The sequence below is a fragment of the Adiantum capillus-veneris genome, chromosome 16 (assembly GCF_014529385.1).
Source record: "Adiantum capillus-veneris isolate H3 chromosome 16, ASM1452938v2, whole genome shotgun sequence".
Lineage (NCBI taxonomy): Eukaryota > Viridiplantae > Streptophyta > Polypodiopsida > Polypodiales > Pteridaceae > Adiantum > Adiantum capillus-veneris.
The window spans coordinates 150,546,618-150,690,796 of NC_140946.1; the positions used below are offsets into that span (position 1 = coordinate 150,546,618).

At 41.8% G+C, this 144,179-nt stretch overlaps 1 protein-coding gene and 2 pseudogenes across 2 annotated transcripts; 2 read left to right on the top strand and 1 right to left on the bottom strand.

The window, feature by feature from the left end:
* Positions 1-21,867: 21,867 nt before the first annotated feature.
* LOC147440064 (uncharacterized) lies at positions 21,868-24,252 on the bottom strand. The gene has a single exon (XM_086484466.1). The coding sequence runs from the start codon at positions 22,910-22,912 to the stop codon at positions 22,037-22,039; it is 876 nt and encodes a 291-aa protein (XP_086340592.1). The 5' UTR covers positions 22,913-24,252; the 3' UTR covers positions 21,868-22,036.
* A 4,499-nt stretch (positions 24,253-28,751) lies between these two features.
* Positions 28,752-107,026, top strand: LOC147440065 (uncharacterized; annotated as a pseudogene).
* A 5,819-nt stretch (positions 107,027-112,845) lies between these two features.
* Positions 112,846-116,530, top strand: LOC147440066 (L-type lectin-domain containing receptor kinase IX.1-like; annotated as a pseudogene). The gene is made up of 2 exons (XR_015184487.1): positions 112,846-114,554; positions 115,203-116,530. The product of XR_015184487.1 is annotated as an L-type lectin-domain containing receptor kinase IX.1-like (transcript).
* The last annotated feature ends 27,649 nt before the right edge of the window (positions 116,531-144,179 follow it).

The window sequence follows — 144,179 nt, forward strand, 5'->3', positions numbered from 1 at the left end:
TACACACACACACACACACAAGGAGGTGAAGAAGAAGAAGATGGAGATGGAGATGGAGCAAGAGCATTCTTCTATTGCACAAATGAGAGAATGAGTGAATTTTAGGTTTAGTTGGCTTTTATATGAGCTCACCCCATTCACACTTGGGTGCCCATGCTTAGCCAACTAATCCCTTGAATGTCCCAGTTAGAGTGCGTCTCTCATCGGCGATTACTGTTACCCTTTTTCTATTGGTCCGACAAGCCCGGTACCTGACTCTACCAAATACATAATACACGTTCGTCGTAGGTGATGGGGTGTCCGTGAGCCGTGAGGGTTAACATGTCCCCCTTCCTGATGTAGATTCCATCCTCGGAAGCTATTGAGTTGAAGCTCGTTCGTCGAGGTGGAAGAGCATTTGAGATGAATGTCCTTAGCCTTCTTCAGTCACTGCAAAATCAAACAACATTGGCACAGTAATTGCATTCTCATAAGTGATTAAAAAGCATATGCAGTTTTAGGTAGACACATTGATTGGTAAAAGAATTTCAAACAATTTGTCAGCAATGAACATTAAATTGCAATGTAATCAGATGCATAAACAGATGTAAAGATAAAAAATTAAACAAGTCTGGGGTCGCTAATTTGACGGTCGAAAGGCACTAGAGATCGAATATTAATACCATGGGTAAGCTTCTTAATTTTCAGTGGTCAATTAAGTTGTTTAATCGCGAGAGCCAAGTATTCATGTTCGAGGGCTGACTAGAGGCTATATCTAGAAGACCTTGTAGTTAAGCTACCATAAAAGGAATTTCTCATGAAATCATCGCCTGACTGATTACTTTTTCTTTGACCCCCCAAAGTCTTTTCACAGTGATTCAATTTGATGTGTGTGCTTATTTTGTATGCCTTGGGTTTTTTGCTTTTCAAGGAAAAGCGCCCACACTGGGAACCTCTAGGGCTCTAGTACCATAGGCAATAGTGTGAGTGAAGTACCAAATCAAGCTGAGATTTCTCTTCCAGCTTAAGATTTTACAGTGTGGCACTTTGATTTTTTGTTTGTTCATTTTCAGCATTTTAATTTTGTAACTTTGGGGGGTCATATAACACTGATACACCTCCCAGGCTCATCACACCAGTAAACTCCCTTTATAATACTTAAGCTAAAGGTCAATAGTTTCAAGCCCACTAGAAAGCCCTAGTACATTTCACACAATGCTGCCTAAATCGGATTAAGAACCTAAGTAACCATTAATTATTAGGAAGGCATTCCCCATGATATTAAGAGAAGATTTCTAACACCTAACTTGGTTAAACTAGTTTGTCGGACTGCTTGATTTTTAAACCTAGACAAGTGATTATGACAAAAAATTACATTGAATTAAATGTTTGATACTAAGCAAATGCGGTGAATATTAGGCTACCAATCACAATCAAAGCTGACAATCATAGATGCAAAAAAGATAAGGGGCAATGCTAATGGACAAGAAACACCTTTTTGTGTCGATGGTCGCGCTTGATTTGAAGAGTGAGTCGAGATAAAGATTCCATGAAGGTCCAAATCCTACCAATAGCAACACGCTCCTGTACACACTAGGAAACAAAAGGAATACCTCCAGGAGGCACATTAGTGGAAAAAGGTACCAACACTTATTGAACACAACAAAAAACATAAGGAACCCTAACCTAATTATTTGCACTCCCCCTAGAGAGTCAAGGGAATAGGATATTGTAGAGGTTGGGGGGAAACCCTAAGGCTAAACCCCTATCCTCGTCGTCGAGATAAACAAAGTCATCATCCATGAGACCATATGTGCCATCCGTGTAGTCGTGTAAATTTTCTTCTTCATCATAGGTGCCCATGTTTACTAAGAAGGTCACTAGACGCCTATAGTCATCTTGGTCAAAAGGGTAGGATTGTGCAATGGGAGAAACGCTCTCTACTAAGTATGGATCAGACGTGGTCAAGAGACGTATCAACCATTCTAACTCCTCAAAATTCCTCTCACATGCTAGCATACCTATCAAATCCCATTCACATGCAAGCACTGGAAAGACCATGTGAAATATTTGTAAAACGTAACGAGGATACCTCTCACCCAAGGCAGGAGTGGATGACTCTAGCGTACTAGCCATATCTGTACACGCAAATAGATGATGGTTAGAGTGCAAATATTACAAGGGTCGTGTTCTTGTGCATAATTTGTTTTTATGATTTGTGTTATGGCTCTTGCTCTTTTACTTTTTTATCTTGTTTTTGTGAGTATAAGGCTTTATATATACATTCCCTAAGATCGGAGATTAAGAGGTCAGGGAGAAAGGTTGAGAGGGAAGCAAGTGAATGATGGATGTCCACAAACACTCCCCCCTTCCTTGGGTAGATCATATCGTTTGAAATGAGCTTGTCACCCTTTGAAACCAATTGTTCCAGTTGGTAATAGGTGAGGATTTTTGCGAGTAGTTTTCTATTACCCTAGGTGCCTCGTCAAGTTGCAAGGGTGGTAAGGTACTCTCCCAGGATCAAACTTGAAGTGGTTCATCATGTGATTCTTGAACACTGGGAGGTGTGGACTCTTTTGTAGCTTCATGGAGGTCCATTACTATAGATGGAGGCTGTGTAGAAGATTTTACCTCTATGGATGTATTACATGAGGAGCTAGAAGCTTCATGGAATTCCCCCCTTCCTGAGCTAGGTGGAATAAATTGGTTTTGCCTTGGAGCCCAAACTAGCTCTGGACTAGGTGTGTAGCATTCTGTGATCTTTCCCTTCCCACGGTCTGCCATTGGCTTTAGCGTTACACTGTTTGACTCATATGGTTTTGTTGTCGATAGGGAAGGACACATTTTACGTTTAGGTACCCAAATTTGCTCATTTCCATCATAGTAGCCTTGGGCTTCTAATAGTTGTTTTGGAATCCATTGTGATTTGGTCTTGACTCTCTTAGGGCGCGCTCTTGGTTTTCCCAGGAAATTTTTTCTTGGAATGGATGGGAGGGTTGAGGTAGTTGGAAGTAAGGCCTTGGGGACCCATTGATATGTACTCTTAGGTCGTGCAGGTTGAGTACGTGCAATATTACTGCTTGCTGCAACTACACGTGTTGAAGTGCTAGATTCATGGGTAGCCGGCAAAGACGAGTTAACCACCTTGGCTTGTGAATGTTGGCTATCCTTCAACTTTTCTAGAGTTTGCAACGTAGGTGACTTTGCTTGAATGATAGGGGTAAGAGTCGGTGGTCGCGTCGTGACACTAACAGTATCCCAATCAATAGTGCATTTGGTTGCCAACATCCACGTGCGTCCCAAGTTTACGTGGCCTTCCATAGCTCTCGCGGGCATGACTAGAAACCTTTGCACTATGCTTCCATTGTCATAGACAACAGGGGTCTGAAGGACTCCAAGAATAGCAGTTTTCTTTTTATTAATGCCCTTGAATTGCATCGTACTCGGGGATAGGGTCGGTTTCCCTAATTGACACCAAACTCCATAGGATAACAAATTGTGTTTAGCTCCCGTATCTAATAAGGCATTGTATAGCACTTTCCCATAGGGGCTATTTAGCTCAATTGGGTATCATAGGGGTGGCTCAGATTCTAATGAGTCTTCATCTATGTCCTCGAAAAATGCTTGCGTGATTCTCAGATTAGCCTCTCGTTGGCGTCTAAGACGTTGTTGTCGTTCTTGAGCCTCAACTCTTGCTTGGATTTTTTAAGCTCTGCTTGTTCCTTGGCAGCCTTCTTTTGATGGATGGCTTGCAACTCTTCTTGGCTTAGAGGATCATAATATCTTTTGAATTTACTCCCATTAAGGAATCCAATGGTTTCAACTCCATCTAGAGTCTCTACACGAATGGTACCTTGCGGGGTAATTTCACACACTGGATATGGTCCCTTACCAGCTTATTTCAATTTCTTCTTTTCATTACGTACCCCGTACATAAGAACTTTATCACCAACCTTGATGTCTTTATCCTTTAAATGGCTATCAAACCACTTCTTTCTCCTATCCTTCTCCACTAGAGCATTTCGCACAGCTAATTGCCTCTCTTCATCTAGCCTTTCCAGGATATATAATCGCTCCACTAAGGGGTTACCATCCCAACCTTCTTGAGAAGCTACTCGAAGACTAGGAATGACAAACTCCCATGGCATAACTGCTTCTTGGCCATACACCATCTTAAACGGTGTGCAATTAATAGCAACTTTATACGCAGTACGATAAGCCCATAAAGCTGATGTAAGATTTAGGTCCCAATCAGTGCGATGAGCCTCAACTGTCTTTGTCAAAATGGAGATGAGAATTTTGTTGGTACTCTCAGCTTGGCCATTTGCTTGGGGATAATAGGGTGTAGACTTGTGGTGAGATATCATGAAGTTTGATGTGAGTTCTTTTATTACTTCATTATAAAATGAGTTCCATTGTCACTCACAAGTTCAAAGGGGCATCCAAAACGTGTGATAATGTTCTCAAAGAGGAACTTAGCTGTTGTTTTTGCATTCGCCTTTCGTGTTGCTTTTGCTTCAGCCCATTTGGTTACATAGTCGGTAGCCACAATGATATATCGTGATTGCGTGTTACGTGTTGCTGAACTAATCGGTCCTACAAAGTCTAAGCCCCACTTTTCAAATGGTTGGGTTACATTGACGGGATGTAGAGGCATCCTATCCCTTCTTTGTGGCTTGTTGAAGCGTTGGCATTCATCACATCCCTTTGCAAAAAGTGATGCATCCTTAAACAGAGTGGGCCACCAATAGCCTGACTGTAAGATCTTTCGGGCAGTCAAGTTTCCTGAAAAGTGACCACCAGCTACACCCATGTGTGCCTCTTGTAGAATATATAAATACTCATCCTCGCAGGCACAGCGTCTAAGAACATCATCTTTTCCTCTCTTATAGAGAGTTCCAGCCAGTAAGCAATAGGGTTCGCATTCCTTGATTAATTTTTGAGCTATATCTTTTCGCAGTTCCTTGGGTGGAAAACCATTAACTAAGAAGTTAACAATCTTTTCACTCCATTCAGGCATTGTCTCAACAATGAACAAAGGAGTATCAGGCAATTCATCATCAACCCCCGTAGGAGCTTCACCATTAGGGATACGAGATAAATGATCCGCCATGACATGTTTCCTCCCAGGCCTCACAACAACGGTGAAGTCAAACTCGAGAAGAATTAACAACCATCGTGTAATTCGACCTGTGGAACACAGCTTGTTTACCAAATATAGCAATGCTTGATGATCAACATAAAACACAAACTTGGTAGCAAGAAGGTAATAGCAAAATTTCTTTGCTGCGTAAATCATAGCTAGACCTTCGCGCTCTGTAGTAGTGTAGTTCATCTCGGCATCATTTAATTGGCGACTTGCAAAGCTAATAGGGTAGTCCAATTTATGTTCTCCTGGTTGAGTTAGAACACATCCAATAGCAAAATTTGATGCATCAATATGCACATGAAAAGGTACATTCCAATCGGGTGTTCGCAGGATTGGAGCACTTGTTAGGGCCTTCTTTAATAACTCATAGGATTGATGACATTCTTCCGTCTAGTGAAACTCGATAAGAAGCTTGTACAATGGACGCGCTATCTCGGCAAAGTTTAAAATAAATCTTCGATAATAACCAACATGGCCCATAAATCTTTGAACTCCTTTATAGTTCGTAGGTGGTGGCAAATCGGCAATGGCTTTAATCTTACTCTCATCTGTGGATATCCCGTTCTTGGACACTATATGCCCTAGAATGACTCCATGCTTAACCCAAAATTGGCATTTGAAAGGGTTCAATGAGATACGATAAAATTTGCACCTTTCAAATATTTTTCGTAGATATAACAAATGATTCTCCCAAGAAGAATAAACACAAAGGTCGTCTAGGAAAGCTTCACAAAACTCCCTTAGAAATTCTTTAAACGCAGTGTTTATTAATCGTTGGAATGTAGCAGGTGCATTCGTTAAGCCAAAAGCCATAACACGAAATGCAAACACTCCAAACTCTGTGATAAAAGCAGTTTTAGCTTGGTCCTCTAATGCAATTGTGATTTGATTGTAACCAGAGTACCCATCTAAAAAGCTATAAGCTTCCTTGCCCGCAACTCTTTCAAGCACGTGTTCTGAATATGGCAAGGGATAATGATCTCTCCTAGTAGCTGCATTAACTTTCTTGAGGTCCACGCACACTCTTAGTTTCCCATTCTTTTTTGGCACAATGACTATTGGAGAAACCCATTCTGAGTGCTCAATAGGGTATATGAATCCACATTGGATAAGTTTTTCAATCTCCTCTTGTACAATTTTGGCGTACTTAGGATTCATTGGATAGGGTCGTTGCTGGACGGGTTTAGCAGTGTTGACATGGGAATTGTATGTTGCACCACAGAAGGTGGAACGCCCTTCATGTCATGATATGTCCAAGCAAAGATATCCTTGTATTCCTTGAGGAGCTTCTTAAGTACAGCCTCTTCAGTTTCGGTAAGGTCTTGAGCAATAAAGACTGGTTTAGACTCCTCACCTGGTTCTGCTAATTCTATCTCTTTAACTACCGCTGGACCATCATAGACTCCACTGCTTCCATTGGTAGGTATTCGTTGGGCTTTGGCATACACAACCTTTCGCTCCCCCGTGGTATAAGATTTAAAATGTTCCGGAGCCGTATGTAAGTCAGCAGGCTCTTGTCCTGACAGAGACCTTTCTTTTAGTTATGCCTCCTTTTGTTGTTGTGCTAACTCTCGGTTTTGACGTCTTCTTATAGTTCGACTCAATTTCGGCGTAACCTCCAATTGAGCGAGGTCAATGGGTCGCGGGCTGCACCACATGACACTCTGGAGATGTTCACCCCAATTGTCTACTAGCTTTCGATGAGCATCACATGCCCCTAGATAGCTAAGCCATTCTGCAGTAGATCTTTCCTTGTTTATCCTAGCTCTCACATTCGCTCCATATCATTGTCTCTTATATGACCTTTGTTTCTTGTTAAGGTTTTGATTTTGGTAAATGTTTGAACTCGACTCGCTTGATAGGTCTTCGCTTGTATCTTCTTCACTCTCATATAAATTACCATAGATGGTCGTACTAGACCTTGAGTGTTCAGTTTCTATACTTGGCTCACTCGATGTTTCCTTAGGTTCTGAATCCATTTCTCCCTGAGATTCCGTTTATGATGTGTATTGGCCTGAAGCCTTTGAGGAATCATCGGTTTCACTCTCAGGTAGGTGTGCCTCTTTCTTATCATCGGATGTTACATGCGCTACACCTAACATGTTTACTGGTGCAATGTGTGGTATCTCTTCCCCATCTGGTGTTACCCAGGTTGTTCCTCTAGCTCCCCATGTATCTATAGTTGTCGCTAGGTGTACCCAATCGACATTGTCTGACTCAGCCATTCCGGGTAGGATATCCATATAAGGAGAGTTCTCCCCAATATCCGTGTCTTCGTTACACGTGTAACAATAATGTAATGGAGCTGAGTGAATTGTTGTGTCTGATCGATTATCAATGATGAATTTATTTCCTAGAGGATGCGTTCGACCACTTAAAAGATCAACTCGAATGACAGAGTCTTGGAACTGTAAGTAGACGTGGTTTTTGGACCAGTCATGCACCATTTTTGCTTCCCTCATGAATGGACGCCCTAAGATCATCTCAAATGACATAGGATGCTTGGAAAAATCCATAACAATGAAAGTCTGCCTTACCTTGTGTCCCAAGACCTTGATCCTGAGATCCTTAAGCATTCCAATAGGCGTAACAATAGATCCATTAGCCATTTTTACCACTACGCTTGTGGCTTCAAGGCGAGGTCGCCCCATAGACTCCCAACAACTCTTTGTCACCATGCTGACTCCCGCACCACCGTCAAGGACTCCCTTTACAGTTAATCCTTTAGTAGTGATTGGTAGAGTAGCATTAGATTCATCACCTTCAAAGTATTGCCCCAACTTGTTAACGGGTACTTCAATTACAGATTCATGTCCCGCTAGGTTAGATGGTGGTGCTAAATGTTCCTCATCATTCATTACCGAGTCAGGTTTGTTCATATGTGCAAACTGTGGTAATCCGGCCTGTAATTCTCCATTGGGTAAAGCTTGAAGAGCTGAGACTAGCTCAGGGTCTTTATATAGTTTGGACATGATAGTGGTTCTAACTTCTGAAGACATGAAATCCATCAATTTGGAAACATTTAATGGTATCTTGTGGGACGTAGGACCCTGACAAGAGAATGGTGAAGATGGAATCTCCACTTCCTCAAGGGGGTCGGGCATTCCCTCACCAAACATTCTCTCTAGTAGGAAAGGTGTGTGTCCACTTTCAGATGTCCTACCCTCACTCTCTTCCCGAATGATACTGGGTATAGCTAACGGCATGTAGTTCATGTGAGGTTGAACTTGTGTGGGAAACACTGTGTCCGACATCTGGATATGTTTGGGTTCAAGTTCTAATGTTCGTTGAGTTTCTTCCACCAAACCCCTCAGTTGTTGGACTCGTTCAATTTCCACTGTTGGGTTTGGATAGGTTCCAATCTTTCTCTTGCAATCCTCATATTTTGTCTCTCGTGGCTTATCTTGGGGGTTCGCAAGTGGGTAGTTTAACTTTGAATACTCTTTTGGTGTTCGTCGTAATTCCCTCTCGTGATCCTCCTCACTGGCTTTTTCCTTTGTAGTAACAGTTTTGGTCTCCGTGGTCTCTATCGAATCTGAGTCATCCTCAGGGTCATTCATATACACGGGATCCTCTCCTGTCCCTATGTTAGTCTTTGAACTAGGTTTTGAGCTAGAAGCATTAAGTGATTTCTTTCTTCGTGTTTTCTTCTTTCTCGCTCGGCCAATGGACGCAGCATCTCTCTCTTCGAGGATGTAATTTTGCTTTTGGAGCATCGACCGTGTGAGTGCATTCACTGGTGCTATGTTTATAGTTGGTGGTGTCCCATCAACAATCTCTATTATGTTCAATGGTGTGATTTTCAGTGCGTTTGGATTGTTAGGACACTGTGCGATCAAATGATCTATGCCACAACGATTACAAGTGAGTATTGGCATTGCCAATGCACTCCCTTGACTGGTTTGCATTAGCGCGGCATTCTTTTGTATTCTAATGGGGCACTCAGCTAATCGATGTGGTCCACCACATTCGTAGCACTGAAGAGGTGGTCTCCTGGCAAAACTATTAATGTTTTGGCCTCTTGCTCCTAGCACAGTAGCTTGATATACCGGTTTGATTTGTCCCCAATGGTCTTCCATATAGTACATGGGACACTCCTCAAGCATGTCGACTCCATAGGTGATACTAGTCTATGTCCTCTTTGCAATCTACATAAGTACTAGATGACTCGCAACCTATTTGGTTCATAGGTGTAACTCTTGGATGAGGGGGTTGCGGTCCTAGCACTGGAGGTGGCAACGGTGTGGTTTGGACCACATTTTGGGTTCTAGGGACCATGTGCTGTAATGGCAACTGTTGCTCCATGGGTGGGGTAGGCATCAATGCAAGAACTCGAGGTGAGTCTGCCCAAGCTATAGGCGGTCTATTTTCCATGATGCGTTTAAGCATTAGGCAATCCTTCGCTTGATGGCCATACCTACCACACGCGTTACAAGTCCCGTTAAACTTTAATCTGAAAGTAGGGCATTCACTCGTAGTATGTGGGCCCAAGAAAATTGAGCACCATTGTTGCTCCCTTCTTGGATACATATGAGTGTTTTGTGGAGCACGATTACCCCTAAGGCTTTCTTGGATGGCCTTTGTGAGATCTGCCAAAGTCATCTCAGATATCGTTTGCTCTTTCACGATTGGCTTTATCTTCATTGGCTCATGCCCTGATGCTTGGGAGCTACTTGACTTCGGCTCGGCAGACACTCTTTCTCCTGCAATCATTAAATTATCCTCCAATTGGATTGCATTCATGGTGACTGCTTCCCAAGTAGTGATACCTCTAATGACTAGGCCATTATAGATACTTTCTTGTCGTAGTCCCCTAATGAATCTATCGAGCAATTGGTTGTTGTTGAATCGCTCGTTTGGATTGCATCGAGAATTCAAATTCTTTAGGCGACTAATGAAGTCTCTCACGGATTCACCTTCTTCTTGCTGGGCTTTTTGTAGCTGAGAGGCTACACCCCAAAGTACTCCCTCTCGTATGTATTCTTTTAAGAACAGTCTCCTAAGAGTAGAGTAGATCCTTTTTTCTTCTACTCTTAAGGTTCTATACCAATCTCCAGCCTTTCCGCTTAGGGTCAAACTCAAAGCCTTACACTTATGTAGCTCATTGTGCTCTTCCAAGGAATCGCACACATGTTCAAAGACTTCCATATGCTTTCTAGCATCTCCGTCTCCATTGAATTTCTTTGTGAGCTTAGCTACTTGAACTGCCTTGCTCCTAGGCTCTCTATCAGGTGCACCACGCATGTTTTCCGCAATAGAGCGACCGATAGTTTGAGCAAATGCTGCCAAATCTCCTATTTGAGCAGGTATAATGGGTGTATGTGCTCCTGGAACCACATGTGAGATGGGAGTTGGCCTTGGCCTTGGCATACGCGCGGCTCTTGGGTCCCATATTTCGTATGGTGGTATACCAGATGGTGGTCCAAAGTTTACAGGCGTGGCCCTAGGCATAGGGGGTGCTTGATATGGCATGTTATTATTAAATGGCATGGCTCCACTTGTATAAGAGCTTGGATAATTCCATTGTGGATTGTAAGCTCTTGGAATAATCGGAGGTGTAGGAGCTACATGAGGCTGGGGTACGACAGGTGCACATGATTGATACATACATGGAGGTATAGTTGGGGGCACTGTGCTACTAGGCATCGGCGCAGTGTTAACAAATGAACTCCATGGTGTACTTCTTGTCATGCTCACCATTGGGATATGCATGGTAGCCGTAGTGTCATTAAGAGAAAGATGAGCTAGATCTGGGAAGGTAAAGTTGCCACTTGTGGGCTCAGATTGTACTGAGGCTCCTGGCGAAATAACATATGGAGGATCAATGGGGCTCACTGAGGGGGTCTCCATTTGTGACAGGGTTGGTTGGTTGGCCTTTCCCGTATCCAAGAATCTCATTAGGCCTATTGAAGGCATGTTGATCCCTGTGTTCTGTCTTTCTAACTCGACAATCCTATGGAGGACATCACAGACTTTCTGTTGTTGCTCATCTATTCTAGTAGCACCCGATGTGGATTGTAGAACATCTAACCAACCCACATGATAGGTGTGTCCTGTGTACCGATCAGTTAAAGCTTCTGCTTGTAGGTCATACTCCCAATTTTCGTTTAGGAATATCCCATCTAGGCCTGGCGTGCGGGAGGTTTCCCTTGAAGTGGAAACATTATTGCTCCCCATTGCTTGCCCCTCCGTGACTGCTACCTTGGGAGCACTCGGTTGCTCGGCTGGTATGATTGTTGTCATAGGAGCCTTTGCTTTCAGGGCTCGACTTTGTTCTAGCCCTGGTAGGTTCTCAATTTCCCTCTCCCTTGTTGCTTGCATATAGCGTTCGATCTCTTGTACTTCGGCAAGACTCCTACCATCGGGTAGTAAAACCTCAGAGGGAGATAGTCCTAAAGGATCAGAAGGTGCAGTGGATGGAACATTCACATGCACACTCTCAAGAAGCATAGGGTCTATTTTAGGCATGAATGATGAATTTACTTCCCCACTCCCTTCATTTATTTCATTAACCGCATGTTCGGAGCGAGTAGCTCTACTAAGGGTCTCTTTTAAGCGGCTAAACACGCTGGACCCGGGCTGTGGGCCCATGGCATGCATGTCTTGACTTGAACTATCAGGGTTTGGTGTAGGATACCCCTCCATGACTTCGTAGTCAGAGGAAGAATCACTAGACGCGATATGAGGATCTTGGGTCGCGCTACCTTGAGTCCCGGCCAAAGGTCCAGAACCTAGGGTGGAGGAATAATGGGTGCCCGCGTAAATGGAGTCACTACCAATATGCTCGTGCTCTAACACTCGTCCAGAGCGTAGGTTCATATGACTTCCACACTCTAAGCGCGTTGGTGAGTGCCCGTGAAGGCCGCTCACTTAGTTTTTTTTTTAGTTTTGTTTTTTTATAACCCAAGTTTTTCATTATTTTTGGTTATTTTTTGTAACCGAGCCACAAAATATGGCGTGTAATTGCTCAAGACGAGCGTTTTAGCTAAAGGAACGTGCCGTGCTTTACAGCTCTCTATTTGGCTACGTGAAGCCCTCGAAATCCTAAAAATAGTTTTTATAGTCCTCGAAATCCTAAAAATAGTTTTTTAATATAAAAAGGTGTATAAACTATTTTTTAAAATTGAGGACTAAGGTCTGGGTTTGGGCTTGAGCTTGGGGAATGATCCCCAGCCCGAAAATAAATTTTTGAATTTTTTTTTATTATTATTATTTTATTTTTTTTAAGTCGCCGCGCGCGCGCGCACACATACACACTTAACCTACACCTAACTTATCTACTTATAGCTAATGGAGATACTGCCACACACACTCTAACACTGTTTACACAGTACTATAGTAGCTAACAGATCTACAAAACTAACCTTACAGAACTAACATTGAACCTTACAGAACTAACATTCCATAGCTAATACCTTAATTCTAACAGTACATTGCAAAAAAAATGTAACTCCTTCTTTAACAGAAAACAAAAAAGACAGTACAGTGTAACAAAAAACCTTCTCCACACAACCACACACCTTCCTTCATCACAAATCCTTCTCCACACAACTACACACACTCATTCCCTACCTTTCCTATGATAGAAATTGCACCAGAAGAAAGCGTAAAGTGCTTAACCGAGCTTAGTGTAGGGCATTTCCCCGGCAGCGGCGCCAAAAATGTGCGCTCCTTGCCGCACTGTCAAAGCAAAGGACTTGCCGATACACCGTGTGCGAGCCACAAATGGCTCCAAGCACACAACAAGCCTAAACTAGCAAGCACAAGAGAGCAAAGGGTGTGTCACTCACCGCTCTACGCTCGCCTTCGTAGTGGATTCCTCGCCGCGATGAAGAAGATGCTGCAGTCGTGCCGCGCTCAACCGCTTCGCCGCCGTCGTACCTTCGTAATGCTCGATCGCACACACACTCTCCCTCTCTCTCTCTCTCTCACATACACACACACAAGGAGGTGAAGAAGAAGAAGATGGAGATGGAGATGGAGCAAGAGCACTCTTCTATTGCACAAATGAGAGAATGAGTGAATTTTAGGTTTAGTTGGCTTTTATATGAGCTCACCCCATTCACACTTGGGCGCCCATGCTTAGCGAACTAATCCCTTGAATGTCCCAGTTATAGTGCGCCTCTCATCGGCGATCACTCTTACCCTTTTCCTATTGGTCCGACAAGCCCGGTACCTGACTCTACCAAATACATAATACACGTCCGTCATAGGTGATGGGGTGTCCGTGAGCCGTGAGGGTTAACACACTTAACACTAGGTTGGTACTGGGACACTTTTATGTCCTGTTAAGTGACCATTTTCCTTGAATTATGTCAAGAGTTTCAAAATGGATTTTGAGGTGCTATTTGTCTAGAAAGTTGTCTCATGAGCTGAAAAAAACTCGACATTTTTTTGGAATATCAATTCCATCTTTAACCTTGTCCTTGCACAACATTTCACAACCTAAACTGTGTGAAAAACGGGTCCTTTTTTGGGCTTTTTTCAACTTTTTGCAACTATACCACTCTAGAATTCATGTTTGTGAGGTCTATAATACTAGAGAACTATCTTTAGTAGTCCTCAACATGTCCTGATGCTTCTAGGGAGAAATAAATGTTAAAGTTGTAAGTTATGACCAAATTACAAAAATTATCAAATCTTGTTTTTAAGCCAATTTTAGCTCTTCTATGATTTTTTTGGTGGCTTTCATGATATCCAAATGCAGTTTTGATTTTCTATGTCGCATATTGTAACATAAAGCTAATATTCCTTGAGTTTTGGTGCACCTAATACCCTATTTTGCATAGTAGACAACGATGGTTGATTTTTTCATTTATAAAAGAAAACGAAACATTCTAGTATATCAAGTATAGCTTTTTCAATATTGTTAGTTTCTTGTGACAACTACATGCATTTTGTAGGTAGTAACCATATCTAGTCATAAGGATCAATTTTGGCTAGATATTGAATAGTTTCTATGGGATTCTACAATTCATAATGTTGAACCCAGTTTTTTCATGTTTGTTGTATTTAGCACTTCATCTTTGTCCCCAAGATTCCCCTTGGTAAGAGATGTATTAATCTTTTGACATGCTCCATGGCTCCTTATGAACCTAAAGGACAATAGGAAACTAAGAAAACATGCATATATTATTTGTATTGATTGTGGCTATAGAAACTTTGATGATAGGTTTGCAGAATGGTAAAAATTCAACTTTTTTGTACCTATTTCTTTTGGCAAAACAAAAAATAGTGAGTGAGAAGCAATCATATGTTCTGGTCACCAACCCATTGAAGTTAACTAGGGAATTTATCTCAAGTCCTACAAAAATCCCTAATCTTATTTTTATGCAACAAAACGTAAGAAATGACTGTTTTGATGAAAATGTACTGGTCCATCAACTTTGGAGGCTTGGTGTGACCAAAAGATGAGAAATTTTACAAGTTTCTTATTTTTTCCATGTGTAGTAGGCTTTGAACTATAACCTCATGAAAGGATTTTACAAAATGAGTGGATCTACTATGGTTTTGGAGGTTTTTTCCAAAACCCTGAAAGGACACTTTTATGTCCTGTTAGGTTACCAACCTAGTGTTAAAATTGACGTCAAATTAACTTAAAACTATAATTATAAACAAAATCACCCAACAAGTCATTGAAAGACACTAATATTGAAAGTATTCACGCTCCAAATTAAAAACCTTGCACATTTCAATCAAAATCTTTGAACAAATTAAGAATAGAAAAGAGATTCAAAACACCATATGTATTAATGGGAGCAAAATCGCTTCAGTTACAAGATTTTACATTAATACATCACGGAAAACCAAGTTTTCACAGAGAAATCTCTTCTCTTTTTTGTAACAAATAACCTTTTCAATTAATTACAAAAAAATACCGATTGTGCAAGGTATATCTAAGATTAAGATACTCGCAAAGGTGATTGAGATTCCAGTTGTTATTCACCAAGATGTCATACACTACATTTTTGTGGAGGCATATTTTCATATTAATTGATTCTCTAACAACAACATCTTTTGTAGAAAAAGACCATTGACAAGCTTTGCTTTGCAATATGGTATCTGCGCACCACATTCTCAACAACTACAAAGCACTTGATTAATGTATCTCCGTGGTGGTTGACCACCTTAGTATCCCATCCAATTGCAAGGAGTCCATTGACTTCCCCCTTTGCAAGTCCATATTGCTGGTGTCTTTTGAACACTCTACAGTCAAAACATAAACACAAACACATGCAGGGACATAAACCAAGGTAGGGAAGCTTTGTGGGAACCATAGGGGCACTTCATTGTTCACTGCACATCCACCTCGATTCTCCTTTTAGTTGTTGGGATCAAGGCACTATTTGGCTTAGGCCATTCCTCCATACTTTGCAAGTTTGGTGGGCGAACCGAAGAAAGATTATCATACCCAATTTACCTAGGTGTTACATAAGTATGGTTATTATAAAAATGTACCGTGAGACAAGCTCCATGGATGGACAACCAGCATAGAGCAGCTTGCCAATGTCAACCTGGATAGCCTCAAAAGTTCTTGTGAAGGACTCTCTTGGCACCCACTCTACAAAATTGGATGGGAAAACATATGCAAACATGAACAAACAATGAGAACCTTATAGACATCAAAGCAATACATACGGTAAAAATACAAAATATACAAATCTAAAAACTTGATAGAGAACTGAAATTACAGTTTGCAGGAAACCTTGATAGAGCCACTACTGTCTCTAGCTTCAGTTGTGAAGCAACATACACATGATGCACCTTTGCAAGTCGCTTGCCACCATCATGGGTTTGCTTGAGCTCCATGATCCTTTCCTTCCAATGGTGTGCTCAAGAAGCCATGTGTCTCCTTGAGACCTTATGTGCACCTCTTGAGCTGGGTTGCATTGTCAACCACATCAATCATTTGAACTCCATTGTCACCCAACATCCACTGTCATCTTGCACATTGCTGCATGAAATGGATTCAATGACACTCCTAGGTCATCGAGCACCTGATGATGCCATGGGGAATAGCGGCACAACTTGCAGCCCAGACAAACACTTATGGTTAGACATTGCACAACCATGTTCTCACTTATGATTAACTTAGAAACTTATGAGGTAATTTTTAAAGCTATAATTCATTGACAAAAAATCATGGTAAAAATACTCTAATCAAATATTTAGTTTTCTAATTACTAAGTCTAAAATTCTTTATATTTAATAGAAAATTAAAGAGAGAGACTAGTAAATTAACTTAAGAACTTATTGGATGATTTTTTGAGTTGTTATACATTTTTAAAAAGTTGTGATAGAAATGTCTTAGCAGAATATTCACTTGAGCTAATTACTAAGCCTAGAGTTTTCTCTTTTTGATAGAAGTTAAAGAGAGAGATTAGTAATTTAACTCAAAAAGATATAATATAATGTTTAGACATAAAATATGCCTATAAGAAACCTTGAAAAAAATATCTTGACCTAATTATTTCTTTAGATAATTACTTTGTCTAAAATTATTTATTTTTATCAAAAGTTAGAGAGAAAAATTAGTAAAAATTTTGAAATTGTGGGATAATTTTTAGAGCTGCAACACTATTAGAAAGCTGTGTAAAAAATATCTCAATCAAATTTTTTATTTAGATGATTAATTTACCAAAAAGTGTTTAATTTTGGTCCTAAATTAAAAGAAAAAATAGAAATCTAGCTTAGAAAAATGAAGGTATTAGAACTCTATATGATAATTTTTAGGGCAAAATGAAGGCATTAGAAATCCATGATAAATATATTTTAATCAAAAGGATTACTTATACTACTATAACCCGTTAAAAAGACCTAAATTTTGAAAATTTGAATTAATTAAATTAGGAAAAAGGCATGTTTGTAAATCTTATGGCAAGCTTTTAAGTTTTAATATCTTTCCTAATGGTTTAGAATCTTGTAGGGCTACTCATCATGACAATGAGGCTAGTCCGTGTAGCCTACCAACAAATGAGAGTTATCACCAAATTTCATTTTTGGTCTACTTAAATGAATTTTCTCTTGCTAGAATTGGCATTCTAGTAACAGAAAATAAAAATAGTAGAAGGGCCAATAATGTACAGCGGGCAAAGGAATTTGTTTGTGAACTAGGGAGTTCCAAAATTTGAATACATTCTTCACAAGTTCCCATGGAATTCGATAGGATTCAATCGTAATCTTATGGAGTGAAGATGTGATATTAACGAGTCCAAAAGAGTCTAAAACGGATCCGAAAAGCCTCCAAAAGTGACAAGGATAACCAAAAGGTGGGAATGGGAGCCAAGGTGTTATTATCCACACTTGCCAATCTATGTGGAGATAGGGATGTGATCCACAAGCCTCCCATGCAAAAGATAAGGTGAGAGGAGTGGCTCTTGAAAATAGAAAACTGCTTTTTCACAACCTAGGGTGAGTATTTTTGGAATAACTCAAAAAATAAAGTGTTATTGTAAAATGGACCCATTATGATTATAAAAAATGGTGAGATGAACAACTTTGTAGTTCATAGTTTTTTCAAGAGGACCGCAAGAGGGAGTTTTTAGTGTTTTTTATCGGGCTACATTGAGAGAGTAGATAAATTTTTGTCTTCTTGTCTCATGGATCTCCATGCAATCCTCAACAAAAAGAAGCTCTCCATGCTCTCCTCAAGGCTCATCATCTTTTCTCTCTCTGTCTCTCTCTCTCTCTCTCTCTCTCTCTCTCTCTCTCTCCCCTCCCCCCCCCCAAGATAGTTTCTATAGTTATGGTTGCTCAAGTTTATACTATTTAACTATGTAGGTTACTACTTCTTAATGCTTATATATCTTCTTTCCAACCTGATTCTTCGTTAGTTCTCCTCGCAGATCCTATCGTCCACGACGTGTTTAGGGCCTTGGGATTGAGTTCAATGAGGTGTTTTAGGTGGAAAATTACAGACTCTACCATATTTTAGATTTTTCATCTCTTCAATTTATGCGAACAAAAGTGTGATTAGTTATTTGTATTGATTATAAGCTCTCATGAAGAAGAAAAAAATATTAATACAAAGTCCTTTCGAAGGGGGGGTCGGCTCCAAAAATTCCAGCCCTCAATTGGTATCGAATTCTTCTCTCTCTCTCTCTCTCTCTCTCTCTCTCTCTCTCTCTCTCTCTCTCTCTCTCTCTCTCTCTCTCTCTCTCTCTCTCTCTGTGTGTGTGTGTGTCTCTCTGTTTCTTAACAGTTTCAGTACACCTGTGTGATGTATGATTGAGTCTAAGTTAATGCATGTTCTAGAATTTTCATGCTAGAATATGCTCAATGTTACAAAATTGATTGATTATTAGTTTGACAGCAAGGATTGGTCTTTGCCAGCTTTTCAAACTAGTGAAAGATTTAGGAATAGGTTGTTTTAAGATAAATAAAAGTCCCTCAAGTATTCCATGCTACAAATATTGTAAGGCTCACTCTATTTATGCATGTTGAAGTGTTTGTAGATTTGTTCTTTGATGATCAAATAAGAACGACCACAAAAATGTTCATTTGCAAGCCTAAGAGCTTTTTGGACTCCTTAGATGATAATTGGGATAGGAAACAAATGGAGCGCAAAATCTGTATTATGCAAAAGAAGTCCATAATTTGTAAGTACACTATAAGCTCTCAAAATTTCATAGCATCATTTTACTATTTTTGATATCATCTTCTTAGTGGGCAGCTTATTCCACTCTACCAAGATATAGAGTCTAACTCTAAGGTCAAACTTTAGCAATGGAGATCTACTTTGGAGAGAGCCTACTTACTGTGATGGACACAATGTCAAGTACAACTCTTGCACATCTTAGGGTAGATCTTACATATGAAGGCCTTCCATGCTGCCACCCACAAGTGTATGCATTCAGTCTCAACAATAGAAAGGTACTAACTCAATGGAAAAATTTCACTTGTCTTCAATGCCTTAAATCTATAGATATTAACAATTTGTCACAAACCTTGTGCACGAAATGAGTGGACCCAAGATGTACACCCCAAAATAATTAATATATAGACAGTTTGTGACGTTCATACGTTAACTCAAAATCATAAACTTTTTGTTGTCTCAAAGATTTATACATTGTAATTTTTTAATCAAAATTTATACAAAGAGGTGATGATTACTACCCCCTGCCTTGGTTGCTACCACTGCTCGCCTGCCCCCTGCCATTGTTGCTACCACTGCTCCCCTGCCCTCTCCCTTGGTTGCTGCTCCTTCTCCCTTGGGGGACACTGGTCTTGGGTGCCCTTTTGCGTCTCTCAAATGCCTAGGCTTCGTCCATGGCATCCCATGCATCTTGAACGTGTGAAGCTTCACTCTATTCTGTCTCTTGATGTTGACATTGTAAAGCCCAATCCTCTACTTCTGTGGTGTCCGCATAATATTTATCGATTGCTTCTTCCATTTCTTAGACCTCATCTTGAGTCTATTGGTACCTCTACCTCATTTCTTGGATGCGGGCTTGTTCAAACTCAGGAGCTCTCGTGTGCTTTCCTCTCTTGACCAACTATGCACCAAAATTATAATATGCTAAATGGCCATTACAAAAAATTTGCACACATCATAGGGGTTGTATTTATGTAACTAAAGGTCCTGTAGATGGCATCACAAATGACATTTCATTGTTTTGAAGTATAGGTGATATAAGAAAATCTATTACATAGATTTTGTCTTGCACATTTGCACGCAGAAGTGAGATAGCATTTTTGACATGAAAAAGAAACATCCTTTAAAATGGTTATTGGATATAGAGAGATAGGTCAAAATGAAGCAAATTTGGATCTTGAAATGGTCATCTAAGTCCCTAATCGCTTGGGTTTGACTCGGATCAATACCAAGCGATTAGTTACCTTAAAGATTTCCAAGTGTCTCTATTCACTTGGTACTGACCTCAAACTAAGGTCAATACCAAGCAAATAGCAACCTTTTAAATTTTATGGGGCCCTATTTACTTGGTACTGACCCCAATAGCATCACATAGTGAACCTTATCCTTACCACATAGTAGCGTGGACGACTACATCCGTTGTATTGGCGTTGGAGAAATCACATATGTAGAGAAAATCTTGTCGCGATCAAGGTTGACAATGGAGGCCACCTCTGATCGTCCAGGAAGAGGAATATGTGCTTGAAGTGGTGCTGAATTGACAAGCATTTGTAGTTCCTCTTTCTTTTCTTCATTGATCTGCTCTACAATATGCCAGTCTTCTTGGACACATTCTTGCTCTTTGCTAACTTATTGTTGCTCTATGGTGGATGGCCCTTGCAAAGAGGTAGTTGCTTGTTGCTTCTCTTGAGCATACTCTAGACCTACCTCACTGGTCTCTGACCGGCTCAGGGTCTGAACTGGTGAGCTTCTCCCTAGTGGACTCTGGCTAATGTGTTGTGGTATCCTCTCTTTCCTCCCTGCTGGACTCTGTTTCTATTGGCTCAGGCTCTAAACTAGGTTGCTCTTTCCTTGTGGTCACTGTCTCTACATGTGCAGGCTTGGGCTCTATCTCTACCTATGCAAGCTCCTCCGTAACGTGCTTAGGCTTCTCCCTCTGGACACGTGATCTTGTGTGTATGTTGCTCTCAATCCTTGAAGGCTCTGCCTGTCATGCACAAGGATGGATGGAGGGGATGTTAAGAATATCCATTAATCTTTGTCCCAGATTGGCACTGGATGAAGCAGCCCATCATAGCAGAAATGCAGCATGCGGAGGGTGTCAAAATCCGTGGGCATAATTGTGACATAATACGCATGTGCCTCTACGATGTAGCCATCACTAAAAAGTTCAACGAGGTAATCCTTTGCAATCTCCTGCAGGAAATGAAGTGCATTGCTGCCCATCGCATACCCACTCTCAAATTCTTGCATATCTCTTTGCATCACTCGTTGAAAGGGAATTCTTGGATTGGCCGGTTGCATGTGCATTTTGATCCTATGCAGCTCTTGTAGGATGCATCTGTGTGCCTCGTATCGGTATCTTCTTTCTTGAGCATGCAAGGACTCTCATGTCACCCTTCTAGGTGTGTCCTTTCCACGAGCCATTTCTACAAACAACATAACAAAACAATAACCACATATGTTAGAAAATGTTACTTTCACATCAAGGGATCCACGCATCAAACACAAGTACAAATATTATGGGCATAAAACCAGAGCATCAAATATAGTAATGACGGCCCTATTCGCTTGGCACTGACCTTGTAAATTTGAACTACAAAATAGAATAAAAGATCAACAAACAGCACAACAAAAACGCAACTGCAAGGAAGATGGTTAGTACCAAGCGAATCAGAGCCCAAAACACAGTTCTACCACCCCTATTTGCTTGGTACTGACCTTTGATATTTGAACTACAGCAAAGAATGATAAGATTTCTAAGCACTGTGTAGAGATAGATTTGCATCAACAAATCAAGGCAGAAGAGGACGTGGCAAGTGGGCTAGAGTACTTGTTCTTTTTCTTTTTACACTGGATAAGAATGTACTGTATCAATGTCTGTAGCAGCGGCATCATATGAAACCAACTCGCCATCGGCTAGAGAGCTCGTCATAGCATGATTGTCTTCAAACAAGATAACCAGTAGCAATCGACATAAAGGTGCTTGCATAGCAACCTTCAACAACATATCCGTCAACAGCATGGCATCCATCTGCAGTAACTGATCCTCCAAAGCAAACACCGGCATACCTTCACATGTAGTCCCTTCAAAGAGCATTGGAAAAGGAAAAAAGCCTTGCATACCTTGTATTCTCACCATAGCTTTAGCAACCAAAACCCGTGACTCATCATCTACATCGATCACTGGATCATTGAACCCCAGTCTGCTTCATCAAAGCACTCTTCTTCACTAACATGTCCTTACCATCACAAGGCAAGAGAGAGGGTTGCCCAACCCCCTAGTCCGCACAAAATATCTCGTCACGTGCAATCTATTGCTCTTTGACCACCTTATCGACATGCATAACATCATATGTCTCATACCTTGAGAAAGCAGACTCCATTTCCCATGTGTTGTCTGTATCCAAGGCACTGCTATAGCTCGAATACACCTCGGCTTTCTCCGGAAAACTCATCGGCTTTGGCACTTCAGCTATCTTCTCCACTGCTTTCTTTTCGGAAGTCACTTGGTCAAGCACATCAGGCGGTACTCGGTAGACTCCTCTTTGCAGCTGCTGAGGCCTCATAGGCCCACACGATATCATCTCTACTCTGTCATCACGCCTATCCACTGCTACCACATGTGCATCAACAAAGGGTAGGATTACCTGAAGCTCTTTCCTAGCAATTGGCCTTGGCACCAATGGACTCGCCAGAACCTGCTTTGCCTGTTGCTTCTTTAAAACCTTCTTCGTCATGCTCTGCACATAGGCTACTGCATCCTCATACGTGCATGGTCCATCTATCGCGACTTTATCCCGCACTTTTACATGCAAGCAGTCCACAAACTTGGTCATCTTCAAAAAATCTCCATTCTCTACAAGAGTTACCTTAACCAACTTGCTCCATATGGCCTCCAACTCCCACACGAATGCTCGAAAATCACCGTCAAGTCTTTGCTTTAGGTTGTCCATCATCTGCTTCACTTCACTCCACTGCGTGTTGGCCATATATCGGCTCCAATCCTGTTTTTCTTCAGACTGCAAGCCCTCGTACCATACCTTTTCTTTTCCACGAACCAGGAGCGGGAAATCTTGGGCCACTCCCTCTTCTCTTGACAAGCCACTATCCAGCAAAAATAGACCATAGTCCTGTAGCCACACTTCTGCATCTTCAACACCTGTAAAAGTCGGAAAACCCGACCACATCTTGCTTAGCAGCACTTGCTCTTTGAAACAGGTATCACCGCAACACCGTCTTTGACTTCACCGAGAAGCAATCAGTAGCTCCTCCGTGGGGCACTACCGATGGAAAGGGGGAAATGGGAACAACACCTAGCACACAATATCCCTGCCTCTCTATAGCCCACGATAACTTCCGCACCCCTACCCACACAAAATGACACACATAGACACCACATCGGCAAACGACTATTGGCCCGATTCACACTTGACCATCCCCGACTGCCCTGACCCAACCACCGAGCATGCACTCAACCACCTCGACCTTTGACCTTGCCCCACATTCAAATAGAGAGCTCCCACATACTCAACACACGCTCACATGCACATAAAAATCTCTCACGCCCAATATCCCTAAGAAGCACACACATATATCCAGCACCTTTGGAAAAGAGAGCGAGAGTGATAGGAAAAAACGGTGTATATGAGTCACTCAAACAACAAGCATATGGAGATCGATCAAACTCCATTCGTAGGTTTAAAGCAAGACATGTACAATGATGGACACCTTATTCTGCTCACAACACGCTCGCAGCCTTACACGGACACCATTCAACACAATAACTTGCTCTCGAGATCATGCTTCCGACAACTCCAATGGCAACCGGCTTGACAGCTCTCCATGCTTTGTCATATGCCGCTCCTCGCTCCTCATGTTCATGGCAAGACCCTCCTCTTATTTATATGCAGTGCTGGTTAATTGTCCCTTCCTCACCTTTCACACACTGCCCTCAATGACTCCTTGCTCACGGCTATCCTTTGTTCTTGGTGGCATCTGCAAACTTCAGCCCTTTTTGTAGAGCAGCCAATGCCCTTTCTTCACCTTGGCGGCCTTCAATTTCCCTTCTCCTGCTCATGGCCAACCTTCTGGCGACTCTGCACACCCAAGAAACCCCTCCTTCTCTGCTTTCTGGCCCCCCTCCTTATGCAGTGCTTGATCAACTGCTGCACCCGGCGCTCCTCAAACCCTCAAAGTCCCCGACTCCTAATTGTCTTTCTGTAGCGGGTCTCGCCCTCCTGCAGCCCCGTTTTTCATCTCTCCAAGCCCTTGAGGGGTCGCCCTTGCAACCCTTGGCGGCATCAGCACACCACCGACCTGCACTCCCAACCCATGCTCATGACCCGGTCCTCCTTCAAAGCCAGACCTTGGTGGCTCTCTCCTTTTGCAAGCCTCGGTCCACTTCAACTCTCCGGTGGCCCTTCTCTATGTTGCTGGTTGCCTCCTAGGTTGCTCGCCGTCCTCCTACTGATGGTGACATCTCTCTTGGTCACGGCCCCGCCTCCTTCACCTCCTGTGGCGCCTCAACTGCCCACCCCCCTTTCCCCCCCTTTGCATGCCACCTCCCTTCACTTCTGTGGAGGCTCCTGTCAACCCGTTCCTCTGGCGTTTTTTTCCTGCATGCCCACCACCTTTCAACATTTCTTTTTTTATCAAGCCTTCGACTTGGGCCGCCTTCTAATGTCTCGCCATTGGCGCCATTGCCTCCTCAGATAGCATTTCCACTGCAAAAACTTCAACGGTGCCAAGATGTCGTTATGAGAGACTTCGCTTTGACACAGGCTCACTTCCTGGAAGAATCTCTATCTCATGATCAATCTCTCAATTGGGAGCAAGAGAGGTGAGATCTTCAGGAAAGACATCCAAATATTCATGAAGCCAAGAGGGTTTTGTAACGCTTGATTTTGAATCCATCTTATTCAGCTTGACCACAAATATTTGTTGTCCGGCCCTCATACCTTTGAGTAGACGGTTGGCTTTACCTAATAATTGATTTTTGGAATCCCATTATCTCCCTGTACTTCGACTTGCTTTGATTGATTATCTTTGAAGCTCATACTGCCTAGGCCACAGTGGATGCTAGCTAGATAACCAATCCATCCCAAGAATTCCATCATACATCCCAACTGATAAGGTTCTAAAGAAGGATGAAGTAGCATGTCCTCCTAGTTCAAAGTCAAGGGTTCCCACAGAATATCGTGATACCATGGTTTTTCCATTAGCCAATTCTACTGTCATGGGTCTAGCTTGTTTTTTATTCAGATTCAACTTTTGCAAGCATTTTGGGATAGAAAAGAATGAGTACTGCCACAATCAATGAGGAGGTTAAAAGGTTTATCTTGATGGGTTGCTAGTGTTTGAATAACAGCAAGTTGTCTTTGGACTCTAGGGTTGTCAATAGCTGCATAAATTCTTGTTCTCTCTTCTTCTTCACCAAGGATAGGCTCTCCTAAGACTGCATGTACATGGGAATTTCTACCTTGACCTCTTCCAAAGGCTCTCGTTGCTCATCCTCGTCCTCTACCTTGTCTCGCACCTCGTCCGTTGTTATGTCCAAAAGGGTGGTGTCTTTGATCTACTTCAGTTGTTGTTGCTACTTTATTAGTCAGACATGGATATCTGTTTCAATAATGTCCAACTCTCCACATTCAAAGCATCAAACATCCAAACGTGAAAGATTTTGAGCATTAGCAGCATAAGCTCTTTGTGGTTGTCCATTATTATTGGGAAGCTTTATTGGTCATCTTACTCCATTAAAACTTTGATTTTGTTCAACTCTTCTTCTAACCCCTTTCTCCTTCATTAAGGGCTTAGCTCGTAGTAAAGCATCTTGCACAGTAGTAGGTTTCATGGCTTCTAATTGCAAGCTAATTGGTTCTCTTTAACCTTGACAAAAACGGGCTACCTGCTGCTCTATGGTCATTGGTATAGCATAACGCCTAAGCCTTACAAACTTTGAGTAGTACTCTTCCAAGGTTAAATTGTATTACTTCAAGTTAAAAAACTCATTCATATTCAATGCTTCATGTGTAGGAGGTAAGTATCTTTCCTTCACAGCCTGTTTAATTTTCCTCCAACTTTGGGAGTTCTCCAATACTCCCATGTCACAACACTGTTGTTTCCACCATAATTTTGCTTCACCAGAGAGGCAAAACATCCATAGCATTGCTTGATTTGTCGGTGTAGTCTTTGCATCCAAGAAGTAATCATCCATAGCTTCAATCCATACTTCTGCATCCTTCTCAATATCAACACCCTCTCCTTTAAAAGAAGGTGGTTGCATTTGTTTCAACAATAACTTCTTCTCCTGAATCTCCATATAAATAGCATCCTTCTGAGGGTTTTCCATTATAGGAGTGGTTTGAGGATTCTACTAAGTAGTGTGTTGAATGTTGCCAATGCCTTGCCGGTATGCATTAGGAGATTTCGAAGGTCTTTTGGAGGGCCTTTTGGAAGAGAGAGGAAAATAAGCTCCTCCAATGAGAGAAGAGCCTACGTTACGTAGAAAAATAAATTGATATTAACAAAAATATAAAAGGTGTCCCTCTCCTCATTTAATAATCTAGTGGTCCTTGAAGACGATCACTCTCTTTCATTTAATGCGAGCACCTTTTTCAGAAGGTAAATGCCGTGCATTTGATACGGCTTACGTCATCACTAGAAGTCAAAAAGTCACAAAACTATCAAGTGGTGGAAAATTTTGAAACTTTTGATACTGTCAATGCGTCCGGAATGCCCAAATATCATAGAAATGAATGTCCAATTGCCTCGCTCCGACATCCAAAGAGGCAAAAAATTTCAAAAACCCCTAAAAGAACATTTTACTAACGGCGCGCGAGGGGGCATTCCAAAATTTTGGAATGCCTCCTCGCGCATCGTTAGTAAAAAGCCCCCTTTTTTCCTCTTTAGGAAGCTTTTTGAGAGGAAAATGTCAAAAAACCTCTAAAAAGGGCCTTTCTTAAAAGATAAGTGTTGAAAAACCACTAAAAGGAGATTTGTACTAACGGCGCACAGGGGGGCATTCTAGAATTTTAGAATGCCTCCTCGCGCGCCTTAAGTAAAAAGCCCATTTTTTGGGGTTTTTTGACATTTTTTCCCTCTCCGGATGTCGGAATGAGACAAGTAGACATTCGTTTTTAGGGTATTTTGGTGTTCCAGACGCATTGGTGGTGTCAAAACCCTCAAAATCTATCACTATTTCACAGTTTGTGACTTTTCAAGTTCCAGTGATGACGTAAGCTGCATTGAATGTGCCGCACCTGCCTCCTGAAAAAGATTCTCGCATTAAATAAAAAAGTGACCGTTTTCAAGGACGATTGGGAATATAAATCTACTTTTTAGCGTGTCTGGTTGTCCTTTTCGACGTACTCACAAGGTGCAAATGCATTTTAAAAAACATTTCTAGAGAGAAAAATACAATTTCTTACAAGGCCCTCCAAATGACCTCCGAAATTTTCTAATGTATGCTTAACGTGGGCTAAGCCATTGCATGGCCGGTAAAGTGTGGCCGGATGCCACCATTGGGAAACTTGGCAATGCTTTGGCCGCTATGTATGTCTAATGTGGGGCCTTAATGAAGCTTAGAGGCCGACGGAAGCTTAGCAAAGCACTTCCGATACGGGTGTCCTCCCTTATGGACCTATGGCCGCCCAAGGCAAATAAAAACCTGGCCGCCCACCTTAAGCAATGCCTGCCCAATGGGGTAGAATCAAAGGGTTTTTTTTTCAGGGTATGTGTGAACAAAGGGAAGAAAAAGAAAGTGATGGCGGGCTGGGCGTCGAACAACATAGCGGCGCAGAGAGGAAGATGCGCCCAGCGCGCGCGCTACAAAGCTTGGGCGACCTCGCCGCAAAAACGAGAAATCACGAGAACAACAGCGCGATCAAATGCGGAGCCACTGCCGCCGTGAACTGAGGAAGTCACTCTTTGGGCTTTCCACGTCACAAGGGGGAGGACCCATTAGCGACACGCTAATGGATGCCCCGCTAATTTTAGAAAAGTGAGCATGCATAAGAGGGACGTGGGGTTCAAGGAATCTAGGCCTCATAATCTCATTAGACTCGGAAGCTCCATCGGGGGGAATCTCCATACCTTTAATCTTAATACGCCTTCTTAAGCTCTATCTTCTTAAGTTCCAAACCCTGAAGCCCTTCACAATCGAGCTCGACTTAAGCTCTCTTGCTCCTCAAGGGAAGAAAAATTGGGGAATACTCTTAAGCTCTTAATACATCCTCTTAATCTCCATCTCCAAACCTCCATAGCTTTAAGCTTAATAGGAGTTTTTAAGCTCTATTTTCTTAAGCTCCATCTCCGAACCTCCATAGCCGGAAATTCTTAACCTCTTCCTCCTCATAGGAAGTTAATCTCGAGAAGTTCTTAAGCTTAATCGGGATTCCTATTAATGTCTACAAGATCTTAAGCTTGCTTAATCTTCAAGCTTAAGCCCTCAATCCAAGCCGTAAGCCAAAACGAAGCCTAATCTCAAACCGTTAGCAGTGACCATTTGAATCAGGAAGCAGAAGGCAGAGTAAGCAGAATTCCATCAAATTTTCTGTTTAGCACCTGGTTTTAGCCAGGATTTCTTCTCGTAAAGAGCATTTAAGCTCCATTAGTGATCGATTAATCATGGATTTTGTCAATTAACTGGGAATTAAATGGACTGCCTGTTTTAAATACTACTGTCGGTAAATTGTATCTGCTACACCTTGTTTTCCGCACCTCTCAGAGCCAGGGGCCGATGCCTTCCCGGCTCACCTTTTGCACAATTATCCCCCGACATTCTTTGTGAACCCGACGTGAAACGAGCCGGGGTGAGCAGTGCGGTGAAGAAGGATGTCAACACCGCAAGAGGCTGCCATGCAGGAAATGATGCAGTAATTTATTGCTTATATGCAACAACAGCAGGCTGCTCAACAACAATACAATTTGCAAGAGAGGATCTGTAAAGCTCAGCACACAGTTACCGAGAAATTGCATTGATTTGAAGGCCGATATATTAGCAAATTCTGCAATATCTATGAACAGGCAATGGAAGAGAATGGAATTGATGATCAGAACGCAGTAGAAGGGTTCCACTTGATTACTGAGCCGGAACTTAGAAGTCGAATTAAAGAAATTCAGGTGCTTCAAGGCCCGAATTGGCAGGATCTCAAGAAGGCGCTTCAGGAGGAATACTTCCTGAAGGATTCTCAAAGAGTAATCAGGCAAAGTTTCATGAAGTGGGTGCAGAAGAAGAACAAAAATTTGTCTGCACGAGAGTTAATGCGGGAATTTGAGAAGAGATTTGAGCAACTGTCTTCGACAGTGCAACGTTCAATGAGGGATCAGAAGGTTGAGTTGTTCATTCAGGCTGCTAATCCTCGACTTCAAAAGAGTTTAGTGCAGTTGAGAGGATCCAAGTGGAGAATTGGTCTTAACATCCGACTAGAAGGTAGTCACCGAAGCAGTCAACATGATTGTGAAACGATAGATGAGAGTTGACAAGATGATCGTGGCTGACATCATGGATGTTGCGGAGGAGGAACCTAAAGAGAAAACAACCTCGGCAATACCCAGAGTGGAGGAGCCAGTTCTTGACGAATTGGTGAAAGGTATTCAAGAATTCAATTTGAATTTTAAAGATGTTAAATTTGATGGTCTAGCTGCAAAGGGGTCTACATCGGAGACTAGGCAGCAGCCACCACGCAAAGGCTGGGACCGATGCATGTGGTGTGAAAGTGAAGACCACAAGTATGTTAAGGAATGTGATGAATTTGACGAAGCATATAAAAAGAATGTGGTGTTCTGGAAGGACAAGAAGATACACCTTAGGGCAACAGGTGAGATGCTCCGCCTGAACTTCGGTAGGGGCGGCATGAAGAAGATAGTTGACGAGATTCAGCATAATGTTGCTCTTGTGGAGGCAGCTACTTATGGGCTGCAAATCTGCGGGAAGGGTGATGAAGATGGTGCAGGTACCAAGGCTCAATTATGACCTTATGCTTTGAAGAAAGCAGAAACTGGACAGGTAACTTATGGGAAGCTGCTGCAAGTAGGGAATTCAATTCGAGAAACCACAGGGTGGACTTATCCAGTGGATTCCCTCTTAGTGTATGCATTTATTGAGAAGTCTCAAGCTAATGAGGCTATGGTGGAGGAGAAGCGGAAAAGAGATGAAGAATCTCATTGGACATTGAAGAGGACAACGTCTAGACGACTATGAAGAGTATTTGGCGAATCTTGAAGAAGAAGAAGAGTCGAGGTCTGTGGTGGTGTCAAATTTAATCGTACCTGAGGTAAGCCTTTTATTTCAATGAAGATGAAGATAGTGAAAGCATACCAAGGAGTCACTTTTCAAGGACTCATTGGGCAAGAGCAACAACCGAAACTGTTGTAAAGCTTGGCGACATCGAAGAACCGGTCTTAGCACTCATAGATCATGGATCGGAGATCAATTTGATGGCTAAAAGTTTGCACAAAAAGGGGAAATGGCCTATTGATGTGGACCATGGTTGGCGGATTCGAGCTGCCAATATGCTTCCAGGCGACCTCTATGGTGCATCACTGCATGTGCCAATGTTAAGGTAACTGTAGGGGATGTCTGTGATGAGCAAAATTTCTTTATACAGGAGCATTCCTCTTATCCTTTAATTTTGGGGCAACCATACATTACGCTGTGCGAATGGAAACCAAAGTGCTGGATGATGGCTCGGCCTATGCCAGAGTCCGGAGCCGTGATGGTAAGAAAGCAGTGCAATTCTTGATTGTATGTGTTGACCATGCTAGGAATAAGGACAGTCTACGGGATCATCCAATGCCGAAGATACGCAAGGAGTTTAGAGAACACAGGTTTGCACAGGATTTTCTCGGAGTGCCATTATAAAGCGGGACTATGGTGGTACAAGTGAGGAGAAGTTCTCGCAAAGAGAAGCTTTCTCTTCGGGGTTTTGGGGGTTAACATCTAAAGGTTCAATCTCTTTCAGAAAATTTAATGATTTGCCGAAGTGGGAAAAACAGTATGTCTTAGGTATTCAAAGTGAATTGCAGGGTTGTGATGTGCTTGAATCTGATGACGTGATTTCAAGAGTCTTTGAAGAGGTATCTTATGAAGATACTATGTCAGTGCTTGAAGAGATCAGGCAAAACAGATTACAAAGTGTAACTGAAGTAGTCAAGGTTCATTCAATGGACATGTATGATGAGTTAAGTTCATATGAAGCACTTGTGCATATTGAAGATGATTCACGTGAAACTGTTGAAGCACAGGTAGAGACCAAATACAAAACTGTTGCAAAGAAAGTGAGGCCAGTGGCTACACCACTGCCGGAAGGAAGTGATGGGATGATCAAGGAGGCTTCTCAACAACCTATACTCAGAGATCTGAAGAACATAGGACATAAGTTTACTAAGGAGACACTACAGCAGTTGAAGGTTGGTGAAGACGGTTTCCTCAATGAAGAGGAGATCAAATGTTTTCAAGGTATGCTCAAAAAACATGGTAAAGCTTTCACTTTTGCGCCAAATGAGATAGGGTGTGTGGATTCAACTGTTGTTTCACCAATGGTTATTTTCACTGTTCCACACATGCCATGGAGCTTGCGTCCTGTTCCAGTTCCTAAAGCTCACTTGCCAAAGCTCATGAATTTGCTCAATGAAAAGATTCAAATGGGAATTTTGGAGCCGTCATGTGCTCCGTATTCTAATCGCGATGGTTTACTGTTCCGAATAAAAATGGCACATTAAGGTTCATTCAGGATATGCAACCAGTTAACAAGGTAACAATCCGCAATGTGGGTACTAGTCCAATTGTGGATGAATTTGCTGAGGCCTTTGTAGGTAAATCTATTTACTCCATGGGCGATCTTTATTCAGGATATGATCAATTCCAGTTAGCTTTGGAGAGCAGGGATCTTACTACAATGCGTACTCCTCTTGGTTTCGTAAGGATGTGCACTCTGCCACAGGGTGCTACTAATTCAGTAGCTCATATGATGAACGGCATGAATAAGGTATTAAGGGACTTTATCCCACATGTTACCATGCCTTTCATTGATGATCTACCAATTAAGGGCTATGAAGAAGGCTCAAAAGATGAAGCAAAAGACCAGAGGGGGTGCAGACAATTTATTGCTCAACATATTGCTGATTGTGATGCTATATTATCAAGGCTTGAAGAAGTTAACTTAACACTTTCAGGTCAAAAATCGACTTTTGGAGCTAAGGAGGTCTTAATTGTGGGACACATGTGCAGTTCTGAAGGAAGAAGGCCAAGTCCTGCAAAAGTTGAATCAATCCAAAAGATTAAGGACACATGTGCTTCAGTTTACTGAGGTTCGTCGATTCTTAGGCGCGTGTGTGTTCTATCGTATTTGGCTGCCACACTTTGCCCATGTTGAAGAGGTGCTGTATCAATTGCTACGAAAAGGTAAGAGGTTTGTTTGGGAAGAAGTTCACACACAATCTATTAATAAATTAAAGAAGATGCTTCTTGAGGCTCCGACCTTGAGGAAAGTTGATTATAAATGCAACAGGCCAATTATTTTAACAGTTGACACTAGCCCAACAGGTATTGGATGGGTTGTAGGTCAAGATGATGCTGAAGGACACAGGTATGCAATGAGATTTGGGGCCAAGGTGCTCAATGCTCGTCAACGAGGATATCCACAGGTTAAGAGGGAAATTTGGGGCGTTGCTACTGCTCTAAGGACCAATAAAGAGTACTTTATTGGAGCTACCGTTGTGGTAGAGACAGATTGCTTGCCATTGATAGGAATGATTGCAAATTGCTCTACTCCGGACATTGCCATACTACGATGGATAGCGTATATCAAGTCTCTTAACCCTGAATTTTGTCATATTGCAGGTAAAGATAACCCTGTTGCAGATATGTTATCAAGAGTCACATTTGAAGATGAAGAAGAGATGTTGACCACGAGTGATGATGTTGGCTTGAAGTTCTACACGTCTTCTTATCTACATGCCAACTGCGGTAGTATTGCTCATGTTTTTGAAGTCTTTCTGAAGAGTTTTATGATGGAGAGTGGCTTATGATTGGCCGCTACCTAAGTACTCTCACTAGACAAGAAGGATGGAGTGATCAAGAATTCGGGAAGAACAGAAAAAAAGGCCTATGGACATTTCCTGAAAGACGGACATTTATGGAAGCAACCGAAGCACCCAGGAGGGGTACCACAACGAGTTATTTGCGACAAAGCAACCCAACAACAGGTGATTAAAGATTTTCTTGAAAGTCTATGGGCTGGACACAGAGGAGCCTGGGCAACCTTTGTCAAAATTAAAGACCGATATTGGTGGAGAGGTATGTATAAAGATGTGGTTCAATTTGTGGAATCATGCTTAATATGTCAACAGTACTCTAATGTGCGACATAGAGATGGGTTGCATCCCACCTATCCACTGGCTATGCACTACAAGTGGGTGGTGGACCTTATTACAATGCCAGTAGGAGTGTGGCAGATGAGATATATTGTTCTTGCCAGGGAAGATCTTACTAATCAGGTGGAAGTCAGAGCTTTGCGTACCAAAGCTACCAGTTCAGTATGCAAGTTCTTGCTTGAAGATGTTATCTCTAGATATGGATGTGTTGGCAGAATTACTACAGATAGAGGAGAGCTGGATGTAGATGAAGCTCAAGAGTTTTTTGCTCGTATGGGCATTAAACTCGCCCTCACCACAGCATATAATCCAGAAGGTAATGGGAAGAGCGAAAGAGGACATCCGCCTATTGTTAAATCTTTAGCAAAGGCGCGCGAAGGACAGTTCAGTTACAGGATTTATGCCATTCGAATTGATGCATGGGCAGAAATCCATTATGCCTACGGAGGAAGCAGTTACAACTTGGACCATAATGCCATGGGAAGAAGGTATGTCTACTGAAGACTTGCTTGCTCTACGTATTCGACAGCTTGAGAGGCGTCAAGAGGATATTGAGCAGGCCAAAGAGAAGCTTAAGGAGGCAAGATTGAAGAACAAGGCAGCATTTGATGGCAAGCATAGACTACGACCACATGCTATCAAGGAAGGTGATTGGGTACTGGTCTATGACAGTAGCTTGGAGAACTAATACTCTGCTATACGGAAAATGGTGAAACGGTGGTTTGGACATATGTGGTGCAACATGTTTTTGATAATGCGACATATCAATTATGTGAACTAGATGGTACTATGCTTAAAGTGCATATTGCAGGAAAAAGTATCAAGCTATTCAAGAAGCGAGAAGTCAAGATTGTTCTTGAAGATTCTCATTCAGATCCGCCTCCAGAGGATTATGTTATGTATACATCTGATGATATGTCTGATGATGATTTTAATGAAGCTGATTAAGTGCAATTGGCACAAACCAGAGGCTGTGCAGGTTCAAAGGGGGTGAATGTCATGCAGCTCCACTCCCATGCAAAGAAAGATGCCAGTGAAATGCACATTAAGTTTGTTTGCAGCTTATATGTTTAATGAACAGTGATTCTGAGGGCTGGTTGCAGGCCGAGTTCAATGTTGAATGTATGTCAAATGCGGCTGAAAGGGCCAAAACATGCTTTAATGATGCTAAAAAGTGTTATTCTTGAAGTGAACATGAATGGGGTATTGTGTCCTAGAACTGTAGTGCTCGATGTGGTCTATCGGCCTGTCTTTACGGCTCGTGATTGGAACTACGATGCAGAAGTTATGGCAGTTTAAAGTTCAATTCTATCGCAGAACCGTGCCGGATTGGGAAATAGCAGCTGAGGGGATAAAAATGAAATGAATGCATCGGACTGAAGTGCTCACTTTGTGGAGTGTGTCGGTCTTTTCAGATCAATGATTGGAGTACCGATCGCCAAGATATTAGCCGTTAAAAATTCACCGGGGGCCGGCTCCGTACCAGTTCGGTCTGCTCGATCGGGGTGCCATCTGGGGTATTGTAGCCTCAACAGGGTTTGTATGCATTTTATGCAGCTTGAGAGGTCTACAGGGATTTACAGCTCGTCAGGCAGATTTCCGCTTGATCAGATAATAAGGCTTGAGGCTAATGAAAATTGCCGGCTGCTAGCTGGGTAATTTTGGCATTATACGAGATACTGGAATGGGCAGTAAAATTCACGATGTCATTGTCGTTATATACGAGATGTCGTGCTAGGCACAGCTTTGGCCAGAATGTATACAAAATGCTGTGCTTGACAATGCCTTAGCCGACACTGCATGGCCGGTAAGTGTGCCGAATGCTGCCAATGCCTTGCCGGTATGTATGCTTAATGTGGGCTAACCCATTTCATGGCCGGTAAAGTGTGGCCGGATGCCACCATTGGGAAACTTGGCAATGCTTTGGCTGCTATGTATGTCTACTGTGGGGCCTTAAAGAAGCTTAGAGGCCGACGGAAGCTTAGCAGAGCACTTCTGATATGGGTGTCCTCCCTTATGGAGCTATGGCCGCCCAAGGCAAATAAAAACCTGGCCGCCCACCTTAAGCAATGCCCGCCCAATGGGGTAGAATCAAAGGGTTTTTTTTTAGGGTATGTGTGAACAAAGGGAAGAAAAAGAAAGTGTTGGCGGGCTGGGCATCCAACAGCATAGCGCAGAGAGGAAGATGCGCCCAGCGCGCGCTACAGAGCTTGGGTGACCTCGGCGCAGAAATGAGAAAGCACGAGAACGCCGGCGCGATCAAATGCCAAGCCACTGCCGTCGCGAACTGAGGAAGTCACTCTTCGGGCTTGCCACGTCACAAGGGGGAGGACCCATTAGCGACATCGCTAATGGGTGCCGCGCTAATTTTAGAAAAGTGAGCATGCATAAGAGGGACGTGGGGTTCAAGGAATATAGGCCTCATAATCTCATTAGACTCGGAAGCTCCACCGGGGGGAAGGTCCATAGTGTCAATCTTAATACGCCTTCTTAAGCTCTATCTTCTTAAGTTCCAAACACTGAAGCCCTTCATAACCGAGCTCGACTTAAGCTCTCTTCCTCCTCTCGGGAAGAAAAATTGGGGAATACTCTTAAGCTCTTAATACATCCTCTTAATCTTCATCTCCAAACCTCCATAGCTTTAAGCTTAATACAAGTTATTAAGCTCCATCTCCGAACCTCCATAGCCGAAAATTCTTAACCTCTTCCTCCTCATAGGAAGTTAATCTGGAGAAGTTCTTAAGCTTAATCGGGATTCCTATTAATGTCTACAAGCTCTTAAGCTCGCTTAATCTTCAAGCTTAAGCCCTCAAGCCAAGCCGTAAGCCAAAACGAAGCCTAATCTCAAACCGTTAGCAGTGACCATTCAAATCAGGAAGCAGAAGGCAGAGTAAGCAAAATTCCATCAATTTTTTTGTTTAGCACCTGGTTTTAGTCAGGATTTCTTCTTGTAAAGAGCATTTAAGCTCCATTAGTGATCGATTATTTATGGATTTTGTCAATTAACTAGGAATTAAATGGATTGCCTGTTTTAAATACTGTTGTTGGTAAATTGTATCTGCTACACCTTGTTTTTCGCACCTCTCACAGCCAGGGGCCCCCGGCTCACCTTTCGCACAATTATCCCCCGACAACATGATATAAAAACTTTAGATATAGTGATCAATGAGAAACTTGGCACTGAGGGCCTCAACATGAACAATAGGGTTGAGAATTCCGAGGCCACCTTGCACCACCAGTGGAGCGATGACTTCCCACTTTGCTTATTGCCATGGCGTTGAGGCTTTAATGCCATTCCTCCCTAGGAAGCTTTTAACTGGCTTCAAAACTCCTTCCAGTTACATTTGACAATTTTGAGAAGCGGGGCCTAGTGAAGGCAATATAAGGCAACATAAATGCACTGATCACTGTGACCTCACTACGGAAGGGAAGTATCACATATTCCCACCTTCTCATTTTTCTTTGGATCTAGGTTTTTATGTAAACATTTGATATCTTTGTTTGTCTTGAGTTTTCAATGGTCCCTTCATTTCCCAGTTTAAGTTTTACACGACAACTTTGTTTTCATTTTATTGTTTTGAATGCCAATGTACGTTAACCTTAACCTTGCATCAATGTTCTTCTTCTTTTTTTGGGCAGTAGTCACAATTGTGAGCAAGATGCTATATTGATTCATAAAATAATATACAATCACCGCCTTGAGTTGGCATTGTTTCAAAAAGGGGGCTTGCACGCATACACAATAGCATATAGACAATAACATATATGAGCTCTTTGAACCTACAACATATATGAGCTCTTTGAACCTACAACATATATGAGCTCAACACTCTCTATAATGGAAAGGACATATGAACTTTGAGAATATGGGAATTATGACGAGAGCATTTTTGTGAGATTATTTTGAGAACATAGAGGGTGAACTTAATTGATGGTAACAACATAAACATAGTACTTAATTAACTTGGCATGAACAATACTTTTACAAAAGAGAGAGAGAGAGTTTAGAGAACTTGACAGCAGTTGAGGATCGGATTTATGTGGAGCCGGTCCCTCCCTAATAGGTGTTTGTATTATAGATTCTCCCATTAAGAGAGACTGGGTACAATACAATCTTTGTGTTCCTTGTGACTTAGGTGATGCAATGAATATGGAAATCTTCATGCATCACGAGCATAACATAAACTTTGTAAAAAACATTAATTATCCCAAGCCTCAGTCCCAGGGCTTCAAACACCTTCAAAGGTGGAGAGAGATAGCAGGGAATGAGGGTAGCAAATAGGAAGAAGAAACATTCCATAGGAGAAAGAAGTAGTTCCTCACTTATCATCACTCTTCTTGCTAGCATACATAATAGCATAGAAATGAAGATGGAGAAGATGGCAAGCTTAAGCATTGAAGCATGGCTCTTGGTTGCATTTGCATTCCATAGCCCGGAGTGTTGGTGTAGGCTCTCAACTTCTCTACTAAATTAGAGAAGGAGATAGAGCTCTTGCACTTTGCACGTCACACAATGAGAGTGTGTGTGAGTATGTGTGGGAGATTATACCCCCCAAGAAACCCCCCTTCTTGCTGTCGATCCCCCCTTGTAGCTCTTGCTTGAAAGATCATTGGACCCCTGCAAGCCAGGCCATCACATGAAGAATTCAAGCAACAAGGGTAGTCTTGGTACAAGTGGCCCCCTTCCCCCTTTGAGAGAGAGGACTTGATAAATGAAAAAACAATTAATTAAATCAACTAAATTATCATTGGGCCCCTTGAGAGGCTAACCAATAGGCTTCAGGCACCTCATCCAGGGTAACATGGGTAGGGGTTTGACATGTGTTCTTGTTGCCTCTTGGCTTGGCTTACCTTGTGTGTGTGTGTGTGTGTGTGTGTGTGTGTGTGTGTGTGTGTGTGTGTGTGTGTGTGTGTGTGTGTGTGTGTGTGTTCTCTCTCATCCCCCTAGCTTTGGGGCTCGCCCCCTCCTTTGTAGGATGCCTTTGACTTATGAGACACAAACACCTTAGTCAGCAAGCATGGCAAAGCACCTCAAGATCCCTAGTTCGACAAGCACGACAAACACCTCAAGCAAATTAGTCAGCAAGCATGACAAGCACCTCAAGCACCTTAGTCAACAAGCACGACAAGCACCTTAGTCATCAAGCACGATAAGCACCTCATGCTTGGACATGGTTCCCAGCTCACGGCTCTAGCTTACCTAAGGTCAAAGGAATTTTAACACTAACCTTTGGAGGTCTTCAATGAAGCTAACCCTAAGGTCTTATGGCTCCATTGGCTAGCCTTGCTCTTTGAAATATCATCTCTCATTTGGACCCCTTTACCATTGGCCCCGTGTTGAGATAGACCCGTAAGCACATGTCTATATTCTAATCCTTGTTCCCATTTATTCTCCCACATTAAATGATCACTTTAATATGAGAAAATCATTTGGGTTGGCTAGATATTAGATTTTATGACACTCTCACTCATAATATCATCGAATTGGGCCACAACATATTTCCCCTCAAAACACGAAGGCCCTTGTCTTTTCATACTTGTTTTGAATAGCAATATTTGGTGATTTGGGTGCAAAAAAAAATGACTTGGTTTTGCAATTTATTCTCTGCCAAGATCATGTCATTTGTGTAGAAGATAACCTTCCAAGTCTTTATACCCATTTGAAATTTTTACAACCAGACCCCACGTGTGGCATGGCAATGCTTGATATAGATGTAGGGGATCCTTGAAAGCTCTTCTACAGCTAGAGCAAGTTCCATTGCCAGTCCCTCTAGCACAAATCTTGCTTCCAATTGGGATGGCTCTCTAAAGCACCTTCCATGTTAACAAATTCACGGGGTTGGGACAATTAATATCCCAATTAACACAAACACTCTTCCAGCATTGCTCTTCAGACTAATTTTCCTTCCATATCTTGACAAGTGGATCAAACCAATCTATTTTGTATGTCCACTTGTTATAGGTACCTTGGGTCTTAGGGAGTGCACTCTATCTTTTGGCCAATGTCAGGCTTTCTAATCCAGCTCTAATTAGCACTAGTTTGGTAACCTAACATGACATAAAAGTATCATTTTAGGGTTTTGAAAAATATGTATGAGAGCTCAAAGCTAACACCACACTTTATGTGGGAAAAATAAGAAACATTCACACCTATTGATTGTATGGTCATGAGGATCTCTCAAAGCCAAAAGAGTGCTCAATTTGACAAAAAACAACATATTTACTAGGTGAACCCCATTTACAGTAGGTAAAAAAATCTCTAGATAACAAGCCTATGTTTCTCCTAAACATGAAGGAGTTCTTGACCAAATTCTACGGTTGTTGTAGGCTCAAAAAATTTCCTTACATAGAATTAAGTAGAGAAAGGTGCATTTTTGCATGTTGATGACCTATCATCAATGTCTACACACTTTGGTTATTTGCTTATATATTCAACCACAAAAAGTATCAAAACTATCCAAATTGTCTTCCTAAGTTAATTTGGAACACACATATGAAGTAAAGAAACTGCACGGATGAAGAAACTAGCTTCCACAATGTGGCCTTCTGTATAGTATATAAACCTATAACACCATATTAGTAAATTTGAGAATTTTCCAATTCATACTTTCCAAACGAGCTTAAGATTTGACCATATGGCCACATCGTAGCCAAAATTTTGAGAGCATGACTCGAAAGAGGCTAGAGATTTTCAAGCACTACCTTGTGGAAAGCTTTGGTTTTAAAAAGTAGTTTGAGATTTGTCCATATGGCCAAATCATCAAGACAGTGGTGATTCCCAAATTGACTCTAAATTCTCAAATTCTCTAGCATGGTGTTCTATGAAATTGGTGCTAAATTGAAATTATACACTTCTAATTGGACCTAAGCTTGGAATGTATCATAATTGTCAAGTGCAATCAAAACTTTGAAGAGAACATAGTATTAATTCAAAATGAGTTTGATTCTGGTAAGATGAAAAACCACTTCCGTCTTTGCGTTGTTTGCTATTTAGGGTACTAGATGCCCTGAGACTCAATGAAGAGGAGTTACATAGTGAGAACTCCAAAAACACACTTCAAAATTTCCTTTTGATTACAAAGATATATTCATGAAAATGTGATTTTTTTAGCAAACAAGCATAATTTTTTCCCCCATAAATGGACCATACCTTCCAGTACATAGGCTTTCCATTTTATAGAAGCACAAAAACACCTTTAGAGCTGACTATGCTAGCCATGTAGCACTTTAGAGGTCACTTAGTTGTTTTTTAGGGTGATGTAGCGGCCAATTTCATAAAAATTGGTTTTAAAAAAATCACATGGTTTTAAGCTCGAGTTAGGTTTAAAAATGTTGGTTAAATCAACTCTAAAGGTGGAATCAGTAGCCCTAAAAAAATTCCAAGTTTTTTTTAAAGGTCATAAGCTAGCCTTGTAGATATATAGCACTTTAGAACCTCCTTGGTATCTCAGCAATAATTTCGTGAATTTGCTAAATTTGCTAACTTAAGAGGATATAAAAGTGTTTTGTTACCAATCTAGTACAAACCCGGTGATATGCATAGGATTGTATGACATAACTTCAAAGACTTTACTGATCACAAGCCTTTTGTAGAGACTCAAATTATGAAGGATTACTAATTGCTTCACTTTCTTCCAACGAAGTTTACTCACATCCCAAAGATGAGAAAGTTTGAAGATCGCTTTCTTATTCACCTTTCGTGAAATTTTCTTTCAAAAAGGGTTCAAGGATCCCTTCTAAGTTTGGAAAGCTAGAGAGACTAGTGAAAAATGGAGCACCTAAAGTATCTTGTAGTCTTTCTTCATTCCAACACCGATGCTGCTTTATTGCCTTGGTTCTCACCTTCATATTGGGTCTACACTCATTAGTTCAAGGTGAATCTCCGTGGGATTCCTCTGCCAGCCTTCACAAGCGGAAAAGGCCCCCCGTTGGAGGCATTCCCATGCGAGTCCTCTTCCCCAACTCGCAAGCAGGTCCGTACCTCCTTTCGCCCTTCTGAAATCGACCCTCCATATCCTTTGCGGCCATCGTTGCGTTGGTGCCTCCCTCCCCTACTCATTGCGAATCCACATGTACCCCAACATCCTCCCAATCCCCCTCACGAACTACGGACCTGAGATGTCCACTTTGAAGCCTTGATCGTCTGCGCCCTTTTGCAAAATTGCTGCCGTCTGGCTTTGGTGCTGTTTAACAGCAGCACTACTAGTCCCGCCACAACCAACTCCTCTTGCTGGCAGCAGAGCAGGGCCTGGATCCGAGCTCAGCCCGTTGACAGACCAAAACAAGATGGACATTGCCAACTTTGAGCATCAGAGCAGTGCGAGAGAAAGATAGTCGACGTGATTAGAATGCGACAGAGAGAGTGAGAGAGACAAGGAGAGAGAGCTAACTCTAACCGCATGCAGGAGAAGAAGAAGAAGAAGAGGAGCAGAATTTTAACATCGTGGGAAGCTATCCCAAGAGAAAGAGTGTGACCGGTGACAAATGTCAAAAAAAACTTAAAAACAAGAAATATCTCCTTGGTCCACATCTCCAGCCTATCTTTTGCTTCCATTCTAAACTGGCATCTCCGTGAGATTCTACCTAAACAATTGGTTTCAAAATTGGGAGGACATACTTGCCTTTTTGTGCTATTTCTCCTATGCAGCCCCCAAGCATAAGGAAAGTCTAGCTAGGTGCCAAAATTTTATCATGCACTTTAGCCTCCTTCCATGTGCCTAATTGAGAGACAAAATTTTCTTTGTTGATCATGTCCCACGCCATGACCGCCTATTTTTCCTTTGATTAGTTTGGCACACATGGTTTCGGCTTATAATAGGATGTCCCTTTTTTTTTTTTTTTTGGGTGGGGGGAGAGAAGCCACTTGGAGGAGATCCATGGCATGCAATGGAGCAAGATAGAACAACTTCATGTTTTTATTATTTATGGTGTCACACAATAGACAATACTATCATAGCATATTGGGTTAGCTACAATGACTCATTTTCAGCTCAAGGTCATGACCTCGATATCAATCAATCCCTACTATACGTTAAAGATGGCTTCCACTTAATGTGGGTGGTAGAATCACATAAGAGTCCTTCTAATGGAAAAAGGTGAAGCCAAATATATTATTCGCAAACAAGTCAAAGACCTACTCGATCTATTCCACAAGAAACCCACTATTTTTCAAGATCCGATTCCTTTTGGAATCTTCAAACTTAGAGGAAAACCCTTTGCAACCGATTCTTGTGTGGGTACTCAACAACCACCCCCGCTGTGTTGAACCCCCACCCCACATGCCCATTGCCTGTACCATCTCTCCCCCACCCCGCCTACCATTCTTGCATGCGTTCAACTCATCTCTGAGAGAGAGAGAGAGAGAGAGAGAGAGACAGAGAGAGAGAGAGAGAGAGAGAGAGAAACATACACACAGAGTTCAACTAGTCAGTAGATCAATCTCCCCCCTCCGCTACAAGTGCGTGCTTTGGCTCGATTTGCCATGATGTGGATTATGGCCTTAAAAAGAATTGGTATGCAGATCAGGCGGGAGAGAGAGAGAGAGAGAGAGAGAGAGAGAGAGAGAAAGAGGCCTCCTTACGCACCCTACTTGCCAGCTCCACCATGTCCCTTGCATAGCACGTTTTTTTCTCTTTTTGTGCTCCATTTTTCCTCACCTTTTCTCTCTCAAAAACCCAAGGTATCCTTTTTTGTACTCCCTGGCACTACGTGGTGATCCCTTCCTTTCCCTCCCATTAGTCCATTGTCATGCCTTCACTCTTGACTGCACCTTTACTCCTAACTCTTGCATGGCACCACATCATAAGGTCTTCTACCTTGCTTTCCCGTCCCTCACTATGCATTCCTGTCTGCACCACAAACAAAACCTGCTTGCCCCCAGTTCTCGCACTATCATGAAATCTAATATCTAACTAACCCAAATGATTTTCTCAAATTGAAGTGATCATTTAATGTTGAAATTAATTGGGAACAAGTTAGAATATAGTGTTAACCCTCATGGCTCACGGACACCCCATCACCTACGACGGACGTGTATTATGTATTTTGGTAGAGTCAGGTACCGGGCTTGTCGGACCAATAGGAAAAGGGTAAGAGTGATCGCCGATGAGAAGCGCACTCTAATCGGGACATTCAAGGGATTAGTTGGCTAAGCATGGGCGCCCAAGTGTGAATGGGGTGAGCTCATATAAAAGCCAACTAAACCTAAAATTCACTCATTCTCTCATTTGTGCAATAGAAGAGTGCTCTTGCTCCATCTCCATCTCCATCTTCTTCTTCTTCACCTCCTTGTGTGTGTGTGTGTATGTGTGAGAGAGAGAGAGAGAGAGGGAGAGTGTGTGTGCGATCGAGCATTACGAAGGCACGACGACGACGAAGCGATTGAGCGCGGCACGACTACAGCTTCTTCTTCATCGCGGCGAGGAATCCACCACGAAGGTGAGCGTAGAGCGGTGAGTGACACACCCTTTGCTCTCTTGAGCTTGCTAGTTTAGGCTTGTTGTGTGCTTGGAGCCATTTGTGGCTCGCACACGGTGTATCGGCAAGTCCTTTGCTTCGACAGTGCGGCAAGGAGCGCACATTTTTGGCGCCGTTGCCGGGAAAATTCCCTACACTAAGCTCGGTTAAGCACTTTACGCTTTATTGTGATGCAATTTCAATTGAAGGATTTGTGAAGAAGGAAGGTGTGTGGTTGTGTGGAGAAGATTTTTGTTACACTGTACTGTTAGAATTAAGGTATTAGCTATGGAATGTTAGTTCTGTAAGGTTCAATGTTAGTTTTGTAAGGTTAGTTTTGTAGATCTGTTAGCTACTTTAGTACTGTGTAAACAGTGTTAGAGTGTGTGTGGCAGTATCTCTATTAGCTGTAGGTAGATAAGTTAGGTGTAGGTTAAGCGTGTGTATGAGCGCGCGCGCGGCGCGGCCGCGATGACTTTTTTTTTTTAATCTTTAAAAAAAATTATTTTAAAAAGAAGGATCGGGCTGGGGATCATTCCCCAAGCTCAAGCCCAAACCCAGACCTCCGTCCTCAGTTTTAAAATATAGTTTATACACCTTTTTATATTTAAAAACTATTTTTAGGATTTCGAGGACTATAAAGACTATTTTTCGGATTTCGAGGGCTTCACGTAGCCGAATAGGGAGCTGTAAAGCACGGCACGTTCTTTTAGCCAAAACGCTCATCTTCAGCTATTACACGCCATATTTTGTGGCTTGGTTACAAAAAATAACCAAGAATAACGAAAAACTTGGGTTATAAACACCTTTAAAAAAAAAAAAAACTAAGTGAGCGGCCTTCACGGGCACTCACCAACGTGCTTAGAGTGTGGAAGTCATATGAACCTACGCTCCGGACAAGTGTTAGAGCACGAGCATATTGGTAGTGCCTCCATTTACGCGGGCACCCATTATTCCTCCATCCTAGGTTCTGGACCTTCGGCCGGGACTCAAGGTAGTGCGACCCAAGATCCTCATATCGCGTCTAGTGATTCTTCCTCTGACTACGAAGTCATGGAGGGGTATCCTACACCAAACCCTGACAGTTCAATTCAAGGCATGCATGCCATGGGCCCACGGCCCGGGTCCAGCGTGTTTAGCCGCTTAAAAGAGACCCTTAGTAGAGCTACTCGCTCCGAACATGCGGTTAACGAAATAAATGAAGGGAGTGGGGAAGTAAATTCGTCATTCATGCCTAAAATAGACTCTATGCTTCTTGAGAGTGTGCATGTGAATGTTCCATCCACTGCACCTCCTGATCCTTTAGGACTATCTCCCTCTGAGGTTTTACTACCCGATGGTAGGAGTCTTGCCGAAGTGCAAGAGATCGAACGCTATATGCAAGCAACAAGGGAGAGGGAAATTGAGAACCTACAAGGGCTAGACCAAAGTCGAACCCTGAAAGCAAAGGCTCCTATGACAACAATCATGCCAGCCGAGCAACCGAGTGCTCCCAAGGTAGCAGTCACGGAGGGGCAAGCTATGGGGAGCAATAATGCCTCCACTTCAAGGGAAACCTCCAGCATGCCAGGCCTAGATGGGATATTCCTAAACCAAAATTGGGAGTATGACCTACAAGCAAAAGCTTTAACTGATCGGTACACAGGACACACCTATCATGTGGTTTGGTTAGATGTTCTACAATCCACATCGGGTGCTACTAGCATAGATGAGCAACAACAGAAAGTCTGTGATGTCCTCCATAGGATTGTCAAGTTAGAAAGACAGAACACAGGGATCAACATGCCTTCAACAGGCCTAATGAGATTCTTGGATACGGGAAAGGCCAACCAACCAACCCTGTCACAAATGGAGACTCCCTCAGTGAGCCCCATTGATCCTCCATATGTTGTTTCGCCAAGAGCCTCAGTACAATCTGAGCCCACAAGTGTCAGCTTTACCTTCCCAGATCTAGCTCATCTTTCTCTTAATGACACTACGGCTACCATGCATATCCCAGTGGTGAGCATGACAAGAAGTACACCATGGAGTTCATTTGTTAACACTGCACCGATGCCTAGTAGCACAGTGCCCCCAACTATACCTACATGTATGTATCAATCATGTGCACCTGTCATACCTCAGCCTCATGTAGCTCCTACACCTCCAATTATTCCAAGAGCTTACAATCCACAATGGAATTATCCAAGCTCTTATACAAGTGGAGCCATGCCATTTAATAATAACATGCCATATCAAGCACCCCCTATGCCTAGGGCCACGCTTGTAAACTTTGGACCACCGTCTGATACACCACCATATGAAATTTGGGACCCAAGAGCCACGCGTATGCCAAGGCCAAGGCCAAATCCCATCTCACATGTGGTTCCAAAAGCACATACACCCATTATACCTGCTCAAATAGGAGATTTGGCAGCATTTGCTCAAACTATCGGTCGCTCTATTGCGGAAAGCATGCGTAGTGCACCTGATAGAGAGCCTAGGAGCAAGGCAGTTCAAGTAGCTAAGCTCACACAGAAATTCAGTGGAGACGGAGATGCTAGAAATCATATGGAAGTCTTTGAACATGTGTGCGATTCCTTGGAAGAGCACAATGAGCTACATAAGTGTAAGGCTTTGAGTTTGACCCTAAGTGGAAAGGCTGGAGATTGGTATAGAACCTTAAGAGTAGAAGAGAAAACGATCTACTCTACTCTTAGGAGAATGTTCTTAAAAGAATACATACGAGAGGAAGTACTTTGGGGTGTAGCCTCTCAGCTCCAAAAAGCCCAACGAGAAGAAGGTGAATCCGTGAGAGACTTCATTAGTGGCCTAAAGAATTTGAATTCTCGATGCAATCCAAACGAGCGATTCAACAACAACCAATTTCTCGATAGATTCATTAGGGGACTACGACATGAAAGTATTTATAATGGCCTAGTCATTAGAGGTATCACTACTTGGGAAGCAGTCACCATGAATGCAATCCAATTGGAGGATAATTTGATGATTGCAGGAGAAAGAGTGTCTGCCGAGCCGAAGTCTAGTAGCTCGCAAGCATCAGGGCATGATCCAATGAAGATAAAGCCAATCGTGAAAGAGCAAACGATATCTGAGATGACTTTGGCAGATCTCACAAAGGCGATCCAAGAAAGCCTTAGGGGTAATCGTGCTCCACAAAACACTCATATGTATCCAAGAAGGGAGCAACAATGGTGCTCAATTTTCTTGGGCCCACATACTACGAGTGAATGCCCTAATTTCAGAGTAAAGTTTAACGGGACTTGTAACGCGTGTGGTAGGTATGGCCATCAAGCGAAGGATTGCCTAATGCTTAAACGCATCATGGAAAATAGACCGCCTATAGCTTGGGCAGACTCACCTCGAGTTCCTGCATTGATGCCTACCCCATCCATGGAGCAACAGTTGCCATTACAGCACATGGTCCCTAGAACCCAAAATGTGGTCCAAACCACACCGTTGCCACCTCCAGTGCTAGGACCGCAACCCCCTCATCCAAGAGTTACACCTATGAACCAAATAGGTTGCGAGTTATGTAGTACTTATGTAGATTGCGAAGAAGACATAGACTCTAGTATCACCTATGGAGTCGACATGCTTGAGGAGTGTCCCATGTACTATATGGAAGACCATTGGGGACAAATCAAACCGGTATATCAAGCTATTGCGCTAGCAGTAAGAGGCCAAAACATTAATAGTTTTGCCAGGAGACCACCTCTTGAGTGCTACGAATGTGGTGGACCACATCGAGTAGTTGAGTGCCCCATTAGAATGCAAAAGAATGTTGCACTAATGCAAACAAGTCAAGGGAGTGCATTGGCAATGCCAATACTCATTTGTAATCATTGTGGCATAGATCATTTGATCGCACAGTGTCCTAACAATCCAAACGTGCCGAAAATCACACCATTGAACTTAATAGAGATTGTTGATGGGACACCACCAGCTATAAACATAGCACCAGTGAATGCACTCACACAGTCGATGCTCCAAAAGCAAAATTACATCCTCGAAGAGAGAGATGTTGCATCCATTGGCCGAGCGAGAAAGAAGAAAACACGAAGAAAGAAATCCCTTAATGCTTCTAGCTCAAAACCTAGTTCAAAGACTAATATAGGGACAGGAGTTGATCCCGTGTATATGAATGACCCTGAGGATGACTCAGATTCGATAGAGACCACGGAGACCAAAACTATTACTACAAAGGAAAAAGCCAGTGAGGAGAATCACGAGAGGGAATTACGACGAACACCAAAAGAGTATTCAAAGTTAAACCACCCAGTTGCGAACCCCCAAGATAAGCCACGAGAGGCAAAAAATGAGGATTGCAAGAGAAAGATTGGAACCTATCCAAACCCAGCAGTGGAAATTGAACGAGTCCAACAACTGAGGGGTTTGGTAGAAGAAACTCAACGAACATTAGAACCTGAACCCAAACATATCCAGATGTCGGACACAGTGTTTTCCACACAAGTTCAACCTCACAAGAACTACAGGCCGTTAGCTATACCCAGTATCATTCAGGAAGAGAGTGAGGGTAGGACATCTGAAAGTGAACACATACCTTTCCTACTAGAGAGAATGTTTGGTGAGAGAATGCCCGACCCCCTTGAGGAAGTGGAGATTCCATCTTCACCATTCTCTTGTCAGGGTCCTACGTCCCACAAGATGCCATTAAATGTTACCAAATTGATGGATTTCATGTCTTCAGAATTTAGAACCACCATCATGTCCAAACTATATAAAGACCCCGAGCTAGTCTCAGCTCTTCGAGCCTTCCTCAATGGAGAATTACAGGCCGGATTACCACAGTTTGCACATATGAACAAACCTGACTCGGTAATGAATGATGAGGAACATTTAGCACCACCATCTGACCTAGCGGGACATGAATCTGTAATTGAAGTACCCGTTAACAAGTTGGGGCAATACTTTGAAGGTGATGAATCTAATGCTACTCTACCAATCACTACTAAAGGATTAACTGTAAAGGGGGTCCTTGACGGTGGTGCGGGAGTCAGCATGGTGACAAAGAGTTGTTGGGAGTCTATGGGGCAACCTCACCTTGAAGCCACAAGCGTAGTGGTAAAAATGGCTAATGGATCTATTGTTACGCCTATTGGAATGCTAAAGGATCTCAGAATCAAGGTCTTGGGACACAAGGTAAGGCAGACTTTCATTGTTATGGATTTTTCCAAGCATCCTATGTCATTTGAGATGATCTTAGGGCGTCCATTCATGAGGAAAGCAAAAATGGTGCATGACTGGTCCAAAAACCACGTCTACTTACAGTTCCAAGACTCTGTCATTAGAGTTGATCTTTTAAGTGGTCGAACGCATCCTCTAGGAAATGAATTCATCATTGATAATCGATCAGACACAACAATTCACTCAGCTCCATTATAGTATTGTTACACATGTAACGAAGACACGGATATTGGGGAGAACTCTCCTTATATGGATATCCTACCTGGGATGACTGAGTCGGACAATGTGGATTGGGTCCACCTAGGAGCAACCATAGACACTTGGGGAAATAGGGGGACGACCTGGGTAACACCTGAGGGGATGAAATTCCTGTACCCTTAAATATGCTACAAGCAATGCATATCGCTTCTGACAAGACTCATCCTAATGTAACGAAGAAAACATACAAGTGGGTCCTTAAAGCTTCTTTAGTGACCATAGCTAGTGCTAAAAAACAGAAGACTTGTAAGAAACTTACCACTCACTCCAAGAAAAGTAAGAAAATGTTGCGATGGATCCCTAAAAGACTATTGGAAGCCCAAGGCTACTATCAAGGAAATGATCAAATCTGGGTGCCAAAACGTAGATTGTGCTCTTACCTATAACCTGACCCATGTGAGCCCAATCCCGTAGCTCCAAAACAAATCAATGATCGTGGAAAGAAAAAAATCACAGAATGCTACACACCCGCTCCCGAGCTAGTTTGGGTACCAAAGAAAGAACGATTTGTTCCACCTAGCTCAGGAAGGGGGGAGTCCCATGAAGCTTCTAGCTCCTCATGTAATGCATCCATAGAGGTAAAAGCTTCTCCACAGCCTCCATCTACAATAGTGGACCTCCATGAAGCTACAAAAGAATCCACACCTCCCAGTGTTCAAGAATCACCTGATGAACTACTTCAAGTTCGATCTTGGGAGAGTACCTTACCACCCTTGCAACTCGACGAGGCGCCTACGGTAATAGAAAACTACTGGCAAAAATCCTCACCTATTACCAACTGGAACGATTGGTTTCAAAGGGTGACGAGCTCATTTCAAACGGTATGATCTACCCAAGGAAGGGGGGAGTGTTTGCTGACAGTCATCATTCATTTGTTTCCCTCTCAATCTTCCTCCCTGACCTCTATATCTCCCAATCTTAGGGAATGTACATATAAAGCTTTATACTCACAAAAAACAAAAAATAAATAAAGAGCAAGAGAAATTAGCAAACGAGTATGCACATTAAAAGTCAAAACATTGACTCAGACCTACACATGTCACATCGACACAAAAAGGTGTTTCTGTCCATTAGCATTGCCCCTTATCTTTTTTGCATCTATGATTGTCTGCTTTAATTGTGATTGGTAGCCTAATATTCACCGCATTTGCTTAGTATCAAACATTTAATTCAATGTAATTTTTTGTCATAATCACTTGTCTAGGTTTAAAAATCAAGCAGTCCAACTAAGCTAGTTTGACCAAGTTAGGTGTTAGAGATCTCCTCTTAATACCATGGGGAATGCCTTCCTAATAATCAATGGTTACTTAGGTTCTTAATCCGATTTAGGCAGCATTGTGTGAAATGTACTAGGGCTTTCTAGTGGGCTTGACCCTATTGACCTTTAGCTTAAGTATTATAAAGGGAGTTTACTAGTGTGATGAGCCTGGGGAGGTGTACCAGTGTTATATGACCCCCCAAAGTTACAAAATTAAAATGTTGAAAATGAACAAACAAAAAATCAAAGTGCCACACTGTAAAATCTTAAGCTGGAAGAGAAATCTCAGCTTGATTTGGTACTTCACTCACATGTATTGCCTATGGTACTAGAGCCCTAGAGGTTCCCAGTATGGGCGCTTTTTCTTGAAAAGCAAAAAACCCAAGGCATACAAAATAAGCACACACATCAAAATTGAATCACTGTGAAAAGAATTTGGGGGGTCAAAGAAAAAGTAATCAGTCAGGCGATGATTTCATGAGAAATTCCTTTTATGGTAGCTTAACTATAAGGTCTTCTAGATATAGCCTCTAGTCAGCCCTCGAACATGAATACTTGGCTCTCGCGATTAAACAACTTAATTGACCACAAAAAATTAAGAAGCTTACCCATGGTATTAATATTCGATCTCTACTGCCTTTCGGCCGTCAAATTAGCGACCCCAGACTTGTTTAATTTTTTACCATTACATATGTTTATGCATTTGATTACATTGCAATTTAATGTTCATTGCTGACAAATTGTTTGAAATTCTTTTACCAATCAATTTGTCTACCTAAAACTGAATATGCTTTTTACTCACTTATGAGAATGCAATTACTGTGCCAATGTTGTTTGATTTTGCAGTGACTGAAGAAGGCTAAGGACATTCATCTCAAATGCTCTTCCACCTCGACGAACCAGCTTCAACTCAATAGCTTCCGAGGACGGAATCTACATCAGGAAGGGGGGCATGTTCACCCTCACGGCTCACGGGCACCCCATCACCTACGACGGACGTGTATTATGTATTTGGTAGAGTCAGGTACCGGGCTTGTCGGACCAATAGGAAAAGGGTAAGAGTGATCGCCGATGAGAGGCGCACTCTAATCGGGACATTCAAGGGATTAGTTGGCTAAGCATGGGCGTCCAAGTGTGAATGGGGTGAGCTCATATAAAAGCAAACTAAACCTAAAATTCACTCATTCTCTCATTTCTGCAATTGAAGAGTGCTCTTGCTCCATCTCCATCTCCATCTTCTTCTTCTTCACCTCCTTGTGTGTGTGTGTGTGTGTGTGTGTGTGTGTGTGTGTGTGTGTGTGTGTGTGTGTGTGTGTGTGTGTGTGTGTGTGTGTGTGTGTGTGTGTGTATGTGAGAGAGAGAGAGAGGGAGAGTGTGTGTGCGATCGAGCATTACGAAGGCACGACTGCGGCGAAGCGGTTGAGCGCGGCATGACTGCAGCTTCTTCTTCATCGCGGCGAGGAATCCACCACGAAGGTGAGCGTAGAGCGGTGAGTGACACACCCTTTGCTCTCTTGAGCTTTCTAGTTTAGGCTTGTTGTGTGCCTGGAGCCATTTGTGGCTCGCACACAGTGTATCGGCAAGTCCTTTGCTTCGACAGTGCGGCAAGGAGCGCACATATAGACATGTGCTTTTAGATCTAGCTGAGCATGGGACCAAAGGGAGAGAAGACAACTGGTCCAAAAGGGAGATGGTGTATCAAAGAGCAATGACCAGATAATGGAGCTTAAAGGACCTTAGCCTCAACTTCATTAATGACCTCCAAAGGTTAGTGTTAAAAGTCCTTAGACCTAGGATCTTAGGCAAGCTAGGGGTGACCTTGAGTTGGGAACCCTTCCCAAGCTTGAGGTGCTTGTCGTGCGTGCTTACTAAGGTGCTTGTCATTATTGCCGACTAAGGTGCTTGAGATGCTTTTCATGCTTGATGATTAAGGTGCTTAAGGTGCTTGGGGGCCAAGGTGCTTGAGGGGCTTGAAAGTCAAACAAGGGCCTACAAAAGAGGGGGAGAGCCTAGAGAGTAGGGATGGGATTGAACAGTCTTTCCCTCACCCAAGGGACACCCCTTCCTCAAAAGGCATATGGGACACATGTCAAGATCCTAGCTAGGTTGCCCCCATAGTGTGGCCAAAGCTTATTGGATGGCCTTGAGAGAGGTTCAATGAGAATTAAGTCGAATTAATTAATTATTTAAGAATTATTCAATCCCTATCTCTCAAAGGGTAAAGGAGGACACTTGTCCAAAGGCTACTTCTATTGCTTGAAATGACCTAAGCTTGTGATTGGCTAGGCTTGACATGAGCCAAGGAGCTTGAGGGATGAGCTACAAGAAGGGATCGATCCAAGCAAGGAGGGGGTGCTTGCAAGATATACTCCCTCTCACACACTCACACACACTCTCATTCTCATTGTGTGTTAGAGTAAAAACACCATCTCCTTCTCCAATCTAGAGAAATTGAGAGCCTACACCAACAACTCTTGGCTATGGAATGCAAATCCAACCAAGATCCATGCTCCAAAGTGCAAGCTTGCCATCTTCTTCATCTCCATTACTATGCTACTATGCTATGCTAAGCTACAAGAGTAGTAACAAGTGAGGAGATTATTTCTTTCTTGTATGTAACTTCTTCTTCCTCTTCCCTTCCCTCACCCCCTACTAGCTCTCTCCACCTTTGAAAGTGTTTGTCTTGGGATTGAGGCTGGTGATATGTTGATGCTTTTGCAAGTTAATTAAGGGCATAATTTTGGTGTATGAAGTCTACCATCTTCATTGCACCAACGAGGTCTCAAGGAACACAAGCTTGTATTGTACCATCTCTCTTTATGAGGGAGTCTGTAATACAAAATCCTTTTGGAGGGAGGATCGGATCCACATAAATCCGGCTTCAACGTTTGTCAATTCCTCTAATCCTTTCTCTCTCTCTTTTACAAGTATTTTTCATGAAAATCTAGTTAGGTTTAGTGTTCATTTTGCTACCTTTGATTAATCACTCTTCTTATTCTCTTTAAAAAGTTTCTTAAAGAAAATGCTCACTATTATAATTTCCATTTCCACTAGAGTCAATGTTATAGGCATATCCCATTACATTGGTATCAGAGCTATTGGTTTCTCTTTTCTTGCTTAAGAAGAGAGGTCCTTAAGTTTTCCATAAAAGGTTGGACGTATTCATTGCAAGAGGGTAAGTGGGACAGGGATCTATTATCTTGATTGAAGAGGAATTAGTCCAAGGTACACCGTTGGGAACTAAAGACTTAATAATGGAGTCTTTCAGGGCTTGCCTTTGGCACAATATTGAGCTACTAGCAATCTCAAAAGGAACCATAATCAATTCAGCAATGTTAGACCCTCTCCACTACTCTTTGCAATCAACAGTCTCTAAATTATCAGTGTGTCTACTTGAGAGCTAATTTTCAAAGGTAAAGAAAGAGTACAAACTAAGGTTTTTGAGGATACCAAAGCACAAAATAGCATATACATAAGTTTACTTAGGATCGCTGACAATAATAAAGATTGACAACTTTGATTTTTCACATGAAGGTGCTGCTGACGATGCCCCAATTTTTGTGAACTATCTTGTTATTAGGTTGCAACAAGATATGGGCAACCCTACCTTGCCAGCCAAAGTTACTCTCAACAACTTCGTGCTTATGGGACTTCCCTACCTCTCCAAGAAGAGAGAGAGCTTAGGAAGCCTCTTGTTGAGACTTCCAAAAGAAGACTCTCTTTGATAAGAGAAGAGAAGAAATCCAATGAACAAGAAATTTGTGAATCTCCAAATTCCTTTGAAGATGTGGCTCCACAAAGACGGTAGTCTCGACGATTCCTAACTCCTGCCAAGAGGAAAAGATCATCCTATATTCCTTCTCCTCATCACTCCAAAATGAAAGAGAGGAAAAAGGAAGAAAAAGGCGAGAAAGAGGTCTCCATCTTCTCCTCTTTCATCATCTTCCTCCTCTTCCAACAAAAGCCGTGGATATTCTCCTAAAGAATACAAGAGGAGAGGACATCACAAATCCTATGCTGCTTGGAAAAGGGCCTACAAGCTTAAGAAGTTCAAAGACTGAGGAAAGAGTATCTCTTTTCTCACCTATGATGGCACCTTTAGTGCTACCGACAAAGTTTTGGCCTTCATTCAGCAATTTGATTCGGCCTTTGGAGACAAGGCGGCTTCACAGAGTCCTCCAAGCTACATCACACTTTTAAGAAGCTTCTCGACAATGGTCGGTGAGCCTTCGTGGCAATGGTGAAGCTCCAAAGACATGGAGCACTATATGAGTTTCCATGATGAACCAATTCCTTGCAAGTGACACCAAAGATAAAGTGCTCACCGGATGGCAGACTTTGGCGCTACTCTCCAACAAGTCTACCCACAAATATGTGGACATGTTTTGGAATTTACATCTCAAAGCTACACTCTTTCAAAAGATAGACTTTGCCAAGAAAAATCAACAATTTTGTGCGGGATTACCCGAAGAAACGGCCGAGTATGTCAGCTCACAATGGCCTAGTGAAGTCATCCACCAGACTGTGGTTGCTTCTTGCATTAATTTCCAACAAGGGGCTAAAAGAAATGCTAAGCCCATGGAAAACAAAGGCCACAATGATTCAAGAGGGAAGAACAATGATCAAAAATCTTCCCAAGGTAACTCCAACAACAATAACAAGACCAAGGAGAAGGGATTTTACAAAGGTAAAATAAACTATCTCCTAAAGAGCTAGAGGCTTTTCAAAAGGATCATGAATGTTTCAAGTTTGGGAGCAGGGGCAAGTCTATCGTTCTTGCCGCACGCAATGAGACTCCTAGAGCTTCCCCAATTGAAGCTCGAAAAGAGGATGCTCATTGCAAAGGATCATCCCTTTCCTATGCTTGGGAAAGGTGAGGGAGCATGATGCCTTATTCCTTTTTGACCCTAGCTCTACTCACTTCATCTCAACGGAGTTGTCCACTAAGCTGGGCATTCAAGCTTTTGAGATGGGATATATTGTAACTAGGGATGGAGCTTTCAAGGGACAACAAGCCTACATTACTCCCTTGATTGGGAAATTGAGGCTTCATGTCCAAAGCTACGTCGACAAAGAAGACTTTTTCATCTCCCCTCTCCAACATGAGGATGTTATCCTAGGGGCACCATATGGTTCAAATGCATGGCTGCCAATATGAAGTTCCTTGAATGGATAATCTATTCAACCTAAAGGGAAAAGAACATGTATATAGATGCCAATGAGTCGGGTACTACTATACCTCTTGTAAATTCAGAGTATTTAGAGGCTTGAATGATTCAAAAACTACAATCTCAACATTCAAGGGCTCACAAAGAGAAAGAAACATCTAGATTGAATGAATCCTTGATAGCTACAATTCAGATTCCGGTTGAAGAAGTAAGGCAAGTCAAGTCAAACTTGACCAAAGCTGGAGGTACTAGACTGGGGAAGGACCAGTTAGATAGTCCATAACAATGTCATCCACCAACTATTAGATAAGCGAAGTCGAGCCAGTGGAACTATGAATATAGTCAAGTACATGAGAGATCTTCTAGTTTAGATGATAGTTCTAGTAACGAGCATAAATGAAAGAATCCAAAACTTGACAATAGAGTTGGACAATATCAAATAGACATTGCAAAGTTTATTAGATAGAAGAGGAAGGCAAAAGCTGAAGCAAGAGAAGTGAACATGGCAGCCATAAGGGATGATGAGGTTCCAATCATTCAAGTTGATTACAAGCTAAGCAAGCCTTGGGAGCCATTATCTGGAGTAATATTGGATGGGGGAGCTGGAGTTAACATCCTCAAAGAGCATTTAAGGCAAAAACTAGGAAATAATAATTTAAAACCAACACCATTTAGAGTGAGAATGGCTAATCATAGGTTAGTCCAAGCTATAGGACTAATTGAGAACATGCAACTCTGAGTGAGAAAAGAAAAATTTAAAATGAATTTCTTAGTTTTGGATGTACAAGGAGTATATGGGATGCTTTTGTTTAGACCATGGCTCAAAACTACTGGTGTAGTGCATGATTATGCTAGCAAACACTGACAATTTAGGGATTCAACAAAAGAATCAAGATCAAGATAGATAATACAAGGAGTTGGAAATAGGCTTAGAGATTAGAGGATTTTTAGAAATTGAGAGTATATTAGCTTCAATGAGCATTTTTTCTTTGATAGATCTATGAGAAATTGAGAGTATATTAGCTTCAATGAGCATTTTTTCTTTGATAGAAATAGATCTAACTAATGTATTGATGGGCAAAGAGTAGGCTGAGAGGAAGAGAAAGTAGTGCCTAGATCAGTTCACGGAGTCAAAATATTGGGAAAAGGACAATACAATTGGATGGACGGACACCAAAGTAGCCAGACCAGCCATGATATGACAAGTTTGATTTTAGACTAGCATATGAAACTAGGCAGATGAATGCAAAAAGTTTCGGTCAGACTATAGAAAGAACTGAGATGGAGCTTGGACTAGCAGAGCTAGGCAACCCATTCAATGCATATGCAACAAAAACTTGTATGCAAAAGGAGGCAAAATCATGAACCAAGAGGAAGGGAGGAGGTTCAAATTAGTTACTCCCAAATAATCAAGAGGTCAAGGAATGGAATCTTGGCCCAAATGAAAACCCCAAGATAGCCAAGATCATCAATCATCTAAAGCAAAAGATTAAGGAGAAGTATAGAGCTCTATTAGAGAAGTACAAGAATGTATTCACATGGGAACACACTAACTTGAAAGATGTTGATCTTGAAGTATGTCATCAAAGGATACCACTAAAGCTTGATGCCATACCAGTGAGACTACAAAGATACAATGTACCCTAACTATGCAAAGAAGGTCCAAGAGGAGATTGAAAACCTTTTGAAGGATGGTTTAGGGTTATTTCCAATTGTAGTGGTTAGCTAAGAGAAATGGGAAGCTAAAGTTTGTGCAAATTACAGGAAGCCTCAATGTTCAAACTATCAAGGATCCCTTTCCACTCCCTTTCATAGATATGCTACTTGACAAGATTTCCAACAATGAGATGTATAACTTCACACATGGATATAGTGGCTATAATTAGTTGAGAATTGCACCTGAGGATAAATCCAAGACCAAATTTATCACTACATAGGGAGAATTCATGTACCTAGTAATGCCATTCAAACTCTATAATTGCTCCATCCATGTTTCAGAGGTGTATGATAGAAATATTTAGTGAATTTTTTCACAAATTCTTGGCAATATTTATGGATGATTTCATTATCTTTTTCATTGAGGAAATGCATTTTCTTTTCTTAAGAGATGCAAGGAGAAGAGGATTTGATCGAACCCATTCAAATCAGTGTTCATGGTATTGAAGGGCCAACTCTTAGGACATGGTGTCTCTCAGAATGGTATTGAGATGGACAATGATAAGATTAAGTGTGTTCACCAAGCTAGATCTTATGTGAAAGTATATGACTAAGTCCTTTTTGGGGACATATGAACTTCTATTGAAGGTTTATCCATATGTTTGCAACTAAAGCACTTCCCTTGTATGAGCTAACCAAGATGGGAATAAGTTTATTTGGCCCCAAGAATGTGAGTAGAGCTTCCAATGCTTAAAGGAGGAGATCATTAGAAATTCAGTCCTTTGCCAACTAGAGTGGGATATAATCTTTTATGTTTATGTGGATAAATCTCAAATAGCCTGATGGGAAGACAGACTATCCAGTCTACTTCTCTAGTCACTACTGCAATTCAGGTGAACAAGGGTATTCTACTACTGAGAGGGAATCATTGGGAATGATTTTTAGTGCCATAAAGTTCACACATTATTTGTTAGGGAAGTTGTTTTTCTTTTACATGGATCATCTTGCACTCTTGCTTCTGATCAATATAGTTATCATTCAAAGAAGTTTGATTAGATGGATGAAGTTTTTGATGGAGTTTGAGTTCAAAATCTTCCATAAGCCAGGAAAGACCCATTATGGTGTAGATTTTTTTCAAGAAGCACATAGGGTGTCTCAAAGACATCATTGAGACATGAACCAATTGATGCTGAAATTTTTCAAAATACCACTACAGAAGGACTAGCTAGAATAGCAAGATGTGTATGACTTCCTTCATCTAGAAGAATTTCTAGAGGATTGGTCCAAGGCAAAATAAAAGGCATTGATAATAAATATTTTTAAGTTTATCATTATTGAAGGAGTTCTCTATAGATTGGGTATTAATGGTGTGCTTGAGGATGTGTACCTATACAAGGGAGGATGCAAGTAATCACAGAGGCTCATAGTGAAGATGCAGGTGGATAGTTTTCTACTTGCAACACTTACAAGAAAATCCTGCAATAGACCAACAACAACTGCTATGACTCTCCACTAAGAGTATTTATGAAGTGGAGATTGGACTTAATGGGTCCATTCAAGAAGATTACTCCTAGGAAAAATAGGTACATCATAGGTTGAAAGTGCCAAGGTTTGGTGATACAAAATTGGTTGTCCTCAACAGTACCTTTGACAAATCTTTGTAACAATATCTCATAGCTTTCTAAGTTTATTTAATAATTTTTCCCTTTGATTTTTTGCTAAAAAATTATAATTTTAGATATAATAAATAGTAAAATAAAGTGTCTAATCAAGTAATTTTTATCATAGCCTTTTGACAATGTGTACTAACTCCAAAAATTATTCTATGTTTTTAAGTTAGTTTACTAATTTTTTCCTCTAATTCTCTATTAAAATAGATAATTTTGAATCTAATAATTATCAAAACAATTTTTTAAAAAATAATTACCATGGCTTCTTTGTAGTATAATCTTCTTTGATAATTACCCCATGAATTTGTAAGTTATATTTCTAACTTTCTTGTTAATTTTAAGTTGAAAAAAAGAAAATTTTTATTCTATTAATTACTTTAATTGAGAAAAATATTTTACATAATTTTTAAGCTTTTTAAGAGTGTTTGGAATCTCTAACAATCATTCCATAACTATCTAAATAAGTTTAGTATATTTTATCTTCATTAGAGCCAAAATTAAGCACTTTTAGTCCTAAAATATTCTAGAACATATGTAAATTATTATTTGTGCTCAGAGAATTTCTAATAAAAATTTTACATATATATGATGAAATTAACTATTATTAGAGAATTTTAATCTTTTCTAATTAATAACATAATTATAAAACCAAACCAAAATTAATTCACCTTTCACTAATCTATATGTATTAGGGTTAATTAACTCCATTAATCACTTTGAGTTTTTCTTTCTTTGTTATTTTGGTGAGGACTCTCTCTAAAGCTAGAGAGAAAATGTCAGGTTCTTTGAGTCTGAGGAAAACTATGAAGGCCACGGGCTTATTTGTAGTTTTCTAACAAGTAGGGGTTATGCTTAAGCACCCCTTGAGCTTTCCAATCAGTCCCCCTAGATTCCCTAGGTGACCTTTGCTACTAAAGCAATCCTTGGTATGTCCAAAATATCTTACCCTAGTACCTTCCCAGCTTGAATTTTCAATCCGCTAACTTTGGTTTCATTTTACTACTTCAACTGGAAATATCTAGTCCATGTGATAAAACATCTGCTAGGCCATGTGATTTAATATCTTTTAGCCCGTGTAAGATAATATCTACCAAGGCTTAAACTTTTTTTAATTTAATAAATTAACCTTGAAAACTTGTGGTAGAGCTTTGGATATGAGACGCTATCCAAATTTGCTTCAAAATATTTTTGGCCGAAGTAAAGATGTGCTTAAGATTCCAAAAATACCAATTGCCTCTAATTTTAGTTTAAGGATTATTTATTTGGGTATCAAGTGCTCTCTGATTTTAGTTTAAGGACTACAAGTTTGGGTATCAAGTATTCTCAAGTTTAACTTTATACACATTTTCTTTATTACTGAAAGGTGGAAAGCTTGCAATCACCCCAACATAAGAACTTGAGGTATCCTCATCTCAACCCAAGTTGGGAAAATATTTACAAAGAGAGACTTTATCCTCTCAAGTAGCATCTTCAATGGGATGATTGATCCCTGTATTTCTAAGGGTTACCTCTTTGGTTTCAAAGTTACAATCTAATTGAAGTTCAAACACTCCTTGCTTTTGTATTACAATTTTCTCTTTATCTAAAGCATGATTGGGATTTGGGATGTAAGGCTTTAGAAAACTGATATGAAACACATCATGAACCTTGAGGCGTTCAGGTAGCTTCAATTTATAAGCTTGATCACTAAGTACTTTGAGTGCTACACATAGGGACATAATATCTTAGGGCTAAGCTTTTTGAAATTTTCTAAGGATAGACTCCTTCTTTTTTGTTGGACTCAAAGAAATACTTCATCACCCTACTTATAAGTTGGGAAAATTGCTCTTCATCAACATAGTGCTTTTGAGAGTCCTTAGTATAGCCTGAATATCATGCCGTATGGACTTGGTTTGTGCTTCCATCTCTTCTAACATTTTCTTTGAATCCTCTACTCTTATAGTTGGATCGGAAAAATTCAAAGGCAATATATTTAGGCCCATAAAATGCATTGAAAGGTGGCATCCCAATGCTTCTATGGAAAGAAGAGTTTTTAAGCAAATTCTACCTAAGGATTGAAATTGTATTATTTGTGAGACTCTCTACTACAATAAGTTCAGAGAATGTCTTCAATCACCTAATCTACCCATTCAATTTGTCCACTAGTCTGAGAATGATATTTGAAGTGAAACATGATTGGGTTCCTAAAGCTTCAAATAAATTTTCCAAAAATTTGAAAGTAAATGTTCATGTGGTGAAGATGAATAGTTACCCGACCAATCGGGTCCACCGTTCATGATCGACAACCTTAGTCGATCCCCGCTTACCACCTGCACTTGCATATGGTTCTTTATTTTCTAATGACTACCACATTTGTTAACACTAAAAATAATGGTCCCTATCAATTTAAATAACACTAATTCTTTAAAACAAATCCTTGAAATCAGTATTGCAAACATTCTTTATCAAACATACAACTTTAGACTTAAAAGAAGGCAGTGTTAGCAAAACAATGATCATAACAACCATGACCAATACTCCTCTTGTCTCAAGAACACCTATACAGGGATGAAAAAATGGAACCCTTTTATTTATTGAAAATTTGGGGTGGAATAAGACACGACCCAAAGTTTGGGTGCACATATATCCCAACCAGCTGCCCATACAACCAAGCGGCTCCCCTAGAATAAGAACAGTATCCAAAGATATGTAAAGACATATACATCCATGGAGTAAAGACTTTTCATCCATAGTGGTGTCCAACTTTACATTGGTTGAAACGACATCATTGCTCATCACCTGAAGTGAAAATATATCATGGAATCAATGGTGGTTTGGTAATGTAACAGGATATAAAAGCGTCCTTTCAAGGTTTTGAAAAATGTTTCCAAAATCATAGTAGATTCAATCATTTTGGAGAATCCTTTCATGAGCTTATAGTTCAAGGACTACTACATATGGAAAAATGAGAAAATTATAATTAAAATTTGTCATCTCTTGGTCACAAAAAGTCTCCAAAGTTGATGGACTAGTCCATTTTGCCCAAAATAGCCATTTCTTATGGTTGATTGCATATAAATGAGACTGGGAATTTTTGTAAAACATGAGATAAAATTCCTTGTTAACTTCAATGGGTTGGTGATCAAAACATATGGTTGCTTTTGCCTCATTATTTTTTGCGAAAAAAAAAGAAGGTACAAAAAGGCTCAATGTTTTCCATTTTGCAGACCTATCATCAAAGTTTCTATAGTCATGCTCATTATAGATGCTATATACATGGTTTCTTAGTTCCCTTTGGGCCTTTGGATTCAAAAGGATCCATGGAGCATGTCAAAAGAATAATGGATCTCTTACCAAGTGGAACCTTGGGAACAATGATGAAGTGCTAAATACATTAAACTTGAAAAAATTGGGCTTAGTGTTATGACCTCTAGAATCCATAGAAACTACTCAATATATAGCGAAATTTGAAGTTTATGATTAGATATGGTTACTACCTACAAAACACATAGAACTGGCCTAAGAAACTAGAAATACTAAGAAAGCTATAGTTGCTATACTAGAATGTCTCGTATTCTTTTGCAATTGAAACTCAAGTATCATCATATAGTATGCTATATAGGATATTGGGTTTCCCAAAACTCAAGGAAGATTAGCTTTATGCTAAACATGCCACTTACACAATCAAATTTTTATTTGGATAACAAGAAAGACATCAAGAAAATAATAACCGTGCTAAATTTGGCCAAAAAAATAGGACTAAGCAATTCTTGTACTTTGGTCATAACTTTCAACTTTAACACTTAATCCTTTCTAGAAGCAACAAACCATGTTGAGAACTACTAAGGATGTCATCAAATATAATATCTAATACCTAACCAACCCAAATGAGTTTCTCATATTAAACTGATCACTTAATGTGGGAGAATAAATGGTAACAGGGGTTAAGATATATACATGTGCTTACAGATCTATCTCAACACAGGGCCAATGGTAAAGAGCAAGGCTAACCAATGGAGCATAAGACCTTAGGGCTAGCTTCATTAAAGACCTCCAATAATGTGTGTAAAAGTCCTTTGACCTTAGGTAACCTAGGACTGAGCTTGAGGCGCGGGAACCCGACCCAACTCAAGGTGTTTGTCCTGCTTGTCACGCTTGATGTCTAAGGTGCTTGAGGTGCTTGATGATTGAGGTGCTTGAGGTGCTTGATGATTGAGATTCTTGAGGTGCTTGACATGCTTGAAATGCTAGGGTTGCACTTGAGGTGAGAACCCAGCCCAAGCTTAAAGCGCTTAAGGGCCAAGCTTGTGGTGGGAACTGGGCCTATGCATGAGGGCCTTGAGGTGTCAAAAAGTCCAATGTTCAATCCCTACAAAGAGGGGGCAAGCCCTACATGAGGGGGGATGAGAGAGAACCCCCACACACTCACACAAGGCATGCACGGTACAAAGAAAGCAAAAGGGACACTTGTCAAGTTCCTCCTCATGTTGCCCTCATTGTGTGCCTAAAGCCTATTGGTTGGCCACCCAAGGGGTCCAATGATAATTTAGGAGATTTAATTAATTGATTCTACATTTATCAAGCCCTCTCTCTCAAAGGGGAAAGGGGGACACTTGTCCCAAGGCTACTCTTGTTGCTTGTAATGCCTCCTGCTTGTGATTGGCTAGGCCTGGAGGGGTCCAATGAGCTTCAAGCATGAGCTACAAGGGGGGGTAAACCCAAGAAAGCTAGGGGGTTTCTTAGGGGGTATATTCGCCCACACACACTCACAAACACTCTCATTGTGTGCTATGCAAAGTGCAAGAGCTCCCTCTCCTTCTCCAAGCAAGTAGAGGTTGAGAGCCTACACCAATACTCTTGGCTATGGAGTGCAAATCCAACCAAGAGCCATGCTTCAATGCTTAAGCTTCCCATCTCCTTCTTTTCATTACTATGCTATTATGTATGCTAGCAAGAAGAGTTATGATAAGCAAGGAACTAATTCTTTCTCCTATGAAATGTTTCTTCTTCCTCTTCCCTACCCTCATTCCCTGCTAGCTCTCTCAACCTTCGAAGGTTTTTGAGGTCCTGGGACTGAGGCTTGGGATAGTTAAAGCTTTCTTCAAGTTTATGTTATGCTTGTGATGCATGAAGCTTTTCATCTTCATTGCATCACCTAGGTTACAAGGAACACAAAGATTGTATTGTAACAAGTCTCTCTTAATGGGAGAAATCATAATACAAATGCCTATTGGAGGGGGGACCGGCTCCACATAAATCCAGTCCTCAACTGTTGTCATGTCCTTTCAATTCTCTCTCTTGCAAAAGTATTGTTCATGCCAAGTTAACTAATTGCTATGATTATGTTGCTATCTTCAATTATGTTCACCCGCTATGCTCACAAAGTCATTTCTCAAAAGTATTCTCATTAATTTTCGCTACTCTTAAGTTAAATAGGCCAATTCCATTACATTGGTATCAAAGAATTTGGTTTCTCTTTTCTTAGTTAAGAAGAGAGGTCCTTAAGTAGCCTATAAATGGTTGATGTTGTTAATTATATTAGGGTAAGTGGAACTGGGATCTATTATCGGTCTTGTTGAGCCCACTATGTGGGGGATGGTCCACACCTCAGGAGATTTGGACTTAATAATGGAGTCTTTTTAGACTTGCCTACGGCTTTATCATTATTGAGCCATAAGAAGTCCGAAAGGAGCTAGCCGTCGGCAACTTTGCTATGTTAGACCTACTCCTCTACTCTCTATAATTAACCACTTTGAGCCGTGGGTGTAGATACTTAAGAGTTCATAAGGAAACTTGGTGGATATGTATCACACCTAGAAACTCATTTTCAAACTCTCAGATAATTCAAGAAAAATGGTCACTTAACATGAGACAAAATTGTCTAAGGACATAAAAGTGTCATGTTACCATTCTAGTGTTAAGGGTGATTACTCAGATCTTTCTTAGTTTATCCAAACTAACCAAAACATTTCTTTCCTAGCCTAAAAACAGGTGCTCGATGTTTCTTAGAAGATGATATTTTGCTCTCAGCCAATTTTAATATTTCCTAAGCACCTATCTATTTCCTAACAGATGCAATATTATCACTTAAAGAACCTTTACTAATTCATAGAAGTTTTAATAACTAATGATTTACATGTTATTGATCTAGTGTTGGGATTTGCTCGGCTCAGGGGGCCCAAATACTCTTGTCAAAGAATTAAGACTAAGATGCGGTGGAAATTATAGATTAACTAGAGTAATCAATCAACTGCGTAACATTGAGCATATTCGCACATGATAACTTAGATTCAATCACACTTCACACACATGGACTGGAGCTGTACAAAAGAGATAAGAGAAGAATTAGACACCAATTGAGGGCCGAACTTTTTGGAGCCGACCCCCCCTCCGAAAGGACTTTGTATTAATAAATTTTTCTTGTTTAGAAGAGCTTCTAACCAATACAACTGACTGATCACTTTTGTATGCACAAATTGAAGAGATGAAAGTTCTAAAATTTGGCGAAGTCTATGATTAAAATTTTCACCTAAAATACCTCGACGTTGAACCCAATCCCAAGGCCCTAATGGGTGATAGGATTTGCAGGGATGAAGCAAGAACCAGATTCGAAAGAAGATATGTACACATTAAGAAGTAGTAACCTCTAATGAAGACAGTCCTATAATTCAACAAAAACAAATCTTAAGAGTTTTCCACTACCCGTGGACTTTCGCTATCTAACCAACAGAACCTTTGCATATGATTTACTTATTCGCTAACCGCGAAATGCGCATACTTTCCCAATCGCTAAACGCAAGGGAACATCTCGCTAACCGCAAGGCATCCTGCTAACTGCAAGGCATCTTGCTAGCCACAACAGACTAAAAGAGATCCGATAACCTCAGCTTAATCTTTGCTAACCGCGGAATCACCTCGCTAACCACGAGTTCCATCTAGAAACAAGCTATTCTTTCAGCAATTGTTTTCTTTAAAAATATTTCTAGCTGCCATGCAGTGTCGACTAAGGCATTGTCAAGCACAGCATTTCGTATACATTCCGGCCAAAGTTGTTCCTAGCATGACATCTGGTATATAATGACAATGTCATCATGAATTTTATTGCCCATTCCAGTATCTCGTATAATGCCAAAATTACCCAACTAGCTGCCGGCAATTGTCATCAGCCTCAAGCCTTATTATCTGATCAAGCGGAAATCTCCCTGACGAGCTGTATCCCTGTAGACTTCTCAAGCTGCATAAAATGCATACAAACCTTGTTGAGGCTACAATATCTCAGATGGCACTCCGATCGAGCAGACCGAACTGGTACGGAGCCGGCCCCCGATGAATTTTTAACGGCTAATATCTTGGCGACCGGGACTCCAACCACTGATCTGAAAAGACCAACACGCTCCACAAACTGAGCACTTCAGTTTGATGCATTCATTTCATTTTTATCCCCTCAGCTGCTGTTGCCCAATCCGGCACGGATCTACGATCGACTTGAACTTTAAACTGCCATAACTTCTTCATCGTAGCTCCAATCGATGAGCCGTAAACACAGGCCGATAGACCACATCAAGCACTGTAGTTCTAGGACACAATACCCCATTCATGTTCACTTCAATCATAACACTGTTTAGCATCATTAAAGCATGTTTTGGCCTATTCAGCCGCATTTGACATACATTCAGCATTGAACTCGGCTTGCAACCAGCCCTTAATCATTGTTCATTAAACATATAAGCTGCAAACAACTTAATGTGCATTTCCCTGGCATCTTTCTTTGCATGGGAGCGGAGTTGCACGAAAACGTGCGTTACAGGACTGTGAATTTTTGAAAAATAAAATACACGTGTATTTGTGAATTTGTGAAAAATAAAATACACCCTTTTTCTATTCAATGTATATTTATTTTTTCCAATTGCATTTTATCCCACCCTTTTGTACGTGAAAATGTGAACAAAAATAAAACTTAATAACCCCTTCTGTTGTACTCACGTGATAGTCACATAATTATTAAGTGATCCACCACCCCCCCCCCCCCCCCCCCCCCCCCCCCTCGCCGAGCCAAGTTTATGGTCTCAATTGAAAACCAAGACCATGCCTAGGATATCATGACCAAGGATATGATAGACAAAGTAAAATTTTGCTCTAAACAGGGTCAGTGGAAAGGGGTCGAGGTGCACAACAAACTATTAGCCTCCAGGTGGTCTAGCTTGAGACTAGGTGGCACCACAGTAGAGTTGGTGCATAAATGCAATAGATCAACATGGGTATTGGTATGGGGGGAACTAACCAGATACTTGCATAACTCCATCTCGCACTGATCCCCTTGGCTATCTAAAGCTGCTGGTGTAATTTTGAACCCTTAGTGGAGAGAGATTTCAAGAAGGATGAACAATAAAAGACTCCAATGGTTGACCCACTTTTGGGATGGTGACAACAAGTGCTAGAAATCCCCTGGCTAGTTGGTTTCCCAGTTTCAACTAAATGTCACTGAGACGATTCTCGTCAATAGAGTTGTTGAAGGCCTAGACAACATTTTGACACCGACTTGGGAGTCCACTTTTGAGTGGAAATCTTGGAAATGGCCCATCAATAGCCACATCTTGAAACCTCATACCAAGGGCATATACCAAGCATTGATGCACGAGACTGATTGGGTCACCCCTTTGAACAAACAATGGAAAAAGTAATGGTCAAAAGATCGATGGGTCAAGGTTACAAAGACAATCTGGACTTCATAGTGGCCTCATTTTATGAAGGTATTTTTGTGAAAGGTGTTGTGGGGGGCTTTGCTGACAGGCATCAAGATTGGCTACTGAAGACCTCGCCCAACAATCAGAGGCTTGGTAAGGAAGGTTTACAAATGGATACAAAGAACGTGAAAGATAGGGTTTTTCAAGAATGATTTGTGTCTTGGTGGAAAACAATTTTGAAGCCTTGCACTGCTGATATGTACTCAAATTGTTAGATTTTGTTTCTTCAGTAAGATATGGAAGGCTAGGAACTGCCGGGTCTTTGATAGAAACCTCTCTGTGGCTAGATTTTCAAAGATTATACAAGAAAGTAAGGAGTTAATTTTTGGGGTAGGTAAAATGAAAAACTCGGAGGATTGGCTTAGGGCGACTCTAGCCATCTAGTCGAACCTTGTTGTGTAAAAGACTCGCCTTTTGGTTCTAGATATGTGTAGGGTCTGATGTAACCACTGTTAGGATTTGGATCGTGCTAGCTATGGTGGATGAAAGAGAAACATGGCGCAAGTGTGTGATTGTGTGTAAGCAAGCTTATAACTCAAGTGAATTAGGTTCCAAGATAGGATTAGCTTGGACTCATAAACACAATCTTGAGTATTGACTTAGCTTAGCACAAGCTCACCATAGACAAGCATGTAGTGCAAAATGAGTTGTTGTTTATTGATTCAAGAAATGAGCTTTAAGTAGCTCTACAGCCTTGCTCCATAGTATGTGGGATAAATCCACTCTCCTCTCCTTGACTCACACCTTAGGACAAAGCTCACACTTTACAATCCTCCCCTTGAGGTTTGGACTTAGACAAGATACTAAAGATGCATGATCCACACAGGCTAATAAAATCCACATAGGATGGTGATATCCACATAGGAAAATAAAATCCACAAAGGATGGTGATATCCACACAGGATGGTAAAAATCTACACAAGAAAGATCCACAAAGGATGGTGATGTCCACACAGGATGATAAGCTGGTATCCACACAGGAAAAAGTCCTCCCTTACAAGTAGAGAGTCTGCATCTTTAAAATGGGTCTTCCCAAACGCTGCCTTCGTCTTTGTCTTCTCTGCCTTCTACGGTGTGAGCAGATCCTTTGATAGGTCTCTTCCCTTCGTGACTTCTGCTGTTGCTCTACTACTGTTGCTTTCTTCTTTTGTTGTGCAATCAAGCTTTATTGAAAAAACAAACACAATGCAAAATACTGATGTAAAAGACCTACTGATGCGTATGCTAATGCTACCAATCTTTCTCTGGTCATCCTTCTTTGGCTGATCAATGCCCACACAGTAAGGCGCCCGTGTTTTTCTTTCATCTCTAGCTACGGCTGGTCAAAATCGTGAAGCCGGTTTATAAGCATCGCAAAACCGCTCACATCTACGGTACTGATAGTTTTCAACATATAAACATCTACGGTACTGATAGTTTTCAACATATAAACATGGGCGAAGATGTGGCAAATTGCTACCGGTTGATGCTCAAATTTCTAGTCTCTGACTTGCAACATCATGTCAAAATGCATGCAAGAACAAAGGAAAACCGATTGAACCTAAAACTCACGGTTGACGAGTACATCAAAAACTCGAGGTATCATGAGAGGGTCTGTCTAGTTCGAGCTTGAGGGGGGGATTGTTGGGTTCAAGACCTATATGATCTAATCCCGTGGGAACACCACTAGTTTTAGGTAAATGTGTACTCTAGTCTTTGTGGAGTTTGCATGGCAGTTTTTGCATGATTGGCTTAAGTTCTCTATATATGTACAAGGACTATTGAAAAAAATAAGAACAAGCGTTATTTTTCTACTATGTCGAGATCTCTCTCTCTCTCTCTCTCTCTCTCTCTCTCTCTCTCTCTCTCTCTCTCTCTCTCTCTCTCTCTCTCTCTCTCTCTCTCTCTCTCTCTCTCTCTCTCTCTCTCGTTCAACTTGTTCTGCTACGCTCCCTCCAAGCCATGGATTGCCTCCGGCATCACCCGCCCTAGCTCAAGTCACAACAGATTGTAGGGTCAGGTTGTTGTAGCTATGGCAATTATTCCATCCAAATGGGATGATCAGATGAAGAAAGTTGAATTTGGTGGAGCTACACATAGAATAATATATGAGCCAACACATTTGTGGAACCTACTGATTTGGAATATTTATTCATATAAAGCTAAGACCCATTAAAGTAGGCGGCCTGCAACACGTGTGTTTTGTAGCACTGAGATGATGGGCTAATGGACTGTCTCTACAATGACTTTTGTTCCATGCAAGAAGGGGTGGAATTTAGCAAATTCCCACACCAAAATCAACAAAAGAAAAAAATTCAAGTAGCTGCACTCTACCTTGGAGAGAATTCGGCTAATGTAGGCAATTGTTTTCCATTGACCTTCATTGTCTACTTGGAGGAGTATTACTCCTAGCCCTACATTTGATGCATCCGTCCGAAGAAGAAATGGCTTTTGAAAATCAAGATGATCCAAGCAAGTAGACTGTTGAATGCGATTGTTCAACTTCATGAATCTTTGTTGACACTTTGCATCCCATTTATACGGTGTGTCCTTCTGTAAAAGTTGGCATAGGGGGTCAGTTATTGTAGTTGGCATGGTGTGTCCTTCTCCAAACGTTGACGTAGGGGGTCCTTTATCATCAGGGGGTGAGTTATTGTAGATAGCATGGTCTTCTAGCTTAAAGGTGTGAGCTACCTCAATGAAGGCTACATGGAGTGACAAAGGCTACAAGGACCCCGGAAGGGTGTGTCATGCACTTCAATAGTCTCATTATTGGAAACATCAACCATTGTGTAAGGATGTTGAAGTCTAGTACAATTGTTGTTGTACTCATACACCCACCCAAAAAATACACATACACATGATCTATGTAATTATAAAAATAGGGATAGGATATTAGATCTCTTGATTTGTGTGCCTATATGTTTTTAATGGGTTAAAATATGGGTCGATGTAGGTAGAGGGTGCTAAATTTAATGTAAGATATCTTGGCTAATGGAGTTGGTGGCTGACCTTTTGGACAAATACCATGACTTTAAAACTTCTTTTTCCTTTTACAGATAAAAGATGGAAAACACCAGATTGGTATATTGTAAATTTACTTGCACAAGTTTTAATCAATCATTTTTGTATAAATTCTATAATATGGTGCCTAAACAACAACTACCTCCGTTGGAATTAGGGTTGAAGAGAAACGCACACAGCTTGGAGAAGACAAAGGAAGCTCAAGGCACACAAGAGAGAGTGTGTTACTCAGTGTGCAATGGAAAGATAGATAGCCCTAGAGTGATGGGCGTATATACAATGCACGGGGGGGAAAACCTCCTACAGAGGGACAAAATGCCATGGCTGTCCTAGTGTGTTCACACACATCACTACCAGATATATATGGTAACAAATCCCCCCTGGAGTGATGCGGTGAACGGGAGCTGGCACGTGAGTAAAGGGAAGTGCCATGCCCTGAGGACATGATCAGTCCACAAAGGGGAGTAAGCCCAAAGCTTTGCGGAAAGCTTTGAGCTTCTCATGAGACAATGCCCTTGTGAAAAGATCTGCAAGGTTTTCCTGTGTTGGCACACAAGCCAAGCTGATCTCTCCTGCTGAGAGCCTCTCCCTGACATAGTGGTAATGCACCTCAATGTGCTTTGTGCGAGCATGAAAAGCTGGGTTCCTCGCAACTGCCAATGCGCTCTGACTGTTAATGTAGATAGTGTTGGCAGTGTCTTTTCAACACCCAAATCAGTCATAAGGCGTCTGAGCCATACACACTCAACCGTAGCTGTGAAGATTGCCCTGTACTCAGCCTCACAACTCGAAGTGGCCACAATAGGTTGCTTCTTGCTCAACCATGATATACATGAACTGCCAATCATGCAACAAAAACCACTTGTGGGCACTCATGTGTCAAAACAACCAGCCCAATCTGAGTTCGAAAAAGCATGTAAATCTGGCGGCAATGATCCCCCCTTGGGATAAAACAAGCCAAGATGTAAAGTGCCACTAAGGTAGCAAAAAATACTCTTGACAGCCTGCCAATCCTTAGAGCCTGGGCTATCCATAAATTTGATGACCTGTGAGACTGCAAATTGAATATATGGCCTCGTGTTGCATACATAAATGAGACAGCCCAACAGCAGTTTTGTAAAGAGTGACATCAGCAGGATTGCCAACATCATTTAGACTCACCTTCAAACCTATTTCCATGGGAATGGCAATAGGTTTGCAATCCTCAAGTCCAAACTTACATAGCAATGTCTCTATGTAACTTTTCTAACACAAGGCAATACCACCATCACAGTACTTAAACTGTATGCCCAAATAATGATGCAACAATCCCAAATCTTTCATCTTGAAAGTAGCATTCAAATCAGCCTTAAATTCATCAATATGTCTCTCATTTGGTACAGTGATCATCAAATCATCTACATAAAGAACCACAATGAGAAGTACATCACCCTCACGCTTTACATACAATGTGCTTTCTGTTGGACTGTTACGAAAGCCTTGTTTGACCAAATGAGTGTCAGATTTCTCATACCAAGCACGAGGAGATTGCTTCAACCCATACAAAGCCTTGTTTACATTTTCACACTTTTTCCTCTTTTCCTTTCTTGACAAAACCGCGAGGCTGCGTTACATAAACTCCCTCAACTATGTCACCATTCAAGAAAGCAGTAACAATGTCTGATTGATGTATATCCCAACCAAAATGAGTTGTCAATGCACATAGAAAATGCTCAGTAGTCATACAACAAGTGGGAGCAAAGGTCTCTTCATAATCTATGCCTTTTTGTTGTGCATAACCCTTTGCAACAAGTCGAGCCTTATGGCGATCGATCTCACCATCCGGCTTGCGTTTCAACTTGTAAACCCACTTCATACCAATGGCCTTTTTGCCAGGAGGCAAATCACATAAAGTCCATGTGTCATTTTCTATAAGTGCGTCATATTCTGATTGCATGGCATCCATCCAATTTTCTGAATTCTATGCTTCATCAAAAGACAGAGGTTCCTCAACATCATGTAAGCTAGACAGAGCCAAAGCATAACAATCTAATGCATAAGATGCATGGCGAGAGCCTGAACGAGTACGACTAGACAAAGGTGCATCCAATTTAATATCACGCAAAGTGTGCACCAGCCATTTTGGCATACCTCTAGCCTGCTCATTTTCAGCCCTTTCCTCATCAAGTACATCATGTACATCTGCATCAGTAAATAGGCTGCTCTATAACATTTTCAGAAACCCCCATAGGCTGTACATTTGCCTCATTGGAACTTACATTCGTATTTCCACCACTAAAAAGAGGCAACAAAGTGTCATAAATGTCCTGTGAGCTAACATTACTGTCTCTAGTACATGACAGCAAGGGCTGAACAGAATCTTCCACAAACACTACATCCCGTGAAACCAAAATACGATGTGGTTTTTACCCTCCCCAGGTGAATGATACAATCTGTAACCTTTGCTTTCAGCACTATAACCAACAAAAATACATTTGACAACCTTATCATCCAATTTTCTACGCTGTGTTTGTGGCACCAAAGCATATGTCAAACAGCCAAAAACACGCATGTGCTCAATACAAGGCTTTCTATCAGGCAATGCTTCATATGGAGTAATAGATTGCAAAGCTTTTGTAGGACACATGTTTAGTACATAAGTGGCACACATGATGGCCTCAATCCAAAAGAATGTGGCAAAGCTTGACTTTTGACCATACATCGTGCCATTTCTCTAAGTGACCTATTTTTCCTCTCAGCAACACCATTTTGCTGAGGTGTATAAGGCACTGTACATCTCCAGTGGTAGTAAGACATCAGCTGAAGGGTCATATTAAAATACAAACTCCAATTCATATGAGAGTAATTATATAATTTTTTTCCAAATAGATTCCAAGATATTTTTATCAAAGACATCCTATAGAGTTACCTCCAAAACAAGAGGATGATGACCATAGAATAGAGCTTCTACCTGGGATCTCACCGCCTAATAAGCCTCCTTAGAGAGTTTCTCAAGCTCAACAAGAGGAGATTATGAGGCAAGTCCATGAGTTGGTAGATAAGGGGATGGTGAGGCCTAGTTCCTCTCCCTTTTGTTCACGAGTCCTACTAGTGCAAAAGAAAGACGGCACGTATTTTATGTGTGTCGACTATAGAGCACTAAACCGAATTGCTATCAAAAGCAAATTTCCCTTACCATGGGTAGAAAATTTGTTTGATAAATGACAAGGCTCTACCTACTTTAGTAGGATTGACCTAAAAAGTGGCTATCATAAAAAATAAGGATAGTGAATGAAAAATATTGTAAACAATTCTTTTTGCACAACCTCTGGTCTTATGAATATCTTGTCATGCCTTTTGGCTTGCCAAATGCTTCGGCCACATTCAACCGCCTAATGGAGAAACTTTTTAGGCCCTACCGCAAGTTCACTAGAGTATTCTTTTATGATACCGTCATCTACTCTACTTCTCTCGATGAGCATAAGCAGTATCTCCAGGTAATCTTTCAAGCTTTGAGGGAGAATAAACTTTTCATTAACCAAAAGAAGAGTGAACTTTTCCTTCAAGAGATTTAGTACTTAGGTCACATTATCTCTCAAGATGGTATCCGTATGGATCCACCAAAGTCAGAGGTAATAAAAGGATGGCCTAATCCAAGTAATCTTCATGAGCTACAAAGCTTTATTGGTATGTGCGCATACTATAGACGCTTCATAGAAAAATTCTTTCAAGTAGTAGGACCATTACATGACTTAACAAAAAAGAACGTTAAGTATGCATGGACTACTAAAGAGAAAAACACTTTTAATAATCTTAAAGAAAATCTTACCTCCCAATTAGTGCTTATACTATTGTACCTCTCAAAGCCATTTGAGGTCCAATGTGATGCTTGTGGAGATTGCCTTGGATCAGTCTTGCTCCAAGAAGGGCATGCCATAGTATATAAAATTTCAGGACTCAATATCGATAAATGAGTGTGCATATACAAAAAAGAGCTACTAGCTTCTCTACATGCCCTAGACACATGGAAGCACTATCTATTGGGGACTTCGCTTCATCTTACAAACGGACCACCAAAGTCTCAAGTACTTCATGATGCAAACCAAGCTTTCCAAAAAACAAATGAGGTGGAAAAATTTCCTTTCATAATTCAATTTTCATATTGCGGGTAAGCAAAATCAAGTGGCGGATGCACTATCCTGACGACCAAGGGAAAATGTGGTGTCTATAGCAACTCACAATGATCGATCCTCCATGATAGATGAGTATTCTATTGATCTTGATTTTAAATACCAAATGTTATCCCTTGCCTTATGGAAGAAAGAGGAACCATTCACCTTGCAAGATGGTTACCTTCTCCATGGGAACAGACTATGGGTTGCTCACTCCCTTTGTGAGAAAGTGATGTATGAATCGCATGCTCCTCCCCATGCGGGGCATAGAGGGATTCAACCTACTCTTTGAGGAGTAGAGACGTATTTTTATTGGCCCACCATGAAAGTGGGCATACGAGAGTATGTTTCAAAATGTGTGGTATGCCAAAAGACAAAGTATGATAGAAAGAAACAATCTGGATTACTCCAGTCATTGCCAATCCCTAATTTTCCATGGGAGAGTATATCCATGAATTTTATCTTTATATTACCCAAGTCTATCCATGGAAATACCAGAATTTATGGACAATAGTCGATAGGTTTAGCAAACAAGCACACTTTATTCATGTCAGAAAGACCCTCTTCATATCCTAGATTTTCAGACACCATGGATTGCCAACATCCATCGTGTCAGATAGAGATCGTAGAATGATCAGTAATTATTGGAAAGGTCTCTTTAAAAATATAGGTACAAGGTTGAATTTATCTTCGGCCTTTCACCCACAAACAGATGGCCAAAGTGAGATAGCTAACCTTAGGATTCTTGATCTACTAAAGACTCATATTACAAAAGTAGATCAATACTCACAAGGGAGAAGTATCTACCACTTGTAGAGTATGCGTACAATAACACTATCCATACTACTACAGGAAAGTCACCTTTTGAAATCATTGACGATAATCATTGAGGGTAGACCAAAAAGTCCCTTGCTACTTAAGGTACATGGGAAGATCTTTGATGATGATGAGTATAGCTGAGACCAACAAGAATCTTCCCAAAAGATTAAGGAGGCTATATCCATCTTCGACAAAGAAAAAAAGCTACTGCTAACAAGCACAAAAGGACCTTAACATTCGAAGAAAATGATTGGGTCTTACTTAAGTTTCCTAAGGCTCGATTAAGGCAAACTACAGGCAAAAATCCTACGGGCCACCAAAAGTATTATGCTAAATTAGCAAAAAGTTAACGTGATCCTTTTCAAATCTTAAAACCAATCAACGAGATGACCTATCAACTCAAGTTGCCGAACCATTTGGTCATACACAATGCTTTTCATGTGAGCCTACTCAAGCCTTATGTCATAAATGCAATATCTAGCTTTACCCAATTGATTTTCTCATGTTAAAATTGATCATTTAATTTGGAAAGGTAAAAGGGGAACAAGATCTAGAAGATAGATATGTGTTGTTAGACATAACTCATCATGGGGCCAAAAGGAGATGGTTACATCTCGACAGGGGCTCAAAAGGGGATGGTCTAGTGAAGAACAATGTGCTAATTATGGATCTTAAAAGACCTTAGGCTTATCTTCATTAAAGACCTCCAAAGGTTAGTGATAAAAACCCTTAGACCTTAAGCAAGCTAGGCATGTGCTTGAGGTGTTCAAGTCAAAGATGAGTCCTAAAGGTAGGGGCATGAGAGAGAATACACACACACACACACACACACACACACTCAAGGCAAGCCCAAAAGGCATTAAGGCCAGTGTCAGGCCCCTAGCAATATTTTCCTCATAATATGCTTGAATCCATTGTATGCCCTATAGAAAGGTCCAATGAGAATTTAGATTCAATTAAATAACTAATATTTTTTTCTTAACAGGAAAAAAGGATGACATTTGTCCAAATGCTACAATTAATAAATTAAAGTCCTTCTCTTAAAAGGGGAAAAGGAGGATATTTATCCAAATGCTACAATTAAGAAATTAAAGTCTTTCTCTTAAAAGGGGAAAAGGAGGACATTTGTCCAGATGCCACAATTAAGAAATTAAAGTCTTTCTCTTAAAGGGGAAAGGAGTAAATTTTTCCAAATGATACAATTAAAGTAACTAAGGTCTTTCTCTTAAAGGGGAAAATGGGGGCGCTTGCCCAAAGGCTACAATTAAAAACAGATAAGAAAATCTCTAAAGGAGGACTTAGATACTCCACAAGCCCCACACGTGCACACACACACACCATTGTGTGTTGTGCACACAAGTCATCTCCTTCTCCAAGTTTGAGAAGTAGAGAGCCTACACCAACACCTCTTGGCTATGGCATGCAAATCCAACCAAGATCCATGCTTCAAAGCAATTCTTACCATGTTCTCCACTTCCATTATGATGCCATGCTATGCACTAAGAGTAATGATATGTAAGAAAACTATTCTTTATCGTAAGAATACTTCTTCTTCTTCTTTACTTCCCTCTTTCCCTGCTAGCTCTCTCCACCTTTGAAGGTGTTTAAGGTCTTGGGACTGAGGTCGGGGACAAGTTAATGTTTTTGCAAAAGTTGCGGGCATAATTTTGATGCATGAAGCTTACCATGTTCATTGCATCAATTAGGTCTCAAGGAACACAAAGCTTGTATTGTACCAAGTCTCTCTTCATGGGAGAATCTATAATACAAAAGCTTTTGGAGGGGGGACCGTCTCCAAGTAAATCTGGTTCTCAAATGCTATCAATTTCTCTAATTTTCTCTCTCTCTTACAAGTATTGTTCATGCCAAGCTAGCTAGGTATAATGGTTATGTTAACTATCTCTAATCAAGTACTCTTCTTATATTTATGATGAATTCTCTTAAAGAAATGCCCACTACAATTATCTTAATTCCTCTACTCTCAATGCCAGCCATATCCATTACACCTAACAAAGGAGAGCCACCAATAGAATCATTTATTGAAGATGTCCCAAAGATCGAAGATCAAAAAGAGGTGCTACAATCCGAAGCTATCCTTTGACATGAGGACAAGGTACTACGGCATGGTAAGATTATCCGACAATATCTTATGAAATTCAAAAAAAATCCTTTTGAAGATGCTAGATCGATGCAAGGAACAAAGTTTGAAGATAGTATGAACCTTGTCAATGCTTACAATGCTACACTAGAGTAAGAAAATCTAAATGTTTCTTTCAAATGAACAATGTTTTTTTCTTATAAGACTAGATCTCTCTTTTGATTTTGCACAAATTTGAGTAGACTTATGCATGCTTAGCATCATAATTGTGATGATGACGTTGTGAGCGGGATGAAAACACACACAGCACCTCTATAACGACCCGACACACACTCTTGGAATGATACACACACACACTATGGGGCACCACTCGACTTAGACAACACACCTGGCCGAGACAGGGAACACACCTCTGGAGTGAGAGGAGAGAGACTATCCACTTGCCCACTCCACACAAACACACACACACACACACCTAAAATTCTCAGCTCAAAAGAGGAGAATTTGTGATGTTTAGATACAATTGATCTTGGGCCAACACCAATGGCACAAATAGCTCACACAATATGGGTAAAAGATACCAGATACAATCACAAATTGGAGCAGAAGCTTCGCTCATAGGAGAAACTTACACGGCCAAAACAGCAGAAAAAGAATGAGGAATTTGGAAAAATGGACAGTGCCATCGCGTCCGGAACGGCCCAAAACCCCAGTTTACAATGTCAAAGTGCTCAAATCCGACATCGGATGAGCAGTTTACAGCCAAAACAGGCTCCAAAAACACACCTGCAGCTGTTCCTCGTCTCTTCTCCACGTTTTTTCTGGTCTTCTCTCTGTTTTTTCAGTTCCCACACTTAGCTTTATTAGTTGGGCACCCTTGGCCTTTTAGATGACCTCAAACGGACCCCGAACAGGCCAAAAACTGACCTCGCAGTGCATAGTTGTCACCTTTTTGCATCATCCGCACACCTGGCACTCATTTCTTTTCAATAATGCGTCTCGCAACCACGTGAAGTGACCCCAAAAAGTGGTCCTAATGATGACCTTTCTTCATAAATCTCACAAGAAAAAACCCACGTTGTGTCCGTACTTCTCCACGTGCAAGTATTGACCCCGTTCGACCTCCTTACGCCACTAGATGCCATCTGACGCACCTGCTTACCTCATGTCGTCGGCCCGCGGATAGCTTCCTCGAGAAGTTTTACGCACTACCAACTCCTCATTATTGTAGAAAAAACACACTGGTACTGGTAATAGTGAAAATCGATGCACTATGTACATGTTGTCCTACCTGTACACATGTGGGCCCCACGTAACCACCTGTCTCTGAAAAATGGGCAATTCTTTATGTGATGCACCATGCATGTATATGTACATATGCACAATACCTTGATCCAAAAAACTCCTGACATAATTTGCCCATCCCCTAGCCTGCTAGATCATTCATGATCAGCAGCAGCAAAGAGAGATATGGGACTCGCAGCGTCACATGTCTCCTCATCCCTCACAGACATCACTTGCTCCATAGACAACTCATCCTGCTCCACCATCATCAATCTAGCATGATACAAGTTAAGACGCAATCCATTTACCCTTGACTTATGTAGAACCCCATCCAGGTTAGCCAACTGATATGTACCATTCGAGAAACACTCCACTACCTTGAAAGGGCCTTCCCACTTAATTTGAAACTTCTTTTGGAAGGTGTTGTCCAGCTTACTGTTGTAGCGCAAAACCAAGTCATGCTTCTTGATACCCTTACTTTTGACCTTTTCATTTATCTTTGCCAAAGCCTTATCCTGCATCTGCCCATAATGCTCCAATGCGCTCATCCTATCCAACTGAACCTCTTGTAACTGCAAGAGTCTCTCTTTGAATGCATCACTAGGCGGCCCAAGCAACTTCTCTAACATCTTGACCGCAGGCAACTCTACTTCCTAAGGCAATAGTGCTTCCTTTCCATACACCAAATGAAATGGAGTAAACCCTGTACCTGTCTTCACCGAAGTACGGTAAGCCCATAATGCACTAGGCAATTCCAAATCCCAATTCTTTCCTTGGTGCTCTGTCACTTTAGAAAGAATTTGTACCAACTCACCATTGAATCTTTCATTTAAGCCATTACACTGCGGGTAATAAGGAGTGGTATGTTGATGCCTAATCTTCATCTTTGTACATAAAAAATCTAGCAGTTTAGCTCTAAATCCTGGCCCCTTATCTGAAAGTATCTCTAATGGCACCCCAAACTTGCAACATATTTCATCATACACAAATTTTGCCACATCCTTTGCAGTGATCTGTTTTACTACTATTGCCTTTGCCCATCTAGAGAGATAGTCCACCGCAGTCAAAATATAGCTTTTGCCCCTGCTTGTGATAGGTAACTGTCCTATTGCATCAATCCCCCACTTTTCAAACACATCAAACTCCATAATGGTTTTTCGTAGCTCTGGCTTCAAAACTCTCTTCCCAAATGCTTGACACCTATTGCAAGACCTACACCAATGGTGAACATCCTTATGCAAACTAGGCCATACATACCCCTCTTGCAAGATCTTATGCAAGGTGATCTTTAGAGAAAAATGTCCACCACATGCGCCTTCATGACTCTCTTCCAACACCCTGTAAAGCTCCTCCCGCCAAGGTTCACGTCTCAACACGAGATCAGCCCCTTTCATGTATAAGACATCACCAATCAATTTGTACCTGTATGCTCTACGCACAAAGCCATACTTCTTAGACTTCTGAATCTCCTTTGGAATGATTCCTGTTAGCAAAAACTCCTCTTCTTGAGCCAAACTTTCCCGGCCATGATAAAGAGGTAAAGTGGTCCTCAACACAAATAGCTCCCCAATCATGCCTTGAGCTGCTTCATGTGCCTCTCCATTTAGAGCACGTTCAATGTGTCTGATGCTCCATGCTTCGAACTTTTTTAACAGGCCTTTAATTCTGAAGCACATTTCCTTCAATGAGGTGTTCTTGCTCTTCCACACACCCAGCACTTGCTTCACCACTAACAAGGCATCACCTTTTATGCTCAACCTTCGAACCCCATGCTTCAAACAAATGTGTAATCCGGCTTCCAGAGTAGCATATTCAGCCTCATTGTTACTATGAGCATCCAATTTGAACCCTCTCTTGCATACTAGCTTCCCCTCTGGATCATAAAGTGCTATACCCCCTGAGGCTGCATCATGGCTCTTTCTGTATGAACCATCAAAGAACAACACATGTGCATTGCTGATCTGTGGCACTTCTTCAACTACCTTTCTCACCACCTCTTCCTTAACAATAAGGGGATTCTCCTTGTAGGTCAACAAATCAGCTAGGGTAGCCCTTGTACTATCTTCCACGAGAAAAGAGAACTCAAACTCTTGCAGCTCAATTACCCATTTCTTCACCACATTTGACATGTTAGTACGATTAATTAACTCTGGCAAAAAGGCATAACTCATCAAGAAAACAAAAGGTCGTGGTAGCAAGTAATGACAAAATCGTCGATAAGCAAATATTACATTAGCCATCACTAGCCTTCCGACAATTTTCTCTCTGCCACCAGCTTCACACAGCTTGCACAATACACTGGCCTCATATAATGGCTGTTCTTCCCCTTTTGCAATAGCATGGCTCCAATGGCATCATCCCCTATTGATGGATTTACATAAAACACTTGCTCCCAATCAGGAGCCTGCATGGCTGACAACCCCTCTTTCACCTCTTGAAATGCTTCTTCACACTTGTCATCCCATTGCAATGGATCATGCTTTGCCACTTGCTGTAATGGATAAAGAAGCTGCGAAGACAATGGAATAAACCGTGCCATATACTTCACTTTGTGTATAAAAGTTGCCAATTGCTTCGTACTCGTAGGTGATGGAAGAAGAATAATAGACTTAACCTTATCTGGATCAGCCTCAATGCCATTTTCTGACACCATATGGCCCAATAACTTCACCCTTGGCTGTGCTAGATGACATTTCTTTGGATTTAGTTGTCCTCCACATTCATTATATCGAGCCAATACCATCTGCAGCTTCTCATGATGTTCAACCCTACTGCTGTAGACACAGAAGTCATCCATGAAAGCTTTAACACAACTACCAATGAATGGTTCCAATACCCAATTTGCTCTCTCTTGATAGAAAGATGGTCCATTTGACAACCCAAATGGCAATACTGTGTAGCAATAGCAGCCCCATGGCGTAATAAAAGTTGTCTTTGTACGGTCTTTAAGAGCAATCTTCAATTGAAAATAGCCTGAAAAACCATCACACACACTGTACCTCGCATAATCAGCCTCTGAATCCAAGATCTAATCGATGAATGGAAGAGGATATGGGTTCTTCTTAGTGGCTGCATTTAAGGGTTTAAAATCTACACAAATTCTCCACTTTCCATCCTTCTTTGGACTGACTACAACTGGACTCACCCATTCTGTGGTCTCCACAGGGACTATGAACCCTACCTTCAATAACTTGTCCACCTCTTCTCGCAAGGCTTCCATTTGCTCTTGACCCATCCTTCTTAGCCTTTGCCGCACTAGTTTAGCACCTTCTTTCAGCTCTATATGCATCTCTTCACCCTTGAACCCTTTGATCTCTTCATATGAAGTAATGAACAAATCAGGAAAACTAGCCAGCATGTGCAAATATATCTCCTTCTCCATAGCTGAGAGGTCTCCGCTGATCATTTGTGTCATCAATTCCTGCTTCTTTGACAACTCAACTTTGGTTTGCATCAACCCTTCAATCACTTCATAAGGCCCTTCACTTTCATCCTCGACTTCATTTGCAAATGCGATTAAACCAGACTCCTAGATTTCTTTATCCATCAAAAGAAATGCAACATCAGCATCCTCATCACTGCTGGTAGTGCTATCACTGTCCTCATCTGTCACCGTGGAAGAGTCTTCATCACTAGACTCATCCTCATCTTCATAAAGCTCCTCTAATCGTTTCCTTGTGTCCATATTGTATAGCTTCTTGGTACCTGTCTTTCCATAGAGGCTAATCGTACCATGTCTCCAATCTTGAACAGCTCCCACTGCACGTAACCATGGTCTGCCCAGTATAATAGGATATGCTCCCAACCCTGCTGGCATCACATGAAAATCAACCACTTCCTTTGCATCATATGCCTCCACTTCTAAGCTCTTTACAACACCCAAGCATTTTACTTTTTGATGGTTTGCCAATCTGATCCAAAAACCTGACACCCCAGCCACTGTGAGACCCATCTTCTCAATGCATGAGTGTGTTATGACGCATATTTGGGCTCCGCCATCCACATAACCTTGTCCCAAATTTTTCCTTTTATGCCACACATCTACTATTGGACAAATGTCTGGTAGCTCATCCATTGCCAACACCTTTACTGAACCTCTCTCTGGATCTTTCTCCATCGGGTTAACCATCCTCTTCCATTGTCGCTTTAGCTTAGGCACCATCTCTATAAGCTGCCCAAAAGTAACATCTGCCTTCCTGCTCGTCAGATCCTCCTTCAAGTCATAGCTTAATTGCCCATCCCCTAGTGGAAAATCTGAAACATGAAACTTTCGACGAGCTCTCCTTTTTCTCTTGGCCTTGACATCCTCGCCTTCATGACTCTTTCCCTTCTTCTTACTAGGACCTGGGGCATTTCTTCTTTCCTTATCCTCTGTGGTCCTCTTCCCAATAGGCATCACTAATGTATCCTCTAGCTTTGATGCCTTTTCCAAGATGACTACACTTAGCACTTTTGTCTTTCCCTTTTCCTCATGGGTTAATCCATTGGTTCCTTCATCTCCCTTAATTTCGATGCCATAATCATTTGACCTAGTTAATACCTGTCTTGGCAATGGATACATGTCTCCCCCCATCCTTGGTGGCTTATCACATTGCGGGCTGATGTGACCCAACTCTCCACAATTGTAACATGTGGGTGTCTGCCTCCAAAACCTACTATTTCTTTGTCCAACACCATTCCTAGGCCTTTCTTCACCTCCTGGCTGATTTGCAAACCTCCCTCGACCTCGATTATTTCCCACTTGACCTAGCATGTTTAGGCTGAGATTCTTCATCAAATCTACCACTTGCCTCATGTCTTGCCTTAGCCCATCATCTTGCACCGATGTAGTGACCACTGCTGGAATAACCTGAGTAGTAACAGGAACCACTGGTTCATGATGAACCCCTGACATGCGACCTTGTAAAGACTCTATAGGCTGAAATTCAGACCTCATGGGCAAAGACTCCACCCCTAACTGGCTCATTTTTCTCAACTTCCACTCTTTGTTCCTTGCTACCTCCAATGCATCTTCATATGTCCTAGGCTTCTTTAGCTCCACTCTTCAACGTATATTCTCTCAAAGACCAGCCAAGAACCTGTCCTTCTTCATCATGTCAGGCGGGGGTACCTGTGGTGCTAAGGCCTTGCATATCCTCTCCCATGCCAATGAGAACTTACGTATGTACGCATCTACTGGCTCACCTTCCTTTTGCACCAAACCTTGTACTTCTTGCCACACTTTGTGAGGATCTTCTATCTTCACAAAATCCACTTCCAACCCATGCCTTAGATTGTCTCAACTCAATCTTACAGGTGGATCAGCCACACGCAACTCCTCTTCAAATGCTTTGGACCAAACTCATGCATCACCCTTCAAACAAATTTGGAGAAGACGTAACATCTGCGCAGGGTCATGAATCTAGTTGCTAATGCAGGCAACCTCCATCTTTTCCAGAAAGTCTTCCACATCTTCATCACTTCTTCCATGAAACTACGGATAAGAGAAAGCCATGGCTACCCAAGTTTCAATGCTTTGAGAACCCCTTTGAACACACGTGCAAGAACCCAAAACTTTTACTGACTCAATTCCCAGAAACTTCAATGGAGCTCAACTTTAGATAAGGACAAACACATGCACATCAAATGAGTTTTCATAGTTGATCATCGAAATTACAACAGGAAAAGGACATTCCAGGATCTCTCTTAATCTTCTTGGCCCAAACATAAAGACTATGCGCTGCTGGAAAAAAAATCTTCCTGGACACATGAACATTTATCTGGATTCTTTGAGTTAAATGAAATGGAGTGAATTGAGGGCCATTTTGATCATCCATTAAAGGCAACCATGCAGCTCCCAAGAAGGCACACCTGACTTATCCTCTGATTTTGCCAAAATTTCAGCAGCATCACAGCATAAATGGTTCAAAAGACCAAAAAACCAGCCATCATAACTCGGAAAAATTTTGGCAGAGTTTCCCCAGAAGTAGAGCAGTAGGAACCCAAAATATAGACTGTATATGTATGCATAAACTGTCAACAATAGAACCTGAGCATCAAATAGGACTCATTAGTACATAGCCTATGGCGAGGTCACGAAAAGGGTGCTCCAGCTACCTGTATCACCGAAAGGATCTCCACATTTGAGAATCCCCCAGCTCAATAAAACCTCACACTATCGACCCTCACATGAAGGCTAATGCAAATCGCGTATAGTCAAGTCTCAGAAATGACTATCTTCCAGACCAAGTCTCATAAATGGTTGGGACTGCCAAATAAAACCATATATGGCTCCACAAAGGCGTACCACGACAGTTTCCACAAGTAACGTACAATCCAACAGACAATGCGCTCAAACAGGCGCCAAGTGATGCATACCCACAACAACTGCAAGTGACACCAAAGCTAGTATATCACTGTACTCCAGCTACCTGTACCTGTGTGAATCACCTATACCTGTATCTGTCCCTGTAACATGTAACCTATACTCTGCAACATTCAACCTGTAATCCCGAATCTCGAAGCTTGAAGCTCGAAGCAGAAGGTACTCGAAGAAGATCCTCCGTGGGGGCGCCAAAAGAATGTGAGCGGGATGAAAACACACACAGCGCCTCTATAACGACCCGACACACACTCTTGGAATGATACACACACACACAGACACACACACACACACACACTATGGGGCACCACTCGGCTTACACAACACACCTGGCCGTGATAGGGAACACACCTCTGGAGTGAGAGGAGAGAGACTATCCACTTGCCCACTCCACACAAACACACACACACACACACCCAAAAAACTCAGCTCAAAAGAGGAGAATTTCTGATGTTTAGATACAATTGAGCTTGGGCCAACACCAATGGCGCAAATAGCTCACACAATATGGGTAAAAGATACCAGATACAATCACAAATTGGAGCAGAAGCTTCGCTCATAGGAGAAACTTACACGGCCAAAACAGCAGAAAAAGAATGAGGAATTTGGAAAAATGGACAGTGCCATCGCGTCCGGAACGGCCCAAAACCCCAGTTTACAATGTCAAAGTGCTCAAATCCGACATCGGATGAGCAGTTTACAGCCAAAACAGGCTCCAAAAACACACCTGCAGCTGTTCCTCCTCTCTTCTCCACGTTTTTTCTGGTCTTCTCTCTGTTTTTTCAGTTCCCACACTTAGCTTTATTAGTTGGGCACCCTTGGCCTTTTAGATGACCTCAAACGGACCCCGAACAGGCCAAAAACTGACCTCGCAGTGCATAGTTGTCACCTTTTTGCATCATCCGCACACCTGGCACTCATTTCTTTTCAATAATGCGTCTCGCAACCACGTGAAGTGGCCCCAAAAAGTGGTCCTAATGATGACCTTTCTGCATAACTCTCACAAGAAAAAACCCACGTTGTGTCCGTACTTCTCCACGTGCAAGTATTGACCCCGTTCGACCTCCTGACGCCACTAGATGCCATCTGACGCACCTGCCTACCTCATGTCGTCGGCCCGCGGATAGCTTCCTCGAGAATTTTTACGCGCTACCAACTCCTCATTATTGTAGAAAAAACACACTGGTACTGGTAATAGTGAAAATCGATGCACTATGTACATGCTGTCCTACCTGTACACATGTGGGCCCCACGTAACCACCTGGCTCTGAAAAATGGGCAATTCTTTATTTGATGCACCATGCATGTATATGTACATATGCGCAATCCCTTCCTCCAAAAAACTCCTGACAACGTCTCCCAAACACCAAGTAGGAAATTGTCACTCTATTTTGGGAAGTATGATGTGGACTAAAGAGCAAACATGCTTGCGCCAGCTAAGTCATCCATTTTGAAATGATGTCGTAGAGTAAAAATATTTCCTCTACCCGCTAGGAAACATAGACTAATGATTAAGGCTTTATCTTCTCTACCTCATAGTCGAGGATGACTATGATTTCAAGAGAGAGGTAATGTCTTAAAGTTGATATCTAACTGACCCAAATGATTTTCTCATGTTGAGCTAATCATTTTATGTGAAAAAATAATCAAGAGCAAGAGTTAGAATATACACATGTGCTTTTAGATCTATCTCAACACGAGACCAAAGGGAGAGAAGACAACGTGTCCAAAAGGGGGATAGTCTATCAAAGAGCAATGTCCAAATAATGGAGCTTAAAAGACCTTAGGGTTAACTTCATTAAAGACCTCCAAAAGTTAGTGTTAAAAGTCCTTAGACCTAGGATCTTAGCCAAGTTAGGGTTGACCTTGAGACGGGAACCCTGCCCAAGCTTGAGGTGCTTGTCGTTCTTGCTTACTAAGGTGCTTCAGATGTTTTTCATGCTTGATGATTAAGGTACTTAAGGTACTTGGGGGCCAAGGTGCTTGAGCGGCTTGAAAGTCAAACAAGGGCCTACAAAAGAGGGGGCGAGCCTAGAGAGTAGGGGATGGGATTGGATAGTATTTGCCTCACCCAAGGGACACCCCTTCCTCAAGAGGCATATGGGACACATGTTAAGCTCCTGGCTAGGTTGCCCCCATAGTGTCCCTAAAGCTTATTGGATGGCCTTGACAGAGTTCCAATGAGAATTTAGTTGAATTAATTAATAGTTTAAGAATTATTCAAGCCTCTCTCTCAAAGGAAAAAGGAGGACACTTGTCCAAAGGCTACCTCTATTGCTTGAAAATTGAAATGACCTAAGCTTGTGATTGGCTAGGCTTGACATGAGCCAATGAGCTTGAGGCATGAGCTGCAAGATATACTCCCTCTCACACACTCTCATTCTCATTGTGTGCTCAGTAAAAACACCATATCCTTCTCCAAGCTAGACAAGTCAAGAGCCTACACCAACAACTCTTGGCTATGGAATGAAAATCCAACCAAGATCCATGCTCCAAAGTGCAAGCTTGCCATCTTCTTCATCTCCATTACTATGCTACTATGCTATGCTAAGCTACAAGAGTAATAATAAGTGAGGAAATTATTTTTTTCTCATATGTTACTTCTTCTTCCTCTTCCCTTCCCTCACTCCCTACTAGCTCTCTCCACCTTTGAAGGTGTTTGAGGTCTTCGGATTGAGGCCAGGGATATGTTGATGCTTTTGCAAGTTAATTAAGGGTAGAATTTTGAGCATAATTTTGGTGTATGAAGTCTACCATCTTCATTGCACCAACGAGGTCTCAAGGAACACAAGCTTGCATTGTACCAAGTCTCTCTTTATGGGGGAATCTATAATACAAAAGCCTTTTGGAGGGGGGACCGCCGGCTCCACATAAATCCGCTCCTGAATTGTTGTCAATTTCTCTAATCTTTTCTCTCTCTCTTTTACAAGTATTGTTCATGCCAAGCTAATTAGGTGTAATGTACATTTTGCTACCTATGATCGAGTACTCGTCTTATGCTCTTTAAGATTTTTCGTAAAGAAAATGCTCACTATTATAATTTCAAATTCCACTACAATCAATGTTATAGCCATATTCCATTACACTCACAATGTAGACCGTCTTGCCTGGCTTCCCCTCCCCTCAATGTGCATTCCACTGCGCCACAGATGATAGTCGAGCAGAAGGAGCTCCCTAGCTAGGGTTATCCTCATGTCAACATGATGACGAGTTGAAAAGAGATTTGAGCTATGGAGGATTCTACTATGCAGTGCAAGGGCCACCTGGCCCCATCCTCGAGCTCATCTCAAGAGCATGTACATCACCACTTGCAAATGGCAAAAAGTCTTCGCCTGACAAATTTGCACTAAGACCTCTCCCCCTCTCTCTCTCTCTCTCTCTCCCCCCCCCCCCCCCCCCCCCCCAAACACATGTTGTCTCTTCTTTTTTCACCTCAAAACCGTGAGAGCATCTCCTAAGATACCACTTAATAAAGCACCTCAAAAAGTACACTTATTCTAAAACAATAAAATGAAAGGGAAGTCAAGTCAAGTCAAGTCATATAAGGCTATGAAACGAAGGGACTGGTTGAAAAACTAAAAACAAAAGTAGTATTCTAAAACAACAAAGTGAAAAGGAAGTGAAGTCATGTAAAGCTATCAAATGAAAGGACTCGTTGAAAACCTAAAGACAAAAGAAAGCAGACTTAGGAGTTACTGTTAGTGTGCCAATTCCAGATGGTTGGTTGAGAACTTGAGGGGTGCGTACAAGGGAGTTAGTGTGCCAATTCAAGATTTAAGAAAGAGAATCGAATGCAAAGTTCCAAGCAGTGTTCAGGAAAAATCATTTTCACAAACATACAAAAATACCTCCAAGACAAATCTGAACCGGGAATTTTACAATTCTAGCGAATATTTTTGCAAAATTACACTATTTTTCATCTATTTTAAGCAGAATTTTCTCCTTCTTGCCCTCCCCTCAACCGGCTACTTTGATTTTGCAACCGGCTCAAGGGTAAGCTGAGGCACACTTTTAATGATCAAAAGTTTCTTGCAACCAAAGAGACAACAGAGTCTCCTATCCTGAACTATAGCTTATCACTTACTCTTTTTGGCCTGCACAAGGCCATAGTGGGGTGGGTGGATTTTTGGTGCAAATTGTGGACCATGGATGCAAGTCAATCAGATGGAGGACACACGTACATTTTGCTTGTTTTTTAATATTTGTTTTAGGTTTTTGTGAAAGGTGTTGACATTTGTGTCGCTCTTTCTTTAAAGAGGACCATTGAAAATTGGGTCACACACAATCTTTATCGTCCTTTTACACCTTTTTTTTGTTATTTTAGTTTGTGAAGAAGTCCTTTCATTTAAGAGCATGGGCTCCATAAGAATTCTCAACAATGACGAGATGTGTCAAGGGAAGTGAAACTTGTCAAGGGTACTCCCTTGCACTTTAGGAGAATGGCGAAACCTGAGAAGATTATGGTAGCGTGCCGGTTACAGGGTGCCCAAACCTAAGCGATGGCGAGCAAAAGATGTTTACAGGGTCTTGTGCTTGCGTTCGAGTGAGTTGATGTACTAAGCGACTTTTTCGTCACTTGTGGGAAAGTTTCTCTACTGCTCTGCGTGCTTGCTTCTTACTGTCGTCTCTTAAGATCCCGATCATGCTTAGGTCAAGACCGTCACTCTCTCCTATGCGCTTAAGCTACATGACGAGCACCTCATTGCCTCTCACCGCCCCTGCTCCCTCTTTCTCGTTTGTTCCTACTATTAATCATTGTTTTTAACAACCATTATTATCTCCTTGTCAATAATCGCGCTCATTAGCTCTTGCCTACGTTTTTTTTCTTTTTTGGGGATCTAAATTAACAATTATCACTTTGCTTCCGAAAATCCAACCTTAAGTTTATATCAAGCAAGCGATTATTACCTCTTTGTCTCTTTGCGTATGTGCCTTTAAGGTCTTGAGCTTCATCAAGGGTTGTAAGTCTGTGACACTTGATAATGGAACTCGACGCTCTGGTTGCAAGTGAGGATATTGTCAAATTTTCACAGATGTTAGTGGCAGGGAAATATCCGAAATGGAGCTAGCCGTGCCGATGGATGTAGGCGGTGGCTCGGTCTTGAGACCAATGCATGATACAGAAATGTCAAGCCCCAACTCGCCAAAGGCCTCAACCATGAAAGAGGACAAAACTGTCCTGACTGAAAAAGTTCCCTCTGAGGAAACAAGAGAGAAAATGGGCTCAACGCAAGGGTTCAAATTCGAGGTAAAAACCCTCAAAGATGGGGTTCTTCAGGGTCCCATCTGTGCAAACATAAATAAAGCGTCAAGTGCATCTGCTAGTCGCAGGCCAGGTATTTCGTTTGCTAGCATACTCAAGGGGCCTAACTCTAAGGATTATGGAAAAGGCTCAACAGAAGGGATGTCAAGTGAAGGAGATATCAAAAAACTGCAGAATACAAAAGCTAGACTTCAACAAGAGCTCATGGAAGTCAACAAAATGATTCAGACTGGCCCTAACAACAACAAAAGAACTTGCTCCTAAACAGAATACAGTGGGCTGGTAGAAGGTGGGTTGGTAGATGGAGACTTTTCTGGTTTAAAAAAGTCTTTTCCATAGTAGGTGGAAGTTGCCGAGGGTACTACTGTAACAATTCCACCAACACTTATCAAGAAACAATTATCCAGGCAAGCTAAGCTAACGCTTGCATTTGTGTTCAGTGGAAGAATCTGGAACATGTTTGAGATTATTCAATGGCTTCAGGGCCCTCAAATTCTTGGTCATGGAGGAGCAGTTGAAAGTACTTTTTACATAGCTAAAGGTTTTTGTTCAGTGAGATTCAAAGAGGCCTCCGATGTGGAAAAGATCCTTGACAAAGGGCCCCTAGTATTTAATAGGACTACGGTTTGTGTGGTGCCTTGGGAGCCAGTGTTCGAATTAGCTGAATCTCTACAAGAGTTTCATCCGGTCTGGGTTGAGTTTGTGGGACTGCCTAGCTGGCTGTGGGAAAATCTCAGGATGCTTGCTAGCCAATTGGGCACTCCCTTATTTAAACCTAACAAGAGAGGGTTTGGCAGAACCTCAAACAGGGTTTGTATAGGATGGATGAGTCTAAAACGCCACCAGCTAAGAGCATGGTTATCAATGTCAGAGCTGGGCTTGTTACCATTCCGATAAACTTTGGAACATACTTTGGGGCATGTTTTAAATGCAACACTTTTGGGCACTTCGCCAAGGATTGCCCCTTGAAGTCTAATGATACTGCAGCTCCGGCAGCACAGACCCCCAATAAAATGGAATCCCTGATGGAAGGGCTGGAGAAGCAAGGAGGCAGTAACGAACAGACAAATGCAGGGAAGGATAAAGGAGATATGGTATGTGAGAAAATAGATATTAAGATGCAAGAAAAGATTGTGGAGGAATCGATTCCCATACAACGAACTTGCGAAGGTGCAGGCAATGATAATAGGATCAATACTCCCGCTGCTACCCCCAAATTTATGACAGTGACAACGGCGGCAATTGTCCAAGTCCCTGGTCTAAAAAGAGCCAAAAGAGTGAAGGTAGTGGCAAGAGACTCCAAAGTGCTTCAAGTCATGAGAACACTTGAGGTGAAAGGATCTAATTCATCCTCCACCCCTTCGAAAGGAGGGGGGTTCATTGTCCCACTGCACAATCCATGTGCAGCACTGCAAGAAAAGGAATCCCTTGACTTGGAACCCCCGGATTCTTCGGAGACCAAGGAGAAGGGGGGGGGGATGATTCGGCTGTTGAAGAATTTGTTCCTCTATCCTAATGAACCCTCATTAATGATGGAGTCTCTCACTATCCAATCTTGGAACGTAAAGGGGTTGAAAACCCGTAAGAAGAGTACCCTATTCTGGGAAGAAATAAAAAAGGAGAAGACAGTCAACTGCTGGGCCATCCAGGAACACCACTTAGATGCCCATAGCAAGAGAAAGCAAGTGCTAGGAAAGAAAGTGGTATTCTATGGAGAAGGAAGTAACGGTTTCACTGCTTCCTCAGCATTGCGGACAAAGAATTGGAGCCGAAGTTGGTTCTTAACCACCCATCCAGCAGAATCTTGGGGATTAGAATCAAATGGGAAGGGCATCCCTTCACCATTGTGAATGTGTACGGCCCTTGCAATGCAAAAGATAGAGCTAAACTATGGATGCATCTTAGAGATACCCCTATTGAAGGGGAGTGGCTGTTAATATGGTAGAAAAGAGCAGGGATAGAACAGGATAGAAACAGGATCCTCCAATATGTTGGTTGGCTCAAAAAGGTCTAAATGGCAAAGTTTGTGCGAAAAGTGGGCAATGATAGACTTATGGGAAGTTGGCCCATGGAATAGCACACCTGATTTCACCTACACAAGCCTCCAGTATGCCCGCACTGCTTCCAGGCTGGACAGATGCTATTACTCGCACCAAGGTGAGTGGATATCGTCGTTGATGGAGATGAAGGTAGTCCCAACAAAAAGCCTTTCAGATCACATTCCTCTGCACATACATTCAAAGAAGAATAAAGAGGAGGAGCAGGCCCCAAGAGGTGAGAAAAAAACAGTTAGTAACAGGGGCACACCTATTCAAAGACCCTCTTTTCAGGAATCTAACCAAGAAAGCATTGGGCAAGCTCAAAAAATATGTGGACCTCAACAAACACAATGCATGGGACCTCTTTGCTCGGAGCATCTAGAAAGCACTCAAAACCTCGGGCTCTCGAATCAAGAAAGCTAGGGAGGTACACCTTTTGCATCTTACAGCGGAGGTACAATTGCTTACCTCCATAAAAGCCAATGGGCATGCTACTGAGGAGGAGCACAAACAATGGCTCGAAGCCAAATCTAACCTTGCTAATGAGCAATTAGAAGATATCAGAAAGGCAAGGCTTCTCTCCAGGGAGACTTTTCTTCAACCTGAAGCCTCCAATCAAGCTCAGTTTTTTAGGGCTTTAAAAATCAAGAAGAGCCAGGGCTACATCCACTCGCTCGATGATGAGAAAGGGACAACAATTCATAACCAGGATGAAATGGATAGTCTGATGTTGAGCTATCTTAGTCAAATCATTGGATGGTCAGGGACCTAGTCCCAAGAAGTGGAAGAAGCCAGAGGGACCTTACTTCAGAGTGTAAAGAAGGAAATTTCCCACTAAGAAGCTAATTTCTTGGAACGGGAATTCTCTGAAGACGAATGTTCACTAGCATTGCAAGCCCTTGGCAAGGAAAAAAACAGATATGTTGTTCTCAACTGAAACATTGGCGCCCTATAACGATGATGTCGGTGGCCTACAAAATTATAGCTAAAGCAGTAGCCCTTAGACTAGCTCCCTTACTAACCAAGATCATCTCACCCCATCAACGTGGGTTCATGAAAGGAAGGTCCATTTATGATAACATCTTGGCAGCAATGGTGGGCATCAAATACGCAAATGTCACAAAGCAGGAGTGCATTATGCTGGCAGTTGGACCTAGACAAGGCTTATGATAGAATAACATGGACATATATAGAAGCCATCATGGAAGCTCTGGGCTTGGGCCTCGCCTATGTCAACTGGTACATGTAATGGGGGCTGGAAGCCAGTCAGAGCTCCTATTCAATGTTAGAATTGTGGGCTCTTTTGAGGTCAAAAGGTCTATTAAGCAGGGATGCCCTCTGGACCCCCTACTTTTCACCATAGGATCACATCCTCTAATTACGATGCTCGAAGCTATTGCGGAACGAGGGGAGTTGCAAGGCCTTGCCTTATTAGGAAATAGCCAACTCCTAGCAAAACTTTTTGCAGACGATTCTCTCCTCTTCTTGAAGGCGTGCCCCCACGTCATCAGAAAAGCTATGGAGATTGTACAAATATTCTCAATAGCTTCGGGGTCCCAGTGTAATATAGAAAAGTGAAGGCTGATCTCCCTATCGGAAAATGACTCATTTGACCCTTCTATCTGGTCAAGGGAGATTTTCACAAAAGGGAATATCTTTAGACATCTGGGAGCCCCCTTGGGGGTGGACGTAACTCACAAGCAAAGATTTGAGTGGGTGCTTGAAAAAATCAAAACAAAAATGAGTAAGTGGGAGTATGTTCTTCTCCCATTCCCAAGTCGGATAAAAGGGTAGCCATTCCCAATATAAGGAATCATAAAATGCCTTTATGATTCCTTATATTGCCTTTAGTAGCCCGCTTCTCAAGATGGCTAAGTGTCACTAGAAAGAGTTCTTAAAACCAATAAAAAGGTTTTTATGAAAAATCAACACGAAATCTTCCAGGCCATGGCAATGGGCCCGTTGGGAATCAGTTGCTCGACCGAGGAATCAAGGAGGCCTCGAAATTCTCAACCCTGTGGCCCATGCAGAAGCTTGTTGCACCACATGTGTTGTTTCCTTGGCTAAACAGGATCAAGTTTGAGTTGTCATGATCAGAGATATGATAGAAGAAGCTAAACTTGGCTCGAAGGGTGGAAAGTGGAGAGGGGTGGAGGTTCATGACAAACTGCTAGCCCCGGCGTGGTCTACCTTAAGACTGGGGGGCAGCTCAGGAGAATTGGTAAGAAAATGCAATAGAGTAGCAGGAGTCTTAAAGTGGGGGGAAGAAGCCAGATACTTCAAGAACTCCATTCTGCATTGGTCCCCTTGGCTTTCCAAAGTTGTAGATCCGTCACAAACTCCCTATTGGATTGAGACAGCCAGGAAGCCGAATAATAAGGGTCTGAAGCGACTTGGGCACTTCCGGGACAGTGGCAACAAGAGTTGGAAAACCATTGACCTTATGGTTACCCATTACCAACTTAATAGCTTGGAGGTCTTGCTTGTCCACAAAGTGATGAAAGAGCTTGACAATCTAGTGATGCCAATCTTTGATTCGGAGTTGGATTGGAATGCCTGGAAATGGCCCGGAAGCAGTCTCTTATGGGAACCCCATACTAAAATCATTTATCAGACAATGATGCAAAAGAAGAATTGGTCTAGCCCTCTTAACAAGCTATGGAAAAAGAAATGGCCGGAGGAAAGGTGGGAGCATGTAATGGAGAACATATGGAAGCAAAAGAGCATGGGCTCCATTTCATTAAAAAAGTTAATATGCCACTCGATTGAATTGTTTTTTATAATTTTCTTGAAAGTGAGGGGGTTCCTTAATGTTAGGTCTTTTCTTGATGTAGCCTGAAGTCGGGGCTGGTCTCTATAGGTCGATTGTGGACTCTGAAGTCTGCGCATGCCATGCGGTGCATTGAAGGCCCATCTACAGGATGTCATGGGACTAGCACACAGGAGGCTACGGCTTCTCTTGACAACATGTTCATGGTCTTTTCGTACTACCGCCTGAAGATGAGCGGCTCTCTGTAGTCCAATGTTCGGGAAAAATGTGTCTCAGCATAATATCGTGTCGGTTTCAATTTCAAAAATGCCGATTGAAGGCAAGGGGAAAAGGAGAAATTCCACCCCAACTGTTAACCCTCACGGCTCACGGACACCCCATCACCTACGACGGACGTGTATTATGTATTTGGTAGAGTCAGGTACCGGGCTTGTCGGACCAATAGGAAAAGGGTAAGAGTGATCGCCGATGAGAGGCGCACTCTAACTGGGACATTCAAGGGATTAGTTGGCTAAGCATGGGCGCCCAAGTGTGAATGGGGTGAGCTCATATAAAAGCCAACTAAACCTAAAATTCACTCATTCTCTCATTTGTGCAATAGAAGAGTGCTCTTGCTCCATCTCCATCTCCATCTTCTTCTTCTTCACCTCCGTGTGTGTGTGTGTGTGTGTATGTGAGAGAGAGAGAGAGGGAGAGTGTGTGTGCGATCGAGCATTACGAAGGCACGGCGGCGCCGAGGCGGTTGAGCGCGGCGTAGCGGCGTCTCCTTATTCTTCACCGCAAGGAATCCTCTACGGCAGGAGCATAAGGCGGTGAGTGACACACCATTGCCCTCTTTGAGCTTACTAGTTAAACTAGTTGTGTGCTTGGAGCCGTCTGCGGCTCGCACACGGTGCATTGGCAAGTCCCTTGCTTCGACAGTGCGGCAAGGAACGCACATTTTTGGCGCCACTACCGGGGAATAGCCCTGCACTAAGCCCAAGAGGCACTTTGTGCTTCTTGTATGAGTGGTTTGCAGTAGGAAAGAAGAGGGAGAGGAAGGCGTATTTTTTCTGCAAGTTGTTAATTCTGTTTTTCTGTTGCGCACAGTTTGCATTTTCTGTTTTTCTGCTGCGTACATTTAATATTAGTTAGAAAGTTAGCAAAATTCTGTTTTTCTGTTTGCACACAGTTAGCATTTCTTGCGTTTTTTTGCATTTTCTGGTTTGCACTGCACAGTTCTGTCAAGTTTCATTTTCTGCATTTTCTGTGTTTTCTGGTTTGTGCACAGTTAGGCGCACAGTTAGTTAATTAAGCAGGTTAGTAATTAGGTGAACCACTGTTATAGGTAGGTGAGGTGGAGGTTAAATTTTTCGAAAATAAAAAACATGAGTGAGGGGGAGGTAAAATTTTTCGAAAATAAAAAACGTGAGTTTTAAAACGGACGGGTTGGTTTGTATAAAAGCTAGATCGGGATCGGGATCATTTCCCCAAGCCCAAGCCCAAGCCCAGGCCTCAGTCCTATGATATATACTAGACTCACTCTTATATATATACCCTACTCCCTCAAGAGGGAATGAGAGCATGTGGGACAATCCTCCACTCTCCTCCCTTCTCTTCCCACTTGCACCCTTAGACTTGCTATTTGGAGCCTAGTTCCCCAGCTAGGAAAAGACTATTTCGGGCTTTTCTGGAGCAAAATATAACCAAACGGTGGGCTGTAAAGCATAGCGCGTCCCTCCTAGTGATACGCTCGTTTCGAGCTATCACACGGCCCATTCCACGACACGCTCTAAAAAATCTAGCAAAAAAACAAACAAAAAACACGCTAAAACCTAGTCACAAGGCCTCCTAGAGCAGCTTTTTGACACCTTAGGGTATCAAAAGCACATGCACTTACGCTCTGGGCGGGTGCTAGAACACGAGCATATTGAGGGTGCCTATGTTCATACGGACACCCATTACCCATCCACGATAGGCTCTAGACCCTCAGCGGGGACACAAGGTAGCACCACCCAAGACCCTAAAATAGCCGCTAGTGATTCCTCCTCCGACTCAGAAATCATGGAAGCATACCCTACACAAAACACTGAGAGAGAAGGCCATGCACCTCCCGAAGCTCCACAGCCTAGTACTAGTATGTTTAGCCGTTTCATGGAAACATTAGGTAGAGCTACTCGCTCGGAACCTGATGCAAATGAAGCACACGAAGGGGGTGGGGAAGTGGACTCTCCTTTCACATCGCACGTGGACCCCACACCACCAAAGAGTGTCCATGTGGATATCCTGCCAACTTCTTACCAAGAAGGCCCTGTTGAGCTGCCTCCTTCAGAAGTTCCCTCTAGAGTACCGTTGGTGACAAGTAAAACCACGGGGAGCAACATTGCTTCTACCTCACAAGAAACCGTTAACACGTCGACTCTAGAAGGATTGTTCATTAATGATCATTGGACATACGACCTCCACACTGAGGTGTTGACGGATCTACACTCTGGCCACGCCTACAAGGTAGGATGGATAGAGATTGTACAATCCACCTCTAGTGCCACGAGCATCGAAGATCAACAGAAAATGATCTGTAATGTTATCCATGGCATTATTCAATCAGAAAGGCAAAACCGAGGGGTAAATATACTCTCAACTGGCCCCATAAGATTTCTGGATACGAGTAAGGCTCAACAGCCTACTCTATCACAAATGGAGACTCCTCTAATGAGTCCCATGGACCCATCTTACGTCATTTCACCTTGGGTCTCTATGCAATCTGAGCCTCCGAGCGACAACTTTAGCTTCCCTAACTTGACTCAACCCTCTATTAAGGAAAACATAGTGCTCACTCCAGGGATAAGCCTGACACAGAATGTACCGATGACATCTACGGTTAGCGTAGTGCCACTACCTAGTGTCGTAGTACCTAATATGGGGCCTCGACCGTATGTGCCTCTAGCCCCTTATGCACACATGGCCCCCACACCTCCAATTGTACCACTTGTTTATGCTCCTCGAGTGCCGCTCCCTAGCCCTTATCCGAGTGGACCTATGCCCGGTTATGTTCCATATCCTGCATCATCCACGCATATGCCAAGACCGGTACCCGTCCCTCTCCCACATATGATTCCAAGAGTACCTCCACCAGCCCTGCCTCCTCACATAGGTGACTTGGCAGTGTTTGCTCAAACCATAGGTCGATCTATCGCGGAAAATATGCGTCATGCATTTGATAGAGAGCCTAGAAGTAAGGCAGTACAAATTGCCAAACTCAAGCAAAAATTCAATGGGGACGAAGATGCAAGAAAACACATTGAAGTGTTTGAACAAGTATGTGATTCCTTAGGGGAACGCAACGAACTACATAAGTGCAATGCCTTAAGCTTGACATTAAGTGGGAAGGCTGGAGATTGGTATAGAACCCTAAGCGTGGATGAGAAAATAATCTACCCTACCCTTCGAAGGTTGTTTCTAAAGGAGTACATACGAGAAGGTGTGCTTTGGGGTGTAGCATCTCAGCTACAGAAGCCCGAACGTAAGGAAGGAGAGTCAGTAAGGGACTTCATTAGTCGTCTAAAGCACTTAAACTCTCGCTGCCCTGTAAATGAGCACTTCAACAATAACCAACTACTTGATCAATTCATCCGAGGGTTGAGGAATGAAGGAATCTATAATGGACTAGTGATTAGAGGTATCACGACCTGGGAAGATGTCACTGCCAATGCAATCCAATTAGAGGACAACTTGATGATAGCAGGCATGAGGGTGTCTACTGACACGAGATCCACTAGCTCACAAGCCAATGAGTATGAACCCATGACTGCAAAGCCCATTGCCAATGAGCCAAAGTTATTTGAGACATTCTTGACAGACCTCACCAAGGCAATCCAAGAGTCTCTTAAGGATAATCGACCCCCTCAAAATAGTCACATGTATCCAAGAAGGGAGCAACAATGGTGTTCCATTTGCTTAGGTCCACATAGCACTAGTGAGTGCCCTACGTTTAGAGTAAAATTTAATGGAACTTGCAACGCATGTGGTAGGTATGGTCACCAAGCTAAGGATTGTTTAATGATCAAACGTATGATGGAAAATAGACCACCTGTAGCCTGGACAGATGCACCTCGAGCTCCTGCATTGATGCCTGCTCCACCTGTTGAGCAACTACCGCAACACATGGTCCCTAGATCTCAAAATGTTGTACAAGCTACACCGCTACCACCTCCTGTGCTAGGACCGCAGCCCCGGCATCCAAGAGTCGCCCCTATGAACCAAGTGGATTGCGAGCCATCTAATGCTTATGCAGATAGCTGTGAGGAGGAAATAGACACTAGTATTGCCTACGGACTTGATACATTGGAAGAGTGTCCTATATACTACATGGAAGATTGTTGGGGGCAAGTCAAGCCGGTTTATCAAGCTGCTGCTCTCGCATCCAGAGGTCAAAATATCAACACCTAGGCTAGGAGGCCACCTCTTCAATGCTACGAGTGTGGTGGACCACATCGGGCAGCGGAGTGCCCTATTAGGCTGCAAAAGAATGCTGCACAGATGCAAATGAATCAAGGGAGCACGTCTGCAATGCCAATACTCACATGTAATCGTTGTGGCATAGATCACTTGATTGCCCAATGCCCCTATAACCCAAATGCGCCTAAAATCACACCCCTAAATTTGGTCGAAATTGCTAGTGTGACATCGCCAATACCACCCGTCAAACCCGCTTATGTGATTACACGGTCCATGCTTCAAGGGCCAGGCCATATCCTCGAAGAGAGAGATACTGCGTCAGTTATCCAAGCAAAGAAAAAGAAGACACGAAGGAAGAGGTCGCAGAATACGGGAAATTCAAAGCCAAGTTCCAAAACAAACATAGGAACAGGAGATGACCCCGTGTATATGAATGACCTCGAGGATGATTCAGATTCAATCGAGACAATGGAGATTAGAACCAATACCACAAAGGGAAAGACCGACAAAGAAAACCGTAACATGAAACCAAATGAAAACCGAATAAGAGAAAACCATAAAGAGCCTTTGAAAACACCACAAGTGTTTCCAAATCCAATCCAAGACATCCAAGATAAACCGCAGGGGCAAAAAGGGAAGAATCGTAAAAAGAAGATTGGGACGTACCCAAACCCAGTAGACGAGATTGAGCAGGTGAAACATCTAAGAGGTTTAGTGGAGGAGACTCAAAGGAAACTAGAACCAGAACCCATGCATGTCAAAATTCATGACACAGTGTTTCCCACGCAAGTTCATCCACCCCACATGAACCATAGACCGTTAGCCATATGTAGTATCATCCAAGAAGGGAGTGAGGACGGGACATCAGAAAGTGAGCATACACCTTTCTTGTTGGAAAGGATATTTAACAAACGAATACCTGATCCCATTGAGGAATATGAGATTCCATCCTCACCAGTTCCTAGTCAAGGACCTACACCCTGCAAAATGCCAATGAATGTTTCCAAACTAGTGGACTTCATGTCTTCTGAGGTCCGAACCACGATCATAGCAAAGCTGTATGGAGATCCTGAGTTATTCCTTGCACTTCGAGCATTCCTTAACGGAGAGCTACGAACGGGATTACCGCAGTTTGCGCAACCAAATAGGCCTGACTCGATTATGATTGATGAGGAAAATCATGTGCAATCACTTGACTTAGATGGACACGAGTCTGTGATCGAGGTACCCATTAACGAATTAGGGCAGTATTTTGAAGGCGACGAGTCTAATGCGACCCTACCCATCACTACCAAGGGATTAACTATAAAGGGAATTCTTGATGGTGGTGCAGGAGCTAGCATCGTTACAAAAGATTGTTGGGAATCCATGGGAAAACCCCGCCTCAGTGTTACTAACATTGTGGTAAAGATGGCAAATGGTACCATAGCCAAACCTATGGGGATGCTCAAGGATCTTAAGATCAAAGTTCTAGGACACAAGGTACAACATACGTTCATTGTAATGGATTTCTCTAAACACCTTAGGTCATATGAAATGATTTTAGGACGACCATTCATGAGGGAAGCACAAATGGTTCATGATTGGTCTAAAAATCATGTCTATTTGCAATTCCAAGACTCTGTCCTTAGAGTGGATTTGGTGACTGGTAAGGTACACCCCTTAGGGAGTAAAACCATTATTGATCATCGCTCTGACACCACAGTTCACTCGGCCCCACTTCAATATTGTTACACTTGTAAGAAGGATACAGACATTGGCAAAGATTCTCCTTATATGGATATCCTACCTGGGATGACTGAGTTGGACAATGTGGATTGGGTCCACCTAGCAGCAACCATAGACACTTGGGGAAATAGGGGGACGACCTGGGTAACACCTGAGGGGGATGAAATGCCTGTACCCTTAAATATGCTACAAGCAATGCATATCGCTTCTGACAAAACTCATCCTAATGTAACGAAGAAAACATACAAGTGGGTCCCTAAAGCTTCTTTAGCGACCATAGCTAGTGCTAAAAAATAGAAGCCTTGTAAGAAACGTACCACTCGCTCCAAGAAAAGTAAGAAAATGTTGCGATGGATCCCTAAACGACTATTGGAAGCCCAAGGCTACTATCAAGGAAATGATCAAATCTGGGTGCCAAAACGTAGATTGTGCTCTTACCTATCACCTGACCCAAGTGAGCCCAATCCCGTAGCTCCAAAGCGAATCAATGATCGTGGAAAGAAAAAAATCACAGAATGCTACACACCTGCTCCCGAGCTAGTTTGGGTACCAAAGAAAGAACGATTTGTTCCACCTAGCTCAGGAAGGGGGGAGTCCCATGAAGCTTCTAGCTCCTCATGTAATACATCCATAGAGGTAAAAGCTTCTACACAGCCTCCATCTATAGTAGTGGACCTCCATGAAGCTACAAAAGAATCCACACCTCCCAGTGTTCAAGAATCACCTGATGAACCACTTCAAGTTCGATCCTGGGAGAGTACCTTACCACCCTTGCAACTTGACGAGGCACCTAGGGTAATAGAAAACTACTGGCAAAAATCCTCACCTATTACCAACTGGAACAATTGGTTTCAAAGGGTGACAAGCTCATTTCAAACGGTATGATCTACCCAAGGAAGGGGGGAGTGTTTGTGGACATCCATCATTCACTTGTTTCCCTCTCAACCTTCCTCCCTGACCTCTATATCTCCCAATCTTAGGGAATGTACATATAAAGCTTTATACTCACAAAAAACAAAAAATAAATAAAGAGCAAGAGCAATTAGCAAACGAGTATGCACATTAAAAGTCAAAACATTGACTCAGACCTACACATGTCACATCTGGTACAGTGAAACAGAAACCTATGCCATAAAACAACTTTGATCCTCATCACTTGAGTGATGGAGGGTAGGTAAGATTAGTACGATAGGAGTGTTTCTGTTTTAGAGTTGAGAGATTAGCGAAGTTCTCTTTTCCCACTGATGTGCCTCCTAGAGGTATTGTTTGTGTTTCATAGTGTGTACAGGAACGTGTTGCTGTGGTTAGGATGTGGACCTTCATGGAACCTTTCTCTCGTTCACACTTCAAATCAAGCGCGACCATCAACACAAACAGGTGTTTTATATCCATTAGCATTGCCCTTATCTTTTTGCATCCATGTTTGTCTGCCTTGATTGTGATTGGTAGCATAATATTCAATGCATTTTCTTAGTATCAAACATTTAATTCAATGTAATGTTTTGTCATAATCAGTTGTCTAGGTTTAAAACTCAAGCAGCCCGACTAAGCTAGTTTGACCGAGCTAGGTATTAGAAATCTTCTCTTAATACCATGGGGAATGCCTTCCTAATAAGCAATGGTTACTTAGGTTCTTAATCCGATTTAGGCAGCATTGTGTGAAATGTACTAGGGCTTTCTAGTGGGCTTAACCCTATTGACCTTTAGCTTAAGTATTATAAAGGGAGTTTACTAATGTGATGAGCCTGGGGAGGGTAACAGTGTTATATGACCCCCCAAAGTTACAAAATTAAAATGCTGAAAATGAACAAACAAAAAATCAAAGTGCCACAATGTAAAATTTTAAGCTGGAAGAGAAATCCCTGCTTAAATTGGTACTTCACTCACATGTATCGCCTATGGTACTAGAGCCCTAGAGGTTCCCAGTGTGGGCGCTTTTCCTTGAAAATCAAAAAACCTAAGGCATACAAAATAAGCACACACATCATAATTGAATCAATGTGAAAAGACTTTGGGGGGTCAAAGAAAAAGTAATCAGTCAGGCGATGATTTCATGAGAAATTACTTTTATGGTAGCTTAACTACAAGGTCTTCTAGATATAGCCTCTAGTCAGCCCTCGAACATGAATACTTGGCTCTCGCGATTAAACAACTTAATTGACCACAGATAATTAAGAAGCTTACCCATGGTATTAATATTCGATCTCTAGTGCCTTTCGACCGTCAAATTAGCGACCCCAGACTTGTTTAATTTTCTACCTTTACATCTGTTTATGCATTTGATTACATTGCAATTTAATGTTCATTGCTAACAAATTGTTTGAAATTCTTTTACCAATCAATTTGTCTACCTAAAACTGCATATGCTTTTTAAGAGAATGCAATTACTGTGCCAATGTTGTTTGATTTTGCAGTGACTGAAGAAGGCTAAGGACATTCATCTCAAATGCTCTTCCACCTCGACGAACCAGCTTCAACTCAATAGCTTCCGAGGACGGAATCTACATCAGGAAGGGGGGCATGTTAACCCTCACGGCTCACGGACACCCCATCACCTACGACAGACGTGTATTATGTATTTGGTAGAGTCAGGTACCGGGCTTGTCGGACCAATAGGAAAAGGGTAAGAGTGATCGCCGATGAGAGGCGCACTCTAACTGGGACATTCAAGGGATTAGTTGGCTAAGCATGGGCGCCCAAGTGTGAATGGGGTGAGCTCATATAAAAGCCAACTAAACCTAAAATTCACTCATTCTCTCATTTGTGCAATAGAAGAGTGCTCTTGCTCCATCTCCATCTCCATCTTCTTCTTCTTCACCTCCGTGTGTGTGTGTGTGTGTATGTGAGAGAGAGAGAGAGAGAGAGGGAGAGTGTGTGTGCGATCGAGCATTACGAAGGCACGGCGGCGACGAGGCGGTTGAGCGCGGCGTAGCGGCTTCTCCTTCTTCTTCGCGGCAAGGAATCCTCTACGGCAGGAGCATAAGGCGGTGAGTGACACACCATTGCCCTCTTTGAGCTTACTAGTTAAACTAGTTGTGTGCTTGGAGCCGTCTGCGGCTCGCACACGGTGCATTGGCAAGTCCCTTGCTTCGACAGTGCGGCAAGGAGCGCACACCAACATAAAGAAAAATAGTGTTAAAACCCAAAAAATAAACCTGATTTTCTAAAATTTCCTCTTGGTAAATTCAAGGAAAGGAGTTTTGTATGTTTGAAAATTTTTCTCGAACACTATTGTAGCCAGACTCTACGGATGTGGTGCATTGAATCTCTGTGTTTGTGATGTGATGGGTTTATTATATGCGAAATGTCATTTTCCTTGGTCTAGGTGAAGACGTGCTCTAGCTCTCCTATGAGGCTGGCAACTATAGCATGTTGAGTCCTATCCTCTCTCTTTCTCGCTCTCTCTCTCTCTCTCTCTCTCTCTCTCTCTCTCTCTCTCTCTCTCTCTCTCTCTCTCTCTCTCTCTCTCTCTCTCTCTCTCTTTGCCCCATCACAAGCCTCAATCCAAGAGCACCTAAAATTGGGAGGATGGTCCATGTTGAGCTTGCTTCTGAGTCCTTTCCACCTTCTTGAGTCGAGTGCTCTCTCTCTCTCTCTCTCTCTCTCTCTCTCTCTCTCTCTCTCTCTCTCTCTCTCTCTCTCTCTCTCTCTCTCTCTCTCTCTCATGCTCCTATGGCTATGGTTTAGGGCATGTGCTCCGCCAATCTAAGCCATACCTATGTTTTCTCTGGCCTCCAAGCAAATATCCTGCATGTGCTAACAGATTGCTTGAGGTTGTTTTTGCTAGCTATGGATTACATCAGAGATTTGGCAATTTATCCTCTTCAGGTTATGTGAGCCCTCTCAGCCAGGGACAATCAAGCAGTGAATTAAATAATTCTCCTTTCAAGAATGCGATAGTATCTGTGTCTTGGGACCTTGACAACAAGCCCCCAACATCATCTCCATGCGATGCAGGTCTCTACCTTTGACTTGCTGCTTTGCTATTTGGCTCTGTTGTTGAGATGGTGGCATATGCGAACTACCGTGCTTTCATGCATGTCCCAAATCGGGTGCGTGAATAGATGTGCAACATAAAAGAGGTAGAGACTTTTGAAAAGAAAGGCCTTTGCAACCAGGGCAACCCTATGTGTGCAACCTTTGTGGTCAAAAATTCAAAATTAACATTCTTCTCAAGAAGCATTTCAAGCAGCTTCACGAGATAGAGCATAACAAGAGGATGACAAGGCTGCATTCTCTTAAGGGAAAGAAGAAAGAGAAATACAGAGCTGTGATGCTTCTAAAGATGCAGATGTATAAAGAAGTGGCAAGCCCAATACTGGTTCCAAAGGTTCTCTAGCTTTTCCCCGAGTGGGTATCTTTGTAAAGACAGTGTAGTATAAGCCTCAAGCTGCAGACATTGAGCTAAAGAAATAGATGGCAGACTCCATCCCGGGGGATTCACCATGGAAAACTTATCGCACCACGTAAGTGCAAGGGAGGGGAATTTTTTTACAGGTTTAAATAAACCTATAAGTTAGGGGTAGGCCCCCAATAATTTATATCTCAAGCTTAAAAATAGGGAGGGGGTATCATATTTAGGGGGAGGGGGACTTGACCTAGGTTGATTACTTGTAATGCTTGGTCATCGCTATGCACTAGAGCTCGGATGAATTTTGGGGAATTTTTTTATCAGGTCACACATCAAATTTTGCATCAAGTCGATCATAGATAAGGGCTGATTAGCAGGTCAAGGGTTGATTTACACCATCTTTGGATGGGTCATAATTGGATGAGTAGCTAGAGTGCACGCTGATCGCGCACATAGTTTGAAAGTCAAACTAAGAAACATTGAGGGTACATCTAGTTATCAATAGAAGTGGTTCCTTAGTACATTGCCAGTCACTATGCTACACAATATTTGACTAGTTTACTTAGTTAGATCATGTGAGACCTAAATTTTATATGTAAGATAGGGGTATGATAGTTTTCTTTCTTGATTTTTGTATAAGCGTAGAAAGGGGGGTCATATTCCCTAATATGAGTCGTATATAGGGGTTTCATCAAAGTTGTCCGCTCGCAGGTGGCATCCCATTATGCATATAGAGTGAATCCCCCGGGGACTCCATACACAAGGGAATCACATGTATTGTATCCGACGACATGGATTTTGCACGGATGCTTGCAAATGCCAGAGCTTTGGATCTCTAGACAAAGCTCTCTAGACTGTTATTTTTGGAGATCTAGGTCATTGAAAAGATATACTAATTTCTAGTTTCCTTGGGAGGACATTGTCAAGGTGTACCGGCACAAGATTTCCAAGAATCTATTCAGGCACGGGTTGTTTATCATGATTGTTCTTGGAAAAGAGAACTTGAAGTACTGGCAAGAGTCCGCAATAATGATTTGGACGTGGAACTCAAGGTTTTGGTTGTGATGTGCCCGTACAAAATGCTAGCTTTTAAGCTTTCTCAGAGGAGGAACATCATGATGCACATGGGTTTGCATCAGATGATGACATGGAGTGGTCTTTTGGTGAGGACGATGAAGAATTTGATGAGGAGTGTGACTTCGATATTGGCAATGATGAGGTGGTTTGACTGCCTTGTACTTATGTTTACACAACTCAAGGATAGAGAAAGGTTATGATTGTTTAGCTATCTCTGAAGACAAGAGGTAAGTTGGCAACACATGATTGCAACTTGATGTTTTGGGTGTTGATTGTTTTCTTCATGCGGAGTAACTTAAAGTTCATGCGGAATCTTGACTGTCTTCTTCATGTGGAGTAAAAGTTCCATGAAATATGGGATTGAAAGCAAGTCATTTGTTACGCGTGTCCTTTTCAATGTGCCAATGTTGGACCTTCTTCTGTGCATTTTGTATAAAGGGGTTCAAGCTTTGGTGTAGCTTAATACGTGGTTTCATTGCATTCAAGTAAAATTTTGAAGCAAACAGATGGCTTTGCTGCAATGGATGCGAATAGCACAAGTTGCCTCTGCCTAGGAAAAAGCCTCTAGTTACACTTGTTGTACGGTTATATCTTCACACTGAGCATCTTTGTAATGTATTGCATGGCTAATGATCTTTTACTCTTCAAATGTATGAGCTAGGTGTAACTACCAAGCAGAGAAATTGCACAAATTGATGTTGTGTCGGTACTCTATCTGAGTCATCAAACGCAATTCTATTACATTTGTTCTTCTCTCCAATTTTTTATTTCCATCCGTATGTTGAATGTTTCTTTGACCGTGCTATTTACATGTGCATTTATAAAGTTTATTCTTAATGAGCAGCAAAGGCCATGCACAGAGTGCTGGAAAATGAAGTGACAAGCTCTGGTTGAAATCGGATTGCAATACCTCGATTGGAGTTTGTAGGTTGCTTGTATGATGGGGTATTGTCCATCCTACTGGAAATCCTTTACCACAGCTTATTACTACCATACTTTGATGGCGTAAGTGCAAGTGCTTTTTCCTCATCACTCCTAAGAAGCATATCACTACCATATTGCTTCATTGGCGGAAGTGCTACTAGGGATTTATCCCCATCACTCCTAGAAAGCATATTGTGTTGACCATATATGCTTGAATGGTGTAGTAAGTGCAAGAAATTTGTCCTCATCACTCCTAAAAAGCACATTAGTACCATGATTGAATGGTGTAAGGGCAAGTGCTTTTGCCACATCCTTACTCTCAAAAGCCGATGATCTCTTTGTGTTGCTCATGTGAAAGCCTTCTTCTATGCATTACTATCAAGGGCACCCCTAGCTTCTCCTCCCAAGAGAAAGCCTCCATAGCTCCTCCACTCATATACAACCTCTCCTCAATATTATTATATATGCATGCATCCTCACCACATTGAATACTTTGTTGAGCACCTCTTATCAAAGTAAAGGTGCTAGGGCTCACCACCACTCCATTCTTGCTTCACATAGTGATACCTTTACACAAACCAAGCAAGAGTTGTCCTTTCAATTGTGTTATAGCACTACCTTGTACTTTATAGAAAAGGAGAAGAAAGCCACTAAATGGATCTGAGTACCAAATTTGCATTTGTAAAGGGAATATAAGTTCTCTCTCTCTCTCTCTCTCTCTCTCTCTCTCTCTCTCTCTCTCTCTCTCTCTCTCTCTCTCTCTCTCGTTCAACTCTCCTCGTCGGCAGATAGATCTTTAAGGTCTCTTGGGATAGTTCCCTACGACGTTAAAAGTCTCCTCCTCCTCTTCTTCTTCTTCTTATTCTTCTTCTTCTTCTTCTCCTTCTTCTTCTTCTCTCTCTCTCTCTCTCTCTCTCTCTCTCTCTCTCTCTCTCTCTCTCTCTCTCTCTCTCTCGTTCGTTCAATTCTCCTCATCGACGGATAAATCTTTAAGGTCTCTTGGGATAGTTCCCTATGACATTAAAATTCTCCTCCTCCTCCTCTTCTTTTTCTTCTTCTTCTTCTTCTTCTTCTTCTGTGTGTGTGTGTGTGTGTGTGTGTGTGTGTGTGTGTGTGTGTGTGTGTGTGTGTGTGTGTGTGTGTGTGTGTGTGTGTGTGTGGAATCAAGCCTGGAGTTCATGTCTCATCGGAGATCGTTAAGGACCAGAGATCGTTAAGGTTTCCAGAATAACCTTTGTATCACCTAAGTGTGGTAGATTGGTATCCTAGTTCCCTTTGCACTATTAGGTCTTGAGTTCAAGACTCATTGGATAGATCTTGGGATTCTTCCTACCACGTAAAAATAGATCCTACAAACACAACTCTCATCTACTTTTACATTACATTTCCTTAGCAGGCCACTATGATTCTTGACCTTGTTTTTTTTTTTTTTTAGCAAAACTCACAATTGTGAGTGAATAGTATTAAGAACATCAGAAATATACACCAACCTCGAGCTCAGACCGAGCCTTTGTTAGGATCGGGAGGGGAAGGGAGCTCAAGGAGGCTCAAAGGTGAAAGACTCCATTGTTACACAGTGAGCTACACACACTTAATAAAAGGTACACTACCACTAAAGGGACAAATTGATGTACACACAATAGTAGTATATCATATTGCATAGCATATATTTATGTACAGCACAAGGCTTTATTTATAGGCCTTGATATTACACGGCTGGTAGACTTGGCTCATTCTTGTGTTTACAGCAAATATACTAAGGTGTCAACATCAACTGAAATGAGGTGTAGAGGGATGTCCCATGCCTATCTCAACAATCCTCCCCTTAGGCATGGACTATACTGAATGAAGCTGAATCGAGACCTAAAGCCACACAGGCTAATGGTCACACAGACCGAGGTAGTCGCACAGACTATAGTCACACAGACTGAGTGGTCTCATTACATGGTGTCACACAGACTAAGAAGTCCTCCCCTTAAACAGAGAAGGTGGAAGACTATCCATTTTACAGTACATCAGTATATTCGCAAAAGTAGTTGGGGGCGGCACACACATGGAGACAATTCTCTTCCTGTTGAGCTGCATCTCCATCCTTTTCTTCTGCAATATTGACTCTATTTTTGTTGCTTCCTTGGCACTTTGATGGTGGATGACCTTTGATGCCGCAATTGCTACAATATTTGTTCTTGTAGCAGTTCTGTCTAGGCTTGCCACATTCATAACACTTCTTGTTATTTAATCTAGGTGATGATGATGACGCTAGATGATGATGATGATGATGATGTAAAATAAGCTCCTTCCACTGATTCAGATTTCTTCTTATTTTTGTTTTCTTCTTCATGGATCGCCCCTGTAACGTATTGCAGAGAAGGTATGGGTTCCTTTTGCTCTAAGACTATGACTATGTTGTCAAAACTTTCAGGTAGAGCACTCAAGAGCAGAGCGACTTGATCTTCTTCTAGGACTTGGCACTCAATGTAAGTGAGTTGCGTGATTATGCTCATTAGTCTGTTTACAAGGCTTGAAACATCCTCCTAAAGAAGCATAGTAAGTTTGTAAAGATTTTTCTTTAAGCTAATCTTACTTTGCTTTTGTTTAGCACCAAAGTTATGTTCCAAAATATCCCATGCTTGGATTGCAGTGGTGCAGCTATCTGTAAAGTGCACATAATTATTGTGGAGTAACATGATAATTATGCCAAGTGCTTGTTCATCTTTAGCTTGTGCTTGTGCAATTTGGGCCCTAGTGAGAGTGCCTTCGACAGAAGTGGATGGTTCGCTTACTCTTGGCTTTACAACAGACCATAGTTGCTTTTTCATAAGGTATCCTCGCAGCTTGGTTTGCCAGGCAGGTGTGGAAGCCTTCACCGTTAAATTTTTCGATTCCCTTCTCTCCCATGATGCAAAGTGGTTGTAAAAACAGAGGGACTTGGTCTTACCAATAGAGAGACTCTCTCTACGGCAGTGTCTTGTCCTTGTAAAAGCCAATCTCAATGATTTTACAAATAGATTGTGAAGTCACTCTCCAAATTCATGGAGCACCTCTTCACAAATTTCTCAATATGCTTAAAGCTTCAAGAGATGTTGGTTTGGGGTTCACAAAATTTCAAAACTTTTGTGTACGGCGAGCACAAAATATGATGCGAGATTAAAGAGCAAGGCTCGTGGATTTTCTACTGATAGGAGTGGTGGGAATGAGTCCTTGAGGCATAGATTCATATGTGAAAAGGAGGCTTGTCTTAGTGGGCAGGCAGTTCGGGCAGAGTGGGCAGAGCGCGGGCAGGTTTGGGCAGACCGGGCATCACGTGGGTAGACCGGGCAGAGAGGGCAGAGCCGGCAGGTTTGGGCAGTGCGCGGACACAGCGGGTAGCACGTGGCCGGTCGGTCGGGTAGGGTTGGCGCTTATCAAGCAGCCAGTCAGCTGGGCACCAGTCGGAAGCAGATGGACGGAGGCGGCCGGTCAGGTTCGCCGGAAGGGTCAGTTTGCTGCAGAATTCGCCGGTCGATCGGTTCGGCCGATCGCGGACCCGAAATTGCAATTAGCTCCAATTGAGCACCCGGTTGGCCTAGAATCCGGTCAAAGGTTTCGGTTACACCTTGTAAGAGGTGGCTCCCACTTGAATTTGTCCTTATAGCCACACATACACACCTAGAGTTAGTGAGCAGGATTAGGGGCTCTAATCTCCTCCAATTTCAGTGCTTGAGCAGGCTGCTAAAAGCTCTCGCAAAGCACATTCAAAGCATACAATTGAGAATCAAAATGCAGCTCTTGGTTTATACAATAAAATCAAGCAAAAGCATTCAAAATTAGTGCAAAATAGAGCTTGATTGACCCTAATGATTCAGTAATTAGCCAGGAATTGAATTGGTAGGAGCTCAATTACTGCAATCGATTAGTGCATAAAGCAAGACTAGGTTATAATTCGTACTTGTTGAGCCCAAAACCTATTGCAATCACTCATGTAAGGGTAGTGGCTCTAGGCATTTAGCCATGAACTTGCCCAAGACAAAAGCAATTAGCAAAAGAATTAGCTATGATACCAATTGTTAGGATCGCGAGGGGAAGGGAGCTTAAGGAGGCTCAAAGGTGAAAGACTCCATTGTTACACAGTGAGCTACACACACTTAATAAAAGGTACACGACCACTAAAGGGACAAATTGATGTACACACAATAGTAGGATATCATATTGCATAGCATATATTTATGTACAGCACAAGGCTTTATTTATAGGCACACGGTTGGTAGACTTGGCTCATTCTTGTGTTTACAACAAATATACTAAGGTGTCAACATCAACTAAAATGAGGTGTAGAGGGATGTCCCATGCCTATCTCAACAGCCTTGAGGGTCAAAGGATTACAAGTTCTCTGCTTGATAGAGAAACCACAACTACTCCTAGGCTTTACTTATTACAAGATGTCATCATGATATGTATTGTTCTAGACCAGTCCTCTGAGGCTTGTTTACCTCCAATCATGTGGACCGTCACTCTACTCTCTTGTATGATTTCACAAAAGCTTGCCACAGCCAGATCCCCCTCAAACACCCGGCGGTTCCTTGCTTGCCAATTAAGACTAATTTAGTAACAGGTTGGAAGTCCTGCTCTGCTTGTCTACACACAAATAATTAGGTACTACTTCTATCACCTACTCTTTTCTAAGTACTAGTAAAACTCTAGGAGGGGTTTGATAATCAAGGGAATGTTTGCAAGTAAGCTAAAATTGGTATTTTGCTTCGCACTATTCCCCCACTCCCACTAGGTGTGACCCAGTTGCCAATAAGGAGTCCCTCAACGCTATCTAACACGAGGTAGTAAATGAAACCAAGGTGGTGGGATCAACGAGGGACAAGTGTAGGCACAAAACCAAAAGCGTGCGAAAAAGTAAACGCGGACACGAAAAGTAAACAAGGGCATGACAGAGGGGTAAACAACGGACAACTTTCTGATGATGTGAATTCACTTCGGTGTCAACAAGCCACAGGCACTCGAGGTGCCGGCTTTGAATCTCAAGCCACCACCACTGTTGACTCTTTTTTTTGCACAATGCTCCCTCCAGCCTTGGGGTCTGTGTGCTTCACCTCCGACCGTTGATCTCACCACTGTGCTGTTATTAAGAAGACCCAATGTCAAATAGTGCTGAGAGAGTCCCGCTGATCTCACCACTTTGGTGTGATTAGGACCCAGTGTCAAATAGTGCTCAGAGAGTCCCGGTCACCGGCTAAATAACTCTCCTTGGTATCTAGCTAGCTAGGAGTGCAGGACGATGGCCTTTTAATCCTTCTAAAAGAGTCCAAATCTCTCTCTCTCTCTCTCTCGCTCAGCACAGCACCATAATAGCTTACCATTTTGCCTTGAAGCTGCAAAGCGGCTTCCAAATTCCTCACACGGTGATCGCGTACGATGGATGCAAGGTTTAGAGTTGAGCCCTTGCACCAGCTTATGGTACTACTAGTAGTAATACTCTTCTTGCACCAGGACTCTGCAGCTGCTCTCTCATTGAGCTTCAATTACCCTACCATGGGTGCCGATGCAAGTATACAGGACTACCTCACATACATGGGCAACGTCTCCTTCAACCCTGACGATGTAGAGCTCACCGTCAAAAACAACGCCCCCTTCCAAAGCACAGGCCGCATCTACAATGCAGACCAGCTCTTCTTGTGGGACTCTGCTACTCAGGAGGCTGCCTCTTTCAATTGCTCCTTCACCCTCAGCATCGTCCCTATAAATGTTGGCACTCCACCTGCTGATGGCCTTGCATTTTTCTTGCTTGATCCAAAGCTTTCTGACGTACCCGACGATCGCAAGGGCTCAGGATTGGGTCTCCCGCTTGATTTCTTGGGCTTTGTTGCCGTTGAATTCGACACATTTCTCAACTCTGGGATTGACAACAGTGATAACCACATCGGCATCGACATCAACTCCGTTGTCTCTGCAAACTATTCCAACCTCACCTTTGGTTTACCAAATTCTTCCTTTGTTTACTCCTGGGTTGATTTCTCCAGTTCTAAATCGCTGCTGGAGATGTATGCTACGAATCTGTCAAGCACCAAGCCAACCTCGCCTGTGTTAACCTATAGTATCAACTTGACCCAATTTTTGCCGGAGCATGTCCTGATTGGATTTTCGGCGGGTACAGGAGGCAAAGCCGCGTATCACCGCATATTTTCATGGAGCTTCAATAGCACATCCGTAGGCAAGGAAAAGGGCTCGAATGTAAGCCTCATTGCAGGGCTATCCAGCACTGGTACTCTAGTTGTCGGCATGGTTATTCTAGTTCTTTTTCTATGCCAGAAGCGTCGACGATCAAGAAGACTAAGAAGACAAAGAACTAATCATCCATTGCCATCAGGGGTCCATCTCAGTAATGGGCTGCCCTCTCCTTCCAAGGCGGACCTTGGGCTGCAGAAGTTCGACTACAGATATTTAAGCATGGCCACTAACAATTTTGGTGATGATTGCTTGTTGGGGAGAGGTGGCTCCGGATCAGTTTATAGAGGGTTGCTGCCCGACAACGGGACAGAGGTTGCAGTGAAGTGTATTTCACAAAAATCAACAGATGGGGAGAGAGAATTCTTTGCAGAGGTGAGCATAATAAGCCGGATCCGCCACAAAAACTTGGTTCAGCTTAAAGGATGGTGCAGAGACAAAAGCATTAACCTTCTTCTTGTTTATGAGTACATGCCCAATGGGAGCCTCGATCGCTCTCTTTTCAACCAGACATCCTCAGTGATTCTTGATTGGAGCAAAAGGTTTGTAATTGCTGTTCAGCGTATAGGTTTAGTTTAGTGACAATGTCGCAACATTCGCATGTGCACAAAATGCACACAGTATTGGCACCCCCAGATGAATCTAGGAAAAACCTAAAACGATCTGCACCCACAATTTTAACATTATATACAACCATTCAGATTCATCACAATAACTCAAGGAGTTAACATTGTAATTTGGAAACTTTTAAGTTAATTATAAGTACAGCGTCAGCAAATGCTACAAGTCCTCATATAACATCATGAACTGCCCGAGAGTATGCATAGAACTCAACCACGTATTCACACCTGCACAAATACACAGACATGAGCAGAAAGAGATAAGATTGTGGGTGTTGAGTTTCTGTCATAGCTCCTCTGAAGATACAAATCACTCAACCGACATGCACATTGCCCACATTCACTAAATGAGAAGATTCAGAGATATTAACTCATGTTAGGTGCCATCAAGATGAGTGGATGACCATCATCTCCATACATACGCTGCCAATTCTCTGTGCGTGCCAATTACTTTCATCTCTCTAATTACATCCTTCTCTGTCAGTTGTTTTCTTGGATCATCGAGGAGACCACCCTTGTGGAATAATATTGTGCCCGAGTTACTAATCAATTGGTTAGTGGATTTTTCAGGTACAATATATTATGTGGATTGGGCTCTGCATTACAATATTTGCACCAGGAGTGTGAGAGGGTGATTGTGCACAGAGATATCAAGGCAAGCAATGTCATGCTTGACGCCAACTACAATGCCAAGCTTGGAGACTTTGGCTTAGCAAGGCAATTAGGGGAAGGGGTGGATGGGCATACAACTCATCTCGCAGGAACGCTAGGGTACATGGCACCGGAGACCTATCGGACAGGGAGAGGACGGGCAACAACCATGTCAGATGTGTACAGCTACGGAATGGTTCTTTTGGAAGTGGTGTGTGGGCGCCGCCCCCGGCGATGCGAGCTTGCCTGGAGAATTTGAAGGATGCCTGCTAGACTGGGTGTGGGATTTGCATAGCAAGGGTAGATTGAGAGAGGCCTGCGATAGTAGGCTTGAAGGGGATACTGCGGATGGGGGTGAAGTGGCCGTGCGGACATTGAGAGTGGGCCTTGCTTGCTTACATCCAGACCCCAAAATGAGACCATCGATTCAGGTAGCGCTAGACGCTTTGGAAGGAAGAGGGGCCCTGCCACTAATTCCTACTCTCCAACCAGTTGTTTCTTATGGCCCTCTATACAAGACCAGCACCCTCAGCGCCTGGAGTACCATCTCCTCCTCAGCTGCCGCTACTCATGATCCCATCGACTCCTCTGCAACTTCTTCTTCTGCGCCAGACAGTACAGACATGCCTGAAACGGCTCTTCTCCATTAAAACTTAAGAGTCCCCTGCTCAATATGTTTGACAACCCTCAGCGCCGGGTATAGGGTGGGATCTAGGGTGCTGAATGAAGCACAAATTCACGAAGCACGGACGCCATTCGATTTGCCGTTGTTTACTTTTTTTTTTATCCTGTTTACTATTTTGGTATGTGTTTAATTTTGCCCCTGTCCGATAGTTCCAGTTCACTTTATGAGAGAATGGTTTCGCCTTGGGAACAAGCAACCCCACGCGGACGCGTGGTTAGGACGTCGGGTTGCCAACAAGGAGGTCTCGACTTCGAGTCTTTGGGGGGGGGGACAGGTCAATGCGTTGACATTTTTCTCCTTCATCTGTCCTCCTTGAGATCCATGTAACCCGTCTGCGACTGTTGATCCAACCGTCCTAGGGTCTTAATGACCCTATGTTAGATAGTGCTGAGGGTTTACAACACACTTAATGTCTAGTCGTTTAACCTCACTTGATGTCTATGGTGATACACAACGTCTTATGTGCAACACTTATCCCACCTACAGAATTTCCTCTAACATTAGTGTGTGAAAATCTTCAAATATAGTCAATTTACTTGTAACATTACCTGTACTTAAGTTTTCCAAGTTTTCGATCAAAGTTTTTTTTTTAGAGCACTGCGAGTTAGAATCATAGTGGCCTTGAGAAGGTAATGTTTTTTTTTGTAATAAATTGTCTATGTCTGTGCGCGTGCGCGCCAGGGATTTCATTGACATAATCACGATCGTGTGATTACGTTAATAACTTTAGTATTTACATAAGAGAATTATGTGAGCACGTTAATTGTTAATGTGACTTTGATTATGACCTGCAAAAACCCATAGAGCCAGTTAGCCCGTCGAACTTTTACTTTTTCCTTGCGGATCCCGTCGGGTTTTTTCATTTCTCCGACCAGCCCGTCGAGCATTTGCAAATATCCGATGGGTCCGTCGGGGAAATGAACAAGCCCGATGGGAGTAATTATATATAGGAAACAGTGTGCTTACCGCAGTCCTTTAATTAGGCAAATCTTTAGGGAGTGTATCCGAGTGCCGGGTATAGTCATCTCCTTGTGAATTACCCTAAGGTTACAGAGTCACATGTCCTTTTTTTGGGCCAAACGTGATTCTTAATTTCGTAACCACTTCTAAAAATTTTAATTCATTACCGAACATAAAGGTACGAAATCAAAACAATTGAAAATGTGGAGAGTCGTGCTCATTGCGACAAAGCCATTGGTTCAAATGAGGGTTGTAATTGGTTTTAGAAGATGAGCATATGTAAATGACGAGTCGATAGTCAGGGGTTGGATGTTTTGTACTAGTGTACTGAGCATATGAAGATCCTTGAAGTTTTACATTTTTCACCATTATAGATTTGAGTTGATATGCACTGTCACCCCACAATATAAGAGCTATAATCCTTAATTGGGTGAAAATACCTTTTATATATTGAATTGGTTGCATAAGGAGGCTACAATCCTTCACTGGATACAAGTAGTCCTAAATTATGTGATTATATTGAAGATTTATTTGCGTTAGTTCATGCATTGATTTATACAGAGAGTGCATTATGTATTATGATATAATGACCAATCATATATTTTATTGCTTTCGTTTGTTTTTTGCAAACAATTGACATCGTTCGGTGTAGAAGTTGATTATTCTTTATAGCATTTGAAATTAGACGTGTCTTATTGTTTGCAAAGCAAAGTGGACATATAAATCATCATCATAATAATAATTACATTAAGAAATTCATAGCATTGTTGTAGTTATTATGTCGTGCATAGAGTGTATTGCAATGTGTATGTTTTCTCATAACATAGATGATCGATATGTGGATTGACTAGCGTGCATTGAAAATCTCATATTGTGCATTTTTGTTACTTTCATAGAGAATGGTTTTTTAATATATATTGAAAATAAGAAAAATATTTTAAAAAATAAACATCTGGTTCTTTTGTCTTTAGTTTTAATTTAAAAGCAATGGAGCAAAATGTGGGCAAAAGTGGTACAAAGAAGCCAAAGAATAAAAAAGCTCCTGGCAAAGAGTGGGATTATGCTCACAACATATGCGGCCGATATATGGAGTGGCAATGTAAATTTTGTCTCACAACAAAATCGGACGGTGCACCACGTATTAGGGACCATTTTCTGGATAGCGTTAAAAGGAGTTGTAAGAAATATGAACACCCTCAGGCACCTACAATTGCAAAGCCTTTGAGAGAAGAGCTAGGTGGCAAGAGATAACATATATATAGCTCTGTGGCTGCAAGTCAAGAGTTGTCAGAGCCAAATATTAACTCCACAGATCCTGTGGTGAGGCCAACTAACCTTGGAGAACAGCCTGCGTAGGGAGAGTAAATTTCAAGCAGCATTCCTTTTAAGCATCACAATGAAGGTGGACTTGGTCAAATGCATCAAAAATCATTATATCAAAGCGTTCGAGTGCAGTCTCTAGAAGAAGCACAAACTGCACTCACCAAAGCACTATTCTTCACTGGAAGTGCTTTGGTCATGGTAGACAGCAATCATTGGAAGGCTGCTTGGAAGAAAATCGGTGAGTTTGGCCCAGGATTTTCAACTCCTTCTTATCACATGATACGAAATGTTTTCTTAGACAAATATTATATCGAAGTCAAAGAGCATGTTGGCAAAATAATACTTGGGAATATTTCGCTTTTAGGATGCACAATTGTGAGTGATGGCTGGTTGAATGTTCAAAGAAAACCGATGATCAATGTAATGCTAGTTTGTCTAAGGGGAGAAACGTTTATAAAGACGATTGATAGTTTTGGTGCAATTAGAAGTGGCAAATACAGTTCTAAGGTCTTGATTAATGTAATTAAAAAAATTGGTGTTGAACATGTCGTTCAAGTAATCATGGACAACGCAAAGAATTATAAAAACGCCAGTAGATTAATAAAGAAGTGCTATCCACACATTTTTGCCAATGGTTGTAATACGCACAGCTTAAACTTGGTGCTGAAGGATTGGTACACTAGCGAAGAAACCACATGGTTTGCCAAAATAATTGACATAGCACATCACGTCGTGAAATTTATCTTGAAACGACAAAGAGTGCTCGATTTGTATAGAATACGCATGTCAGTGATGTTGAAACTTCCTGTTGAAACTCGGTCCTGCACGCACCTTTATACATTGGAATCACTTCTCCACAATAAGTGCGATCTAATTGACACATTCAATTGCACGTGCCTTTGATGAATGGCAGCTTGAGCAAAAAGAAAAAGTGAAAGATAAAATTACATGTTTATGTGGCGACGTAAACAAGACTGCTTGGTGGAGGAGTGTAATGGATGCATACCATGTAATGATGCCCGTTATGTTCGTGATTTGCAACCTTGATCAAAGGGCACCAAATTTGGGCAAAGTGTGGATGACATGGTGGTCAGTCCAACAGAGTCTTGAAAGTCCCGAAGAGCTGAAAGAGTCTGTAGTAGAGAAGAAGTACCAACTACCATTCTCTGGCAAATAGCGAAGAATTTTGGCCCAGTATTTTCATGCAAGGTGGAAGAGCGCTCATAGTACACTCCATAGCATTGCTTACATGCTCGATCCGGAGTATTGGAATTTACATCTGATGTCCAATACAGAGGTGGTCAGCGATTTCTATCACATGGTCAACACGTTCTACTCCAACGTTCAGGACCGAATTGGTTGCATCAAAGAAATGAGTGCATTAAAAAAGGCCCTTTTGCAAATGATTTTGTATAGGTAATGGCAAAAGAGCAACCTTCATGGAAGTGGTGGATGATGAATGGTGGAGTGCATTACTCTATCTTACATCCCCTTGCAATGAAAGTACCAGCACAATGTGCAGCAAACTCAAGTTCAGAGAGAAACTAGAATATGTACAAGTATATTCACAGCACTATTCGTAACAGACTATTAGCAGAAAGAGCGAAAAAATTAGTGTATATGTTTTGCAACAAAAAGATATTGAATCACATCAAAAGTACTGGCTACGAGGAGGAAATGCAAACGTGGTTGTATGATTGTCAAAACAAAAACGAAGAAGAGTTCAATGTTGGTGTATCTCAATGCACTATAGACAAAATAGAAGAGAATCTGATAATAGATGTGGAGGTTTAATCACAAGGAGATCCACAACACTCAGACTTAGAACCTGATAACAACTTCACAGATTCAATATAGCTTGAGAGTAGAATGAAGGTCATGTCAAAAACCATTGTAAAAGACCTTGTATTCAATTTGTTTTGAATATATACAATGCTTCATATTCGCGATTATACATAGTTTGTCGATCTCAATGGTGTTTCTCTGAAGCAGCATTGTTGGAATTAGGGTTGCAGAGAAACGCACACAGCTTGGAGAAGACAAAGGAAGCTCAAGGCACACGATAGAGAGTGTGTTACTTAGTGTGAAATGGAAAGATAGATAGCCCTAGAGTGATGGGCGTATATACAATGCACAGGGGAAAAAACCTCCTAAAGAGGGAAAAAATGCCTCGGTGGTCCTAGTGTGTTCACACACATCACTACCACATGTATATGGTAACAAACCCCCCCTGGAGTGATGCGGTGAACGAGAGCTGGCACATGAGTAAAGGGAAATGCCATGCCCTGAGGAGAGGATCAGTCCACAAAGGGGAGTAAGCCCAAAGCTTTGCGGAAAGCTTCAAGCTTCTCACAACACAAATGCCTTTGTGAAAAGATCTGCAAGGTTGTCCTGTGTTGGCACATAAGCCAAGCTGATCTCTCCTGCTGAGAGCCTCTCCCTCACATACTGGTAATGCACCTCAATGTGCTTTGTGCGAGCATGAAAACTGGGTTCCTCGCAACTAACAATGCTCTCTGACTGTCAATGTAGATAGTGTTGGCAGTGTCCTGTCCAACACCCAAATCAGCCATAAGGCGTCTGAGTCATACACACTCAACCGTAGCTGTGAAGACTGCCCTGTACTCAGCCTCACAACTCGAAGTGGCCACAGTAGGTTGCTTCTTGCTCAACCATGATATACATGAATTGCCAAGCATGAAACAAAAACCACTTGTGGACACTCGCGTGTCAAAACAACCAGCCCAATCTGAGTCCGAAAAAGCATGTAAGTCTGGCAGCAATGATCCCCCCTTGGGATAAAACAAGCCAAGATGTAAAGTGCCACTAAGGTAGCGAAAAATCCTCTTGACAGCCTGCCAATGCTTAGACCCTAGTCTATGCATAAATATGCTGACCTGTGAGACTGCACAACTGAATATCCGGCCTCGTGTTGCATACATAAATGAGGCAGCCAACAACAGTTTGGTAAAGAGTGACATCAGCAGGATCGCCAGCATCATGTAGACTCAACTTCAAACCTGTTTCCATGGGAGTGGCAATAGGTTTGCAATCCTCAAGTCCAAACTTACATAGCAATGTCTCTATGTAACTTTTCTGACACAAGGCAATACCACCATCACATTGCTTAAACTGTATACCCAAGTAATGATGCAACATCCCCAAATCTTTCATCTTGAAAGTAGCATTCAAATCAGCCTTAAATTCAGCAATATGTCTCTCATTTGGTCCAGTGATCAGCAAATCATCAACATAAAGAACCACAATGAGAAGGACATCACCCTCACGCTTTACATACAATGTGCTTTCTGTTGGACTGTTACAAAAGCCTCGTTTAACCAAATGAGTGTCAGCTTTCTCATACCAAGCACGAGGAGATTGCTTCAACCCATACAAAGCCTTCTTACATTTGCACACTTTGTCCTCTTGTCCTTTTATGACAAAACCGCGAGGCTGCGTTACATAAACTTCCTCAAATATGTCACCATTCAAGAAAGCAGTAACAATGTCTGATTGATGTACATCCCAACCAAAATGAGCTGCCACTGCACATAGAAAACGCACAGTAGTCATAAGACAAGTGGGAGCAAAAGTCTCTTCATAATCAATGCCCTTTTGCTATGCATAACCCTTTGCAACAAGTCGAGCCTTATGGCGATCAATCTCACCATCCGGCTTGCGTTTCAACTTGTAAACCCACTTCGTACCAATGGCCTTTTTTCCAGGAGGCAAATCACATAAAGTCCATGTGTCATTTTCTATAAGTGCATCATATTCTGATTGCATGGCAGCCATCCAATTTTTTGAATTCTATGCTTCATCAAAAGACAGAGGCTCCTCAACATCATGTAAGCTAGAACATCCAATGCATAACAATCTGATGCATAAGATGCATGGCGAGAGCGTGAACGAGTACGACTAGACAAAGGTGCATCCAATTTACTGTCACGCAAAGTGTGCACCAGCCATTTTGGCATACCTCTAGCCTGCTCATTTTCATCCCTTTCCTCATCAAGTACATCATGTACATCTGCATCAGTAATAGGCTGATCTAAAACATTTTCAGAAACCCCCATAGGTTGTACATTTGCCTCATTGGAACTTACATTCGTATTTCCACCACTCAAAAGAGGCAACAAAGTGTCATAAATGTCCTGTGAGCTTACATTACTGTCTCTAGTACATGACAGCAAGGGCTCAACAGAATCTTCCACAAACACTACATCTCGTGAAACCAGAATACGTTTTGTTTGCGGATGATACAACCTGTAACCTTTGCTTTCAGCACTATAACCAACAAAAATACATTTGACAGCCTTATCATCCAATTTTCTGCGCTGCACTTGTGGCACCAAAGCATATGCCAAATAGCCAAAAACACTCATGTGCTCAATAGAAGGCTTTCTATCATGCCATGCTTCATATGGAGTAATAGACTGCAAAGCTTTCGTAGGACACGTGTTAAGTACATAAGTGGCACACATGATGGCCTCAAGCCAAAAAGAATGCAGCAAAGCTTGACTTTTGACCATACATCGTGCCATTTCCGTCAGTGACCTGTTTTTCCTCTCAGCAACACCATTTTGCTGAGGTGTATAAGGCACTGTACATTGGTGTTTTATCCCACGACTAGCCAAAAATGCATTAAATTCATGAGACATATACTCCCCCCCTCGATCGGAACGGAGGGTGCCCATAGTACATTTCGAGACATTTTCAGCCATAGCCAGAAATTGTTTGAAGCACATAAAAACTTTGGACTTCTCTTTAAGCGGAAATACCCATGCATGCCTGGAGTAATCATCAATGAAAGTCACGAAGTACAGGTGATTGCCCAAGGACGGAGTTTGCATGGGTCCACAAACATCACTATGCACCTGCATGTGGCCCGAACTGAACCATCCTTTGGAAATTTAGCTGCATCTTACCCAAAATACAGCCTTCACAAACATGTTTGAGCGGTGCTTCAAGAGGCGGCAAAGAAGCAACCATATCAGATTTCTGCAAACGCAGCAAACTGGCAAAATTCAGATGACCAAAACGTGCATGCCAAAGTTTTGCATCTAAAATTGCCCTTGAATCTGCAACAGCATTTGCAAAATTTTGTCCACACTTGTCATACAAAGTGAGCTTATACAGCCCACGGCACAAAATCCTAGATGCAACAATATCATCACCAAAACTGAGATCATGAACTGTATATCTGTCATCCACAAATTTGACTACAAGTCCAAGTCTAACAAGTGCGGATACAGACAAGAGATTCTTCTTGATCCCAGGTACATAAAGTGCATCAACAAGTGTGAAGGAACTGCCATTAGCAGCAGTGAGCACAATCTTTCCAACTCCCTGAACTGGATAAGAGGCATTGTTGGCACAAGTGACTGAATTCCCATGAGGGACAGACTCGAGAGAAGTAAACAATTCACGATGTGAGGTAATGTGCTTTGTAGCACCACTGTCGAAATACCACACATGTGAATTTGCAGCTAACTAACAAGCATGCATCATGGACAGCAGGATTGTAAGTGCACTCTGCGCTAAAAGCCCATTCTGCATCAACATTAGCAACACAGTCTCCTTTCACAGAAGACTCAACAATGGTTGCATTTGTAGTGGAACCAGCATTTGCAGTGGAACCACCCTCTTTCTTCTTAGCCTCTTTGGCCTTCAACTTAGGACATGACTTGATCAAGTGATCATTGGCTTTACAATAATGGCAACGCATCTTCTTTTTGCCCTAATCACCAGAATTTCCAGAAAAATTACTACCAGCAGAAGCATTAGGAACAGAATTTTTGCCACTCGCAGCAGAACCATAAGAAGTGGCTGCATTGTTGTTACCACCCTTTCTTTGAGAAGCAATAAAAGCCTGTTCAACTGCACGCTGTCTAGTCCTGTTTTTTCTGGAAAGTGACTCTTGCAACAACAATGTGCATAATGCATCAAACTTGACAACTTCAGGATTTCCCTGGGTCATAAGTCTCCAAGTACTAGCAAAAGTCTGGTAAGAATCTGGTAAGGCATCAAGAACAGTCTGCACAAGGGAACTGTCAGAAATAACTTCACCTGCAAATAAGTTGCTCATTGATATCCTTGACACTAGCAAGGAAAGTGTCCATATCATCTTCCTCATGCATAATCTTCGACTCCAAGTCTTTACGCAGCAATGCAATTTTAGCCTCATTGCGGCTTGCATAAAGACTTGCTAGAATATCGCAAGCCTGTTTTGCAGATTTTGCTGAACGGATGTGAGGAACAATGGTGCGCTTCACAGACAACAGAATCAATGCATGAGCCTGCACATCCTTAACATCCCAATGAGCTTGTTCTGTCGTAGGCAAAACAACTCTAGCAGCAATCCTTGTAGCAAGACCTGCAACATCCTCAACATTGCCTACATCCTCAGAACCAGGACGTACATCAATGCCCTGCGCAATGTTCCAGACGCCCTTTGACACAAGAACATGTTGCATCATATAAGCCCACATAGGGTAGTTGTCCCCATCCAACCTGTCCTCAGCAGCAAACATCTTGAACACATCTGTGTTGTTGTTGTCAGCCATGGTAAATGTTGCACTTGATGTGAAAACTGCCCGAAAATAGGAGAAACAGAGCAGAAACAACACGTGCTATATAGCACAAACCGTAGAAGACTATAAGGCACCTGTTATGCAAAAAATGGCACTGACAGAAATTCTGCACAAAATGAAGAAATAGGTTGTGCAGCACTGTCTGTAGTGGAAGCGGAGGACGAAATGAGCCCAAATAAAAAATCTGAGCAAACCATGCTTTATGAGCTTCCCCGAATTATTTGTCGACCTACGAACGCTCGCAAAGCTCACTGAAATCGGAGAAAGTTAGTAGGCGTGTACTGGAGCAGCTGGCGACTAGGCCTGAGAGGACGCAACCTGCTCTGATACCAATTGTTGGAATTAGGGTTGCAGAGAAATGTACACAGCTTGGAGAAGACGAAGGAAGCTCAAGGCACACGATAGAGAGTGTGTTACTTAGTGTACAATGGAAAGATAGATAGCCCTAGAGTGATGGGCGTATATACAATGCACAGGGTGAAAAACCTCCTAAAGAGGGAAAAAATGCCCCGGCGGTCCTAGTGTGTTCACACACATCACTACCACATGTATATGGTAACAAGCATCTTGGTCACCAAATAGATTTCTAATTGTGCTAGGGGTATCTTGGCGGGCTTGCTTGAATTTATACTCATTTTTCATGCCAAACATAATATATATTCCTTGTGAAATATCTTGTGAATAGATTGCGTATCGGCTACTATTTTGCATTAAACGAATAAGACAGAAGAAGAGATAATAATGACCACATGTCAATGTATAATATCCACTCCATCCATCAAAATTCTTGTAGCAAACTGGACATTGGGAAGATGAGGATGCATCTGAAGTAGACGAGGGGACCAAATCTGGATGCAGGACAAGGTGGTTGATGTGTGTCCCTTGTACAGGCAGAGGATTCACTCGCTGGGTCAGATTCTGAACGTCCTGGCTTAAGCGGTGAATGCTTTTCTCCATTTGGACCTGTGAGGGTTGGGGTATCTGGGTGGCTATAGAAAGCCATGTTATTTTTGCATCTTTCTCTTCCAGCTGTGTCGTGTAAATATCCTTCTTTCTCTTTAAATGTAGGTCGACGTCTTCCACTATCAATGCCGGCTCATCTCGGATGAAAGTGACAACTCTCCTTGATATCATGAGTGGCAACAGTTGTCTCCTCTGATGAAAATTCTGCTGGTTGTTGTTGCACAAAGTGAACATATAACATTTTTGCAAAATATAAAGAACAATCTGCATTGTGCGGTGGATGGCCATAAAGTTCCAAGTAGATCCTCTCAGTGTTTTCTTTGATCGCATCGTGGAGGCACTTCAATACCTTCCACCTTTCTTTCTTGATCTCTGCGTCCTCACATGGCCATATTGTTTTGATCATGTCCTTCATCGCTTCTTTGTTGATCCCTTTTATTGCATGTGGTTTGGATTTGCCCATTTTGAGAGTCGTCCTCGAGCAGTGCGCGTCGCTTGTTGTACTGACATACCGTGTGCTAGAGACTTCATGCGCTGATATGCATTAATAGTCGCTTGTTGTTAATCATCATGCACTGATTGGGTGCCACAAACTTGTTCTTCACTGGCCATTTTCTCTTGGAGCTGCAATGGACAAATAGACAAATATTCAATATCATTGAAAATATATATTCTCATGATTCAATAGTTTCACAGATGCACAAGGTAACAACTTCTCATCCACTACATAAGACGTCATAGCCAACTAAATCAAACCACAACCGATGTGACTAAACAAAATCACAATTGCCGGACCCAATTGAACCACAAGACAAATTTGAAATACCTTGTATAACACGACAAGTTTGAAATGACTAAAGATAATTGACTCAAGGAGGTGAACCACTAAAACCAGATAACACACTTCAATAAAAATAGAATACCCTAAACAAGACATATGTATATCATAAAAATGTTTAAATCGAATAAAAAGATGGTGCAAATTCAACAAGGGGACGTTGGACAGGGTTAGGATCTGTCTTTAAATGTTCTTTGAAAAATATCAAAACGTCAGATGCATTTCTTCTTTGTTCCTGCTCTTTTAACTTCATCCAACAATCTACTTTAATATGAATGGCCCTCATAACATCTTGGTTCGGGTGGTAAAAAACTTCTTTTGGAAAATAAACTTTTATGGCTGCACTCCAAAAATTTATCAGCATGTCAAATAGATAGCCAATGCATAAATGTCGCTCGATTTTGTGTATGCATCAGTGTATCGCGGATCGTATAGTTCTGGAGCAATCCACTGTCGCTTAGACATCTCTGCATCCCTTGCTCTCGGTGCCTCCAAAACTACAGAGTCCGACTGTATGCTTGGATGCATATAATTAATTGATGTGTGCTTAGCTGGCGTTCTGCGCATCATTCCCCAATCAATGATGTCGACATGGGGTTTATTTGAGCGAGTAAAGTCTAACATTATGTTGAACGGGTGAAGGTCACTGTGCACTATCCTGGCTGAGTGGACAACCGCAATGCCATCAATTAAGACGTGACAAATGGTTGGTATCTGCTCGATCACTGCTTTGATCCGCACTCTGTCTATCTCTTGTACAGGAAGATTTGCTACAGGCAATGACCTCCAACCGTGTTGTAGCCTGTGCATGTGTCATCTGAACAATCCGTGGGCAAATGGTAAGCGGCACATCATGTCCCCCACGTTACCCCCATTGTAGTATGGGAATATTGTGATCCAAGGATCTTCGGTGGTAAAGCCAATGCACCTTATAATGGAGGGGTGAAGCGTTTGCATTCCTTGCTTTGTCTGAAAGCTGTCAAATTTTGCCTCACTCCCTCCCTTGTAGCATTTTTTTACATATGTAACGTGATCTGGAAAGAAAGATATGCCTTTGATGGTATACAATGTGCACATACCAAATGAGCCTACTCCAATCCTCGTACCTTCTACCAAGGCCTTGTGAGGGATGCAACAAGATGAGCGCACTTGACATTCAAAGCCGTGCGCATGATTCTGTCGATGCTGCTGGCATTTGATCGACCTCCCAAAGCTGCTTGCGCATCTTGGGCCACCTTCAATCTCTTAGGTAAGGCTGCTTGGTCCTACGCTTTCACACGCTTCATCTTTATCTTCTGTTTCTCCCACAATTTATCCCAGAGTTGTTATTTTGACATGTCACAGGCAGGAGGGATATCTTCCTTTAAGTCTCTGCAACATACTTTCATATTGCCCAACACTGTTCTAACCTTGTGGTGGGGGTCAAATTCTTGAATTCCTGCTGGAATCAGCAACTCCTATTGGCCTTCACCTCATGTCTGTGCTCTGTGTTCTCCCATATTGCGCTAGTGAGGTCTTTGATGAAGACGTCGCTTTCACTAATATGTTGTATGCGACCATCTACACATGATGATATTGCCAAAATACATTCTTTTTGAATGGCATGCATAATACTTTTCTTTTGATATGGCGTTATTTTTGCACTGGATAATAAAAAATAGCATATCAATTACAAATTCATGGTTGCACACTGCACTAACACTCTCACACTATTTCAAGCAAACCCTCAACCATGACTTGAAGACTTTAAGAAATGTGCATGGAAATATTGATAAAAATTGAAAACAATCTTCACTTTAAACTACAATCTGTTACACGTGTAAAATGCAGAGCAAACAAGTGGTTTGTAAGAACTTCATCCAGATCAAACAATACATGCTAACAATCTAGAACATTTCAGCATAAAGTGAATTTTTAACTTATATTTTTCACCGTGCGCACACACTAGTTCAAACAAAGCACACACCGACTTAAAGACTTCAAAAAATTCAGCAAGATTATATTTATTCAGGTTGATAATCATTTTGACACTTAATGGTATGTTTGCTCGTGTAAAAAACAATAAATATGTCATTCCTAGTAACATTGTCCAAATCTAACAGAACATGTTAAAAATCTAAAACAATGCAAAGCCTCTTGGAAGATACATGCATCGTGATGTATATATTGTCAATTTTATTCTAGCTCATTTAAAACATTGGAAGTATACAAATCTGGGCTAGGAAATTGCAAAGAATGTCTTGCTCTTTAAAAAGATAGAAATAAATATATAACATGCAAATTGTTTTCACACACTTTTTTACATAGAATTTATATAAATGTAGCATTTAAAATAGCGATGATGATTGATGCTCTTTAAAAAGATACAAAAGAATATTTAACATGAAAATTGTGTGCAAATTCTTGTTTACAAAGAATTTATGTAAATGTAGCAATAAAAATAGTGATAATGCTTGAGGTCCTTTAAAAAGATAAAAATGAATATTTAACATGCAAATTGTGTGCAAATACTTTTTGGCATATAATTTATGTTACCATATACATGTGGTAGTGATGTCCGGTCAACAAAAATTTTGGGCGGGCTCGTAGAGCTCAGTCTGCTCAGATTTTTTATTCGGGCTCATTTCGGCCTCCGTTTCCACTACATGTAGATCTGCACATGCTATTTCATCATTTTTTGCAGAATTTTTGTTTGTGCCATTTTTTGCATAACAGGTGCCTTACAGTCTTCTATGGTTTGTGCTATATAGCATGTGTTGTTCTCACTTCATTTCTCCTCTTTTCGGGCAATTTTCACATCAGGTGCAACATTTACCATGGCTGACAACAACACATGTGTTCAAGATGTTTGCTGCTAAGGACAGGTTGCATGGGGACAATTACCCTATGTGGGATTACATGATGCAACATGTTCTTGTGTCAAAGGGCGTCTAGAATATTGTGCAGGGCATTGATGTATGTCCTGGTTCTGAGGATGCAGGCGATGTTGAGGATGTTGCAGGTCTTGCTGCAAGGATTGTTGCTATTAGAGTTGTTTTGCCTACGGTAGAACAATCTCGTTGGAATGTAAAGAATGTGCAGGCTCATGCATTGATTGCGTTGTCTGTGAAGCGCACCATTGTTCCTCACATTCGTTAAGCATAATCTACAAAACAGGCTTGGGATATTTTGGCTGGTATTTATGCAAGTCGCAATGAGGCTAAAATTGCTTTGCTCCATAAAGAGTTGGAGTCGAAGATTATGCATGAGGAAGATGATATGGACACTTTCCTTACTGGTGTCAAGGATATCAATGAGCAACTTGTTTCTGCAAAGGTGAAGTCATTTTAGAAAGTTCCCTTGTGCAGACTGTTCTTGATGTCTTACCAGACGTTTGCTAGTACTTGGAGACTGATGACCCAAGGAAATCCTAAAGTTGTCAAGTTTGATGCATTATGCACATTGCTATTGCAAGAGTCACTTTCCAGATAAAACGGGACTAGACAACATGCAGTTGAACAGGCTTTTATTGCTTCTCAAAGAAAGGGTGGTAACAACAATGCAACCACTTCTTATGGTTCTGCTGTGAATGGCAAAACTTCTATTCCTAATGCTTCTGCTGGTAGCACTTCGTCTGGCAATTCTGGTGATAAGGTCAAAAAGAAGATACGTTGCCATTATTGTAAAGCTAATGATCACTTGATCAAGCAGTGTCCTAAGTTGAAGGCTAAAGAGGCTAAGAAGAAGAGGGTAGTTCCATTGCAAATGTTGGTTCCACTACAAATGCATCCATTGTTGAGTCTTCTGTAAAAGGAGACTGTAATGCTGATGTTGATGCAGAATGTGCTTTTAGCGCAGAGTGCACTTACAATCTTGTTGTCCATGATGCATGCTTTTCAGTTGCTGCAGATTCACATGTGTGGTATTTCGATAGTGGTGCTACAAAGCACATTACCTCACATCGTGAATTGTTCACCTCTCTTGAGTCTGTCCCTCATGGCAATGCAATCAATGTGCCAACAATGCCTCTTATCCGGTTCAGGGAGTTGGAAAGATTGTGCTTACTGCTGCAAATGGAAGTTCTTTCACACCTGTTGATGCACTTTATGTACCTGGGATCAAGAAGAATCTTCTGTCTGTATCTGCACTTGTTGTTGCTGTCAAATATGTTTTTGTTGGTTATAGTGCTGAAAGCAAAGGTTACAGGTTGTATCATCCGCAAACAAAATGTATTCTGGTTTCACGAGATGTAGTGTTTGTGGAAGATTTTGTTCAGCCCTTGCTGTCATGTACTAAAGACAGTAATGTAAGCTCACAGAACATTTATGACACTTTGTTGGCTCTTTTTTGTGGTGGAAATACGAATGTAAGTTCCAATGAGGCTAATGTACAGCCTATGGGGGTTTCTAAAAATGTTATAGGTCAGCCTATTACTGATGCAGATGTACATGATGTACTTGATGAGGAAAGGGATGAAAATGAGCAGGCTAGAGGTATGCCAAAATGGCTGGTGCACACTTTGCGTGACAGTAAATTGGATGCACCTTTGTCTAGTCGTACTCGTTCACGCTCTCGCCATGCATCTTATGCATCAGATTGTTATGCTTTGGTTGTGTCTAGCTTACATGATGTTGAGGAGCCTCTGTCTTTTGATGAAGCACAGAATTCAAAAAATTGGATGGCTGCCATGCAATCAGAATATGATGCACTTATAGAAAATGACACATGGACTTTATGTGATTTTCCTCTTGGCAAAAAGGCCATTGGTATGAAGTGGGTTTACAAGTTGAAACGCAAGCCGGATGGTGAGATCGATTGCCATAAGGCTCGACTTGTTGCAAAGGGTTATGCACAGCAAAAAGGCATAGATTATGAAGAGACCTTTGCTTCCACTTGTCGTATGACTATTGTGTGTTCTCTATGTGCATTGGCAGCTCATTTTGGTTGGGATGTACATCAATTAGACATTGTGACTGCTTTCTTGAATGGTGGCATATTTGAGGAAGTTTATGTAACGCGGCCTCCCGGTTTTGTCATAAAAGGACAAGAGGACAAAATGTGCATATGTAAGAAGGCTTTGTATGGGTTGAAGCAATCTCCTCGTGCTTGGTATGAGAAAGCTGACACTCATTTGGTCAAACAAGGCTTTCGTAACAATCCAACAGAAAGCATATTGTATGTAAAGCGTGAGGGTGATGTACTTCTCATTGTGGTTCTTTATCAACATTGCTATGTAAGTTTGGACTTGAGGATTGCAAACCTATTGCCACTCCCATGGAAACAGGTTTGAAATTGAGTCTACATGATGCTGGCGATCCTGTTGATGTCACTCTTTACCAAACTGTTGTTGGCTGCCTCATTTATGTATGCAACACGAGGCCGGATATTCAGTTTGCAGTCTCACGGGTCAGCAGATTTATGCATAGCCCACGGTCTAAGCATTGGCAGGCTGTCAAGAGGATTTTCCGTTACCTTAGTGGCACTTTACATCTTGGCTTGTTTTATCCCAAGGGGGGATCATTGCCGCCAGACTTACATGCTTTTTTGGACTCAGATTGGGCTGGTTGTTTTGACACGCGAGTGTCCACAAGTGGTTTTTGTTTCATGCTTGGCAGTTCATGTATATCATGGTTGAGCAAGAAGCAACCTACTATGTCCACTTCAAGTTGTGAGAGTGAGTACAGGGCAGTCTTCACAGCTACGGTTGAGTGTGTATGGCTCCGATGCCTTATGGCTAATTTGGGTGTTGGACAGGACACTGCCAACACTATCTACACTGATAGTCAGAGCACATTGGCAGTTGCAAGGAACCCAGTTTTTCATGCTCGCACAAAGCACATTGAGGTGCATTACCACTATGTCAGGGAGAGGCTCTCAGCAGGAGAGATCAGCTCGGCTCATGTGCCAACACAGGACAACCTTGCAGATATTTTCACAAAGGCATTGTCTCGTGAGAAGCTTGAAGCTTTCCGCAAAGCTTTGGGCTTACTCCCCTTTGTGGATTGATCATGTACTCAGGGCATGGCACTTCCCTTTACTCATGTGCCAGCTCTCGTTCACCGTATCACTCGAGGGGGATTTGTTACCATATACATGTGGTAGTGATGTGTGTGAACACATTAGGACCGTCGGGGAATTTTTTCCCTCTTTAGGAGGTTTTTTTCCTCGAGCATTGTATATACACCCATCACTCTAGGGCTATCTTTATTTCCATTGCACACTAAGTAACACACTCTCTATTGTGTGCCTTGAACTTCCTTCATCTTCTCCAAGCTGTGTGCATTTCTCTGCAACCCTAATTCCAACAATTTATGTAAAGTAGCATTTTAAATAGCGATGATTGATGAATAAATCATTCTTTTGAATATGATTAGCTAGTATATAATTTCATAAAAACAATTATAAACAACAAAATCAAACAATTCAAACATTTGTATATGAAACTCTTCACAGCCACGTTACCGACCAAGTATTTCATATACTTAATACTTAAAAAATTAATCGCACATGCACATACAAATTATATGATATTCGTATGGTCAGGTTAACGACCTAAACGCCACATCTATGCAAAAACAGATGATTCTAACAAACAACACTCAATTAGCCGCGTTATCAACCGAGTGCCACCTGAATCTAAGGAGAAATAATGGCTTGCATACGAGCATCATATAGCCGCGTTACCGACCGATGTCCATGCGTTTTTTGAGAAAGGGGAAGGGAGGTTGACTTACCATAAGGATACTAGATTTTTCGTCTTACCAACATAGTACCCAGACAGTAAGCCAATACTTACCACAAGGACACCATCTTCCCCGCGTCACCGAGGTGATGCCCCCGTGGAAAGCACTGTTGCGTAGAAAAGCTTACGCACACACTCCCATTGTGTCGTAAGGTACCTTATGACTGCCATGCAATACGACAAAAGACATGCTTCCACACAACGCATACACACACACAACACATACCCAGGTCGTGTGGTCAAGTACTCTGCTCTACTGCCTTGCACTGTGACGTAGAGCACGCTCCCACACGACCCCCTCTCTCCTCTCGACGTACCTGCAAAGGTGATCGCCTCTCTCTCTCTCTCTCTCTCTCTCTCTCTCTCTCTCTCTCTCTCTCTCTCTCTCTCTCTCTCTCTCTCTCTCTCTCTCTCTCTCTCTCTCTCTCTCTCTCTCTCTCTCTCTCGCATGCGTGTGTGAGTGCGCCAAGGATTTAATATTTACGTAATTACCACAAATTTTGTGTGATCGCAAGGTCTATTGACACATTTACATGATTACACTTAACATGATCACAAAGAATTCGGTTTAAGACCTAGAAGCCCACTAAAATCCCACCAGGGTTTTATATTTTCCCTGTGTGCCCGCCGAGGAAACTAAAAATCTCGACAGGGCCGCATAAATATATATATATATATATATATATAGGTCCCCGATCAGGCCCGCTGGGCGCTATTCTTTGAGTCATCTTCAGAGAGAGAGAGAGAGAGAGAGAGAGAGAGAGAGAGAGAGAGAGAGAGAGAGAGAGAGAGAGAGAGAGAGAGAGAGAGAAGAAAGTTAGAAAGCTTTTTAACATATATGTGAGGTCGAAGTCGGCGTATGAGACAAATCAAGTATACATGTGTGTATGTCCTCTGTGTCAAAAAAGAAAAAATAGTTCAGACTGTTACAAAATAAAAGAGAGAAGGGTGTCTAGTTGGTGATGAGATCTATGGGGATGTGTGGAGTTCTAGTACTAGGGATATGTGCATGTCTATATGCTGAGGGCAGTACAACTATGCAAATGCATCAATCTAACTAGCTCCATCATGTGCTAATAGGGGGTGTAAAATGTAGTACGTGGGAGGCTCCGGAGCAAAGGCTGCCCTGATGAACATCTTTGGGTGAGCCATCATCTGGGCTCGTCTCTCCTTAGTAGCTCGATGTGCTCAAGTCAGGATCTCCTCGATCTATTTGCGGTGGAGTCATGGGGCTTGGCCTCTGGTAGCCAACAGACATCGTCTGGCCCACTTGCTAAGCTTAGCCTACTGAAGGGCCACTCCCCTCTGTGCGTATGGGAGTGGAAGGGGTGTAGCTCTCTGAAATAAATCTCTAAGATGTGATTGTTTCCCCCCGGGTCTCTATAGATGGCTACAGAAGTGTGTCCATGTGCCTCTGTATCTCTAGCAAGTCTCTGATCTATCTGTGATGGAGTCGTGGGGCTTGACCTCTGGTATAGCCAGCGGGCGTTGTCTGGCCTAGCTTGCCTCAGCCGGCTTGCCTCAGTCTGTTGAAGGGTCACTCCCCTCTGTGGATATGGGAGTGAAAGGGGTGTAGCTCTCTGAAAGAAATTTGTAAGGTGATCTCTAACAAGTAGCGCCCCACTTGTCTCTGATCTTGAGAGTGCATGATATCTCGGAAGGTAGGCTACCCTCTAAATTGGGGCTCGTATCGGCCTCTGATATCCGCATAAGCTCTGCATCTGCAAACAAAATGCTCCTCACTCTCCACTTCCTCTCTACATACTCTACACACTCTCTCCTCCTTGGGAATGTCATGAGCTTGCCCCACCTCGATCTCTAGTCTCTAATATGACACTCTAAGCTGACCAATAGTCACACATGAGTTGGGTGGCATGTAGGTGTCCATATATCGTGGACGTTGTATGAACCCGTCCTCTAGTATAATAAGAAAATGGTCTCTGTAGTGTGACATCATTTGTCAGAGGGGAGATGTGATGCAAGTATGTCTTTTACATAAGTATGTATATATATATATATATAGATAGAGAGAGAGAGAGAGAGAGAGAGAGAGAGAGAGAGAGAGAGAGAGAGATAAAATGTCATATTAAATGTCTTCAAAAGGCCAAATGACCTATGAGACCCAAAAAAGTTACAAGTCGGGGGAATCTGATAAAGTATTGGTAGGAGCTAAGAGAAACTTAAAGCAAAAAATGCCAAAATAGAACTCTAGGACACTATGAAGGGGTGACTAGAAGCTCTTTAGCCAAACAAAGATACAATCTCATGAGGGATCTGTAGGGTCGAAACATCATCATAGTCATCGGTGTCCCACGATGTCTCGAAGGGGTCACTATATGTAAAACCTATATATCATGTGCGTTCAAGGACTACTTATAAAATCCCTTAGCTCGTCAATGTCATGATGTCCCTCGTACTCGTGGGCGTCTGGATCTCTTGAGCTCAAGGGCTCGGTTAATCAATGTACCTCTGGTGTGGGAGGACTCTAAAATCTTTTGTGGTGGTTGCTCCTCTCGTTGCATAGTATCTAGTCTGTAGAAGTCTGTGATTTGTCTCTAGAACTATCTCTCTCTCTCTCTGGATGACCCTCTCAGCAAACCCTCTCTATGTCTGTGCAACTCTAAAAGGTAAAAACCAAGGCATCTCTAATCTTGGTTTCCATGCCTCTAGACAATCGTCAAAAACCCTCTCTGAAAAGACAGTGAAAACGTCCCCATATATTGTAGTACACTAGACAATGTCATATGTAATGCGGCTTTGTATGTGGTTCGATATGACAAAACTAACATGTCCTAGCCTCCGCTAGTACTCCGCTAAATCTACTAGTCTCCATCTTGAGCTGACATAAAGATGCTTGCATTTGACCAATAGCACATCGTTTCCCATGAGATAAATGAGTGTCCATGTAGCCAGGTCTGGTCACAAACCCATCCTTCGTAAGGTGGAGAAGATGTTTTCTGTAAAAAGCCACCTTCGTGCCTAACTCATATGTTGGTTGTATCCATGTCATTTTGGTGTCTAATTGAATCAAGTCATGTCTAACGAGCATGTGTGTGTGTGTGTGTGTGTGTGTGTGTGTGTGTGTGTGTGTGTGTGTGTGTGTGTGTGTGTGTGTGTGTGTGTGTGTGTGTGTGTGTGTGTGTGTGTGTGTGTGTGTGTGTGTGTGTGTGTGTGAGAGAGAGAGAGAGAGAGAGAAAATAACTGGTTGATAACCAAGAAGCTTCTAAACATGCTAGGAAATGATCACTCAAAACAAGCTTCTATCAATTATTAGAAGAAAAGTACAAAAATGCCCTTGTAATTTGTGGAAATTCCCCAATTGCCCCTCAAATTTCCCAACATATCCCTCATATCTGTACCAAAATTCACAAATTGCCCTTCAATTTCTCCAAAACTCCCAAAATGCCCCTCTTTAATCTCTCAAATGTCATAAAAATCTAATATCTACCTATCCCAAATGATTTTTCCATACTAAACTAATCATTTAATATGGGAAGATAAAAGGAAACAAGAATTGGGACATAGGTAAGTGATGCTAGATCTACTCTCAACAGGAAACCAAGAGGAGAGATAAGCCTATCTCGTTAAGTGTTCAAATGGAGAGAGGTCTACCAAAGAGCAATGTACACTTAATGGAGCTTTAAAAGACCTTAGGTTAAGCTTCATTAAATCCTTGAAAGCTTAGTGTTAAAAGTCCTTAGGGCCAAGACCAATGGGCTAGACTATTGCCAATGCTAGGTACTTTCAACCTTTGAACATGTGGACTAAGGCCACCTAGTGAGTGCAAGTGGACAAGTGGGTCTCCCACTTGCAAGGGGTGAGCCCTTCTTGTAGGCGGATGAGAGAGAACACACACACACACACACACACACACACACACACCCCAAGAGTCTACTTTTCACATAAGGCATATACGACACATGTTAAGCCCTTAGGCTACCCCCAATGAAGCTTAATTCCTATTGGATGGCCAATGTGAAGGACCGATGAGAATTAAGCTTTATAAAAACAATCATAAACCTTATTGTATGGTCTAATAAATGAACCAATAACAATTAGGAGCCCCTTCATTCCTATTGGACAGTGTACCAAGGGGTCCAATGAGAATTGAGCAGATTATGTGCAAGCTTAATTCCTATTGGCCAGTTGACCATGAGAGTCAATAAAGATTTAGCTTCGTTTAATTAATGATTTAAGCACTCTCTCAAAGTGGGAAATAAAGACACATTAACACAATGCTACACCCCTTGCTTGACGTGATTTGGGACTCCCATTGGCTAGCCTCGGGCTTGAGCCAATAGGCTCCAAGTTAGTGTATCCTACCTAGGTTGACCTCTCTCTCTCTCTCTCTCTCTCTCTCTCTCTCTCACACACACACACACACACACACACACACACACACACTTGTAGATCACAATCCCACACACACACACTCTCATTGTGTGTGAAGCAAAAAGTCATCTCCTTCTCCAAGCTTGAGAAGTAGAGAGCCTACGCCAACACCCTTGGCTATGGAATGCGAATCCAAGCAAGAGTCAAGATTCAAAGCATGCTCATCATATCCTCAAACTCCATTACTATGCTAAGCTATGCTTAAAGAGTAATAATATGTGAGGAGAATACTTCTTTCTCGTATGCTACATCTTCTTTCTTTTCACTTTCCTCACTCCATGCCAGCTTTGTTCACCTTTGAAGGTGTTTGAGGTCTTGGGATTGAGGCCGGGGACAAGTTCTTGTCTATTACAAGTAAGTTTAATTGTTGTTTTGGGCATAATATTGGTGCATGAGTCTTTCCATCTTCATGGCAACAACAAGGTCTCAAGGAACACAAAGAATGTATTGTACCATATAATACAAATCTCTTTTGGAGAGGGGACCGGCTCCAAGTCAATTTGTTCCTCAACTGTTGTCAATTTCTCTATTTCTCTCTCTTTTACAAGTATTGTTCATGCCAAGCTAACTAGGTGTAATGTTTGTGTTGATAGCTTCAATCAAGCTTTCTCTCTCTATCTTCATTAGGAATTCTCTTTAATGAAATGCTCACTACTATCACTTTAATTCCGCTACAATCAATGCTATTAAATTAATTACGTTACATTGGTATCATAGCTATTGGCTTTTATTTTCTTTTTTAAGAGGAGAGGTCCTTAAGCTTTCTATAAGAGGTTTTTAAGTTACCAAAGAATAAGTTAGCATATATCTAAATTTTGCTACCATGGCTAACAATAATAAAGAGAGTAGAATGGATATTGATGACTTTGATTTTGCACATGAAGGTGCTACTAATGATGGCCCCATGTTTGTGAATTATCTTTTCACTAGGCTACAACGAGCCATTGGTCTACAAGGTGAAGTTGTCCAACAACTTCGCACCCATGGGATTCTCCAAACTCCCCAAGAAGAGAGATCTTAGGAAGCCTCTTGTTGAGACCTTCAAAAGAAGACTCTCTCCGGTAAGAGAAGAGGAGGAATCATGTGAAAGAGAAAGAAGTGAATCTCAAACCCTTTGGAAGATGTTGCTCCACAAAGACGGCGATCTCGAAGATATCCAATTCCTCCCAAGAGGAAAAGATCATCGCATAGTCCTTCTCCTCATAATTTCAAGAAGGAAGAGAGGAATCAAAAGAAGAAAAGGTAGAGAAAGAGGTCACCCTCTTCTCCATCTTCATCATCTTCCTTCTCTTCCGATGAAAGTAGCGGCTTATCCCCTAAAGAGTCCCAGAGGAGGGGACATCAAAAGTCTTATGTTTCTTGGAAAAGGTCCTAAAATCTCAAGAAGTTTAAAGAGGGAGGAAAGAACGTCTCTTTTCTCATCTATGATGGCACCTTTGGTGCCACGGACAAAGTATTGGCCTTCATCCAGCAATTTGATGTAGCCTTTGGAGATGAGGTCTTAATGGAGTCCTCTAAGCTACGACATGTAGCTATGCATTTTCAAAAGTCTGTCAAACAATGGTGGGCTAGTCTACGAGCTAATGGCAAAGCTCCAAAGACATGGAAAGCTCTAAGAGTTTCCATAATGAAGCATTTTCTTGTAAGTGATGCCAAAGACAAAGTTCTCACCAAATGGTGAAGCTTGAAGCTGTCTCCCAACGAGTCTATCCTATGTGACAAGTTTTGGGATTTTCATCTCAAAGCTACTATCTACCAAAAGATAGACTTTGGAGAACAAAAACAACAATTTTGTGATGGGCTACTTGAAGACATGGCCAAGTATGTCAACTCTTAAAGGCATAGGACCATTATTGAAGTCGTACACCATACCATGGTCGCTTCACAAATTAATCTCCAACAAGGGTCTAAGAGGAATTCTAAGCCCATGGAAACTAAAGATCAAAATGAGCCTAGACGGAAGAACAATGCTCAAAATTCTTCTCAACGAAACTCTAGCAACAACATGTTAGCAGCAAGCTAACACGGACACCATTTTTCGGAGTTCTCTTTGTAAAACATTTATTATTTTGATAAATTGTGAATATTGTAACTCCTATTTTCTCTGATAAACTCTGTAATTAATGAGCCGAGGCTACAAGCTTCTAGATTGTATCAGCCAGTCATTACTCAGCTTTGGTAGAACTCCATATTATTAGTTTTGACCACCCAAAAACCTTGGCTAAGGTATAAAAGCCAATTTTTGTAAGTTTTTTATAAGTTTTTGGATAAGAAATACACAGCGTGAACTAACGGCACTCACTTCTCTCCTTCTCGTGCTTCCTACTGCCTCTCCGGTTGTCACATTGCGATTGCGTTTGTTGCATTGCAACCGCAGGTGAGAGCTTTACACATTGACGTAAACACATCACAGTATTTCGTAGCTTTTCGCGTCGCCGACCCGCGGCCTAATTTCACCATAACTAGTAATTTACACTTTTAAATCAAAAACTAAGCATAGGTAGGGTATTGAGGCATCATTGCTAAGTATTTAGATGCATTCTGGGTCGAAAACGACTAGGTCCAAAATCCACTACTGTTAATAATCGCGATTTTGGAACTTGACCTATAGTAGGGTTTGAGATCATAAGCATGTGTGCTTAAGTCTTATAAAATTTTCCTAAAAGTTTTGTTACGTTTGGATGTCATTTGATGCTGTAACGGATGTGATTTGTTTGCAGATGAGCGATTGGCTTTTGGTGATTTCAGTCACTTGAGTGTAGATTGAGTTAGATGCAAGTTGTTAGTTGTTTTTCAAGAGATTAACAACCTCTTGTAGCCCCTATGCACTAGTCGAGTCAGCTTCGTCCCATGGTTTGACAAATTAATCGTGGTTCTCGCTAATATTGCAATAAGATAGGATGGTGAGGTTAGACGTGCGTCCCACATTTGGCGCCGCTGTCGGGGATCAAAGAGACCTAAACTAGAAAAAAACACGAGCATCTTGTGTAGTTGTCCTTAAACTTCCTCTAGGTTCTCCTAGAGTTCAAAACTTTCTTTTAGAAACCGCATAGCTTAAGATTGTCGTCTTTGGCTGTGTAGAGGTAGCTTGGAAGTAATCGTACTTGCTGAGAACCTTTAGGACTAAAGGATTGTAGAATTAGATTAGGATTTGGAGAATGATTGAAAGGCAAGACAAGTCTTAAGATCAAGGCTCTGAAAAACATTAAAAAACACAAGAAAACGAGTGTTAGTGAACACTTTCCACAATCCCAGTGCATGAGAATCTAGGAGTAGGGTAAGTAGGATCCGAGGTGGATTTCAGAACATTGCTCTCTCTGAAAGAATCAAGTGTGAGTTGTTATTGGAAGTTGCAAAATTTCACGTCTACGGCTAGAAAGACTCGAAACCACTCAATCCGACTAGAGAGTAAGCCTAAGAGTTGTCTGAACCAATTGGTAAGCTCAAAGACACTTCGAGGTAAAAATTTCAAAAGTTGGCCAAAACTTAGATTATTTACTTTTTCGTGATATTTTAGGCCAAATTAAGTTTTGACTTGATTCATAGGCTTGAAATAGCTCATATAAAGACTGTCTTTGAAAAAATTGCAAAAAAGTGCTCATTTCAAGCCTGAAGTTAATAATCGCAATTATTAACTTTCTGCTCTAAATTGACCAAGGTGCATACCACATTCACTCATTGCATGTGTACAAACAACTTTTGTAAAGGTCCAAGAGATTTGGATCACTAAACTGACAAAAAACTGGGTAAAAACTAAAGTTTGTACTGGCTTTTTGAATCTTGAGTATAAATTGGGAAAAAAGTTATCCAAACTTGTTGAAATTTGATTCATAGGCTTATGTTGATGTGATAAACATGTGTACATGCTTAGTTGACCAAAAATTTGCAAAAATTTATCAGATGTAAATAATTGTGATTATTTACATCTATCCACTTTTTCAATTTTTTTGACCAAGTCAGTATACCACTAGTTTTACCATGTTGTAATAAGCCCACAAATCAAGTTTGGTAAGATGTGGATCACTGGATTAAAAATTGTGACTAAAATTGCAAAGTTAGTCTGCTGACAGATAATTGATGACCACTTGACCTAAAGTTGTCCAAACTTGATGAAACTTGGCTAGTGACCTTAACTTAAGGTGCTTAATAGATTTGTGTCAAAGTTGGGACAAAAACTTACAAAAATATAGCTAAAGTAAATAATCGTGATTATTTACATCTGCTTCAAAACTTGATGATTTTGCAAATTTGAGTACACCACAAGGTCAAGCATATCAAGTAGACCTCACAAATCCATTTTGGTGAAATTTGGATCCCAAAAGTGAGACTTAAGCCAGATTCTCAAAATCAGAGTCTGCGGACACAAAACAATTGATAAACTTCATCAGATTTTGTCCAAACTTGTTGAAACTTGTCCAGAGACTTTAACAAGTTGTATACTTGCCAAACCAATCTAAAAAGTGCAAAAACTGACAAAAGTAAATAATCACAATTATTTACTTCTACTATCCAGAGACATCAATTTTGACTTTTGAACTTATATAGTGATAAACCAACATAATATAAAGCCACAGGATAATTTTGGATTCGATTATAATTTTGGGTTCAATCGAATCAAAATTGATACATGTACACTCAGTTTCCAGGTTGCAGATCAAACCTTTGATTTTTTGCTAAAGTCAAATTTGAAAGTCAAATTTTGACTCCCATAGCTCGATTTGAAGTGATACACAGACCACGAGAGTTAGCAAAAAATCTATTGTCTTTATAGAAGAATAGCTAACTTGGTCAAATTTGTACAGGAATCAGGTTGCAAACGAGGAATCAGTGGCTTGACAAAAAGTTGCAATTGAATCAAGTGGGAATTAACGACAAGTTAATCCAAGGTGAGTACTCTATCCAGGGCTTCATAAGTCTATATGAACCTTAGATCTGGTCATGTACTAGGAAATCAGGGCATACTCGGAGAAACCTCCAGTGGAGTATCTACCGAAGAAAGCGTGAATCAAGGCAATTTCTTGCACACAATTCCTGAAGAAGTCTCAGATACTTTTTCAGATTCAACATCTGGAATGTCTTCTTACTCGACTCACTCGAAAACTGGAACGACAATGCGCTATAAGCATATACTATCATTTTAAAAGACTAACCATCATGGAGCCCAAGTTTACTTGACCCTAATGAGGAGTATGCTATTCGCATTGATGACCATGGTATTGAGTTTGAAGAAGAGGTTAGGGCAAACAAACAAGGAAAAATGTACATGGATCGAAACAGAACTCAGTATTTACAAGTCAAAAACCCTGATGTGATAGACAAATGGGGGTTAGAAGTAAACACCATAATCCCAGATATGTCAGCAAAATAATGACCACCAACTTTAGAATTCAAGGGATACGATCAAGTAGACTTGAAGCCCTTGAAACGGCTTAGTACAGATAATCCTAGGATCGGAGTCTACTGTTGGGAAAATAGAAACATAAAAGATCTTTTGTGAACTTCGCATGCCAAACCAGGACAATTTACGGCCATGAAGATCATCTATATCTTCAAGATCAAAGATAAGGGATCGGTGGACCTACCAACCTATCTGTTTAGGGATTGTTATAACAACAACTTTGTTATGATGATTCATTAGGAGGTAGAACAAACCAAAGGGTATTCCATACGAGATTGGATATTGGGGCAAGGACCAGAAACAATTCCAAGAGATGAACACCGTGAGAGATCATCTGAAAGTAATGTTAAGAAACCAGAAACCACCTCATGACATAGAAAACCGGGTGACACTAAGGGCAGTCCAGGGCTACATGAGTCACTATTTCCAACAGACTAGTTTGAAGGACTCAGAACAGGACCAACTGCCAGAAGACCGGGAGTTGAACCAAACAGACGCATAAGACCAGCTGATTTTCAAAAATGGATCAGAAAATATAGTGGATCAAGGGATCCATACGACCACTTAGCAAGCTTTAAGCAAGTGCTAAGAGCAGAGCGTATATTCGATTTCCATCCTCAATTTGAGGGGTTTGGAATGACATTAGAAGGAAAAGCATTGACATGGCTCCAAAATATTCCACCAAGGTCAATCATGGACTTGAATACATTAGCTCAAGGATTTGTAGTTGCTTGTTCCAAAACGGGGATGAAACATAAGACGGTAGCTCAAATCTAAAGCTTCAAACAGAAACATGGTGAGTCTATTAGGGATTGTGCAACTCGAATGAAACAATACATTGCCAGATGCCCAAAGCTAGAGATACTTGCAGAAGAACGACTTGTATCTTTGTTTTTGGAGGGATTGCTAAACAAAGAACTTCATGCTATACTCTATAGTAAAAAGCATACAACCCTAGAAGCGTGTGTGTTGGATGCTATTGACCTAGGTGACAATTGCGAGATTTTCAAGGAAGAAGATGTC

Coding starts and splice junctions, on each gene's coding strand:
- LOC147440064 (XM_086484466.1), bottom strand. CDS start 22,912: ATGTGGTCGGGTTTTCCGACTTTTACAGGTGTTGAAGATGCAGAAGTG.